The 121896-nt window shown below is 42.0% G+C and overlaps 1 protein-coding gene across 2 annotated transcripts; it reads right to left on the bottom strand.

Moving 5' to 3' along the window:
• Positions 1–369: 369 nt before the first annotated feature.
• Positions 370–114373, bottom strand: dag1 (dystroglycan 1). Of its 2 annotated transcripts, XM_052017891.1 has the most exons (3): positions 114218–114373; positions 40321–40725; positions 370–4475 (listed from the first exon to the last, which is right to left on the bottom strand). In XM_052017891.1, the coding sequence occupies exons 2-3, from the start codon at positions 40567–40569 to the stop codon at positions 2076–2078; spliced, it is 2649 nt and encodes an 882-aa protein (XP_051873851.1). In that variant the 5' UTR covers positions 40570–40725; positions 114218–114373; the 3' UTR covers positions 370–2075. The 2 variants fall into 2 exon arrangements, with proteins under 2 accessions (XP_051873851.1, XP_051873852.1); XM_052017892.1 differs by lacking the exons at positions 40321–40725; positions 114218–114373 and adding an exon at positions 24021–24410.
• Positions 114374–121896: the final 7523 nt, after the last annotated feature.

Here is a 121896-nt window from a genome sequence, read left to right as displayed (position 1 = left end):
CTGTCAATCACACCTGGAATCAGCATTAAGTGATTGGTACTGACATCACACAATTTTTACAGTGCAACTTCTCTCACCCACTGCACTTGCTGAAGAAATAACAAGCTTTATTTTTAACTAGGTGATTTTGCATTGCACAAGGCAGAATTCATAAACTGTACAGTCCATTTAAATGGACTGCTTTCTATTTGCTAAAATGGACTCAATTGCAGGTCTTGGCCTATCCTCATTAGCCAACACAGCAACGGCAACAGGCACTGTAACTTAAGTGTTATACGCCATTAGTCTGGATTAAAGTTCCACTCGAGGCAAAAAGGTCCCTCATTGCACAACTTAATCCTTCTTTACAAGAAACAGAAATATAATCAGTTTGGTGAAAACACATTTTAATACAAGACTTCCAACATACAGTGCCTAGTGGCATAAATAAAATGTTCACTAATAACTGTAAAAAGTAAAATTGCTAACAATGCATTATTCTGTTTTGATTTGCCCACCAATTACCGTGACGATGGATGAATCAGATCTCTCCTGGCCAATGCAGATCCAAGCGCTCACGTGGGGCATGTGCGCCATATTCCATTATGGCTTCAAGATCCCATGGTGTGCGCATTAAGCCAGTCCTAAAGACGGACCACCCAAGCCAGTGCAGCACACTATTATTGCAATGGGTTTTTTTTTGTGAGTCCAAGTTTCAAATACCATCTCCTTGTAGTTCAGTCCAGTAAAATGTGGTAGGCCTGTATGATATCCTGTGAGAATAATCTTTAAAAATAAAAGCAGTAATTTCTTTTTTAAAAACCTTCTAAATTAAAATTTATAAGGTGATCTATGAAAAGAGAAGATAGATAGAGAGCAAGAAGAAAAAAATCAAAACCAATTTCATTTTAATAATTCCTAAGAAGCCAAGCGTTTACAAATCGCAGTATGCTTTTAATAAAAGGATTGAGGCTGTATCAAAAATTTAGTAAAAAAATTAGATTGAATTTTTTTATTTTAATCATTTCCGGCTGACTAGAATATAATCTATCATAAGACCCCTGTCTGTCAGCAGCCAAGTAGCTGAGATAGGAGTAGCAGGACTCGACAAATGAGCAACTTTATACTAACTGCACAGATCGGGGGGGGGGGGGGGGGGGAGAGGGAGAGAGAGAGAGAGAGAGAGAGAGAGAGAGAGAGAGAAAGAACACAACAGAGCATGAAATGCAATGCAAGTGAAAAATGAAAGGAAAGCTCAGGGAGACAGAAGGCATGCAAGGTTGCAAGGAGGCAGAAGGTGAAGGACACACCAAATTTGAGCGTACAACGCAAAAGATGGACAGCATTGTCGTGCAGGGTGCCAGGTGGCTTTGCAAGAGCATCCGGCACAGACACACTAAAGAACCGGTGACAAGTGAAGGAAGGAGTTAGAGAACCATAAACAATGGCCTGACAGCAAGAAATGATGACGAGCAGAACTGAAGTCGACAAGGTGTCCCAAAAGCCAGAGCAGAGTAAAGTTGTATCTTAAAACAATTAACATGGCCAAACTAGAAGTACAAGTTTAGGTACAGTGGATTAAATGTAAAACAAACTGATTTCAGTACAGTCTCTGACATTTACATTAGGCTACCATTTTGTTATACTTCCATTGCTAGACACGTGTGAATAGAAAACAGTACAATTAGTGTTAAAGGCAAACCGTATCAAACATCCCCAGTGCTGCCCGTGGTCTCTTTAGCATTTTAAAACAAATGTTCTGAAGCCTGCAGTTACAATGTACATAGGAGATCAAGGAAACAATGCTGATTGGTGGAGATCATCTCGCCAAGCCAGGGAGGTGATCAACAGCGTTAGATGCTGCAGTGAAACTCCAGCAATACTTTGCTTCCAAACCAACAGACCCAGTGCTCAAAAAAATTAAAAATTGCAGCAGGCTTCCGTTCCTACAGACAGCACTGAGTGGTGGACAGGAGGGTCAGGGTGGGTGAAGGGGGGGGGGGGGGGGGGGGGGTGGTGGTGTGTTGGGACGTGGAGGTGGGGAGGTGGCTGGGGTAGGGAGGTGGGGGAAACTGGAACCCAAGGTCCCCTAAGTATTAGGGTGGGACGTAGGGAGGTGGGGATCTGTAAGGGGTCATGTTCTTTGGACGGCAGCCTTTCCCTTCCATTGGCGCCGTGAAGGGCGGTGGAGGCTGGTAGGGAGGTGCATTGGGATCCTCTTCTCTCAGAGGTGTGTATTCACCAATCAGATCCTGGCCCAGGGGGATAGCCTCGTGGCCAGACTGGCTGGGGTACTCGGGAGGAGGGAGAGGGGGCTTTTCCTCCTGGAGGATGAGTGGGACGCTCGATGAAGGAGGGGGTTTGGAGTCATCGAGTTCATCGGCGAAAATGATGGGGACGCCCTTCTTGATGAAGGTGGCTTGGTCCTCGATGGTGAGCTTCCCTTTCCGCTTCTTGCGGTAGCAGATCATGGCAATGATGCCGGCGATGAGGAGGATGGCAGCCACCACCACCGCGGGGATGACCGTGTGCAGGTACACGTCATCGTTGCTGGTCCTGGACGGTGGTTCGCCTGCAACAACGGCCACAGTGGGCTCGGCTGGGATCTCCTTGGACTGGACTGCCGGCACGAACTGGATGTTCTTGCAGCTCCCTGTGCCGGTCACCGAGATGTTGATGGGCAAGAACTCCGGCTCCATCGCACTCACAAAGATTGGAGTTGGGCTGCCGTCATCGTCGGTGACACGGCTGCTGAGTGAGCGGATCTGATCCTCCGGACAGGGGTCAAGTGGCAGAGTGTTGTTGGTCCACTCCACCACAATGGAGCCCTTGGAGATGCTATGCAAGGTGACAGTGCTGCTGTTGCGGTCATTGAAGGCATAGGCCAACTTCTTAATCAGTTGGATCTTCTTGTTGACATCGTTAGTCACCTTCCTGTGATCGCCATGGAAACGGGCGGCAAATTTGACACTCGACTTGCCGTCGTGAGGCCGGCTGTGGACGTGGACCTCAAAGGCGTCCACGGCAGTCAGGCCACCCTTATCTGCAGCGTGCATGAAGTACTCATGCTTGCCCTCATGGCCGGTGTCCGGTAAGCCGTAGAGCAGCTGGCTGGTGCTGTTGAACTTCACCCACGAGCTCTCACTCAGGGGTTGCTGCTCCTTGAGCTTGAGGGTCAGCTGCAGCTGATCAGTGGTGCCGTCCTCGTAATCGTAGAACGTATCAGATGGGATCTTAACCTCGAAGTAGGTACCCACCCATGAGTCCACACGGTCAATGTGATTCATGCGTTTGGGTGGCCGGTTGTCGGGGATTGTCACCCGGCCAGGTCTGGTGGCGTGAACAGGGCTGGTTGTGCGCCTGGTGGGTGGCGAGGTAGTTTGTAGCCTGGTGGTGGACGGCTTGGCGGTCACACGGGGTGCCTTGGTCCGCCCCTTCGCTTTCTTGGTGCTTGCAGTCATGGTGGTTGGAGTTGTGACCTGTGGCTTCAAAGTGGTGACCCGAGGCTTCTTGGTTGTGCGTGGAGATGGCACCGCGGTGGGCTCCACGTAACCCTGCCTCGTTGCGGTAGGCTCTATCTGACCTGTCACCGTTGTACTTGATTTTTCCAGTGCCCTTGTTGGCTGCACTGGGCCCAGTGTGGGTGTGTGGGTAATTGTATCCTTTGGTCTGACGGTCTTAATGGGTCTGCTAATCAAGGGTTTCCTGATGGGCGGGGCCACTCTGTCAGTGGTGGGTGCAATAACTGGAGAGGTGGGTGTTGGGACGATACGGGTAGGAGGTTCCTTTACAGCAGTTGTTGGTGGCAGGGCTACGATGATGGGTGTTGGCGTGGGATTAATCTGCCTCCTCACTCTCTTCGTCACTTGCAGCTTCTTGTTGGCGATGTGCCACCCTACCACAGGATAGCCAAGCTGGGCTGACATGGTTCCCTCTTTAGCAGGGACCTCCACGTTGCTGATGTTTGGGACGTTGTTCTGATTCAAGAAACAGCCAATCTTCCAGGATAACAGAGCTCCGTTCTCCACCACCTTCTTGGCATTTCCAGGCCCAGCCATGAAGGCAGACATGTCAAACAGACGGTTGTTGACAACTGGAACGAGTTTCATTTGATTGAGACCCACCTCTGCAAACTTGCGCATTCTATCCAACAGTCCAATGCGTTGCTTGGCTGTCATCTTCGTTAGGTCCGCGTCCAAGATCACTGTCAGAATGGTAAGTGGCTCCTCGTGTGCACAGACCATCGGCGTGACCTCGTTGACCAACTGCGATGACACAGAAAGGGGTGTACTATCCAACGGGTCATCTGGCAGAACCTCGACAGAGAAAACATCCTCAGCAAAAGGCACCAGGCTTCCATTTGCAGCTGGTTCCATGGCGACAGCTGAGATGTAGTGAACTCCTCTGTCCGTGTCCAGTGGGAGCCCCTGTAGAGAACGGCTTGCAGGATCCCAGTGCAGCCATGAGGGCAGAGTTTCCTTCCCAGACTCTGTGACCTAAGAGAAAGAAGAGAGATACCAATTTGTCTGCAGAACAAGACTTTGATCTCACTCAAAAGAAATTAAAACCCAATCAGTATTCGCTCAGTGACCCATGTAACAGGTAGCCCCAATTCATTTTGCCCACTCTCCAATTTAGCAGCAGAAACCATTAAGGCATCACAGAACAGCCATTAAGTTTTTGTTCAGAAGGCAGTAGATACTGTGACTTCAAATATCATTTTTACAGACAATATAACATGTTCAGACCCGCTATATTTGCAATGAAATGCACCGATCCAAGATCATTTGCTCTGCCATTCTGGTCATCTGAGCCCTTCCCATCAAAGCTCAACACCCCAGATATGTCACCATTACATTGAAGACTATCTCCCATTACCCCAACCCTCCGAAAGTCAAACCCTCTGATATTCTAAACTCCTCAAAGCCCCGTATCCCAAGTGTCTAGACTGAATCCATCTGACACCCTAAATGACTTATTGCAGCAATCCTAATGTTTTGTCTGTGCCACATTAAATATCCAGCTCTTCTTTTGGCCCATTGAGAGTGATATCTGCCCCTCATTCTCACATACTCCAGTGCCTATCCCTCTCAAATTTGATTCTCTAGCTCATCAATTTAGGATGTGATTTTTCTTTCAACAAACACTGTTTTATATACATAAAATTTCATACATAAAATTTCACACAGCATCTTTTTTTTAAAAATCGACAAATCAAGATCTTGTTACAAATTGCTGACCACATTTTAGTGTGGTTGGTCATTTTGTGACATAAAAGTTGCTACATAAGATAGATGACAAAACCCAGTAACTAGCCCTACTGGACACAGTTCCAACATTCCACTACCCCCCCCCCCCCACCCCCCCCCCCCAGTTTGACAGTGGCTCATACATGTAACAGTTCTCCACATTCCCAACCCAGATGTTAGGATTTAGAAATAAGTACCCCTACTATGTATTGCTTCAATTTACAAAATTAAACTTCCAGATGTCTTTTAGGCAGATTTCATCCACTGATAGAAATATAGGAAGATTCATTTTTATTTTAGTGGAACAAAATGGAGAAAAGAACGAGTATTGACCAGGACTCTCTAGAATACTCCTCCACTCCTCTTTGAAAGGCCACCTAAGAGGGCAGAGTCCGTATCAGAAAAATGACACTTCTGACAACACAACACACCCTCAGCGATGTACTGTGCAGTCTCAACATAACCCAGGCTGCACAAAAAAAATTACTATAAACTGGGAAGAGTCTATCTGCAACTTAAAAGCAGCCCTTGTCCTTTACATTCTCTGAACAACTTGTCGTGTACTTCTAGAAGTCAGGCAGTCAGTATCTGTAAAAAAAAAGGCAAGTTTTGAGACGTGCCGGTATCCATTTCCACATTTTACTTTGTTTCATTTGACATCTTTTAGGGAGAACCTTGCCAAAAACACTGAAAATTTAAATAAATTGCATTAGTCTTAAATCCACTTCATCTGTAACATGCTGAAAGGAATATAGCTCATTCCCTGGCCAGAATCTTATCCTCTAAATCAATCCTGTACTTTTTTTTTAAAAAAGTTACTTCTATAAAGATGTTCCTCTTCTGCTGCTTAGGAGAGGGCCCATTACTTAATCTGGACTAATGGGTCTATAGCTGCCAGAGCTAAGCTTGCTATCCTGTTTAGAGTGTAGACCGATTTTCTCCTGCCCAATTCTTTGCAAGCTCAGTAAGACCTATTAATCAAAATAACCACAACCCTGTAAATATCCTCCTTAGTCCTTCTGAATCCTAGCGTATAATGCATCTGAGTGGTAATTTCCATCGAGCCAATTCACTCCAGTTGTTCACCAACAGGAATGAAGCACGACTGTCTGGTTTGTGCTTTGTGCCAGCACCTTGAATTTGGTAGCAATACATAAATACACTTTTAAAAAAAAGTTTTCAAAAATCGCACCCCACCTAATTCAATAGGCAAAGCCTTGCATGACTGTCTTGAGAGAATTTAGTCAAGGGAGGAGCCAAGCCACATTCAGTAAATGAAATAATCATGTTGTCTTAGTTGTTTATGTAATTTGGAGTTGCACTTGGGTTTAGCTGGGAGGTATGCAAACACAACCTTTACAGAAGGGAGTATTTACTTTTGAAATTATTAGTTGGTTTGGAATTCCAAAGATCATTTGGATCCTGCAGTCAGCCAGATAAGAAAACAAAAACAATTGGATGTAAAGTAACTTGGCATCATGATCGTAATTATTATTTTCTTTTCTCAATATTATCTACTGCAAATATATATAAAGTATCATTATGAATCAACTATGACACAGAGCCAAAAGGTTACACACGAGGTCTCACAGCAGTGTTTCAGAGAATCAGTACTGTCAGCTTTTCTGGATGAGATATTAACTGTGACCACGTCTACCCTTTGAGGTGGATGTAATAGATTTCGCGACACTATTTCAAAGGGAAGAGAAATTCTTGTTCACATTCTAATGATATTTATTGCTCAACCAACGTCACTAATGTGGATTACTTGGTCATTTTACAATAGCAATCTTGCCATGTGCAAATTGGTGCAGAGTCTCCATCAACTGCTCAAAATTTAAAAGTAATTAATTTCCTGTAATGTACTTTAGGATGTCCAGCGTATCAGTTATTTTGTTATCGTATTGTAGTTCATTTATTTAACTACTGTTCAAGAGGTTTAAAGTCATACCGTCTCAGAGTCATAGAGGGATACAGCATGGAAACAGGCCCTTTAGCTCATCGAGTCTGCGCCAACCATCATCTACCCATTTACATTAATCCTACATTCCACTTTTATTCTCCCCACATTCTCCTCAGCTCCCCTACATACCAATGATAACTTAGTGATCAGTTAACCTTCCAACCCACACGTCTTTGGGATGTGGGAGGAAATTAGAGCATCCAGAGGAAACCCCATGTGGTTATGGTGAATGTGCAAACTCCACACAGATAGCACTTGAAGTCAGGATTGAACCCGGGTCTCTGACACTCTGAATCTTACACCCTTGCTACAGTTTTAAGGATTGAGAAAACTCATGGAAGAGATACAGGAACCAAAAGTTCAGAGGGAAAGAAATTCTATCATTGACACACTGCCAGAGCTGGGGAAAGTATTGTATTTGCTAAAACAGTGGGGTGTCGAGAGCTGTGGGATTAACCTTAATACAGGGGCTTAAATTTCTAGCATAAAAGATATATCATTGAGTCAAACTCACCAGTATCCTTGGCAAAAATATACTGGACAGCAAGCTTGCTGTCTGATAACACTGCTCTTTGAAGCTGTGGACTCTGCATGGTGACCATGAGGAACAATAGAAAGCAAGGGGTGAAGAACAGAGCATGTGAACAAAAGCACAATTGCAAGGGGTGTCTTTGAGTTTAAAGAAAAGGCAGGAAAAGAGCAGGTAAAGTTTAGGTGTTTCAGACAGCAGAGGAAGGCAATAGTAGGCCAATAGTGGAAAATGCTGGATTACGTAAGAGGTGGCAAGTGTTGGAGAGGTGCAGTGTATAAAGGAGAGCAAATAGGCCTTGTAGCATTGGGAAGAGACGGCCAAGGATCTGCGGAACACAAAATGCGAGCATTATTGATGAGACCGTACCCCAGGATACGTTAGAAAAAATTGCAAATATAAGATTACTGGAATGGGATAGTGTTAGGCCATGTACTGAAACTGACTTTCAAATCCCTCCACGATGTCACCTTTCTATCTCCTCCAACCTAACAATCCTCCAAGAAATGTACTCATTCAATTCTGGCCCTTGTACTATTTCAATTTTAATTGATCCATTATTGATGGCAACACCTTCTGAAGCCTGGGCCCTTAAGTCCATAATTCAATCCTTGAACCAGTGGCACTCAGACCTCAGGTCTCGAGCTGCACTGGTTCTTTGTTGTACAGTGTACAGCTCTTCAAGAACTCTAGTTTCTGATTTAGAAAATGAAATGTTATTTTAATAAGACTGTAATTATATTACATTTCTCATTATACACTAACAATAGGACACCAAATATAAACTGCACAACGTATTTTAATGGTGATGCTGTGGTATAAGCCCAACAGGCCAAATTATACGAATAGAACAAGAACAAAAGAGGCAGACAGAGTGAAGAATTGAGCATTGAGTCTGGAAGGCTGTTATATGCCCAGATACAAGAGGAGTTCTGTTCCTCAAGATTCTGAATGACCTTGTACTGTTTCTAATGTTCTTTGGTCACTTAGCATTTAAATCCATTCTCACCAATTTACAGAACTTAAGTGACATCATGGGCATATTTTAGGATTTCAGCTCAAGTGACAACAGCACAAAACAGACCTGAAACCTCCCAGCCCACAACTTCCAAAAGGGTAAACCAGTGAGATTCATCCATTTATTATTTATTTATATTTATTTACAGCGTGGTAACATGCCCTTCCGGCCCAACAAATCCGCACCGCCCATCTTAAACCCAAATTGACCTACCCGTACGTCTTTGAGAATGTGGGAGGAAACCGGAGCACCCAGAGGAAACCCATGCAGACACAGGAGAACATACAAACTCCTTACAGACAGCGACGGGAATTGAACCCCGATCGCTGGTGCTGTAATAGCGTCGTGCTAACCGCTACGCTACCGTGCCGGTAATACTGTGCAAAGTCTTTTGGTTAGAGATAATTTGTCAATGTTTCTAGGTCCACAGATGATAACACTTCTGGTTTTGACCAATCTGAATATCATATTTAATTTTCTTCCCTTTCTCTAGCCTGAAAAGGCACTGTGCTAGGAGACCATTTCTAAAATCTGGTTGTTCCAAGACTGCAATCGGTAGTGGGCACTTTGTCCAAAAATTCTCTTCCCAAAACCATACTTTGTCTCTAGTGTCAGGAGCTCTCCCATGATTTCAACTTGCTGCCCAGATTAGAGAGGAAACCAGTGATCTAATTCAAAGAAAATGGGAACTCAAAAAATGCCAAGTTCACAAGCTGAGAAGGTGCTTAAGTCTTCTAATAGGGTAAATGATGGAATCTCTCAAACCTCCAAATATTCACGCATCCTCCATTTCCTCACACTACACCCACCACCTCTGAAAGAAGCCAACAACCTCCATGTATTTAGTTCCAGCATGCTCAATATTCATTAGAACAGTAATCATGGGCTGCTGCACTGTCATAACATCCTTCAGGCCCCATCAGGTGTGACTCTCCTATCATAGCACTGAGGCTAGAAGATACTATAGACACAGGGGAGCCCTCCCTGGTGTCCTAGCCAGTGTTCATTTATGCTTCATTGGCTGAAAAAAAAGTAGATCAATTATAATAAATGCAATGAATAGATCTGCTGAGAGCAACTTGTAAAGAGTCACCATGCACTGGTACCATCTTGAATCAGCAAGGGACTGCCATGCTAGACAAAAAGCAGGCAATCTTGTCAGCTAATAAATTATTTAATATCTACTAGGAATACTGCCAGATGATCTTGTCAGTAGGATCCTATCCCATGCAAATTTTCCATGCCCGCCCAACATTGTAGCAGTGCCTACACTTCAGAAGTAGTGCATTACCTATTAATTTTGGGACATTTGGGAGTGGTGATGGGCAATTTATGAATGCAAGATTCTATTTTGGTTTAAAAAGGAACTATAAATTCAAATTTAACCTCCCATTGACTTCTTGCTGTTCATCATGTTGAACTGCTTTCCACTTTAAGAGCTCAGAATTAACTTGCAGCTCAGGTAGACAAAGGGTAGATGCAAATAAAGGTTTTCTATGTTTGCCCCAGCCTCAACTGCATCAGCTTGGTTTTGTTTAATTTCCTGTAACAGTTACACTATGGTGTCTCAGTGTGAGATTGACAACGGAGTGACAGGTTTGGGTAGCTTCATACTGCAGGCCTGTGCTTGCTAGGAGCTGGAACAAGGCAACACAATCATTTCAATCCATATAGCCTCCTACATGACTTTCACCCCTTCAATCTGGGTTGTATTTGAAACAGAGGACTGGAGATGCAAAATTGGTCATTAGCCAAGTGTAGCTCAATTTGAAAAGAAAATATATATTTTACAATCAGGAGAAAAGCACAGCACCAAGTCTTTGTAGTTAGGGCACAAATAATGCAAAATCGTGCTGGATCACGGGAACCAAATGTGATCCTGGCAGCAGGCTCTGCATCTTTTACAAATGGCCCTTTGTGCATATGGGGACAAGGGAGGAATGACCCACTTTTCATTGCATTTAGGTCTAGTTTAATTCCACCAGGACTATGCAAAGGCAGCAGCTAATAAAGTATTTAACGTCTGCTAGGAATACTGCCAGTAACCATCCAACCTGCTGACAGCAGCATTTCTGGCCCATCCCCCAGACCTTTGAAGTTCATCTTCAGGATTACCAATTACAGTTTTGATTTTTCTCTTTGGTAAAACAGATTAAGCAATGCTCTATAACACCTGGAAATGCAGGACTCCATTGTGAACTTGTAAAGCCTGTCCACCTTTTGTTAAGAAAAGGCTTATTTACAATATATACATTTCCACCAGAATACACACAAATTCAGATTAAAACATGACCATCCTTGCCCAGGATGTACTCCAGCCCCTGCGGCACCCACCAAAATAAATAAAATCAGAATTTTGTGTTCAAGTCTTCGGTGTTGGTCTTGAACCCCCATCTTCTGATTCTGAGTTTAGTCCAAACAGTCCATCAGGGAGGACATGAAAAACTGCAATGGAATTTTTACCTAAATGCTGAAAGCCAATAAATCCCAAGGAACATCCTAGTAGATACTCTGGTTACCATCTGCCAAAATTCTACAAATTCCAAAACAGTTCCTGCAGATTGAATGATTACAAATGTGACTCCAGTATTTTAGAAAGCAAGAAAATGGATACAGGGAATTACCGACCTGCTGGAATCTCTAACAAAGGATGTAATTATAGAGTTAGGGTCACAGAGTTATATAGCATGGAAACCTGTCCATGCCGACCAAGTTGCCTATCTGAGCTAGTCCCATTTACCTGCGTTTGACCCATATCCCTCTAAACCTTTCCTGTCCATGGACCTGCGCAAATGTCTTTCAAAACATTGTAATTGTACCTGCCTCTATCACTTCCTCCGGCAGCTCGTTCCATAAACCCACGACGCTCTGTGGGGAATGGAAAAATTGCCCCTTACGTCTCCTTTAAATCTTTCCCTTCTCACCTTAAACCTATGCCCTGTAGTATTAAGACTCCCCTACCTGGGAAAAAGACTGTGAACATTCACCTTATCTATGCCCCTCATGATTTTATAAATCTCTACAAGATTGCCCTTCATCCTTCTTAGACTCAGAAACAGTTCCAGTCTATCCAATCTCTCCTTATTATTCAAGCCCTTGGCCACTGAGCACATCTTCTAGAGGTGGTGCCTCAAGGCGGCAGCATCCATCATTAAGGACCCTTACCACCTGGGACATGCCCTCTTCATGTTACTACAACTGGGGAGGAGGTACAGGAGACTGAAGACCCACACTCATCATTTCAAGAACAGCTTTTTCTCCTCCACCATCAGATTTCTAAACAGTCCATGAACCCTACTTCATTATTTCTCTTTGCACTATTTATTTGTTCTTGTAACATTGTAATTTTTATGGCTTTATGTCTTGCACTGTACTGCTATCGCAAAACAACAAATTTCACAACATATGTCTGTGATAATAAACTTGATTCTTATTCCTTGTGAATCTTCTCTGCACCCTCTCTAGCTTAATCACATTGTTCCTATAGTGCAGCAACTAGAACTGCACAGAATATTCCAGGGGCGGTCTCACTAGTGTCATGCACAGCTGTATCATGATCTCCCAACTCTTGTACTCAATGTCCTGTCTGATGAAGGCAAACATGTCATACAGTACGCCTTCCTCACCACCTTGTCTACCCACATCACCACTTTCAGGGAACTATGTGCTTGGATCTCGAGGTATCCCTGTTCTACAGCACACCCCAGGGCCCTGCCTTTCAGTGTGTATGTCCTGCCCTTGTTTAACTTCCCAACCTGCACCACTTCACACTTGTCAAAGTTAAGTTCCATCTCCCATTCTTTTGCCTACTTTCTCAGTTGATTAGATCCCATTGTAACTTAGATAACCTTCTTCACTGTCCACCTCAGCACCAATTCTGGAGTCATCTAATAAATTTACTAATCATGCCACCTACATTGTTATCCAAATCATTAATATACATGGCAAATAACAAGGGACCTAGCACCAATCCCTGCAGCACACCATTGGTCACAAAGCTCCTATGTGAAAAACAACCCTCCACTTCCTTCCACCAAGCCAATTTTATATACAATTGGCTAGCTCACCCTAGATCTCATGTAATCTAACCTTCCAGACCAGCCTACCACGCAGGACCTTGTCAAAGGCCTTGCTAAGGTCCTTGTAGACAATGTCAACCGCCTTGTCAATTCAATCCTGTTGGTCACCTCTTCATAACGCTCAAATCCGTGAGACCTGATTTTCCACACACAAAACCACGCTGACTATCCCTAATTAATCTTTGCCTTTCTAGTAGTTCCCTGGCTTTTCTTTGTAGTTCTTCTTAAATAACAGCATATCAGCCACCCTCCAGTCTTCCAGTATCTCACCCATGACTATGGAAGATATACAAATCTCTACCAGGGCCCCAGCAATTTCTTCCCTTGCTTCCCACATCCTAGATACACTTGGTCAGGTCCCAGGAATTTATCCACCCTTATGCACCTCAAGACTGCCAACATCTCCTCTTTCATAATGTTGGTGTTTCAGGACATCTCTTTTCTGAACTACCTAGCTTTCATGACCTGCTCCACGGGTAAACACAGATGAGAAGTATTCACTTAAGACCTCACCCATCTCCTGTGGCTCCACACATAGATGGCCACACTGATCCTTAAGGGAACTTATTCTCTCCCCAGGAACCATATTGCTCTTAATATATTTATGGTAAAGGAGAATCCCAAGATTCTATATCTACCAAGGGTATCCCATGTCCCCTTTTTGCCTTCCTGATTTCCTTCTTTAAGTGTATTCCTACATCCCTTATACTCAAGGGTTTCACTTGATCCCAGCTGCCTATACCTGGCATGTGCCTTTTCTCTGAGGGTTCCTAATTCTGCCAGCCTTGTCCATCACTTAACAGCAAACATGCTGTCCCTGAACTTTCCTTATCTCACACAAAATGCTGGAGGAACTCAGGAGGTCAGCCAGTATCTATGGAGGGAAATAAACAGTCGATGGACTTCTGAGTTCCTCCAGCATTGTGTGTGTGTTGCTCTGGATTCCAGCATTTGGAGAATCTCATGTCTCCCTATCTCACTTTTAACTTTTATCTGCAAACTGTTCCCAAAGTACTCACCCCACTGACACTTCAGTCACTTGTCCAGCCTCATTTCCCAATAGAAGGTAGAGTGTTGTCTCACTCTCTTATTGGGACGTCTACATATTGCTTGAGAAAACTCTCCTGGACATACTTAACAAATTCTGCCTCATCTAATCCCTTAGCACAATGGCAGTCCCTGTCAATTTTAGGGAAGTTAAAAACACCTACTAATACTGCTATTCCTCTAGCTATCTATGATCTCCCTACACATTTGCCCCTCCAATTCCTGCTGTTGAGGGGCCTATAGCACAATCCCAACATGATCACTCCCCACTTATTCCTAAATTCCACCCATATGGCCTTACTGAGCGATCCCCCAGGAATATCTTCTCCAAGCACTGCCATAATGTTCTCCCTGATCAGAATTGCAACTCCCTCTCTTTTCTTAACTCCACCTCTATCATGTCTGTAGCATCTGTACCCTGGAACATTGAGTTGCCAGTCCTGCTTGTCCCTCAACCATTTCTGTAATAGTTGTCATATCACAATCCCATGTGCTGATCCATGCCCTGAGCTCATCTGCCTTACCTGTCAGGCTTCGTGCATTAAAATAAATGCAGTTTAGCCTATCAGACCTTCCTCACTCTGTCCTACCTAATGGGATTTCTCACCGTATGGAACACCTGTTAAAGAATAGTTGGGAGTCGGCATGGATTCATGAAAGGGCAACATGCTAGACTTAAACAAAAACAGAAGATGTTGGAAAAACTCAGGCCAGCCAGCGTCTGTGGAAAGAAAACCAAGTTAACATTTCAAGTCAGAGGACCTTTTTCAGATGCTGTTGATTGTTTCTGGTATTTTATGTTGTTATTTCAGATTTCCAGCACGCGCAGTTCTTTTTTTATTTTCAATCATACTTGACTATTCTATTGGTCTTCTTTGAAATGATGTCTAGTAGAAGAGATAAGGGAGACCAAAAGATCTTACGTATTTAAAGTTTGAGAAGACTTTCAGTAAGAGTTCACACTGGAGGTTGTTCAACAAGGTTAGAGCACATGTGATTTAAGTTAATATAATGGTATGGATTAAAACTGATTAACAGACAGAAAGCAGCATTGAAGGCAAATGTATGTTACATGAGGGTTTAAGGATAAGAGTAGAGGTGTTTCACTGCAATTATATAGGCCCACAGACAAGATGGAACCTGAAATATTTCATCCTTCGCTGAAAAATATATTTGCCAATGAGGGAGTGTAGTGTAATGAACATTTACCACACTAGATCGAGTAGACGAGGTCTGTGTTCTCAGAGTTTAGAAGGTTGAGAAGTAATCCAACTGAAACTTAATAACATTTTTCGACAGCTCGACAGAGTGGTTGAGGAAAGGATGGTTCGCCTGACTGAGGAATCCAAAACCAGGGAAATCGCAGTCTCAGAATAAGGGGCAGGTTAAATAGGACAGAGGCAAGTAGAAATTTCTTCACACAGAGGGCAGTGGATCTTTGGATTTCTCCAGTCTAGAGGACTGTGGAAGCCCAGTCAGAATTCATTCAAAACAGAGGTCAATAGATTAGAGGGAATTGAGGGATATGGGGGATACTGCAGGAAAGTGTCACTGAGATGGAATGATCTTGATGAGTGGCAGAGCAGGCACAATGGGCCAGATGGCCAACTCCTACTCCTAATTCTAAAATTCTGATGCTCTAATGAAAAATTGAAAGGGACTTAATTTTCCACAGCTCAATATTGACAAGAACGAAGGTCACTGTGATTAATGACAATTTGCATTTAGACAGCATCTTTAATGAAGTGCAACATCAAGTTATTACACAGCATTATCAGAGAAATCTAACACAACTAAAGGAGGAAACATTGGGAGAAATGAACAAGTGTTCAAGCTGAGATAGGTCTTAAAGGGAATCTTGACGGCAGAGACTTGGAGATGTTTAGGTAGAGAATTCCAGAGCTTAGGCTCTAAATGAATAAAGAGCTGACTACCACTGGCGGACCAAAGGAAGTTGAGATGCACAAGAGGCTATAGAGTTCAGGAAACGGATATGGAGGCTGCAGGGCCACAGCTGTTTACAGAGGTAGGGAGGCATGAGTAAATGCAGGGATTTGAACACTCAGAATTTTAAATGCAAGGCATTGATAGTCTGGAAATCACGTATCATTCAGCATACAAGTATCAGGTAAATGAAACTTGCTGTGAGTTAGGGGATGGACAGCAGGATTTTGAATGAGGTGAACTTTTACAGAAAGTGGAAAATGTTCGGTTAGCAGGAAAGCATTACAATATTCACATCTGAAAAGATTTAAGCAGCCAATGAGCTCAGGAAGATAGCCAGTGATATGGAATTGAAAGTAGCCAATCTTTGACATCAGCTGCTTGTCATCTTCCCCACTAAACTCTCACTCTGGTTTGATCCTGATCTTATCCCACTATTGGGATGTGTGTCCAGATGCCCTCTGCCTCACTTTCATCAGTAGTACACTTACCTGTACCTTCTTCAGACCTTAGAGGTCCAGCTTGCTGAAATTTAAGCTTAAGATAAACTCCACACAGTCCTCTCCCTCGAGGTCAGTCATCCCTCATCTCGACCAAGCTCCATTATTGTGTGTGACCTTTAATTCTTGTCAAGTTCTTTCATGGTCTTGGTGTGGAGTCTCAACTAGCTCCTTGATGTACATCTCTACCCTTTCAGTTCCTGCTTACAACTCATTCCTCATATCTCGTACTTCATCCTTCTCAAGCCTCTTAAACAATCCTATCATTCCCCTAAATTGTTCGAGACTCATTGTTTTCCTTAAGTGTTTACTAATTATGGAAAATAAATGGCCACCACTACAGTTATGGGCTCCTGGCATTGGCTTTATGAATAGTAATATAATTGTCACACCATATACTATCAGGGCAGTGCCAGAAGCAAACTAAATGTACCTTTCACAGGCAATGGGGCAAGTTCAATACCTTGGATGACAACAGCGTCAAGAAGCATAATACCATCCAGATGAAAGCAGTCCACTTGATCAACAACCCCCAATATCTCTTCCTTCATTAATTCACTGTAGCTTCAATGTGTTCTAGTTACAGACTGCACATCACAGCACTGGACCATCAAGTTTCTTGTTGACAACACCTGTGAAAAGCCTATGACCTTCACTGTCTAAAAGGACAAAGACAGCATATGCATTTCTTTGAACATGATGCAAACTTCCAGCAGGGTCATGGAGCAGTGATAATTAGTAATGAGTAACACCAATCCAATTCTGTTGATCCTGGTGACAGGGACCAAGAGTATTGGATTGTGATCCAGTGAGGTACAAATATCTGGTTGTAGTGCAGAGTGGAGTAACAACCCCATTCCACCCCAACCTTCTGGTAAGGGGTTGTGAATGATGCCAAAGATCTCTTGCTCCAGGTAGGGACTTTGTTAGAGAAACCACCCACAGGGTGATCTACTGCGTTTAAAAATCACTGGAAAAATTTGGTTTGTCTCATACCTTAACGATAATGGAAGACCACAAAGAAATGGAGGAACAAAGTGAAGTAGTTGGAGAGAATCAACAGTAGAACCCCGGCTAATTTTGTCCCTTCGGTCATTACTGGACCAAGATTAATTGCAGCATGCTGGGTTACTGCCCTGATTAGATCAGTTCACCCAGTATAGACCAACAGTGAAGCATTAGATCACCTGGCTTGTTTGGGTCATTAGCAATCAAGCCAGTGCTTTTACCCAATTAACCCCCAGGAAATCCAATACAGGTCCCAAAATCAAAAACATAGATTGAAAATATTTGGGCCTTCTTTTTATTAGAAAAGGTTAGAAATATAAATTGTTAGGTAATTGACCACTGAATGAATCTGAAGCAGAGCTGTTACCAGTCTAATCCAAGGATGGTATGAATCTCAAGAACTTGCTTAGATCAAAGTTTAGTCTATTTTAGACCTTTCATAAGTCATTGTCAAGGACAGATGTAGAATATTGTAGAGTTTGGACATGTTTATCTTCTGAAGGGCACAGAGGTATTGGCACACATTCAGACTGATGTAGCAAGATTGATTCAGTGTCTAAAAGAATAGCAGATCATGAAGAAAAGCTGCTAGAATGGGACCGGCTTTTATTGGAATAGGAAGGTGGTGAAAACCTGGCACCATGACTCAAAACAAATCAGTTGTGGTTCTTAAACAAGCAGATTACATGAAAATGTGACCAATTCCCTGCCTAATATCATCTGGAGACATATTAGTGACATGAGGTCTTAGCACTTGTGTCTCCTCAGCTTGGGGGAGGGATAAAACCATTCAAACAGCCTGCTAACTGAATCCTCCCAGTTTATTTTATTTAGTAAGTATTTAATATGAACTTTTCTTAGAAAACTGAACCACAGATAGGTGCTCTTTGTTTAATAAAAGGCCTATCGTGGAAACACTGCCATTGCTGGCAAGGCCAACATTTATTGACAATCCTCAAATGCCCTTCAAGAAAATAATGGTGAGTCAATTGTACCATAACACACTGGTAGAGTCCTCCACAGGAGAAATCTGCCACCTTCATCCTGTCTGGTTTAAGTGCGAGTCTAGACCCACAGCCGTGCTGTTGATCCTTAACTACACTCTGAAGTGCTACTCAGATACATTGTAACCCATTACATTTAAAAACTTTAAAAGCATTAAACCTTAAATGTAGTCAAATAGTGTAAAGATAAGAGGCATAGATCGAGTGGACAGTCAGAGACTTTTTCCCAGGGTGACAATGGCTAACACGGGGGGACATAATTTTAAGGTGATTGGAGGAAGGTACAAGGGGGATGTTAGTAAGTTTTTTTTACAGAGTGGTGGATGCATGTAATGCACTGCCGGCAGAGGTTGTGGGGGCAGATACATTAGGGACATTTAAGAGACTGTTAGATAGACACATGGATGACAGAAAAATGGAGGGCTATGTGGGAGGGAAGGATTAGATAGATCTTAGAGCAGGATAAAATGTCGGCACAACATTGCGGGCCAAAGGGCCTGTACTGTGCTGTAGTGTTCTAACTATAGCAGAAGGGCTGCAGCAGTTCAAGAAGCTGGTAACCACTTCCTTCCAGGGCAATTAGGGATGGGCAATAAATACTGGCCTCGCCAGTAAGCCCCAGATCCCGAAAATGGAATAAAATAAATTCCCATAATGTTATTAGAATGTTCCAGGTTTTGCATTTATATTGCATGTAACAATTTCATTCCAATTCTTCCTCATTCTGATGAAAATTCCTGTGAAACGTTAACTCTGTTTCTCCTTCCTGAGATATTGCCTGACCTACCAAGTATCTCCTGTATCTTCTGTTTATATTCCAGGGATTCGACTTGGATTAAGAAAGAAAGCATTTAAAACAAATGCTGATTAGGATTCTGCAAGTTGGAGGATGGCACAGATGTGTTGCCATAGGTGAAGATTGCAGGATTTGATGGTGGCATTGGCCATGGCTTAATGTTAGCCAGATCCAGGGGAACTTCAGTGTTTTTCTAAGAATAGTGGCATGGTACATTTTACTTCGAGCCAAGGGGTAAAATGGAGCCTCAGATTAATGCAATCTGAAAGCCAATATAGGGAGCCCTCCTTCATTACTGCTCTGATGTTAGCCTGAATTTCAGGGAACAGGACCTGATGCACAATCCTTTAGGACTCTGCACTGTCAACCAAGTCAAGCTGGGATCTGACTTGCCCCGGTATGGACATAATATATGGTTGCTGTACTGCTGGAATTATTGAAGTGTTATTTGTAAAGAGAGGCACCGACAATATAGATTGAAATGTCCATTGGACACCTAAGGATTTTATTAATTACCCATTGTCACTTTGCAGTGAGTTACCTTCATGGCACTGTTACTCAAGGTTACTCCACCTCCCACGACTGTTTGTTGGCTAAAGTCCACTGGAACACAGACTGTACACAATGAGGAGGGTGGAAAGAGTCAAACAGCTTCTTTTATTGTTGCTGCTTTATATTCTCAGTCACTGCACATTATTTCCCATCATAAGGAAGCTTCAATGAATAGTCAGAGGCTTGGGAACAGAGCAACCTGATGTGACCCATGTTCTAATATTGACACGGTCTGTGGTGCATCACTTGGGTGCTACACAAATACTGGATCCAAAGTGTAAAAACATGCTGTACAAACAAGCTTTGTTATCTACTTTAATTTGAGTATGTGAATGTTTAACTGCACGCTCTGTCATGCTGCAGAGCTGATTTTATGTACTCACAAGCATGTGGTGCAGAGAGGGAAGATTAAAGTAGCACAGTATATTTTAAAACCAGACAAATAAACATATTAATACAAGTTTAAACATTGGACCTAGTCTGTGACTTCGAACACTTTAGCCTTTGGACCAGCTGTATCAAATACAACTGTAGAACTGTAGGGAGGGAATTGACCATGAATACTCCAAACTTAAAGTCCAACTGTGAACTGCATCAGTTTTCTTCACATCTTATGCAAACCTTACAAACAGGAGTAGACAATTCAGCCCTGTGAAATACCTTCAACATTTAGTTAGATCATTGCCAGTCTGTCCTTCATTTACCTACCTTGGCTCCAATAAGATATCTTATCTTAAACCCCTCCCTTCCCACTAATAAGCTACTGAAGGGGAGAAAGATGGGAACAGAAGTGTACAAGGTGGCCAGTGTTTGATCTACATAAATCAGGGTTTCTGACATAGTGACAAGACACAAGGAGAAAAGGAAGACTATAAGCAGAGGCAGGAGAGGAGGAAGAGAAAGAGAAAGAGCAGATCCTAAACAAAAGGTTAGGGCTGGATTGACCATTACCCTCCATTAAGGCCAGGAGCATTGGGAAACAGCTTATGCAAGATTCAAACTAGTGTGCCCCTAAGTGAATCGGAAACCTATTAAATCCACTGAACCACCAAGGGCTAGCTTTACCACAAGAAAAACTGCATGTATAAGTTTTATAGTTTCTGAAACCTAGCCAAGAGAATAAATGTTATCAGCCATTATACAGAAAACAAACACAGATATGACCATCAGATAGGGGCAGAAAAAGAAATAACAAAATTGTATTGTCCAGCCTCAAGGAAGCAATGGTGAGCTACTTTCTTGAATACCCGCAGTCAGTGCAGTGAAGGTACTCCCAAATGAGAAGTAGAGTTTTACAGAATTTTGACCCAATGACAATGAACAGCCAAATACAACTGTTATGGTGTTTAGGTCTGTCAACACAACGCACTTGCCATATTCCTCACAGGCACATTATTCTGCACAGCTCTGGTCAGTTTTACAGGGTACTGGAGAAGTACTAGATATTGAGCAGCGAGAAGGACAGATTTAAATAGGGAAACTGGGGGTTCCAAATGTTAAGTGTCTTAGGACCGAAGGTGATAAGGTAACAGTATAGAGCAGAGGAGATTTCATAGTTGATTTTCAAACATGACCGGCAGTGATGATCTGCTGATGTTTGGAAAGTGAATTTTATAAAATGGTCAAAGGCTGAAGTCCTGGGCTTTTATACCAAACAAATTATTGAATGAGTAAAATAACTGCCATTTATTCAAGTATTAAACACTCATGGCCAACATAATTACCACGATAGCATTGCTAAAAATACACATTATTTCTCAACACTCTAGATACATCCTTCTTGTCCTAACCTCTGGCTATGATCGTACTCCAATTATAATGTAGGGAGCTACGTTAACCCATCTGCATTCCTTAACCCCTCACCCACCTGAGCCTTGGTACTGTCTCAAGCTGAACAGAGAAACAGTTTTAGGGTTAGCATCATGTAATAGCCATTGTACTAAAACAATGACATTTAGCCTCCAACTTAGTGACAAAATATAAATGTTAACGTCTGCCAGCCAGCTTCAGAAAATGAAGTTGCCTTTTGTATAGTCTTTCTTGCAGATAATTTTTATTATAGAAGCAATTCCAAAATGAAAAAATGGTATAATAGAAGTACTTTTTTCCATATTAAATTGATTACTTAATTTATCACTCTTCAGAATTGGCAAAAATACTTTGAACTTTTAAAGCAGCAGACTTGTTAAAAACCCGGTTCACAATGAAAAAAAATAGCGTACAGCTGCCTTGTTTTAAACAGTGAGAAATAGGGTAATGTTGATGTTTAAGGCACTAGGCGGCCTTTCACAAAAGGCACTGAAAGCAACACCTGCAGGTGTAGCAATCAATTAGGAAGGCAAAGGATATGCTGACCTTCATTATAGGAAGATTTGCATACAGGAATAAAGATGTCTTATTGAGACTACACCTGGAGTATAGTGTACAGTTTTGGTCTCCTTACCTTAAAGGATAGAGAGCATGCATCTGAACTGCCAAAGTGAGGAAACAAATGTGTTTTGATTTGTAGATAGAGGGAGGGATGGAGAGAACAAAGGAAATGTCTGTGACAGGCTGGAGACCAAAAATGTCCAGAGTCCACACTGCTTTCAGAGCCATCTAGTTAATAGACGAATGAGAGCAATTAGAGAGGGAAGTAAAAAAAAAATCATGCTGGAACTGCAAGGAGCAGATTGCAATAGTTTCTGGAAATCTGAGACAGGAAAGAATGCTGGAAATACCCAGATCAGGCAGCAACCGGAGGAAGAAAAACTGAGTTAAGGTGGATGCTCTTACATAAGAGCTGGTCAGTTCTCATACCTCTGATACCATTAGAGATGAGCATCATTAGAAGGAAAGGTAGGAAGTTAAGCAGTAGAGTACAAGAGGGGAATTTAGTCAGTAGCTGTTACCTCAGAACTTGCATTTGACCAAGTATAGCATACTAATACCTACACAGACCAGTTGGCTTCTTGGTAGGCTAACAATACTCACAACAGTGCATTCCAGCTCAAGGCACATAAAGTCCATTGCACAAGCAACAGAGATACAGGCAACCCCCGCGTTATGCATGTTCAGTTAATGGAAATTTGCCCTTACAGAATTACAATCACCGCTGAAAAACTTGATATACAAAATAAAATTTGCTCATGTAAAAGAAAAAAGTACTGTAAATAACTAAACAATATTTTTTCAAATTTGAATTTCTTGACACATACACAGATGACATGGCTTCGTGTTGCAGAAAAATCACAATATGGATTGTTTTCTAGGAACATAACTGCCACCAGGGGGGTTGACTGTACTTCCCAAATTGCTCTCATTCATCCATTAGATAGCTCCAAGAGCACTGGATCACTTGGGCATCCTTGATCTCCTTCTTATTACAGACATTCTCTTTGTCCTCTCCATCACTGTGAAGGATCATTGACATGAAATCTGTTTCTTTCCACAGATGCCGGCTGATGTGCAGATACTCCTAGCACTGTTTTTTTTCAGAAAGATCTCTAGCATCTGTAGTTTTTGGCTTGTCGAACATAAAACTTCATTTTAGGATGTTCTGATATGAAAGGTACCATATAAAAATGTAATCTTATTCTTTATCTAAAACTGAGTTCCAGTTGTTGGCTTAGATGTGGTAGAATGGCAGATTGGTTTTGAACCTTCAGGGAGAGTTAGTGGAGGCAGATTCAATTACAGCATTCTGAAGGAAACTGGAGGAAATGAAAGGGAAAATAATGCAGAGTCTGGGAGAGAAACTAGCCAAATTGCTTTTGCACAACGGACACAAAGTCAAAATCAATGGGTGGAATGGCCTCCTTCCATGCTGTAACTGATTCCACTGAGATTACATAGCCAAGTGCACAATGATAACATTTGACAAGATGGTAGTGTTTGTAGTAAGTATTTGTTTAAACTACATCTGGTCCAATCCACGTTCATCTGCACAGATGCACAATGTTTCCTCTTCTAAGAGAGGAAGATGATGAAATTGTGTTGGTCTACAGTACCAAAGCTTCCAAGTCCAAATAATTTTTAGAAGTTGAGGAACCTCTCTTATTCAAACTGTGGCACTTGGCAAATAGCAGGGAGAAGCAGCTACTCTCATTTTAATTTCACATCAAATTACTGTTGAACCAGAGGGCTTTTGGCTCAGTTTAAAACTTGAGGAGAGCTGTCAATTACCACATACAGAGCACAAAGTAAGCGATGGTTTTTTAAAAAAAATCTTTCTCAACTTTGAACATTCATTTGGTGTTACATAAAATCTGATGATAATCCCCAGCTATTGATCATGATTCCGCATGATGAGATATTAGAGAAACCCATACGTTAAACTGAGAGACCCTCAAGGCATCTCAGATTGCACCTACCACACTGAAGCAAGGCAGACAGGCATAGTCTGGCATTTTCAATGTAGTTATTATTAATCAAGGCAGTATGTTCCTTGGCACATACAAATTATGTGATACAATCCGCTGTTAATTCTCTCCTGTGCTTTCATTCTCTCCCTCAAATCCTTCTTCCTTCTCCATCCAATAATCAGAGCGACGAGATCATGAAGTGATGATGTGAAGGTGGCAAAGCCTGACTTAGCAGCTAGCTATTCCGTGCTCACAGACCTACATGATGCATGCCTATCAAAGGTTTCAAAATATATGCAAGGCTGTGGTGCTGGACTACCCTGAGGTTGAGGGCAGCAGCCAACTGACAGGAATATGGCACATCCAGAGAATCCATTAGCACATCAACAGTTGTCACTAGGCAACACTGCTAAACTGAACTGTCAGTAATGTGGGGGAAATTGCACAATGTGCAGTATGTTTCTCACATGATGCAGCTATGAGTCAAGAGATGGGATGCATTATTTTCAGTACTGGTAGAACGACAATAAGTAAATCAGCTAAAAAGTGCAAGTATTTATAAGTTTGCTTACAACTGTCTTCACCTAACCCCAACAATGTATTTTTTGCTTCCTTTGTCTTGTGTGCTTAACTAGCTTCCCGTTAAATGCATTTATCTTAATCATATCAACTCACCAGGCACCAATGTTATAAAAGCTACCACATTTCAAAAGTACTTCACTGAGTGAATGGTACTTGGTAAGTCCTAGGATCCTGAAAGACACTATACAAATGTAAGCTTTTTCTTTCAGATAATATTCTGTGATGAGACTTAATCTTCAATAAGTAGGAACATTACAGAAGATTAATTGGTCTTTTATAAACTTCAACTTACCTCACTTTATGTAAATGCCTAAGGTGCTGCCTGTGTTGAAAAATAATTAGACATGTTAGAAAAAAGTCAGAAAGCAGTCAACTGCAATTGTAAATGCAATTCAAAAGGACCCAAGAACTAGATTTGATTTGTTCTAGTTTTGCCTTTAGATTCTTTTGGCAGTCTAGGTTCCCATTGCTTTTTGTTGCTCATTGTCTTATCAATGGTGAGAGCAGATTCAACAGTAACTTACAAAAAGGAACTTGTACTTCCTTAGGGGAAAAAAAATGCAAGGCTTAAGGGGCCAGAATACAAATAGTGAGACAAATTGGGCAGCTAATTCAAAGCCCCGGCACAATAATAACAGGCCAATTAATATCCTTTTCCCCTGTTTGACTCAATGGTGCCATTATTTCTGTATGCATAACATTTTATCAGCTATCACGTCATCTTCAGAGACAAAAGGACCAAGGAGCGAGGCACAATGTGACTGCTGTAGACACTTGCTGTTCGCTAGTTTGAGACCAATCTAGTCACAAGACAAATGCAATGAGGAAGGCCCACTTTGTGTCTCTATCCAAGCACCCAACACTTCAATGATCTGAGACCTCCTGAACTGGAAACCCATTCCAGCACAGTGATAGCTGTCCTACATTCTATACAACTTTGAATCCATTCCTTGTCCTGCTTTCGCAATTTACTAAGAAATAACCTCTGAACCAGCCTCCTCCATTCCTTTACCACTACTCTTACTTTGATAAGGTCGTCTCTCATTCTCTTGTGCTCAGACGGAACATCCCACTTCTCCACGTTCTAGTCCTCTGGTGCTGGGGATTAGCCTTCTAACTCTTTTCCAGCCTCCCTTGTGTCCTGATGGCTCCTTTGTACAGGAGCAAACAGCATCTATACGAAAATTTAATCCGACCAGAACATTGTCCAGGAGACACAAGAGGTTGCAGATGATGGAATCTGGAGCAACAAACAATCTGATGTATAGTTTTCTTTAGCTCACTAATTTATCATACTAATTAGTAATTACACGTTCAATGCAAAGTCTCCATGATTCCTCCTCAAAGCATACTATAACTTAAAGGGAAATCTTTCATAGAGTCATACAGCATAGAAACAGACCCTTTGGCCCAACTGGTCTATGCTGACCAAGAATCCCATTAAAGCTAGTCCCAATCGCCCACGTTTTGGCTCATATCCTTCTAAGCTTTTCCTAGCCATGTACTAGTCCAAGTACCTTATAAATGTTGTTAGTGTACCTGCCTCAACCACTTCCTCAGGCAGCTCATTCTGTACATGCACAAACGTACATACACACACATATATATATATACACACATACACACACACACATATATATATACACACACACACTCCATATACAACTATGCAGAGAGAAAGCTCAGATTGGAAATGAAGCTTTGCTGGCACTTTGAAACAGCCAGTAGAGCTGCTGCCTCAGTTCCAGTGACCCACATTCAATCCTGATCTCCGGTACTGTGTGTGGACTTTGCATGTTCTCACCGTGGCCACATGGGTTTCCTTCCACATCCCACAGACATGTGGTTTGGCAGGATAATTGGCCACTGTAAATTATCCCTAGTGTAGGTGGGTAGTATAATTGATGAAGATGTGGGGAGAATAGGTTATAGGGAAAATTACTTAGGAATGAGATTGCTCTAAGAGTTGGCACAGACTCAACTGGTCAAATAGCCTCCAATAACATAAGGAAATATGAAATATGACACATGTTGACATCAATTCACTACCCTGCACTCCCTTTAAGATTGGCATGGCATTGGGTAAATTTGTATGTCAACAAGGTATGATTTGGGTTCTAATGGTTACTTAACCAGTGTACCATTGTCAGAAAGGACTTTGGAATTAATCGTAATTTTAGTAACTTTTAGAGAGGACAGGGACAGTAAATAAGCAGTTGTTTGTTGCCTTGGTGCTGAGTCTCTGCACATCTTCTGAAGTGAGTTGAGCTGGTTCTTTGGCTGGGCATAGGACTGCACAGGTTGGGCCCTTAACTACTTCCCTCTGGTGGGTGGGGAAGAAATTACCAGAGGTTTTTTCCTTCTTATCCCTGGATTCTTCCCTCATTAAGTTACCATCTTCAGTAGGTTTCTTGGTATAGGTATTATCTAGTCATAGAGTAATACAGCACAGAAACAAATTCTTCAGCCCAACTCGTCCATGTCGATCAAGTTCCCATTTAAATTAGTCCCATTTGCTGACATTTGGCTCACATCCCTCTAAACCCTTCCTACCCATGTACTTGTCCAAATGTCTTTTAAGTGCTGTTATTGCACCTGCCTCAACCACTTTCTCTGGCAGCTCATTCTATATATGCACCACCCTATGAAAATGTTGCCCCTCTGGTCCCTTTTAAATCTCTCCCCTCTCACCTTAAACCTGTGCCCTCTGGTTTTTGGTTCCCTTTCCCTGGGGAAAGAGACTGTGTGCATTCACCCCATCTATACCCCTCATGATTTTATACACCTCTATAAGATCACCCCTTAGTCTCCTATGCTTCAAGGAATAAAGTCCTCCTCTTCAACAATTCATAAACTCATTACTCAGTGTGCCTCCTGCCGAGTGCCAGTGTTCCTTCCATAATCTTTGCTACTCTTATCACTTCTTACAGAAGCATGGGGGAATGCAATTTCCACAGGGATTGCAGCTCTTTAGTCACCCATTCTAGTGATCTAGCCAGGAGCCTTTCTGACTCTCAAGCTCATGTGTTCAGGAAATCATAGTTGAACCCAACCAATGATGTATTATATAGGATTGAATAATTTTCCTCAAAATAGCCATCATCAATTCAGCAAGCACTGTCAATCCGTCCTCCACCTGCCAGAACTCCCGATCTACCTTGTTGTGACCTTGCACCTTATTGCACTGTACTTTCTCTGTAGCTGTGACACTTTACTCTGTACTGTTTTTACCTGTACTACATCAATGCACTTTGTACTAACTCAATGTAACTGCACTGTGAAATGAATTGACCTGTACGATTGGTTTGTAAGACAAGCTTTTCACTGTACCTCGGTACAAGTGACAATAATAAACCAATACTAAGTGGCTGCCCCTATAAGGAAGAAGTTACAGCCGAGTCCTCACTGAACAAACGTGACCTGCTGCCAGATATTTACTAATCAGCAGTACTGCAAATTCCAACAGGCAAACTGCATTTAACACGAGTGCAAAATAGCTCAGAGGTTAAATATATTTTCCCACATGGTATGGGTGTCACCTTCAATCAAGTTTGTACTAAATGTCACCCCTAGCCCAGTAAGCAACCCTGACACCTGAATCAGCAGATTGTGGGTTCAAGACCCACAACGTTATACCACTCCTGAAGTTGCAAAGTATCCCAACGTATTCTGCAGGAATTGCCAAATAAAATTTTGCCAGGTGAAACCCTGAATTTGGTCAATGCGGTATATATTAAGAAGTGAGCCAGAGTAGGCCTTCTAAAAAGGGAAGGGAATTCTATAGCCGATGCCCTTCACTACTGCAGAAATGGGTTCCAAGAGTGGAACTGTCAAATGGGGAGGAGATGGGATTGTGATGGGGGAATAGGAACTGATACGAGTTGTTTCTGTTGTTAATGCAAATTCCAGAGATTAAGAAACTAGCATGATACTTCAGTGCAGTACCGAGCGAATGTCACACTGTCCATGATGCTATCTTTTGGATGTGATGTTAAACTGAAGCCATTTTGGCTGGACATGAAAGATCCCAGGGTAGCATTTTGAAGAACAAAGGAGCTCTCCTTCGCAATCTCGCCAATACTTACCCCTCAAAGTCACGTATATAGATTAACTAGAAACATGCTGCACAAACCGACAGTGAAGAAATAGGAAATTAAAAAGCACTAGTTGCTCTTATCATGCGAGGTTGGTGAGTGGCCCTAGGCAAGGAGTCAGTCAGAAAGGTGTGTCTGTGTGCATTACCCAACAATTATCCCTACTTCAGACCTCAGGGGTGGAGTGGGGAGGGAAGGGTATAATTGATGAAGCAACTGAAAGAGGCACAAGGCTATCCCCTGGGGATGTTCTGGTGCTGTGTTGATTGCCCTACAACAACCACATCCATCTTTCACTGAGCAATGTACAACTCCAACCAGTGAGAGCTCCCCCTATGACCCCAGAGCTTAAGTTTTGTGGGGGGGCTTCCCATCATGTTAAATGATTTGAAGTGGTTGAAACTGGTCTCCGCACTGGTGGAGTCTTCCGGAGGACCACGTGATTGGATTATCTACTCAACAGTTCTGAAAACTGTCACAAATACCTCAGCGTAATCATTCGCACCAACATGATGGCTTCCACCATCAATGACAGTGGGAATATTCACAGGTCACCTCCTCCCATAACTTATTCAACAGTACATCATTATTCACATCTGAATGGGCTAGGACTTGAGCTTTAAACAGTTTGTTGGCTCTGTCTATAGCACATCTATAGCTAAAGATTTGTTGCTCATTTAAGTACACCCAAAGTTGCCACTAGAATGCTTTCTTCATTAAACCAGGTTTAGAATACTGGTTTTAGTGCAATATGGAGTGATAAATATACCAAGTGAGTATGGCACAGAGAAACAAAGGACTGCAGATGCTGGAATCTAGATGAAAAACACTATGATGCTGGAAGAACTCAGCAGGCCAGGCAGCATCCGTGGAGAAAAGCAGTCGGTCGATGTTTCAGGTTAGGACCTTTCTTCAGGACTGAAGATAGGAAAAGGGGGAAGCCCAATATATAGGAGGGAAAAGCAGAGCAGTGATAGGTGGACAAAAGAGGGGAGGTGGGGCAGGCACTGGGTGGTGATAGGTAGATGCAGGTAAGAGATAGTGATAGGCAGGTGCAGGGGAGGAGGGGAGAGCAGATCTACCAGGGGATGGGTCAATGGTAAGGAGAGAAAAGGAAAAAAAAGGTAGAAAAAAAAGAAAGATAGGTTAGGAAAGGGAAGAGAAGCAGCATGGTTGGGGGGTGGGGAATTACTTTACCCTTGACCTATCCCCTGGTGGATCTGCTCTCCCCTCCTCCCCACACCTGCCTGCCTATCACTATCTCTAACTTGCATCTACCTATCACCACCTTATGCCCACCCCACCTCCCCTCTTTTGTCCACCTATCACTACCCTGCTTTTCCTTCCTATATTGGGCTCCCCCTTTACCAATTTTCAGTCCTGAAGAAGGGTGCTGACCCAAAATGTTGACCGCCTGCTTTTCTCCACAGATGCTGCCTGGCCTGCTGAGTTTGGCACAGGCTGTGGTAAAATACAATTCTGTTGCGACTGACCTACAGTGGCTCATGGATGCTAGATTGGTTCTGATCTATCCCATTCAGTAAGGTGGTAATACCACGAGCACAATAGAAGTAATCTTCAAAGTGAAGACACTACCAAGACTGGGTTGTCACTCCTACCAGATGTGTCTGTAATACATTGCCAAGAATAAGGTCCAGTAGGATTCATTATCTCATGTTGGCTCTCACTACCTATCCTTCAGGTTGTGGCTGGCTTGGTGGTTTTTCTAAGTCACGCTTCCTGGTGCTGCTAAGTTATCCTTGGTAGGGGACAGTGAAGCCCCCAATCCAGAATACATTCTGTGCTCTTGTACTTCCTAGTTCTTTGTCTGGCCATGTGGCAAATATGGAAGAGTCTGGTTCATCAGTTGAGAGAGGAAATTAGAACTTAGTCGTTTCCTTTCCCACATGTGATCTGATGCCTTGTGACATCACGCAGACATTGGCTGAAGTACAATTGTGAAATGTGATTGCATCAGCAACCCTGGCTCCCAAAATGTTAACACAGAGAAGTTCTCAGCGTTAACGAACTGGATGTACCTTTATTGTCTTAATTCAGTGGCTACTTCACTGTTTGGTGGTGCATCCAGTTTTACTGTTTTCTGTAGCAGCTTACTAGGCCACATCAGAAGGAAACATCTTGTGATGCTAATAAACCAGTTTTCTTCCCTCAGGGGCCATCAGTGAACCAGACAGGTTTTAAACTGTAATCAGGTAGCTAATTTAACACTGGCTCTTTGTTACAGGTTTATTCAATTAGGTATACAAATTTAATTTTTCCAACTGTTGTGGGATTTTTATGCTGGAGTCTGGATCATTAGTCTAGACAATAACTACAGTTCAAAAGTATTTCATTGGCTATGATGCAATGTTTGTAGGACATAAAAAGCACTGTATAAGTGAGCAAATAAAGTCAAAGTTGTACAGTAGAGAAACAGGCTCTTCAGCCCACCAAATTCATGCAAACCTTTTTGTCTATCTACACTAATCCCATTTGCCCACATTAGTCAGTGTGTAGCAGGAGTTGCAGCTATGGATAGCAAGCTCGAGTACTCTTTCCAGTCCCAATTATCTTATATAGATGAAAGGCATACATTTCTGGAAAAAATGTTTTGTTAGTGAGATTTTGTAAATTGGAAAGGCTGGGTGATGCATTGTGGTTTAGTATATGGTTTTGTGCAGAGAGTGACAGTTACAGTAAGTAGTAACTGGATATTGAAGACAAAGTTAATGGGTTGGAGCAAAAATTCTTAAATTGAATGATTGTAATTCAAAAAATTATTCCTGATGGAAACAGATTTGTAGGAAGGGCAGGATAATACTTGACTGTGGCTCCCTGCATTGTCAACGTAATAATAGTTAAAAACTAACAGCTACTTGAGCAGTGTGGTTGGGTAGCCAATGTTACTGGAAAACAAACTTAGAAACCAATGAAAATTCAATATAATTAAAACATCCAAAAAGTGCTAAACATCTGCTGGCAACATATTAATGGGAGAATGGAAATTTAACAAAAATGAAATGTAAAACTGAATACTAAGCAGTTTTGGCCGACAGAAGGCGAATTGGTTTTAAAAAAAACTGCATGCAAACATAAATCCTTTTAAAAGTCTTCTAGTAAAATGGGAGGTTTGGAAAGTTTCACTAAAGCCTCCCCATTCTGGTTGTTTAAACAATATATAATTGGTGAACATGGAGTCCTGAATTTTGATTTGAATAGTTTAGAAGAGATTTTTTTAAACTCTTAAATAGTGCTGTCTACTTGAGAACAAACATGGAGTCTGGGTTTCCCCGTATGTGTATAGCTGTAACATAAAGGCTCTTTGTGCAAGACAAAAAAAAACAATTCTCCTCCTTAATTGTACAAGTTCTTAGAAGCTTCTTGGAGCCTGGTTTCCCTTGCTGCACAATTTTACAATTTTTTTGTTTGCCTGCCTGGGAGCAGGAGGGATGGTGTCTTGAAAAAGGATAATAAGTTCAAGACTGAACAGTGCAGGTGAATTAGGATCAGTTTGGAGCCAAAGCAAGTCTAGGCACAATGATAAAATGATATAAAGCATTTTAGAAGTTTCCTTGAGTGCATGAAACAGAACTCGTTCTCCCCTGTACACTATCCTGTCTCCCTGGTCCAATCCCTTCCCACCTACGCCTGTGATACATCACATGCTCTCCAAATCTTTCATAGCTTTAACTTTTCCGGCACGCACAATCTCATCTTCACGATGGACGATCATTCACCATTATGATGGCCTCACCACCCTCCGCTTCTTTCTTGGAGATACAGAACCAGTCCCCTTCCACTTACACTCTCCTCACCCAAAACAACTTCACTTTTGATTCCTCTCACTTTCTGCAGACGAAGGGCGTAGCTATGGGCATTCACATGGGCCCCAGCTATGCCTGCCTCTTTGTTGGCTACGTTGAACAGTCTGTTCCAAGCCTACTCTGGCCCCATTCCTCAACTCTTTCTTTGCTATATCGATGACTGCATTGGTGCCGCCTCTTTCACTTGTGGGGAACTCAGATTCATAAATTAGTGGCAAAATTTTCACCCTGCTCTCCAATTCACTTGGACTATCTCTGATACCCCTCTCTCCTTCCTCAATCTTTCCATCTCCATCTCAGGAGATTCCTTATCCACTGACATCTTCCACAAACCCACTGACGCCCACAGCTACCTCGATTATAGCTATCCCTTTTCCTCAGCCTCTGCCAAATCTGCTCCCATAATGAAGCTTTCCATTCCAGGACATCCGAGATATCCAACTTCTTTTCTAACCAGGGCTTCCCCGACTGTGGTTGAGAGAGCTCGCACCCATATCTCTGCCATTTCCTGCACCTCCAGTCTCACCCACACCCCTCCCAGACCCAACAGGGATAGGGTCCCCCTTGTCCTCACGTTTCATCCCACCAGCCTACTTATCCAACACATCATTCTCCGTCACTTTCACCATCTCCAACAGGACCCCACTACCAAGCATATCTTCCCCTCCTCACCCCTTTCTGCCTTTCACAGGGACCACTCTCTCCTTAAGTTCACTCCTCACCCCTCCCCCCCACCCTACCCAGGAACTTTCCACTGCCCCTGCCACAGGTGCAACACCTGCGGACCCAAGCACTCTTTTCTGGTGAGACAGATTCACCTGCACCTCCCTGAATATAATCTACTGCATTCGGTACTCCGTGTGGCCTCTACATTGGTGAGACCAAACACAGACTAGGTGACCGTTTCGCAGAACGCCTGCACTCTGTCCATAACCTCAATCTGCATCTCCCTGTTGCCAGTCACTTCAATTCCCCCTCCCACACTATCACTGATGTGTCAGTCCTCGGCCTCTTCCACTGCCAGGAGAAGTCCAAACGCAAACTGGAGGAACAGCACCTCATTTTCCGTCTTGGAACCTTGTAGCCTAACGGCATGAACATTGAATACTCACTTTAAGTTATCCCCACACCCCCCTCCCTTCCCCACAACCCCTCCCCCCACCATGTGTCTTCTTCCCTTTCTTAGCCTTTTTTCTACCTCCCCTCCCCCCCACTTACCTTCGACCCATCCCTCAGTGGATCTGCTCTCCCCTCCTCCCTACACCTGCCTATCACTATCTCATTATCTCTTACCTGTATCTACCTACCACCAACTTGTGCCCCCCCCCACCTCCCCTCTTTTGCCCACCTATCACTGCTTTGCTTTTCCCTCCTATATATTGGGTTTCCCCTTTTCCTATCTTCAGTCCTGAAGGGTCCTGACTCGAAATGCTGACCGCCTGCTTTTCTCCACAGATGCTGCCCGGCCTGAGTTCCTCCAGCATCAGTGTTTTTCCCAATCATAGTTCTCCCCGTGTCTGTGTGGGTTTCCTCCAGTTGCCCTGGTTTCCTCCCACATTCTAAAAGACATACGGGTTAGGAAGTTGTGGTTATGCTATGCTGGCACCGGAAGCATGGCGACCCTTGCGGGTTGCCCCCAGAACACACTACGCAAAAGATGCATTTCACTGCGTTTCTATGTAAATGTGACTAATAAGGACATCTTATCCTCATTGCTAGCTGGACCCCAGCATCAACTTGTTTCAGAGGAAGGGAAAGATCCACAGCTCATTAATCAAACATCAATTGCATGATTTAATGACACATCAACTCAAAGCATTGCTAGTTTCCCTTGCTGATCTAAAACTCTGTGTATCCAAAGTTAATGGAGATGATCACCTTGCTACTAACCCACTTTGATTTGTACCTGTTGAATTTATTGTTTGTTCCAGTTTTTCATGTCCTTAGATTTAATTCTCCATCCCATTTCCAAGATATACATGAACACAATAGGTGGGCTACATGCTGGGGTTTGTCACCCCCAATCCAATAAACTCAAAGTCACAGAGGCCAACTGCAGAATTTTTCTGCACCAGAGTAACGCAGTACTTCAGGGGAGGAGTGGACTTATTTTGGGATGACTAGAGAAGTAGAATAGTTTCCAACTCAACTGCAACCCCCTGCCTTTTCGGGTACAGGCACAGCCATACCCAATTACAATATTCAAATTCAATCTCATCTAACTGGGAGCAGTCAGAAAATCAATGCGGTAACTAATATTGATAAATTTAAATTATATGCATATCAACTCCCACAGCTACCTTCACTAAACCGCCTCCCATGTTTCTTCAAGTACTCCACTATTTTCACCATCTCCTGTTCAAACCATTTGCCTCCATACCAGTGCTCGCAATAAGTCTCCCTCAATCAAGGATTTCCCTTCGATCATAACTGACAAGGCCACTGCCTTTTGTCCTTTCACACTGGCACACCTTCTCAGAATCTTAAAACTAGTTTACTTTCTGATGAAAGGCCATTGACCTGAAATGTTAACTCTGCTTCTCTCCCCACAGAAGCTGCTTGATCTGCTGTTTCCAGCATTTTCTGTTTTCGCATCTTCCTCTTGGTCTGTGTAGCTCAATACCTGAGGATTGTTGGACACAAAATACCTGAGTCAAAATGCACCCATATTGCAACACCAGTTTAATTCAACAGAGAATTTAAAACCTTAATTGAATTGCAGCTTGAAAAGTGTGTCTTTCTGTTAGATCACTTTGCATAGTCAGATTCTTGTGATCCATTTCATCAAATCCTCTGCTGCGGAGCTGGGAATTTGAAGCAATTTGAGACAATGAATGTGCCTCTGATCATGATCTTCTATATTCTCCCCTCCAAAAGCAATTTTTCTAATGAGGAACACCAATCATGCTTTGATCCCACCACCCTCACAGCCCATCACATGAACATCCAAATTCACCAACTCAGGTGCTCTCAAGCTTTAGCCAGATAACTATCACCTTCAAACCTCTCATAATTCTTCTGTTCAGCACTAAATATCAAGCACATACTATCCAGTACCATCCCATCTCAATTCTTCCCATGCATAAAACAACATTGCTTTGCAAGAGTGCTCCTGTGAGATCTTCAGGAGTTGATATCAAAGGAAAGGACTTGTGTTTATAGATTCTTCACAATGTCAGGGTGTCTGAAGTACATTCAAGTCAACATAGTTATTTACCTTATCACTGTTGTAATGCAGAAAATAAGTAGCCAACTTGCCACAAAAATCTCCACAAATAATGTGATAATGATTAGATAATCTGTTTCAACAATACTGGTTGAGGGATAAATAATACCCAGGCCACAAAGGATCAGCCTCCTACTCCTCCCCAGTTAGTACAGTGTGATGTTTCTATTCACTTGAGGAAGCAGATAGGGCCAAGTGCTTTAGGTTTCATTTGATACACTCTCAAGCACTCCCTCGGTATTGCACCAAACCATCATACTTGGTGCTTGTGGAGTTTGAATCTTAAATCACTGAGGCACGATGAACACCTACCATTATAGGCAAACCCTCACTCACTTTGCTCACATAAGCCACTTAGCCTACTGCAGAATCACTAACCCATAGACTCACATGGGTAGCATCTTCAAACGCAAGTTGAAAGAATTACAGGCACAAACAGAAAACAGGTCCTGATGACAGTTTTTGACATTCATTGCAAGTTTTAAGATAATGCTACATTTGATTACTGGGAATATGGTCTCTGGTAGCTTTTTATTACATCTGATCTACACTGAATTATAAGTTTATTTTGCACACTATGTGAAGAATTTCCTGATCTGAATACTAAAGTTATAGTCAACTGGTTTGAATCCATCTGCACAGATTTTACTGTCACAGTTGAAGTCTGGAATTAGATCACTACATGGAAGGGGAGAGAGAAATCAACATGTCTATGGAGCAAAAGCAGGAAACTGAGTTCAATTGACCAGTTCCTTTGGAGTTAGCAATAGACACAAATTATTCTATAATTCTAGTTTTTTTTTTAAAAACACCCTTGCTATTATAAATCACCAAAATTTCAGAGTGGCCTTTCAAAACTGAATTATGAACCCAGTGACGCAAAAGACCATTGTAATGAAATAGGATTAATCTAAAACTAAAGGATCCTTGTGGAAAGAGTAATATGACAGAATTTTTCTTTCAGTTTGTGAGTGACTACCTTAAGTCTGAAACTATTTTAAATAATGATAATTTCAGGAAGTATGAGAATGAGTAGGCTAAAGAAGATTGGGTAATAAGATTAAGATATTGACAGTAGATAAGAAGTGACAAGATATTTAAAGAAATATTTCATAATTCTCAAAGAATATAAACTTCAATTACAAATAAAGCCACTATAGGGAAAGAAGTGATCTTTCTGTAATTAAAGTTGCTGATAATATTAGATTGAAAGGAAATTTTATTAGGGTTGAAAAGAAATTGTCTTAGCTAAGGACTGGAGAAACCAGCAAAGGATGACCTAAAATGTCCAGAAAAGAAGGTATAAATTGGTAAGAATCATAATAAAAAGAATAATACCAGTCTACTATGTGCATGTCGAAAAGGACAGTTATAAAAATAAACACCGTTACCTTAGGAGCTGAGAGAGTAGAATTAACAATGAAAAATAAGAAATGGCAGAGGTTTGAAGGCATATTGTTTGCAGTAAAATACACTAAAAGCATAACAAAAATAGCAGACAATCAAGGGATGAAAGAGTGAGGGGCCCAAAACAATTAATATCAATTTCAGGAGTAGGCAAATAAGTGGGACTAAGGATTGACAAATACTCTGCACCTGATGACTTGCTTCCTAGTGAACGCATTGGTGGTCTGATACTGGAAATGTTCCAATGAATTGGAATAAAGCAAACATTCTATTCTTGAAAGGAGGGAGGAGAAGGGGAGAAAAAAAGCATACAGGGAACAACAGATCATTTTAGTTTAATTTCAGTTGTCTGGTTAATACTGGAATTCATTTTTAATGAAGTGATAACAGACTACCAAGAAAACTGTAACACATTTACGCAGAGTCAACACGATTTTATGAAAGGGAAATTTATTAGAGCTCTTTTGAGGATACAACTACCAGGATGGATGGGGGTGGTGGAAGTGGTGTGGGTTTGGATATAGCACATTTGGATTTTCAAAAAGCATCCAATAAATTGCCATACAAAAAGGTCATAAGGGCTCATGGGTTTACAGTTCTCATAACTCCATGGGTAGAGAACTGATTATTGACAGAAAACAGGGACTGGATAAATGAATCATTTCCCAGTTGTCAAACTGTAACTAGCCATATACCTCTGGAACCAGTGCTTGGGTTTCAGTTATTTGCAATCCATATTAGTGCTTAAAATGAAGGGATCCAGAATAATGTACCAAGTTCACTCTTGATACAAATGTAGGTGGGAAAGTGAATAGCGAGGAAGAGTCATACAGCACAGAAACAGGCCCAGCACATCTATGCCAACTATTAAGTACCTGTCTACACTCATCACATTTATTTTCTTCTCCATCCCCATAAACCCACCCCACCCCCAGCCACTAGGGGCAATCTACAGGCTGTCACAGGGAGAACATGCAAACTCCATACAAACTCCAGAGGATTGAACTCAGGTTTGAAAAGGATAGGTTTACTTAATAGGCAAAAACTGACCCATTAATTTGTCTATCATGGGAGGAAATGTGAAGTTGTCCACTTTGATAGGAAGAATGAAAAAGCAGAACATTTAAATGATGCTAGTCTATTAACTGCTAGTGTTCATGGAAATTTGATTGCTTTTGTTCAAGAAACACTAAGTTAGCAGGTAGGGACAGCAAGGAATTAACAATGATAAAGGAAGATTGACCTTTATTGAATGGAGGATGAAGCTCATGGATAAGGAAGTCTTGCTACAATTGCATGGGGGTTTGACGAGACTAACTTGTTAAGGGAAGGACAAACTTGCCTTAGATGTTGTGCAGTGAAGACTCAATATATTGATTCCTGGAAGAGAGGTGGTGTTTTACAAGGAAAAATTGAACAGAGTAGCATTATACTCTCTGGAGATTAGAAGAATACTGAAGGGGCTCAACATGGTAATGCTGTGAGGCAGTTTCAATCAGGACTAGGGGCCATTGCCCAAGGAGAAGGGGCTGAACACAAGTGGCAAGGGGAAATTTCTTCTCTAACAGTTGTGAAGCTTTGGAATTCCCTACCCCAGAGAGCAAGAGAATCAAGATACTGTGCATGAAAATGGAGCCAAAGGTCAGAGGGGCTGTGTATGGATTTAATGGTAAAGCAGGTTTGATGACCATTTGGCTTACTCCTGTTCTTTTTTTTCTTGTTCTGTAACTCAAAAACCCTGACACTGGGGAGCAAACTTGCCGATCTCTTCTGCATGTTAATGTTCATTTTCTCTCTTTTTATAACTTGCTTAACTGCAAATAAGTTTATTTCAGTAAGAACTTAGTAGGTGATTTTTCCATCTTTTGAGACAGCTAGCAACTGTACAACTTCTTGTACGGCTGTTTGGACTGAGTTCCGCTAAAAATGCCAGCCTGTGATCAGAAGCAATTTGCTCCAGTCAAAAGGAGAATGTGGTGGTGATCCCAAGTTTTGAATTTGTAACATAGATAGCAAGTGCAGAGTTCAATCTTAACCACCAGAGGGAGCATTCTTTTGTTTGGCCGTCTATAACTAGTGCTTTTTGACCAAGAAAGCCTCACATTTGAACAGTGTTTGGAGCTGGCCCATTGTACAAAGGGAATTACAACAGGTTTTTGGGATGGTATGGGTGGGAAGTCACACATCATCCTTCCTTGGACCAACATCACCACTCCTTCAAAGTCACTGAATCACAAGCTTAGCATTCCCTACATAACAGCAGTGTGGGAGTACCTTCAACACATGGACAGGTGGTTTAAGGCAGCTCACAATTAGTTCTAGGGATTAAATGCAGGCTTCACCAGTAATGTCCTGATCTTTTATAAATTAAAGACATTGTCAGCAATGCTCACACTGAATACCCAGGACCATGAAAATGAATGACCGACTGTGTGTGGTACAGTGGGCTGGTGTACTTCTTGACATTAATACAAGCAACAAGGGAAGGAAAAGGCAAAAGAGAATTTAAGAATAAACAGTTCATTTATAACAGGCAATAGTCCAGGAGTCAGTTTCCCTAGTATATTAGCCACTTGCGAAATTGTTCTGAAATACAAAATATGAAAATTTATGAAAATTACAGACTTATTAAACACTGGAGCATATGCAGAAAATTCATTTGTGTCTTTCAGCCACAGGACATTTTAAAAGACAACCTATAGGCCTTCAGCTTGAACTGCTCAGAATGCAATCCAGATCTTAAGTCTGTGCAAATCATCTGGATCAACGAGCGGACACTTGAATGAATTTGCAACGAAGCCTCAAGATTTAATGCATAGCCTGTGTCCGGAAGGAGGATTAGTTATTGCAGCATGTACTGGAGATCAAACTATAATGGCTCAACAAGGATATGGACGCTGGCACCATTTATCACAATGTATCACAGTACAGGGATCAAACCTGGGCTCCCCCTAACCTGACAAAGTGCAGAAATTGAATCTGGGTCCCTTTGCAGCCTAGACCACGACTAGTCAGTGTGTATACTGAAGGTAGAGCATTCTCACTATAGGACAACAGCAAGAAAACTACAAATAACTGCTTAATTCTTTTTCAAAGATTAATAACGTGTTCGCAGTACATAGGTATACAGCTGCCATGCTCCTCTCTTACAAATGTACAGAATATGCGATATTTACCTTTAATACCACATGGGCAGGTAGCGCATCAGTGGGGATTCTCATTGTAAAGGCCCGACTAATGTATGCAGAGCCATCAGGGACACTGAAAGTGGCAGTAGGGGTGTCCTGTCCCAATACAGAATGCATGGAGGCCTCGATCTGGCTGTCTAAGTCTCTGGTGATCTGCAATGGCTCATTCTGCCAGTGTGCCAGTGCCACGGTCTCCAGTAGCTCTAGAATCAACAGAGTCCTCCCCAGAAGAAACATCTCCAAATCCACAATATTTTTAAAAAATGTAGAAACAGAGTTGATCACGTAGTAGAGAGAAAATAAAACTCCACGACCACTGCTGTGATACTATTTTAGATTCGTGCTGGCCACAATCCCGTCACTTAATCTGGGCGGCTGACATCTGATAATAACCTGCAAGTAAAGAGAATAAATACATCATTGTTAGATAAAGATGATTTAACCTTGTGGTGGAATTCAGAACAAAGGTGTTTTCTTAAAATTACAGCGAGACGGTTTGGGGGTGATGCCAAGAAACACTTGTTTGTACAGAGTACAGCAAATCCAGGACAATCTTCCACAAGACTAGATGGAGGGGCAGGAGGGAGTACTAAAAATTTAAGAACTGTTGTTGATATTTATTTAAGCAACCATATCAAAGGATATGGAATTCAAGCAGAAAGTTTGGGTTAAACTACAGAACAGCCATGATCCAATTGAATGGTGGAACAGGCTTGGAGGGAAGTGTCTTCTATTAACCACCTATTCCTGTTTCCAGGTTCCTTAACAGAAGAAAATGAACAAATCTCATTTGAAACACAGGAGATTTAAAAAAAACACCAACAGTGAAAACCCATGAACTTATTTTCTGCAAAATATCCAAACTACCTGCAGCTCCCAAATGCCATTCTGTGGAAGATCAACCCATCACTCCAACACTTCCATTCCAATGATTCGGCTAGTCAAATCTCTGCCACACTTTTGCACTGGTACAACCTTGCATTGCCCATGTGGACCTGCACATTCAATTTACAAAATGTAGCTTCAAGTTCAGCAACAAGCTGCAACCTCAGTGCCAGTCAAGGCAGATTGCAGTATGCTTGTTGGATCAGTGTTGGCATTAGAACACAGTTTGGTCAGCATGGGTTGATTTTAAAAAAACTGCCTAACTACTTGCTGGTTTCAGTAAAGCTTTACTTGGGAGTAGGGTGATATTGACCTGCTTGCTACGACCCAGCAGTAATCTGGAACTTCACTGCCCTTACAATCCTTGCCATTTTGCCCTGTTGCTATGAGGACATTATGTGAACACAGATTGGAAGTCTTGTGGAATGGCTGGGTATGGAATTTCATTCAAGAGAATGAACTTCTAAGCAAATTCAAAATAAGCTTATTTTCAAGCGAATCTTTGTGCGTGGCACTCAATTTCTGATGTGCTTTTCTACTGCCTTCTCACATTTCCCCAATAGCAGATAATTTTCATCAAGGTTCCATTTTCTGTCTTGTTTATTGAAACCCCAGATGCTACACATTTACTCAAACTGATCAGTACCCCACCCCGAGCCACAACTGTGCTGTTTTGTGTTGTGAGAATAATTCTTTACAGTATTAATCCTTTAGAGAACCGCAGCATGTTAACCCATTGCTGGGCAAAGTACAAATGTGCCAGGTTTAAAGTAAATGACAGTTTTTGATGCATATTTTTTTTTAAATTGCCAAATTGATTTCTATTATGCTTCTACACCAATTCTGCTCTGACATTTCCACATTAGATCAAATCAGAAGTGACTGCATCAAAGAATGCTCATCATTTCCAGTTTCTTTGTAAAAGCTTCAAACAACTATTTCAGCCAAGTGGCAAGTGAACCATGAATGCTGGGGTGATCAGGCCACTGGGCCTATCATTTGCCAAGTCCTCCAACATTGGCTGCCTGCTCATCTCATACTGAGCCAGCAATAGTCTAATCAATTGATTGCCAAATTAGTCAACAATTCCATTACCATTGTATCATGTGACGACCAGTCTCTCAGTATGACTAATCTGTTTTCTTAATTTAAATGAATTCCAAAGTAATAACTACATGCTCCCATGAGCTAACTGGATAAAGGCACAGTTGCTATACATAACACCAGGTTGCTTGGAAGTCACAACTGAGCTTAGCTGCAATATCTTAGCTTACATGTGAATGGCCACGTGTTAAAGCCTATAGGATTCTATTCCACTAGCAACCAGCATCTTTGGGTACTCCCAGTCACAATCAACATCATATGTCCAACTGAAGATAAGTAACAAACATCAGCCTTGCCAGCAATTTCCACCACATAAAACAGTAAGATTAAGCTACATGGGGAGAATAAGCTCTCTGCATTAAGTTGTCGATTCTTTTGTTCTTCAACTGAGTATTAAATGTGATAGCAGCTTTTTACGTATTCAGCAAAAAAGGTTTTTGCACTGTGTACACAAAGCAAAAGTGTTCTATTTCAGAGCTGTTTTCACTACCCCCCAAACTCTGTGCATTCTCAATTCCAAGTCCTTTCACTTTGCCCATTATTTGGGCCCAGCGACAAACCAATAATTAAACTCATTGGCTCAAGTCAGTAGTGACTCAACTAGGAGACCAGCAAGTACATTCTACACACAAGGGGTTTGTCAGCCCAATATTTCATAGTGACACATTTCTCGTTTTGATTAGTAAGCAAATCAGTTTTTGTTTTGGTGGGAGTGAAATTCCAATTAACCACTAATTTTACACTGACCAAATGACTTGAGTGTGTGAAGGACATATACACCAACACATCAATAGATGAACAGCATTCTAATTCAACTCCAAAGATTGATGGGTGTTCGGAAGAATGAAACCAAATGAAGGAAAGATATTGATATAACACCAGCACCAACATATTTGTAAAACCATGAGATATCGCCTTAAGGGAGGAATATAGCTACTGCTCGAAAATAGTAACAACTTAAAGCAACACACAAAGGTGCTGGAGAACTTAGCAAGTTGGGCAGCATCTATGGAAGGAAATGGCTAGTTGACGTTTCAGGTCAAGACCCTTTATCTGGACTGGGAAAGAGGGGAGATCGTTAGTATAAAATGGTGGAGGGAAGGGGTGGTGCAAGAAATGGCAGGTGACAGGTGGATCCAGCTAAGGGGGGTGATAGGCAGATGGGGGGGAGAGTGGGAATGATGCAAGATGATGCAAGTACCCTTTCCCTCCACCTTTTTAATACTAGCTATCTCCCGTTTTTCTTTCCAGTCCAGATGAAGGGTCTTGACCTGAAACGTCAACTGTCCATTTCCCTCTACAAACTCTGCCTGACCCACAGAGTTCCACCATCACCTTGTGTTTCTCTAATTTCCAGCATCTGCGGTGTTGCACGTCTCCAGTAACAACTTATATCATAAAGTGCCTTGATATAGTAAGAGGGCCCAAAATATCAACTTCCACTTGGACTCTGAATCACAAAAGCAACCAAAAAGTGTACTTAGTCATTACTTCAATTTAATGGAGTATTTCTGCTATTCCCCAGCATATGGAACAGTCCTATAGTACTGCTCTCAGCTGTAGTCCAGTCTTCTTCGTAAACAGTACCTCAGAATAAAGGGCAACTTGCATCTATTCTGGTTTTGTGGGTTCTGAAGTGGCTAATGAGCCCAATATGGGAATTGCATAGAGTGGGAGAAGGGGATGTGTTATGGGGCAGGCAGATGGGTAGTTTTGGGAGGTGGTCTGCTCCTTCGACAGGGTTTGTGTGTGTGCCTGATACATGGTCTGTGTTCTCAATACCATCCTGAATTCTCCTTCTCCACTTTGCGCAATGATAGGCCAGAGATTCCCAGGGTTCTGTGGAGATGTTGCATTTCTTCCAGGAAGCTTTGAGACATTGTTAAATCAGTATTCTATCAAGCAGCTTTGCTTCCCACTCAAATAACAGTGTAGATTGAGGGGCTGTTTGAATGTGAAGGCTGATACATCTGCTCATGACTTCACTCAATGACTGACCTTTTAGCAGAAGTGACCAGTTACAGTTTGGGAGGGAAAACTTTGGGATTGTTCACCTCCCTCCCTTGGATCTCTAAGCCCAATTGAAACAGATTGATTATTGCTTTGGCTGAGAACTACAAACTAGCACCTCAACCTCCTCAATGCTGCATAACTGTAGGGGACAATGTTGCGCTAATCAAGCCACTAGGGAAAGCCCCAGAATAAATTCTTTGACGTTAGTTTTTTGTAAGCCTAGTGCTTTTGGCAAGTTTAAACAGCAGAATAAATCACATTACACCTTCAAATGGAAACCTTCACTTGACTTGGCACCAAACAGGCATTTGATTCAAGATCCTCCCAGGGGCCTTGGAATTGTGTGTCTAAACACATTCCCACATTCCAAACAACGTTTGACAACGGAAGTGCATGGAATCCCCATATAACATGTACAATACCTAGACTGACTAAAATATGTACATGAAACAACCGATGTCACATGGTGAAGTGAACCACACAAAAAATCCTGTGACTCAAATTTTCCAAGAATCAATCAAAAGAAACAAAAGACACTGCTTGAACATAGCTCAGGGGAAACAGACTTCCCTCCCACTACCCTCTAGAACTGCAGACAAGTTACATGTCAACATGGGAAATCAGCTGTTTCCCCACATTCTTGTTAAGTGGAGTTGTTAAATGCTGTGGAATCAAAGCAGTTAAACCTAAGTTCGGTACAGCTGAGCCATTCCTCTAATTGACTGGAGGAATCATGAAACATATACAACAGAAGACCATTCATGCCTGTGCTGACTCTTTCAAAGAACATCCAACTGGCACCTCTCTCCTTCAATCCTGAAACAGTTTCCTTTTCAAGTATTATTCAATCCCCCTTTGGAAGTCATTATGGAATGTGCTTCCACCAACCTTTCAGGCAGTGTATTCCAGGTCCCAAGTGCTTTTAAAACAGAATTCTCAACTACCACAGGTTCTTTTACCAATTTTCTTAAAATAGTTCCCACTGGTCCTTGACCCAGCTGTTACTTCCCATGTTCCAAAAAGCTTTTGTCCACACTGAATTCCATTTCAGCATGTGGATTTTTTTTAAACAATTAAAAACCTGCTCCCCAGAACAGAAAGCACATTTCAGCATGCACTCTCTCAGTTTAACCACAAATTAACAGGAACGATTTCAGTTCTTACCCTGAGATTTCCAAAGATGGGAAGCTTTGAAAGGGTTATTTTTGAGGAAAGGAAAAATATCTGATTTTCAAAGCTGAGCCATAAATTCTTCACAACCTTTAGTTGACCTTTCCGTTCAAGTGCATTACACAGCCTTGTGTGCAAAATATATTTTAATTTATAATATATACAAAAGACAGTTTTCTTCAACATTGCCCTATCATCCACTGGGTATTCGATGTCCAGGGTTCTCAAAGTGCATCTCATTTATAAAACCTTTACCACCCTTCCCCTAACATTCACATCTTTTCAGGCTGCAGTGAAACACTTTCAAGAAAGTGCAAAAGTATAATCATTCAATTCCCATTTGCACAAGACTTTGAAGTAAAAATACTACATCCCAATGGATTACTCTCACCCCCCCCCCCCCCCCACCACAATTCACTCAATGACTGATAGGCTGACCTTTCCCACACTCTGTAGGTTGAGAACAAATCAGTAATTCTGCTGGATCCAAATCAAAACCATCAGCACAGAAATATTTTTAGCAACCTATCATTCAGACAGTAAAATGCAAGTACCATTCTCCACCATGGTCCATGCAGGAGAGCTTGTCATGGTATTATTATTTGATTGGCCAATTACATTGCTCTGCAATCTTCCTTCTCCTGAGCCATCCATGGAAATCAAGACTCAATGGATCATAGTTGAACATCTCCATAACCCCCAGTGGAGGATTCAAAGAGCTGAATGTAGGAGTTTTTAATGTTTACCCTGAAGTAGTTTTGACTTGGCTGTGGTCATAAATTTATCCCTAACCTACAGCGACTATACAATAGCATACAAGCTGTGATGTCAAATAAGGGGCCCCACAGCAAACCCATTCACAGTACAGACAGGTCAAGCAAGGCTGCATCATTGGCCCAGCATTTTTCTCAAACCTTTTCACCACAAGACCAAATCTTGCCTCCAACAAACTAGAGGCTAATCTGCAAGGTAACTGGAAAAACTATACTTCATCTTCACTCCAAAACCAAGGTCAATCCAACCTCAATTGTTGGGCTAAAGGTCATTGTTAATTTGTTCACTGAAGCATACGAGGCACCGTACAATAAACAACCTTAAAGCGACTACCAACTGCCCCCACAGTCCCTGCAAAACATGGACCACTTTACACATCTTGGTATAACCTCTCAGCGAAAGCAGAGATGATGAAACATGCCAGCAGCAATCCCTATCTTGCTTTTGAGATGTGGACTACCTGCAGCAGGAGGCATCACAAGGCACTGGAGAGGCATCACCAAGGTTGGCTCTGCAAAAGACCTCCAAATCCACTGGCATTCTCACCCAGGCTAACATCCAACAGTGAGGCCCTATTTATGTGTAGTTGGCTCCAGTGGAAGGCCATATCATTTGCATATCCGACAACAGTCTTCCCGATTCTGGAACTTCAAACTCCATCGCAGCAAGTAATTACTAGGTGGTCAAAGGAAAAGATTTGAGGAGGTTCTTGAAGCCTTCTGGAAAAGTGCAACATTCCACTCACCTCTGGGAATCCCTGGTCCTTCACTCATAATGGAGAACTTGCAATGGCACAGAGAAGCACAAGTCCTTTTGTTGGAAGCAAGTGAAAACCCAGTAGAAGTGGCAGAAGGCATGCAACACCACCTACCCTACTGCCCTAGTTTTGGTGGAGTTTGCCAATCCCACAGCCTCCTCAGAACTCAGAGTGGAAGCATGTCATCGTCAACTCTGAGGCACTGCTCAAGTAGAAAAAAAAGCATATCATCACATAGATGCCTCCTTCTGGGGTGGGGGATGGTGGTGGGGCAGTCCTTTTGAAACTCTACAAATCTGCTAATTTGTCATCAGAACAAAGTCTGGTATGTATTTTTTTTTACACAAGGTACAAATGGACTTCGGAATAAATAAGTCATTGAAGCCAGGTTTAGGAGGAAATTAGATTAATTTCCAGATTGAGGAATGATGACAGGATCAATCTTCAAAAGAGGGCTTCCAAGACCAAATGACCTTTGTTAGTTTATTAAAAAGAAACTGCAATTCTCTGCTCTTCTCATCCGCCACCTCCCCCCCCCCCCCCCCAACACACCTTTGAACCCAAAAGCAATGAGTTACAGTGATCTATTGCCACCCTTGCTTTATGCAGCTCAATATGGGAATCAAGACGTGGACTTTGAGCTGTACCATGTCCTACATTGCCCTCATCATATTAGTGATTGGGGAGCTACACATGCATCACGCTTAACACTGTGCCATGTATATAGCATGTTTACCTTTACAGAACACAGATGAATTGTTTTCCATTGCTCTGTGGTAGAGTGCAGAAAGTTAACACATTAGAATCAGATTTATTACACTTACATATGTGAAATGTGTTGTTTTCTGGCAGCAAAAATCTATAAATTACAAAAATAAGCAAATACTGCAAAAAAAGTGGAATAATGAGGTAGTAATCTGATGGCAGAATATTCACAGAAATTGACAGTTGATAAAAATGCCCACAAATTTCTCATCAATGCCTCCCTTAATAGGAAACAGATCCTTAAATTCAGGACAAGTTTCACTGTACAAGTTTCCTCAACAATCGCTGAATGGAAAGGAAGTTTCCTGGGTGTAGACACAAGAGACTGTAGATGCTAGAATCTGCAGAAAAAAAGCAAACTGCTGGAGGACTCAGTGAGTCAGGCAGCATCTGTGGAGGAACGATGCAGGGCCTTGGCCCAAAATGTCGACCATCCCTAAACCTCCTGGGTGTCCTACCCTGAATAATAACAATCACTGCATTACACTGTCAGAAAGGAACTATATAAATGCAAGCATTTCTTTATTCTTTTAGAGATTCATGAACCTTGGTTTTAGTGTACTTGCAAACTGATAAATCCTTCTGACTTCACATTCCCCATTGTAGAATAATGCCTGATATCTGGCCTTACTTGGGCGAGAATGGCTGTACCCCTTCATCTCTACATCTAACCTGACGGAGATACCAAAAGCGAAGAACATTTCACAAGTTTTGTTGCTGAAAGTTTACTTTTGCATCAGGCAGTAAAATAAAGACTTGCATTGAGTCAAGCCCTTTTCATGACCACAGGATGATCCAAAGCACTTTGTGGCCAATTAAATACTTCTGACATCAGATCATGAGGTACAATACAACACAACAAGGAACCCAGCAGCTAATTTGCATACAGCAGATCACCACAAATAGCCAGGTCAAAATGACCAGATCATCTGTTTTAGCAAGTTGAAGGATGGATATTTGGACAGGATTTTGAAGAAAACCCCTGGGCTCTTTCAGATTAGCACCATTGGATCCTTTACATCCTGCTGAAAGGGCAGAGATATCTGTTTAATATCTCACCAAGAGACCAAGCACCCCCACCTAAGTGTCAGTTTAGAAGCATTTATAGGCTCAAATCTCTGGAATAAGAATTGAAAGGATTAGTCTTATTTTGGGGAGCATGGTCAAGGTCACCCGATACCATCAGGTGGAAATACAAAAATTGACGATTCTTGTTAGGCATGCCTTTGAGGGGAGGGGGGAATAGAATGGGGAGGTAATATGCTTCTTCTACCACTTACTCAGAGTTTCTGTGTGCTCCGGATGAATGGATCATGTTCTTAGTGGCGTCACAAATGATCCTTCTCTTCTTTGAGGGTCACGGGCCAGGGATTCCCATATGTCAGTGTAGATATTAAATTTTTCCAATGTCTTTGGATCTTTTCCTCTGTCAACCGGGTAACCTCTTAGTGTGGAGCTCAGAATAGACTGCTTGCTTTGGAAGCCTTGGTGTTAGGCATTCTAGCAATGTAGACTGGCCTGTCCATCAGAGAAACTGAATATAAATCAGAGTTTCAATGCTGGAGATGTTGGCCCAAAAACAGGTCAGTGACATTGGTGTCATAATTCTGACATACTTCTGAGTCACAGACTACCTGCTGTGGGCACCTTAAAGCACTGGAGGGAGACCACCACCGTCTCTGCAAAAGTCTCCAAATCCACTTGAAATAATAGTAATATACCAAGGGCAATTTAACTCTACTGGGTTGAGTTACCAGCTTGCATCACCTTGGATCCATTGATAAAACATCAAATCACTTCAAATAAGGGTAACCCAAGTCAATTAAGACTTTCTGCTTTCCTGCTTAAAACAAGGCCCTCAAAGAAAGGCATTTCAGTTTACTTAAGCAGCAAAAGGTCTGCACAAAGCCAGTTGTGGTTCCTTAAGATCAGATGCTAGATGTTTGGAATTTCCACTACCAAGGTGGCCTTAATCAGTGCAGACTTTGTATTTCCCACAGATTCTCTGGGATAGTGAGGGAGATGGCAGAGGTGAGAATAGGAGGAGCAAAGTGTTTGTTCAATTAGAGACACATGTGTCTAATCGGCAGGGCAAAATCCACTGAGCACTGCCACTTAAAGTTCAACATTGCAGTGAAGAGGAAAGGAAGCAATAGACAGTCCCATGGTCAGGTATGCGCTAAGTAAACCAGTCACTCACACAAAAGGAAGCTTTCTACATCCTGAAGGCTGGGCTCATTTGACCTGAAGAAATTGGAGGGCAACTAACCAAACAAAAAAAAATGGAAATTTCAATTGACTTGGGAATTGCAGCGTTGATACTTTGCCATCTCTTAGAGAAACCTGTATCCTTATACTGAGCAACAAAAACAGAGGTGAAGTGATGATGGGGATTTAGATTAATGTTTTACTACTGAATAACCACTTGTACTCAATGTTTCTTGCCAGTCTGAGTATTAAAATCTCCCAAGCGACAGTTTTAATCACGTCTTGAATGCTAGGTGAGTCACTGGGCACATATTGCCTATTGGTATAAATAAAGTGGAGAGATATTCTTTTAATATCGTAGTGACCAACACAATTTAATTTTATAATTTGTACAGTGCCTTTAGCATTGTAAAGCCATCAAAGCTGCTTCAAAGGACTATTACCAACAAACTTTGGCACAAGGACATCCAAGCCGATATTAGAATTAAATGACCAGAAGCTCTAAAAGAGTAGCAATTTATAAAAGAATGGTTACATTTCAAGATGGAGGGGTTTATGGAGGATATTCCAGAGTTTAGGACCTATTAACTGAAGGCATACAGTGGCATGCAAAAGTTTGGGTGCCTTGGTCAAAATTGCTGTTATTGTGAATCGCCAAGTAAAAGATGACCTGATTTCCAAAAGGCATAAAGTTAAAGATGACATTTCTTTAATATTTTTAAGATTACTTTTTTTATTTCCATCTTTTACAGTTTCAAAATAACAAAAAAGGAAAAGGGCCCGAAGCAAAAGTTTGGGCACCCTGCATGGTCAGTACTTTGTAACACCCCCTTTGGCAAGTATCACAGCTTGTAAACACTTTCTGTAGCCAGCTAAGAGTCTTTCAATTCTTGTTTGGGGGATTTTCACCCATTCTTCCTTGCAAAAGGCTTCTAGTTCTGTGAGATTTGTGGGCAGTCTTGCATGTACTGCTCTTTTGAGGTCTAGCCACAGATTTTCGATGATGTTTAGGTCGGGGGACTGAGAGGGCCATGGCAAAACCTTCAGCTTGTGCCTCTTGAGGTAGTCCATTGTGGATTTTGAGGTGTTTAGGATCGTTATCCTGTTGTAGAAGCCATCCTCTTTTCACCTTCAACTTTTTTTTTACAGACAGTGTGATGTTTGCTTCCAGAATTTGCTGGTATTTAATTGAATTCATTCTTCCTTCTACCAGAGGAATGTTCCCTGTGCCACTGGCTGCAACACAAGCCCAAAGCATGATCGATCCACCCCCGTGTTTAACAGTTGGAGAGGTGTTCTTTTCATGAAATTCTGCACCCTTTTTCTCCGAACTTACCTTTGCTCATTGTGGCCAATAAGTTCTATTTTAACTTCATCAGTCCACAGGACTTGTTTCCAAAATGCATCAGGCTTGTTTAGATGTTCCTTTGCAAACTTCTGACACTGAATTTTGTGGTGAGGACACAGGAAAGTTTGGAGAAAAAAGGGTGCAGAATTTCATGAAAAGAACACTTCTCCAACTGTTAAGCACGGGGGTGGATCGATCATGCTTTGGGCTTGTGTTGCAGCCAGTGGCACGGGGAACATTTCACTGGTAGAGGGAAGAATTAATTCAATTAAATACCAACGAATTCTGGAAGCAAACATCACACCGTCTGTAAAAGAAGCTGAAGATGAAGAGGATGGCTTCTACAACAGGATAACGATCCTAAATGCACGTCAGAATCCACAATGGACTACCTCAAGAGGCACAAGCTGAAGGTTTTGCCATGGCCCTCACAGTCCCCTGACCCAAACATCATGGAAAACCTGTGGATAGACCTCAAAAGAGCAGTGCATGCAAGATGGCCCACGAATCTCACAGAACTAGAAGCCTTTTGCAAGGAAGAATGGGTGAAAATCCCCCAAACAAGAATTGAAAGACTCTCAGCTGGCTACAGAAAGCACTTACAAGCTGTGATACTTGCCAAAGGGGGTGTTATTAAGTACTGACCATGCGGGGTGCCCAAACATTTGCTTCGGGCCCTTTTCCTTTTTTGTTATTTTGAAACTGTTAAAGATGACACATTTCTTTAATATTTTAAGCAAGATTACTTTTTTATTTCCATCTTTTACTTTATGCCTTTTGGAAATCAGGTCATCTTTTACTCACTTAGCTATTCACAGTAACAGAAATTTTGACCAGGAGCGCCCAAACTTTTGCATGCCATTGTAGCTGCCAATAGTGGATCAGAAGATCAAACAGGAAAAGAACATATGAGAGAGGTTCAAGCGTTGTAAAGTTCACTTCTTGCACAATACTTAATTTACCTTTTAAAACATGCAGCAATGATAGACCTGCTACAGCTATACAGTCTAATGTCCTCAGGCACAATCTAAGACTGGCCACAAAATCTGCAGTTATACTACTGGGCATGTATGAAAAATTAACATCATCACGATCCCCTCAAAGTTAAAGACATTTCAGTAATTGTTCAGATCATCATCCACTAAAAAGGTTACCTTGCACCTGAGCAAATCTTGATACTAATCCAGGAATCCTGGCAGTTTCAATTAAAGGTCACTGGCCAACAGTTACATTTTCTGGGTACAAGCTCCAGATTGTACAAAATATCCTGCAGGGTGCCCATTAGTTCTAGGCCATTCACATATTCATCTGGCTATGATGTGAAAAATAGATTCTCTTACCAAAATATATTTTGCCAAAAAAAATTTCTCAATTAAAACTCAGAACCCCAAAGTACCCACACAACTAAAAAAAACTACAAGACCTCAAGACAGCGAATGGTGTGGATACATCCACTTTGGCTCACTGTCTTTTATTTTACACTGATCTCCTTTCCGTAAAATCCACCAAGAAAACCACCTACACATACCCTCTCCAAAAATCTACTTCAATTTCTCAATAATGGGATGACCAACTCATTTTTGCAAGAATGACCGAGAAGAACTAACTGGAACTGTTTTTGTTGCCACCTTTTCAGAGATGGTGGTTATTAATTAACCCAGGAGTACAACTCCAATGATCTCAAGGCGCAAGTTATTCAAGTGGTGATTTACACTCGCAACTTGGCATGCCGACAATGTGACCTTCGGCAGGAATAGCACCTTAAATAACTTCTACTCAATAATTCTAGTCCCTTGCACGCACGAGAGAAAAAGTATTCCTTCATTAAACCTCAGCAAATGAAAGAAAGCAGATGGGTGTTTTACTCTTTCCAACAGACACCATATCTCACTCCCTGAAGGCCTCCCACCCAAATGCATACACAATCAGCATTTTAACATTCCAAAGATTGTTGAGTGGGCCCCACAAATAGTTTTTGAAGCAATATTTTGCTTTTCAGCTATAAATCTTTAGTTTTCTTTCTCCCTCCCTGCACTGTAACCACTTATATAAACTAAAGTTGACAAAGGCTGCCGAACTCAAGTAAAAATTGTCAATCTTGGCTTCTAAATGCTTCCTCTGGACAAGGTCTTGGGTTTAATCACATCTAGGACATTGCTTGCTTTTGGTTCTTTCCCATGGTAGGGAGAATACTGGGATCAGACAAGGTTCAGAGGAGGATTATTAGATTTAAAGGGCCCTCAGTTTCCAGTACAGGCAGATCTGAGGCTTTTGACGTTTAAAAGTGCAAACTTTGACATGTAACAGAGAGCTTCAGAATACTGATCTGATGGTTTCAGCTATATAGATGAGGAAGTTCCAGAGGATACAAGCTCAGGGATATAAATTTGGGTTAGATGTTAGGAATCACCCCATGACATTGAACATAAAGAGCAAAAACTGTACCATCATTTCACTAAGATCATGAATGATCCATCTTGGCTAAAATCTCAAGACACAAAGGACTGCAGATGCTGAAATCTGGAGCAACACACAAAACGCTGGAGGAATTCAACAGGTCAGCCAGCATCTGTGGAGGGAAATGGACAGCTGACGTTTTGGGTCGAGACCCTTCATCTGTTGGTCAGAATCTCGTTTGTCATGCTCTCCCCATACTCCTCAACTCCCCTAATGTTCCAGTACTCTCCACTCGGAAAATATTCAATTAGTCTGCCTTCCCTGCCCTCTGGGGTACAGAATTCCAGAGAGTCACAACCCTCTATGAAAAATTAGGTATTAAATGGGTGATGCCTATATTGTTGCTATGCTCTCTAGTTCTACATACCCCCCCAACTAGAAGAAATGTCCCCTCAACAAACACCTTGTCAATCCCCCGGAACATGTTTCAATAAGATCACTTCTTATTCTGCTAAACACTGATGAGTACAAGTCCAACTTCAACCTTTCATTTCAGAATTCAACATAATGAACCTTCCCTGCACTGCCTCCAATGCAAATATATCATTAAATATGGAGATCAAAACAGTATACACTACTCTGGTTGCAGCCTCACTAGTGGTTTAGAGTTATATAGTCAGAGTCGTACAGCACAGAAGGAGACCCTTCAGGCCACCGCGTCCATGCTTAACTTTTTGCCCATCTCCGTTAATGCCATTTGCCTGCATTAAGGAATATCAATTTACATCAAAACTTCACTGGAGTTTTGTACTTGTCACACACCTTGCGATTGAGGCCAATATTCATCCTCCTAATTACTTGCTATACCTGCTAGATCTTTCTACTGCAATACTTTAAGCGTTAGTCACATTTAGAACAAATTACTGACATGTATAAATGGTGCAGCTTCATCGCAAGTGTTCATAATGTAGAGTTACCAATAAACTGCACATGGATGGTAGGTCACTGTTCTATAACCATCACCTTGATCCCAAAGCTAACTTTGGGCATCAGATATTAAGATTTCTCCTAAATTAACCTCCCTAGGATTACAGGCTAAAATTACATGCACTGGGCTGGGTGTGTGGTTGGGAAAATAGCATAATGGCCGAGTAGGATACTGGGATAGACACAATGGACTAGCTAGTGTTTGAACATCCTTTAGTTTTTTTTAACCAGTAGCTCTTGCATACATAGGGATTTTGAACAAAAAAAATACTATGCCCAAATTCACCGTGATGCTCTCTACTCAAAATAAAATGGAAGTTAGTAACTATAGAAGTTATTGATTGTGCAATATTGAAGTTTCTGAAGAATGTAAATAAATTAAACAAATAAATGCAAATTCTCTCTCTGGGATTAATTAATTACCAATTAATCAAGCTATGGGTAGAAAGGAGAGTGAAGAGGCAAAAAATTGCAGAAGGGGAATTTTTATAACATTCCATTACCCAAGTCACTGTCCTATGCATCAATGCCTGCACCGTTTTCAAAGATTTTAACCTGATCACCAATAGAGATGTACATAATTTGCCATAACCAATGAATAGATAACCCCATTTCTCCAGCTGACTGCTTTAAAATGGGTCTTCACCAAGAGAAAAACTAGGAGCTCCAAAAGCATAGCTCATCCTCAGCATCCAGTTCTAGGCAGGCTTATGTGCTCAAGCCTCCTAGATCAGAAGAATTCACAAGCCTTTGAAAGAGGAAGAAGTGTTACCCACTGACGCTAGGTGACAGTATAATGTCAAATGATTCCTAAATAAAACCATCAAACACCCATGGAGGGTAAAAGTAACAAATGCAGATATTATTTCTTTTGTATTGGAGCAAGGAGCATACAAAAAATAAGTACTGTAATTCAGTTTAAGATATGTCTCAATAAACATAATTATACAGGCATGTTCTTTATACTTAAAGATCTTAGTCACAGTTTCAGAAAAACTTAAACAAGATTCCAATCTGGAGTTAAGATTCCATGTCATTAACTCTTAAATCCATGAATTCACTTAGCCAGAAAGTAAAGAGCTGTACTGAATAGCAAAGGCTAAAATCCCTGAACTTTCCCAAGGATGCTTCACTTAAAAGCATATGGGAGGTAGGGGGTGGGGGATTGGCCCCAGACAACTGGGCCCCATCTGACAGCTGCTGGGAACAGGCCAAGAGGACTGCAGAAGGACACCAGCACATATCTAAGAACATATGTTGACCCAATAAGGACTTCCCAGGCCCTTACTGTTGCTTTAAGTACATATTATTAAAAACACTTCATATTAAACAAAGTTAACTCAACAGGACAAGCAATGATTCCCACAAGCCAAGTTATTTTATCTGTCTGCTTCCACTGGGATAACAAAGCAGCCTACCATAACTCCCAAGTATCAGCTGGCAAAGTCTGCTACCCCTCCCCATCACTTCCACCTTCCCCTTCCTACAGGATATTCAACTTGAAGGAATATGCACCTTTTAAATATAGACTTGAAATACTTGCAGGGCTACAAAGGAATAGGTCAGGCAAGAGGGAATTTTTTTTTGGCGAAGTCCTCTTTCTAAGTGATATTCTTCAACAATCATTAGTACAGATGACACAGTGAGGTCAATGGACTGGAGGGGACAAAAAAAAACGCAGGCCCAGCAAGTTCATACTGCTGTTTGTTGCCCACCTGCCTCTTCTCCAAGGACTTGACTGTTCTACTCTTAACAAATGAATAGCTTGTGCTCACTGTCTTTACGTGCAGTGGGAGGAAATTGTGGAGGCTGTGGCCCTCATTTTTCCAAATCTTCCTGGTGACAGGAGTGGTGCCAGAAGACTGGAGGACTGCTAATCTTGTGCTGTTGTTTTAAGAAGGGAGAAAAGGATAAACTGAACTGGCTTGTAATTATTCAGTTTAACTTTGGCCGTGGGCAAATATATTGGAATCCATACCAGTGGACCATATACACTTTTATTCAGAAAGGAATAGGGACAATCAGCATGGATTTGTCAAGAGTAGACTCTGCCCAACTAATAATTGGATTTTGAGAAATTAACAAGGCAGGCAAGTTTGATGTACTCCACAGAGCTTTAGGCAAGGTTCTTAAAGTCCATATAGCAGACTGGGTCATAAAAAGCTCACCCCATTGAAAGGAGAGTGGCAAATTAGGTTTGGTTTAGCGGCTGGAAGCCAAGGGTAATGAATGTTGGGTATTTAGAAGAATGCGTGGTTATCACAAATGGGGTGCCACGGACCCTGTGTACTCCGTCCCTTGTTATTTGTAAAATATATTAATGACTTAGATCAAAATATAGAGGGCATGATAAATTGGCATAGGTGGGAGACAATAATAAACTAGTGTAGGTGTCTAATCAGAGGGCATGGGTTTATGAAAAGTAGTATAGAGGGGAAAGGAGGAAGAATATTTCCCCTACATGGTGGTTAGATCTGAAATGCACTGCCCCAGGGCCTGGTGGAGGCAGAGACTCTCACAGCCTGTATTTAGAAGGCTAAAGACCAAGTGCTGGTAAATGGGATTAGTTTAGATGGATACTTGATGGTCAGCGTGGATAGGGTGGGCCAAATGGTTTGTTTCTGTGCTGTATGACTCCCAAGTCTGCAGATGGTAGAAAAACTGCTCCAGGGGTTGAGGAAAGCTCAAGACGGCAGAAAGATCAAGGAGGAGGCCAGGTCAGTTAGGCAAAAGTGGCAAATGGAATTTAATCCTGAAAAGTGAGAGGTACTGCAATTGGATGCTAACAGCAGGTAGGAGAATGCACAATAAGTGAGGATTACATGGTGTGGAGAAACAAAAGCACCTTGGTGTGCATGTCCACAGAATAGTAAAGATGAAAAACAGATGAATAAGGTGGTCAAAAAGGAACAAGGGATACTTTTGACTATCCCAAACAAGGAATAGAAATACAGTGAGGTCAAGTTGAAACTTTATATAACTCTAGTTATGTCACAGTTTGAGTGCTGCTTACAGTTCTGATCACCATATTATAGGAGAGATATAATTATGCTAGAAAGGATGCAGAGCAAATTTACGAGAATTCAGACAAGAATGCAAAATTTTAATTATGAGGAAAGATTGGATAAGCCAGGGCTGTTTTGGTTGGAACAGAAAAGGCTTAGGAGGGAATTAATTGAGATGTATAAAATTATGAGGGGCCTAGGTTAAGTAAATAGGAAGAACCTTTGGCCTTTAGCAAAGGGGTCCTAAACTAGGGGCAGAGATTTAAAGTACTGGTAGAAGGGTTAGAGGGAAGACAAGAATTAGAGGGGAGGCAAAGATATGTTTTCCTCATGCAGGAGACATGGGTCAGTAACCTATTGCCTGAAATTCTCAATACATTTATGGTCCTATTACTGTAAAGTGGGATTAGCGAGGGTAGCTCTTTGAAGACCAGCACAGTGATGGTGGGCTGAAAGGTCTTCTGGGCCGTAAATATTTCATGATTTGTGTAGGACAGATGATTGAACCATGGTGTTTATATCTGGCCCATGCCCACTGCTCATTCTGGAATTCACCCTGGCCCTGATGTCCATGTTGACTTCCAGTGAAGCTGTGATAGGCTTTCCATGAAGATTCACTGCATGAATTTCCTGCTCTGGGTTCTGACACCATACAATCTAACAGAAACTCTGAATTAGCCTACCTACACCAAGTTTAACAACTGGAGTTTATCACGTCTGATCCTGAGCACTGCTGTGATGTTCAATAGGATGTGGGATAAGTGATACTTCATTAGGACAGTATTGGACTCGGGTGATAAAGAATGGAAAGTGGTGCCAAATCATAAAACTGCAAACATCCATAGATGGTGGAAAAGGAAAATAAACTCGAGTTTGTATAGCAGTTTATAAAATCCCAAATTACTTCACAATCAAAATACTTTGAAGTGCTGACAGGGTTGGTGAAGTCACTAGTGCAAAGCAAGATCTCACTAATAGCAATAAGCTGCATAAACAGTTAATCTGTTCTAGAAGCTGTTGACTAAGGGATAAAGGCTGGGTCAGGGTACTGGTGAAAACTCCCCTTCTCTACTTCAAAATGGTGTTTCAGGGACTCACCTGAGAAAACAGTTCATCCTCCAGTGTCCATTGTGCATCCAAGTGCATAGTTGGGACTGAACACTATCTTCTGATCTAGTTGAGAATGTTACCAACTGAGCCATTTTTAAAATAATACATCCCTACTATCCAATCCATGTACAATAATGTACCACTTCACTCTACATACAATTCATATGCTCTGCCACGTCATTGTTGGAGACAAACCCTGGCGAATGGAAGAACAGAGAATGGAGGATAGCAATGTTGCAGTTTTCCCAATTGAGGCTTCCCCTTATGCAGGCTTGGAGAATTTTCTTCATTTAATGGGAGCACAGCAACCAGCAACAAAACACAACTTAGCCAGAACTCCGCTCAAACATTCAAACCACTGTATGCACGCACAGCAATTGATTTAAATCAGACTTCCCTCCTCCCCCAAATTCCCCTTGAAAATAATGCCCACGTTCATTAAACTACCATTCATAATTACTCACAGATAAAACTTGGAAGGGGGAGTGAGAAAGAAAGAGGGGGGTAGATATTTTACTGAAGAAACACTTTCCTTTTCCTGGGAGTAGTTAAAACCTGCCAGAGTGCATTCTGCTTGAAGCCAAGATGGGCTCCCTTCCAGTCATGCATTTTATTTTTCTGATCAGTTCCAATAGCAAGATCAGAGATTACAGTATAATTACTGAATAGTGCAGCCACATCAACAGCCTTTCAACAGCAGCTGTCCTGAAAAAGTCTGCCCGTCCAGGAGAGTATTTTATGCTTGTTGGCAGTGGTGCAAGGATACATACCAAACACATCATGCTTGGGAAAAGTGCATGGCTGAAAGCAGAACATTACCCAGTGGACTTGATAAAATCCTGAAACTATAGTTTGCATTCACTTATGTGAAGGTCATCAAGCACTGACCTTAATCAGACAGAAGAGAAACGAAAGTGGCTACATGATTTCTCAGCAATCACCTCCAGTTCTAGGATCCAAAATTTCCACTGGAAAGCTGGCAGTACTGGGATGACAGTGGTGCAGCCAGTTAGAGCTGCTGCCTCACAGTTCCAGTGATCCGGGTTCAATCCTGACCTTTGGTATAGTCTGTGTGGAGTTTGCATGTTCTCGTGACTGCATGAATTTACTCTGGGTGCTCTAATTTCATCCCAAATCCCAAAGGGGGTTAGTGGGTTAATTGGCCACTGTAATTTGCCCATAATGTAGTAAAAGTTATGGGAATGTGGGGAGAATAGCTAATGGGGAAAATTAACAGGGGAATTGGATTGATATGCAAGCCAGCATAGACTCAATGGGCCCAATGTTCTATGTTGTAAGGAAATATGAATGCACAGTTTTTTTTTGCTCCATAACAATTTGGAAATCCCACGGCAACGTGTGCAAAAGCGAAGTCCAAGTGGATTGCTGGAGATTTCCTGACTGCACTCCAAAGATGTGCACCTCATGGAGTCCAGCAGAAAACTTCTGCCATTTCCTGGAGTAAGGAGGGTCTGAAATACCCTGGGCAAACTTCCTCACTGATGCTACACCTGGTTAGAACTAGCACTGGCTGAGTGACTCCACTCATTTCAACAGACAAGAACTGCTGCAAGGAAGACTGTTACATGTAATTTTTAAACACATACACATTTCCAGTGTATTTAAAAGTTTTTGCATCTTTTTGAATATTTGTGAACATCTCTGACAGTTCAGCCTGGAGGATGCCTTTGCTGGCTTTCAAAGTATTTTAGTGCTTGCCTGATTGGCAAGGCCCTGTGTGTTCAGGCTCTTGCCAATCAGCTCAGAACTGCTTTCTTTATGGAGGTTCTCGCCAGAGGACCCACTCCAGGCAAGAGTGAATTTAGCAAGGAGACAACCATCAACCAACTGCTAAATGGAAATTTCTGGCTTATAATTGAGTTTCTCCATTCCTCCAACTACGTTCTTAAAGGAATAAAGTACACTATTCAGCCCCTTGAGTTTCACCACTCTATTCAGTTATACAGCATGGAAAGTAGCGGTTAGCACAACGCTATTACAGTGCCAGCGATCGGGGTTCAATTCCCGTCGCCGTCTGTAAGGAGTTTGTATGTTCTCCTGTGTCTGCGTGGGTTTCCTCCGGGAGCTCCGGTTTCCTCCCACATTGCAAAGACGTACGGGTAGGTTAATTTAGGTTTAAAAAATGGGCGGCGCGGACTCATTGGGCCGGAAGGGCCTGTTACCACACTGTAAATAAAATTTAAAAATTTAAATTTAGAAACAGAACCTTTGACCCAACTTGTCCTCGCCAATCACAGTGCCTTCCTGAGCTAGTCCTTTTTGCCTGCATTTGGCCCATATCCCTTTCCTATCCATGAACCTGCCCAAATGTCTTTTAAATGTTATTGCACCTTCCTTGCCACTTTCTCTGGTAGCTCATTCCATATACAGTATGTACCACCCTCTATGTGAAGTTGCCGCCCCTCGGGTCCCTTTTAAATCAATCCCCTCTCACCTTAAACCTATGCCCTCTGGTTTTTGATTCCCTTTCCCTAGGGGAAAAAAAACTGTGAAATCTGTCTATGCCCCTCACTGTTTTATAGGCCTGTTTTAAGGTCTCCTACATTCCAATGAATAAAGCCCTAGTCTGCCCAACCCCTACAACTCAGACCCTCAAGTCCTGGCTCCTACAACTACCACTCCTGACCTTTGAGGACAGTGCATTTAACCAACATGGGTGTGTGTTTTTTTAAAAAAAAACAAAAAAAATATTCCAACTCTCTACTACTATCTCCATAAAGTGATGCTGGGTAAAACGCAAAAATCTTGTCTCTGTTAATGTTGGTAGTTTTAGGCTGGAGTACACATAAACCAGTCTTGAGTACAAAATCTGAAATGGGTACTTGAAGTTGACACTAATTTAAAACATTAATTGCTCCCTGGTCTCCAACATTCATGATCTTAAGCAGAGTCTATACAGTGCTCCAGGCCATCCATTAGAACCAGAATAATGAGTAAAGGACCAACGGTACAATGTTTAATTACAATTATTTGGGCTATACAGAGAGGGAGAAAGGAAAAGAGAGGGGTCCATAGCCTATCATCATTGATCCCTGATATTGTACCAAATTAGTTTGTCTCAATTTGTACAGCAGCTGAAGAGATGCAGTTGACCTTCGGTTTTGGTGAGAGAAATTCAACTACAATTCGCACGCTTGATAGGATATCAGGCAACTCATTCACAATGCCCTGCATGGTTAAATGGCCAGTAGATATGGGCCAGGCTTAAAATCCAGAGAATGGTCACTTCACTGGTACAATGGAGAATGTTCATTATCCATCATGTCATGTGAAGAGAACAGAGGAAAAAAAGTAGTGCCTACTGGAGGGTTAAGATAACAGAGTACAAGTCATCTAGAGCAGGCATTCCCAAACTATAGGTCGCAACGATTATTTAGCAATGCTTAAAGAAAAGAAAACAAAAAGCATACAGCATCTTCATTATACTTACAGGTTGTGCAATATCCATCATCACATGCCAAGTTTATTTCTATGTATTTAATCCACCCAAACAAGCAATATTAAAAACATTTTTTATACCTGGAACATTGTTCTGACCTTGGTAACCCTGTGCATTTATCCAGCTTCCTAACCCTAACTTGCTAAAACCAGAGTACAGGAATAGATTTTGGGAAATTAAGGTACATAGGCACATCATTACCACAACCTCAACTACAAAAATAAGTACTTAAAGAGCTCTCTTTGGCATTATTCAACACAAAGCATTTCTACCTCTGCAATTTCATCTAATACATTTTATGACACATTTTAAAACTTCTGCATATCCACTAAAATCTCAATAAGAAATCTACAGCTCAAATTAAAATTTATACTGACATATGAAAAATCCACAACCAAAAGACAATCTCCTATTGTTCACGCCTGTAAAATGCTTGATTATACACTGACAAACATGATAATAAACACACCATCATCAAGATCAACTTTTCCTCAGGCTGGGACTACAATGAACTCCTGTTACTGGGAAATGCCACAACAAAGACTGCTTCAATAATGATGGAAATTAAAAAGTCTGTGCAACGTGCTTAGCTTCCTACGCTTGATCTTTATCAAGTTCCACACTTGTTCAGGGCTCCTCTACAACAATGCCTCTTCCAATGTGCTGCAGTAAAGAACTGGGCTGACAACTGGAAAATCCAGCACTAGGATGACCTTGGCTAATAGATCAGTTTATAAGCTCACCCACTATATGAATCAGAATGAGGTTTATTATCACTGACATGTGCCATGAAATTCGTTGTTTTGTGGCAGCAGTACAGTGCAAGACATAAAAATTACTAAGTTACCAAAAAATAAATTAAAACAGTGCAAAAGAGGAATAACAAGGTAGAGATCATGAATTCATGGACTGTTCAGAAATCTGATGGTGGAGGGGAAGAAACTGTTCCTGAAACATTGAGTGTAGGTCTTCAGGCTCCTGTACCTCCTCCCTGATGGTAGTAATAAGAGGCATATCCCAGATGGTGAGGGTCCTTAAAGATGGATGCTGCCTTCTGAGGCACCGCCTCTTGAAGATGTCCTCGATGGTGGGGAGGGTTGTGCCCGTGATGGAGCTGGCTGAGACTACAACCCTCTGCAGCCTCTTTCAATCCTGCACATTGGAGCCTCCATACCAGGTGGTGGTACAACCAGTCAGAAAACTCTCCACTGTACATCTAGAGAAATTTGCAAGTCTTTGGTGACGTACCAAATCTCTTCAAACTCCTAATGAAGTAGAGCCGCTGGCACACCTTCTTTGTGATTGCATCAATGTGTTGGACCCAGGATAGATCCTCTGGGATGTTGACATCCAGGAACTTGAAGCTGCTCATCCTTTCCACTGCAGACCCCTCAATGAAGACTGGTGTGTGTTCTCCCGACTTTCCCTTCCTGAAGTCCACACTCAATTCCTTTGTCTTGCTGACGTTGAGTGCGAGGTTGTTGTGATACCACTCAACCAGCTGATCTATCTCACTCCTGTATGCCTCGTTGTTGTCATCTGAGATTCTGCTAACAGTGGTGTTATTGGCAAATTTATAGATGGTGTTTGAACTGTGCCTAGCCACACAGTCATGTGTAGAGAGAGTAGAGCAGTGGGCTAAGCACACATCCTTGAGATGCGCCTGTGTTGATTGTCAGTGAGGAGGAGATGTTATTACCGATCTGCACTGACTGCGGTCTCCCGATAAGGGAGTCAAGCAGGCTCAAGCCTTTGCAGATTACTGTACCAAACATATCAGGGTCTGCCAGTCATTCCTGCACCCACCAGTTCCCTTCTCTTGGGTGGGTGCTAACTCTGAATAACTGCTCCTTTACCCAAGCAATCATTTGTCATAGCAAGACATCAGTCAGGAATTCATCACAGCCAAACTGATCTACACCTTCACCAGATTTGCCCAGTCTTAGCATAGACTTTGAGAATGCTCAAATGAAAACAGCCCACACCCCCGACTTGAGTGTTCCCTCATGTTGGGCAGTAAACTCCCCGCACCAAATACACCAACCAAATGGCACCAACCCACCACCATCCCATTCCTATTCAAAAACTGGCACCAACTATTCCCATACTCTAAACCAAGTACCCATGGCTTATCCTATAGATGACACCTAAAATCACTCCCATCACATTGTAGACATAAACCACCCGTATCTGCCCCTCACCATTTCCCCACAGAAAAAAAACAATTACTACCTCAACTAATCCATCATTGAGCACTAATACTGGCCTCAACATCTTATGCTGGACCAACTCATTCTGATACACTAATCCCACCAATCCAGGTGCAGTGCACAAAGCCAACACCACTCCTCCCTCTCCCACAGGAAGGCCTCAGCCTTACTCATTCCCCATCCCAATGGATTCATTTCCAGGACACTGGTCATATAAGCTTGACTAATTCATTGGCTGTTGGAGCTGTCTTCAAGAAACGCAAGAACCACCATTGCCTGCAGTAGGAGCATTGACTAGAGCGGGTGCTTGAGATGTTGAACCTTAGTACAGCTCAGTTAAACCTCTTCACAACCCACATCCAGTCTTTAAATTTGTCATCACCCATCCTGGCACCTCTAACAAATAAAGGCCCTAGAAGTAGTGGAGAGAGGGTAAAAAAAATCAAAACAAGTGAGGGAGCACTGTAACAGAGAGAGGCATCAGCATGAAGCAAACATAAGAAAGGGGGGAGGGATAGGGAAGGGAACTGAAAAAGTGCAAGGGAGGGGTTGGGTAGCATTGAGCAAGTATGGAGGTGGGGGAACAGGACAGGACAGAGTGAGTGCAAAGAGATGGGGGGAACAGGATATAGCAAACATGGAATGGGAGGGGAACAAAAGTGTGTGTTGGTGGGAGTGGGTGAGATGTTGACAGGACAGAAATGAGTTGGGGAGGTGGGAAGAGAGAGAACAAAACAGGGTGAGTGATGGGTGGAAAACTGGGCAGATTAAATGCAAGGCAGGGAAATGGAAACATTGGGAGAAGGGCACAGGTAGGGGCAGGGGAGAAGGGAAAATAGGCCAAAACAGTGTAAGCAGAAGATTGGAGTAAAGGACAGACCATAGAGTGCAAGTGTAATGCGAGGGGGTGAATGGGAGTGAAACAGAGGGAGCTAGGGGTCAGGGAGAAACAGCAAGGCACACACACACACAAAATTAATCCTATCATAATTTAAGCAGACATTAAAGTATGTACTTTCAATACTTCTGACCTTAGGATAAAACGTCTCACTTACACAAAGAGCAGGCTTCCTCTCCCTCTATGCAGTTTCACACCTCTCCTTGCTAGAACTTGGTAGCTGTTTGTGTTTTTTTTCCCCACACGCAACTCCACCTCCAAAAACAGGTTATTTGAAATCCTTGAAAGGAGGTAATTTACATTCAATTGGAGAGGGCCGGCATTTCAGCCCCTTCTGATCTTTCACGGCCACAGAAAAGCCCCTTGTACAGCTGAACAAAGAACAGCTTAAAAAAAATCTCTGACCCCTTCCTCCATGTAAAGGAGTCAATTCCTCAACATCCTGTTTCTATGGTAACTAAACAAAGGGTTGTTTTTATATCGTTAAAAAACCAAGTTTGCTGGAATTTCAGATAAATAGTGAATTTTAAAAAGGAAAGATTTTCAAATTAAAACTGCATGGGCTTATAGGAAAATCTGTACAATACCTTAATTACAAATCTTATGCCTGGAGGAAGAGAATTCATTAACATGGGTGGAGTGTTTTGTAGAAATTGGAAAGCTGCTGCTCCCAGTTCACTTTCCGATGTCTCATTCTCCCCTCATCACCAAACCCACCACCCTGCCCCTCCCCAACCCCCACCCGATTCAATCCATCAAGTTGTAGTGTGAAACCACCAGTGCAAGACAAAACAGGAGTAAGGCTTAGGAGGAATGATTTTGTGCCCAACTTTTAGTTTCTTTACATTTCAGCAAGTTACTGCATTGTGGGTAAGGTGGGTTTGAGAAACCACACTTTAGAGATATTGATGTTGCAGTTAACATGGATTTGGGCATCAGCCCCAAGTTTGTTTGCAAGGGCAAGATAAACAACTGCATGCTACAGTCTTCATGCACCAGCTCCCATGTCAAGACATTTATCCCCCATGGTACTCACCTTAATGTTGTCTGAGCACTCCTACCAGCTGGGTCATCAAGCCCATTGGACTATCCTAGATTTTCCCAACAGTTAAGGGCTGCCACCAGTCCACAGAAACACTGCAGGGAACTTTTTAAAACAATTGGGGTAACTGGTCTTTAAAATACCTCTCCTTCCCTCTCAATGGCATGGCTCATGCATCCCACTCTCTCATCAAAAAAAATAAAAGTTGAATAAATCCAGGATACCTTAAAACAAGGACACAAGAGACTTCAGATGGTGGTCAAGTCCTGATGTAGGATCTCAACCTGAAACATCGACAGTTGCTTTCTCTCCACAGATGTTGCTTGCCCTGGTAGTATTTTGCTACCTTACAATAGGATTGGGTGGTAGAAACAAGTCATCCCCAGTTTTTGGACAGTGGTCAAGAAATCTCATAAATTACACATTTTCATGTTTTCCTCCTGGTGATAACATGAACTTGAAGGCAACCAGGGCCCTACATATCTTCCTGAACTCCATATTCCTCCAGCTTTGGCCTTGTGTATCCTCCAGTTTCTTCACCTCACCATTAAGTGGTGTATTTTAAATCTTTTTCTTATTTCAGGAACTGGGGGTGGGGGGGGGGGCGGAGTGGCAGGGGGAAGAGGAAGAGAAATAAAATTGCTGGCAAGGGTAGCATTTATTATCCATCCATAACCATCCTTGAACTTAGTGGCTCTTTAGACCATGTAGTGGGCCTGGAGTTACATATAGCCCAGAGTGGATGAGGATAGCAGATATCCTCCCCAGAAAGGACATGAGTGAACCACTAGTTTTGTGGTCATTAATTTTAAATTGCCAAAGTGGGACTTGAACAGAGGTCTTTGGATTATTGTAAAAACAGAAGTGCTGAAAACACTAAGCAGGTACCAGCATCTGTGAAAGGAGAAACAGTAATGTCTCAGGTCAAAAAACATTCAGAACTTATTAGAATGTAGGAACATAAGAAAGAAAGAGTAGGCCACTTGGCCCCTCAAGTGTGCCCCACCATTCAATATGATCATGGCTGATTTGACCTCATGCATAATGTGTTCATTCCCCATCCTCAGACTTCCAGCATCAGAATATTTTTGGTTTTCATTCTTTGCATTGGGTCCAGGCCTCTGGATTACCAGCTCAATAATTTAACCACTGGGCCACCACCATATCCAATGCCTTTTCACACCTTTTCAGGCTGTGCATTATAACTGAGTTGTTATTGTTTCATGTCAACTCTAGTTTCTTTGCCAGGCAATTTAAACATCTCTGCTCAGATTACTGAACTTTCTGGCACTGGAGTTCCTTCTCATTGAGCATATTAAAGCCCTTCATGATTTTGAATATCAAATCTCCTCTCAGCCTTCTTTTGCCCTAAAGAAAATTTGAGTTTCTATAGTTTATCCACATAACTGTCTTTCATTCAGGATATGATTCCAGTAAATCTCCTTTGAACCCTTGCCAAAACCATGATTCAAGTACTTGATTGTTTGCCCTAATGCCTCCTGATGCAACTCAAGAGTTAATTTTTATTTTAAAGCATTCCTGTGAAATGCCTCAGAATTCTTTACTACATCAAAAGGCAGTACAAAACTCAGTTTGCTGTTCAAACTGTCCAAAATGTGGACAGAGTCAAGGTGGCATGCACTTGCAGCCACTGGGGATGAGGCAGAGAGCTGAGGGAGGTAGGGAGCAGTTGGAAGGGAGGGGCAGAGGTGGGGGTTGGTAACTGCAGAAATCAGACCAGTAACAATGATTAATTCACATACAAATGGAATATTTTAAATTGTAATTAACTTTTGAAAGAGCAGCAACCACACAATAGACCATCAGTCCACCAATCACCTCTGAATCCTTTCTCACCACTCCCCTTTATACTGGCCATCTTGCCTCTCCACTCGGTCCTGATGCAGTGTTTTGACCCAAAACATTGACAATTTCTTTCCTCCCACAGATGCTGCTTGACTCGCTGAGTTCCTCCAGCATCTTATTTGTAGCAACCATACAATGCCCCTCCCTATAAAGGCACTGTGTCACCCATACAATGTGCATCACAATGAAGGGTGTATGAATTTTTCTATTAGAAAGCAAGCTTGAAGGAAATGAATCAATGCTCACAGCATGCATCAGAAAGACTTGGTTTACAATGACATCTGGAGATGTTCTGCCTCATGTACTAATCATGTATTTGTTATATGTACATTGTGTGCCTGCCCAAGTCAATTGTCCTGGCCCTTGTCTTCACCTGAATAAATAAAGTCTGCTTCCAGCATTTTTTAAAATTTCTTTTTGTTTGCTGAGATGGGTGGTGATCAACAGTGGCAGCACTGGTTCCACCAACATAAAATCAGATCAGGATAGATGTCTAAAGTTTGACTCCATCAAAATGCAAGCAGCAAGACAAAGCAACTTCAGCTTCTATGCAGAGTTTCAAGGATCTCACTTACCCAACGCGTGCAAACAAAAATGTGAACAACTTCATTCAAGATACCAGTGCAAGGACACAGAGCACCTACAGGTGCCACACTTATGAAATTTTAATCAGGGAAGATGAAATTTTAATCAGGGAAGACAAATTAAACAGGCTGTTGGGAGAAGATGGAGTTGATAAAAGAGATCTGGCATGGATTAGTTAAAGGCAAATTGTGTTGGACAGATTAATTTTTTGATAGGGTAACAGGGAAAGTTGATAAAGAGACTGCAGTAGGTATCACTCTGTGTGGATTTTCAGAAACCTTTTGAAAATCAGCCACATGAGAAGCTGGTTAACAAAACTTGAGAACTAAAGAATAAAGTGAGAACATGAATAATAAAATCAAGGACAGAAAGCAGAAAATCAAGGCAAACATTTCTTATGCTGCTAAATGAAGTTAGTTCTCCATGGATCAGTGCTAGCAGCACTGCTTTTTTTGATGACTTAATGACTTGAATATGGGTGCTTAGGGCAGAATTCCAAAGTTTGCAGATAATACCAAACTTTTAGGTGTGGTAACTGGCGGTAGGGGCAGTAACAGACTACAAGAGATCATGGTAAAGGCCAGTGACCAGGCAGAAAACAGCAGATGAAATTTCAAAGAAGTGATAAATATTGTAATATACAACATCGAAATACAACAGTCCAACTGGCACAATTTTAAAGGGTGTGCATGAACAGTGAGAGTGGATGAACACATTTATTTTTGAAAGTAACAGGCTCCTTCTGGAATCATGGGTTTCTTAAATAGCAACATAGCATGCAAAAGCAGGGGTATTATGTTAACCTTTAAGCAATAGTTAGACCACAACAGGTGTATTGAGTCATCATACTTTAGGAAGAATGCCATCTTTCCAGAGAGGGCACTGAAATCCTTAATGCGAAGAGGGGAGGTGTGATTGAGGTGTACAAGATTATGACAAGTTTGGAAAAGGTAAACACTGTTCCAATTAGCAAATAGTTCGAGGAGCAGAGGACAGAGAACAAAGCACAGGGAGATGAGAGGAACATTTTTCATGTGGCATGTTTATGATCTGGAACTCACTGCCTGCAAGGGAGTTGGAAACAGAGTTAGTCAGCGCTTTCAAAAGTAAACTGGATTATGCACTTGAGGGAAACCAATTTGTAGACCATGGGGAATGAACACATTACTCATGAGGAGCCAGTATGTGTTCAATCTTTCCATGCCATAACGATTCTATGATGCTATGACTATATATGCATTTTCAACCAGGGCTTTCAAAAGAGAACTAGAAAAGCAATTGAGAGAAATTTTCAAGGCTATGAGGAAAAAGTAAGAGAGTGGGACTGAATGGATTGCTCTACTAGGAACTGGCAGGGACTTCACGTGTCAGTGCTATGATTCCATGACATGCTATCTCTCAGCAACATCAGCCAAAAGCACTATAACTTTCATGTGTATGTTGACAACACCCATTCCTACTTTGTAATTGTTTCATGACCACTCCATTGTCTCCAAATTGTCATTCTGCTTTATTGACATCTGGTACTGAACAAGTAGAAGCTTGCTCCAAATAAATATTGGGAAGATTAAAAACTTAGGTCCGACTCACAAATTCCATTCCCCAACCACCAACTCTGTGCATTCATTGGCCAACAACTCAATCTTCCTGGTAATAATCTGAAACTCTACTAAACTGCACATAACCAAGTCAATTCTCAATGAAGACAAATATTGATGATGAAATTCACCGTTACCATCAGTATACCAGCACAGCTACTGGCCAGCTGAGGAAAAGAGTGCTCGAAGATTAATACCTCAAACCTGGCACAAAGCTCATAGCCTGCAGTAATCTCTACCTTCCTGTAAGTGCCTGAGACATGGACAATTTATGATACTCCTGAAGATACTGGAGAGGTTCTATCATTGCTTTCTGCAAAATTCTCCAAATCCACTGGCAAGATGAGAAAACTAATGCCAGCATCCCCACCTGCACCAGGTGAATGTAGTTATTGCCTCGGTGGTGCAGGAGAGGAGACCATGTTGTTCACATGCCCAATACCAAGTACTGTAGTCCAAGGTCCTCATTACCATGAGGACAGTGGAAACAATTCAAGGATGTTCTCAAAACCTCCTCTAAAAAAAGTGTAACATCTCACTAACTCATGGAAATTCATAGACCCAGACCATTCAATATGGAGAAGCAGCATTCAAGATGACATCGAGAACCTCAAGCTCCCTTGTCAGGAGCACACAGAAGCCCACTGAAAAATGGGTGAAGTTGTGCACTACTTTCACCTCCGTACAACCTAATTTCTGCTCCACCTGTTGCAGAGTCCAAGGTTTCACAATGGCCTTATCCGCCAGTAACAGGAAAACCTAATTTGACCAAAATGTTCATCTGTCCCGTGTTAAATTTATTAATAATCATGAAGAAATATTTTTACTACAAGTGATGCTGCTGACTTCAAGTTTTTGTAAAAAAGCCCAATTGCACAATTTAAATGCAGAGCATTTTCCCAGTATCCTGGCCAATTCTTAACTTTAACCAACATCAATAAAACAGATGACCTAGGCAGTAAACCACACGGTATACAAAGTGGATGCTCTGTTTGTAGCTACTGCTGCATTAAAAAACAATGACAATACTTCAAAAGTCCTTCATCAGCTAAGGTGATTTGGAACAGGGCATTATACAAAGTCAGTATTTTTTTTGGGTAGCTGAAGTGCTCTTTGATGGAATGGGAGGTGGTTCCCAACCTTTTGTTTGGGAAATGATCATTTAAACATGTTGGCATACAGACCATTGCCAGACAATGGAAGAGAGTACAAAGGAATTAAAGTATTCTTTCCAAATTCAAAGTAACAAAGATGCATCAAAATTAATCCAGACTCCCTACCACCCTCACCCCCCCCACCCCGCCCCAAATATTTCTGTGTGGACAAAACGTATGACTTTTTTGGGCCTTTCAGAGAGACTGCTTTCAGATGGAACAACTTAGCCTACAATTGGCATCTATCCCTCACAAAAGTATTTTTGGGATGGTGAAGTGGCGGCAAGTGGGAAGATGGAAGAATCAACCAAAATTAATACCATTCAGGGACCTCTACTGCACAGTGGGGAGGACTGAACAAGGTCAAGAGCACATGAAACCTACTTGGAATGTATGTAAGCAGAAATCATGAATTAAAGAACAATATCCCTATTAGAATTACACATTGAGGAATAGCAAAGTTTGTAAAAACTTAATTGAAGTACACCACCCTCTTGCATTCACATTGAGGCCACATCACAGTGGAACAACACAAATTAATTCCACTCAACTCAATGTGCCTATGTGCAAGCTCATTTTCCTGAATTAAGCTGGTTACCAAAGTACATACATGAAATGCTGATAACCCGCTATCCGATTGGAAATCCTAATGGTTTAGCATCTGGCTCACTGCCTCACTGTGGGTTCACGGGAAATGTTATTATATTACTGCATAACATCTATAAAAAGTGAATTAAAAATGTGCTGTTATTAATAGAAGTAATATTCAGTAGTCTGGAATATCATTGTCCAGCACCAAAATCGGGATTATGGGATTTTCACTGTAACACTGGCAAGACAATTCTTCGCAGATCTTTCCGATTACACTCCAGCCTCAACACCACAGGGAAAATCTCACTCTCAAGCACTGGATGGTCGTCTGCTGTTCCAAGCAAGCTAGCGGAACAGCACCTCAACCTCAGATGTGAGACATCACAGCCATTGGGATCCAACATTGCATTCAATGTCAGATAATCAGGCATTCCAGTCATGTATCTCACATTTCCATTATACAGCTTCTCCCACCCCCTCTGCTCTTCAGGCATTTCAGATTTTGTTCAACTCCTCCAGCCTCTTTCAACTAGTACCACTACCAATTGCATTATTCAATCTCTTCTGCTTTGCACTCTATCATAGACTTTCTTCATGTTCTACTCCTCCCCACTTAAGACTAGTCTCTTCATTTGCCCAGTTCTGATGTAACGTCCTCGACTTGAAATATTAATAGTTGTTTTACTCATCACTGGTGCTACCAGACCTGCTGACTGTTTCCAGCATTTTCATCACCAAGCCTGAACACAGTTCAGTTCTTCGCATTTCAGTTTATTGGTAATTCCAACTGGTCTGCACAACACTAGACTGCAGTGCTCAAGGACAAAAATTACTCCAGTGATCATAGGCCTAATATACAGGGTGAACATTGATTAATGCCAGAAAATGCTAGTAACATTCAGCAGCAAGTGTTCCAGAACCATTTTCCATTTCAGATTACTGCTTTCTGCAATTTCATTTTGATTTTCAGTCGATTAATTTCAGCAAATGCTGAAAGCACTCACAGGTAGACATGGTGGTGAAGAAGGCACATGGCATGCTTGCCTTCATTAGGCAAGGCATAGAGTACAAGACCTGGGAGGTCATATTACAGTTGTACAGAAATTGGTTAGGCAGCACTTGGAATATTGTGTGCAGTTCTGGTCACCACACTACAGGATAGATGTGATTTAGCTAGAAAGTGCAGTAAAGATTCACAAAATGTCGCCTGGATTGGAGGGCTTGAGCTATAAAGGAGAAACTGGATGAGCTGGGTCTGTTTTCCCTGGAGGAAAGAAGCCTGTGAGGCAATATGATGGAGGGATACAAAACTATGAGGGGCATAGATAGGATAGATAGCTATGCTAGGTATGTCTAAAACCAGGTGAGAGGGAGGAGGTTTAAAGAGGATCTGAGGGATAATTCCAGTAAAATAAACCCACAAGGACTGCATCCTGGTGTTTTTCTAGTGAGGAAGTGAACCAGTTGACTGAGGCCTTTTTTTTAAAAAAGGTGTTGATTCAGAATTAAATAGACTTGTCTCGCTCATTTTGGGATTCTCCTGAAGGTGTCAACACTTGCTGGGAACCCAAACATTCACTACATGGAATTGTGTAGGTAAGATATTTAACCAAAAAGGTGTCACCACCCAGCCCATCCTAATAGTTCCCATCATCCACACAGACATGCACTTTGTGTAGTGGATTGCCTGGGAATGCAGGAGTGCAAAATCCTTGATGAATGTAGCCAAACACTGAAATTAAATGATCTAGTCCTGAACTTTTGAGGAAGGGAAAGTTGTTGAAGTGGTTGTCAAAGGGTGCTTGCCCAAGGAACCTCAGTGATGCCCTGGGGATTATAATGATTAGCGTCTGACAACTAGAATCATCACCCATTACTTCAGGTAATGAGCGCCATTATCAGATGTTCTGTTTTGAAATCAGCTCTCCAGAAGCACTCAATTCTTAAGTGGCTGAACTGAAACCAAGCATGAATGAGCAGGATATTAGCAACAAGGTATTGTTTGATGGCATTGTTAATTACTCTTTCTTTCCTTCCACTAAAGATTGAGAGTCGATAGATAGGATAATAATTGGGCAAATCTAGATTCATCCTGCTTTTTTTTGTGGATTGTACAAACCCAAGCAATCTTCTACAGGAGAGCGGATGTCAGTGTTAGCTGGATCGAAAGAGCTTGGCTACAGGAGAGCTGTAGTAAGCAGGTCTTCACAGGGGCACAGGCAGAAGGAGCACAGCAACCCCCACTCAATTGTTATGAAGCTCATGTGTTTATGTGTACAATATGAATCAGTTAGCATGCCCCTTAATGAGCAGAGGGATTTAAAATTCCTTCACATACCTTTGTGATTTCAACACTACTTCTGGAAGGCTGTCTGGGTTGTAGACTTTGAGTTCAGTGGCTGGTGGCTACCAAATCTTTCAGGGAAAGTGAGGGATCATAAATTGGCTTATTATTGTCACATGTACTGAAGTACAGTGAAAAACTGTTTGCATGTCGTCCATACAGATCATTTCATCATATCAGTACGTTGAGATAGTACAAGGGAAAAACAATGACAGAATGCACCATCCTTGCCAGCAACACTCACATCTCAAGAATAATACAAAAAAGATGTATACACACACACACAAAATCAATAAACTCTGCAATGCAGGGAGGGAAATAGTGTGAATAATCCTGTAATTTTAATTCATTCCCAGAAACTGTTCCCCACTGCCAGTGCTGGGCCTTTAATCACAAGTCCTTCACCTTCCCCCAGCCAAGACCCCACTCTTCATGGATCCAGGGTACACCAGCTTGAAAGGCAGATTCCTATATTTAGAAAACCAGGGCAAAAAAAAACTAATATGAACTAACAAGTGTAAGAAGTATTTGATGATTCAAAATACAGTCTAGATGTTAATATGTAGTTATTTCCCACCACTCCTAACACTTAAGAATTCAACACGACAATTTAAGTTTTTAAATGAAGCCCCAGTGACATCACTGCAGCACAACTGGTTATTTCCCAGCATCACATTACAGAGGGGAGGGGTTGCACTCCCAGAAAGCCTTGCTCAACATTATTTTCCATAATGCGAAGCCACATCATCTGCGTATGCACCATACGAGAACCAAAAATAAATTAACATATACATTCCACAAGAATGAATTTTTCCCCCCTCAGATTATTGGGTAGTGATTTGTGAATTCTGCAAGGATGGATTTCAGTTACCCGAATGACCGTAATGTGGGAGTCACCTGTCTATCACAATTTTGCCTTAGTGGTGGATGCACTCTCATCTTTCTGATGTGGGTCCATGCTTCATTTCAGAGATTTGAATACTCAATCCAAACTGACACTCCAATACGATACAGTACTACATTGCTGAAGTTGCCATCTTTCAAATGGGATATTAAACTGGGATCCTGCTCCTCTCTCAGGTGAGTATAAAAGAAACCATGGTACCATTTTGAGGAGCAGGAGGTGAGCTTTCCTGGTTGATCTGGCCAATATTTATCCCTCAACCAATACAACATGCTTAGTCAACTTGCCTCACTGCATGTTAGTTATAACCTCCACAGTTCAACCTCAGAAGCAACATCATTGTTTTGGGAAATACAGTACAGCAGAAGCTGCTATACAAGTCCAAATCTTCATGTGCATTTTTCCCAAGAGATTACGCAAGGCCAGTTGTTGAGCTGAAGCACACTTTGTTTCCTCCACTTTTCCCCACACATTCCCATGGAGAAAAAACAAAAATCTGCCACTTAACAATCAGCAAGGTCTCTGAGACAAGTAGTGACAACAATGTTGGAGAGAGGACTGTGGACCAGGTGGTGGTGGGAGAAACAAAACTATTTCCATGTTCCCTTTAATTCCTCCAAAAGATCAGCTGCTGAATGGGATGCAACACAATGACTGGGGGGGGGGGGGGGGGGGGGGGCGCGGAGAGAGAGAGAGGGGCAACAATTATAAGCACTTGTAACAAATCCAAAGAACCTCAACAACCATCTCCAACATTACAATTCTAGCTTAAAAGGAGAACCACCAATTCTCTTTTAATTATCTCCAGTTCATTCAAGCAGATAATCTCTCTCCACCTTCACTTCAGCCACCTGGAATAAGGACAAATTTCTCCATTTCACAAGGCTTGCTGCTCCTAGGCAACTGAGCAGCCTCTAAGAATTACAGTACATCCTTTCAATGGAGGGAACTAGAAAATGCCCCTTAAACACAGACTGCCTCAAAACAAACATCTGGCCAGACTACCAAAACTGGCAGATCCAGCTGGCAGTCTAAAAACAGTAAGAGTTATAGCAAGAAGATAGAATGTCCAAAATAAAAACAGAAAATGCTAGAAACACTCAGATCAGGTAGCATCTGTGGAAAGAGTAATAGAGTTAATGTTTCAGATCCAAGAATCTCAGCCCCAAAACATTAACTCTATTTCACTTTCCACTGGAACTGCCTTACCTGCTGAATATTTCCAGCATGCTCTGATTTTGTTTCAGATTTCCAGCATTTGTAGTGTATTTTTTATTTTCACATGGAACTTCCATACCATCATTCACAGAGACAAGGCATAAAAGCCTGGCACGTATCTCAAAAAACTCACCTGATAGGCTACTAATATTAAACCACTGAAGGAGATTCGACAGGCAATGGGAGGTCACCACACTTAAGGTCAGTAAAAGAAAAAGAAGAACAGGATTCATAAAATCTGCCTTATAATCAGCACATCTTTCCCAAAACTGTATCACCTCCCCGTTGACTAGCAGATTAACTCAAATTGATTCTCCTCCTCTGCTGAATCTCTCACAGCACGTCACCTTCAGGTATACGAGTGCACCCATACATCCGCCGGAACAGAAGAAAGCACTGAATGACAGAGCAGGCATGGGTGATCAAATAGCATACTCCTACCTCCAATTATGTTCTTCTCTGAAACTGTTTTCATCTGAAGAACAGTGCCTGTATAGAGATTTCAGTGCTAGGGTTGGCAAAGACAGCAGTGGATAAAGAATTGGTGATGTGATAACAGATGGATGACAATGAATGACTCCTCTTCCCTGAATGTGCAAACTACAATTTGCATAAAGTTAACACCATCTTTGGAGAAAATGACAAACAAAATGTTATGGGCAGACTCAAAGGCCATCTGCCAGCAAAACGAATCACCGAAGGTACACATGGCGCAGAATGCTGTATAGACAGATTGGCAAGAGCAGTCTTCAACCTAGATATCTTACCAGAACATTGCTTTACATTTTGTACTCTACAAGATTCAAAGCCCAGGCACACAGACTCTAAGTGCACTTTTAGTTGTCATTCATTGACAAGCTTTCTTCATATTTATTACTCATTGACAAAAGGAAAAATGTGATAAGTTCAAAGAAACATTCATCGGTACAGCTAAGCTAATGATGTCAGGGACCAAATATTTTTTGTAAATTATTCACAAACTCCCAAGTATCAGACAAAAAGCATTGTTGCATGGCAGAGTGATCTCACTTAAACATAGCATCCACAATTAGGATGTTTGCAGATGGTACCAGAATTGTCAGCATTATTGATAGAGAAAGGTGTCTTAGGCTACAGGAAGATATGCACAGGCTGGTGAAGTGGGCAGAAAAGTAGCAAATAAAATTCAGTCTGGTGAATTGTAAGCTATTGCATTTAGGGAGGACAAATAAAGCGAATATAATAAATGATAGGTTCCTAAGTGCAGAGGATTAGCAGAATCTTGGAATGTACTGCAGGTAGAAATAAAAACAGGGATGGTAACATATGGAATATTTGCATTCCATGCCTTGGCCAGTAAAGGCAAGGGCAGGAAGTTACACTAGAACTAAATAAAGCCACAGCTATCGTGCACTGTTCTGGTCACAAGAAGGCATGTGATCACACTAGTGAGAACAGAGGAGATTTAAGGATGTTGCCGGGACTGAAGAATTACAGTCACGAGGATGGATTGCGTAGGATGGAATTGTTTTTGAAACAAAAGGAGAAAGAGGGGTGATTTAATTGATCTGTATGAATGGTATAGAGCAAGGACAAATTTCCTTTCCCTTAAAGGAGTTAATAATTAGCACAGATTTAAGATTTACCCAACAAGCAATGAGTCTGTAACTTGGTGACTGAAAGGATGGTGGAGTCAGAAACCCTCATCACATTTCATGAGAACATGAAAAGCCTATGAATCAATAAATGTGAGTGGGGTTAATCCAAAGTCCATTTTTGTCTAGTCTGGACACAATGCACTAAATGACTTCTTCTTGTGCCATCAATTTCTATGATTCAATAATTCCACCTCAAGAATGGGTTCAAGCACCTATAAAGCCTAATCTGTGCTGAAGCATATACAAGATCAGTAGAAGGGGAAGTTTGCGGAAGTTCAGCATCACTTTGATATGAACAACAGCACAATGTTCTTTGGCTCTTTTAAGGCAGCCAACAGATCTAAATTTCACATAGCTCCCCTGAAGTTGTCAAAGGCACAATCCACATGTAACACAAGGAAAGAATCTGAATGAAAATTTTACAGAGATCGACTGAGTACTTCAACAGGCCACTCAGCTGGTCACCTGCAGATGTAACATATGCTTGATCAACTACCCAAGAAACCAAAGATGACCTCAATATATCTCCATCAACCAAAGACATCTATAAAGCCAACAAACAACTGAAATTGGCAAGGCACCTGGCAAGGATGAAATCCCAGCAAAACCGTAGAAATAGTCCAAAAAGTTTTCCACAATATCTCATATGTTGTTGGAAGAAGAAATGCCACAAGACTTCAAGCATGTCAAATAATACTGCTCAAAATTAAAACAGGAAAGCTGATTGTGGGGAGACATGTCTCCTCTCCCCACTGTAAAGTAGGTAAAATACTAACTTGCACTCTACTGAAATAGAATGGATACAAACATCCGAGGAGAATCAATGAGAAGCATGCAGTTTTGAACCACATTGGAACCACAGACATGATTTTTGTTGTATGGTAGATCCAAGAAAAGAGCACAAGAGAAAAACATGTTGCCTTTTCAACCTTTACTGACTTGACTTCCAATATGATTGAGAAAGTTTCTCCAGTAGTTTCACCTAAACCGAAATGCCTGTTCCTACAAATCACTCATTGCACAACCATACGACTTGCACAAGTGCTCTGATGGTGATCATTTCATCATATTCTAAATTTTGAATGGTGAGGAAGGCTATACATTTAAACTGTTGCCTTCCAATTTGTTCATTATCTGGGTCCTCAATCAAGCCAGAGAGACTTGGATCAGAGGGCATACATCTGCTACTAACAATGTGTTGCTCTTTGAACTTTAAAGACTGGCTCAAGACCAAGGTACTGAGAGATTTTTGTTTCCAAGGCATTGTGGATGATTAAGCACCAATAATAAGACTTGATCACAAATTTTCAGCAACACCCAACACTTAGACCTCACTTATGAGCCATTCCCATTCACCACAGTGTTGAAAAATTTGATTAGTGTAAGTTTCTGGGCTGCACCATCTCTAATGAGTTCCCTTGAAAAAATAGTCTCCAGGATCAGCAAAGCTAGCCATTTGACCAAAAATCCATGCTGCACTCCAGGGCAATCCACTTAGTCCCATTCCTCTACACTACCCACATGGCCCTACAAGCTCATTTCCTCCAATATCTATCCAATTTCCTTTTGAATTCATTACCTTTGTTTTTACCATGTTCATTGACAGCAAGTTCCAGCTCATTTACACTCTGTATAAAACAGTTTTTTCTCAAAACCCCTCTTTGCATCTCTGGCCCTAGACCATAAATCCATGTTACCTAGTTTTTGTACCAGCCATTAATGCAGTTTTTTTTAGTCTACTATATTTAAGCGCGTCTTAATCTTCTACACTCATACATAGAGTTGTACAAAAAAAGCTACCAGACAAAAAAAAAATTAATTATTAAAAAGCATCATCTTCCAAGACAGTCCACTGGAGTCTGAGGAGGATGGCTTGTTTCCACACACTGCTCCTGTGAGTTCTGAGGCTAATGAAATTCACAGACTCAACCACTGATGGGACAGGAGGTGGGTGGACAGTATTAGTGTGGCACATTCCATCCACTGTTTACACTGAGCTTCTATGTGCTCCCAACAAATGGACAGAGTTCTCGATGTCATTGTGAATGCTCCTTTATTAATGCAGTCATGGTTCAGGGATTTCAAGGGGACTGCGGGGATATTGAACTTTTTCCAAGGATGCTTTGAAAACATGTTTGTCGCTCAGTCTGCCTGGTAATCTTTATGATACAGCTTGGAATAGAATGCCGGTTTCGGGAGTCTGACGTCAGGCAAGCAAATGACATCAAGCCAATTGAGTACAATTAGGGCCTCAGTGCTGGGGACCTTGGCTTGGTAAAGTTTGCTGACGTTGATTCACTTATATTGCCAGTGGATTTGAAGGAGGATCTGGAGGAGATGCTGTTGGTAGTACTTCTTCAGTGCTTTGATGGTCCTGCTATACAAAGTCCACCAGAGGATAAGGATCACTGCTGACCAGGATGAAAACCAGAGAATAAGGATCACTGCTGACCAGGAGATAGTGAGCAATGTGTCATACACCATGGTAACGGATCTTTGGTTTGCCATTAAGTGCAAGGCCTATTCTCTGACATGCTTCAATCAAAGGGTCAATGGCTTGGAGCTCAATCTCCAAATATGGGTATATACATCATTTGTGTATAGCAGCTTGAGGACTGAAATAGTAGTAACCTTGGTACTGGAGTGGAGGTGACACTGGTTAAAGAGTTTCCTATTTACCTCGTACATTAAAAATAAAAACATAGATCCTGAAAAACGAAATTAAAAATTGAAAATCTGTTTGAAATACTTCAAGTTAAGCAAGATTCAATGGAGCAAAAAACAAATTTCAGGTCAATCACCATCTGAAGAAAAGTCACTGATTTAAAGTTAACCCTTTGCCCTCTCCAGAGAATGCTGCCTGTCCTGTAGATAAGCCACCCCAGGTGTGAGGTGTAGCATTGTGGCAAGAAAGACTGAGAAGAGTGAGGGAGAAACACAATAACACCTCACCAACTGTTATACATTAAACTATTGTGATCCATCTTTGAAATAGACCATTAGGTCTCCTCAGTAATGCACTCTATAACGGGGTCCTGATAAACATGTTCTTTTGCCCTAACTCTCAAAGACAGCCTTAGGAGCTCCATGATGTAGCAGATGGCAAGAAAGCCAAACAGTCAATATAGTTCTTCATTACAGACTAAATCATTTCAAATAAAAATCACCTGTTGACACCAAAGCACATGTCGATATGAAGTTACTCCTGCCATTTACTACACTAGCAACTTGCACCAACAATAAGCAATCTCACTTTCATTGCACTGTGATAAGGGAGTTGCTTTTTCTGGAAGCATAAACAAAACAGGAAGAGACAGATGATTTTACTCGCCAGTGTAATGAATTCAGTAAATCTCAGTGCCTTTAGGCTGGAACATGGAGAGTTTAGCAGCAAAGCTGATGGTCTTCCTTTGAGCACCCCATTTATATGTAAAACATGCCTTCTATTCTCTTCTGAGGACATGCCCTGGATCAGTAAGTAAGACTAAGGGGTTTCAGCTACCAGCATTATTGCCTTCTTCCTGTCTCAAGGATCATACAATTAGCTTGAATGGCTTAATGAAAAGCTAAATTGCCAAGGTAATCTGTGCCAATACCTTTGTAGCTCAGAAGGGGTTTAGAAATGTTTTTATGCACGCTTTGAAAGGCAGAATAACACTATGCATGTGCGAATTCCCACAACATCTGGTGACCCTGTGATCTCCATCTTGGAGGCTGATGTCAGAACTGCAAGGCATCAGGCCCCAGTCTACCTGAAGGGTACTGAAAACCTGTGCCAACCAACTGTCTGGAGTGTTCAAGGACTTCTTCAATCTCTCACTGCTGTGGTCCAAGGTTCCCACCTGCTTCAAAAGGGTATCAATCATACCGGTGCCCAAGAGCAGGCTGAGCTGCCTCAACAACTATCGCCTGGTAGCACTCACATCTACTGTGATGAAGTGCTTTGAGAGATTGGTCATGGCTAGAATTAACTCCTTCCTGAGCAAGGACCTGGATCTGCTGCAATTTGCCTATAATGAACACAATGTCACTGGCTCTCCACTAGGCTCTGGAGCACGTCGACAACAGCAAAACATATGTCAGGCTGTTGTTTATCGATTACAGCTTGACGTTCCAACACCATCATGCCCTTGGTACTAATCAACAAGCTTCACACCCTAGACCTCTGTACATCCCTCCCTCTGCAACTGGATCCTCTACTTCCCCATCAGGAGATAACAGTCCATGTGGATCAGTAATAACATCCCCTCCTCACTGACAATCGACACAGGCGCACCTCAAGGATGCAAGCTAGCCCACTGCTCTACTCTCTCTACACTCTTGACTGTGCGGCTAAGCACAACTCAAATGCCATCTGTAAATTCGCCAATGACACCACTATTTTTGACAGGATCTCAGATGACAATGAGGCGGCATACAGGTAAATCGGCTGGTTAAGTGGTGTCACAACAACAACCTGTCACTCAACGTCAGCAAGACAAAGGAATTGGTTGTGGACTTCAGGAAGGGGAAGTCGGGAGAACACGCATCAGTCTTCCATTGGGGGGTCAGCAGTCGAAAGGATGAGCAGCTTCCTGGGCATCAACATCTGAGGATTGATCCTGGGCCCCAACAAATTGATGCAATCACGAAGAAGGCACGCCAGCAGCCCTACTTCATTAGGATTTGGTATGTCAACAAAGACTTGAAAATTTCTACAGCCATAGGGCATAGAGCATTCTAACTGGTTGCATCATGGCCTGGTATGGAGGTTCCAATGCGCAGGATTGAAAGAGGCTGCAGAGGGTTGTAGACCCAGCCAGCTCCATCATGGGCACAACCCTCCCTACCATCGAGGACGTCTTCAAGAGGCAGTGCCTCAAGAAGACAGCATCAATCATAAAGAACCCTCATCATCTGGGACATGCCTTCTTTGCATTACCACCATCGGGGAGGAGTGACAGGAGCCTGAAAACCCACATCCACTGTTTTAGGAACAGCTTCTCCGCCATCAGATTTCTGAATACTACCTTGTTATTTCTCTTTTGCACCATTTATTTATAACTTAGTCATTTTTATGTACTGTACTGCTGCTGCAAAACAACAAATTTCACGACATATTTCAGTGATAATACACTCAATTCTGATGTAGGTGATTCTCTTCTTCCCTTCATCCCTTTTTCAAAGAGCAGGGTTGTCAATGTACTGCTAAACTCAATGATAGCCAAATGCCAGTGGGCAAAGTATTCCTCTCCGCACTGGTGATGAAGGGTGGGACAGTGACACAGCTAGTGGAGCTGCTTCCCCAAAGCTCCAGCAATCCAGGTTCAATTCTGACCTTGCTGAAGATTGGTAGGTTAACTGGTCACTACAAATTTGCTGCTCAAGACCACAAGACAAGGGAGCAGAAGTAGGCCATTCAGCCCATCGAGTCTGCTCCATGAGCTAAACAAACTATTCTTATCTAGCCCCAATTTCCAGCCTTATCCCCTGATACTTTGACTAATTAGATACCTATCAGATACCTATCAATCTCCTCCTTAAATGCCCCCAGTGATCGGGCCTCCACAGCTCTATGTGGCAAAGAATTCCATAAATTCAGTACAATCTGGCTAAAGGAATTTCTCCTCATTTCTGTTCTAAACTAGTACCCTCTAATTCTAAGACTGTGCCCTTTAGTCCTGGACTCACCCACCAAGGGAAACAACTTAGCCACATCTACTCTGTCCAGTCCTTTCAACATTCTAAATGTTTCTAGGAGGTCCCCTCTCATTCTTCTGTACTCCAGCGAGTACAGTCCAAGAGCTGACAAATGCTCATCGTATGCAAGCCCTTTCATTCTGGGAATCATCCTTGTAAATCTTTTCTGAACCTTCTCTAACATCAGTACATCCTTCCTAAGATAAGGGGCCCAAAACTGCACACAGTATTCCAAATGAGGCCTCACCAGTGCCCCATAGAGCCTTATCAACACTTCCTTACTTTTATATGTTATACCTCTCGAAATGAACGCCAACATAGCATTCTCTTTTCTTACTGCAGATCCGACCTGGTGGTTAACCTTTAGGGTATCCTGCATGAGGACCCCCAAATCCCTTTGCACTTCTGTACTTTGAATTTTCTCCCCATCTAGACAATAATCTGCCTGTTTATTTCTTTTTCCAAAGTGTACAACCGCACATTTCTCAACATTGAATCTCATCTGCCATTTCTTTGGCCATACTCCCAAACTATCTAAGTCTCTCTGCAACCTTCCTGTTTCTTCAATACTCCCTACTCCTCCACCTATCTTGGTGTCATCTGCAAACTTAGCCACAAAACCATTTACTCCATAATCAAAATCATCGATGTACAATGTAAAAAGAAGCGGCCCCAACACCAACCCCTGCAGAGCACCACTAGTAACCAGTAGCCAACCAGAACAGGATCCCTTTATTCCCACCCTTTGCTTTCTGCCTGCCAGCCAATGCTCCACCCATTCTAATATCCTACCTGCAATTCCATGAGCTCTCATCTTATTAATCAGCCTCTTGTGCAGTACCTTGTCAAAGGCCTTTTGAAAGTCTAAATACACAACATCCACAACCTCTCCCTTATCCACCCTACCTAAGATTTCCTCAATAGGTTGGTCAGGCAGGATCTTCCCTTCATGAAACCATGCTGGCTTGGACCTATCTTGCCTTGCACCTCTAGGTATTCCATAACCTCATCCTTGAAGATATTGGTCCTATAATCAACCCGTGTCTCTTTTGCTCTTCATATATTTTTTTTAAAAACTTAATATCTTTTCGAATGTTATCTGCCAACTTCCTTTCATAATTCATCTTTTTTCCTAATGATCTTCTTAGTTTCCTTCTGTAAGTTTTTAAAAGTTTCCCAGTCTTCTGTTTTCCCACTAATTTTTGCTTCCTTGTATGCCCCCCCTTTTGCTCCAATTTTAGTCTTCACCTCTCTCATTATCCACATTTGTGCCATTTTTCCCCATTCATAACCTTTTTTCTTGGAATATATCTATCCTGCATTTTCCTTATTTCTTGTAGGAATTCCATCCATTTCTGCTGTGCCGTCCCTCCAACTAGCTTACTTTTCCAATCAATTTGGGCCCATTCCTCTCATGCCACTGTAATTTCCTCTGTTCCACTGAAATATTGATGCACCTGCTATCAGCTTCTCCTTTTCAAATTTGAAACTGAACTCAATCATATTGTGATCACTACTTCCTAATGGTTCCTTTCCCTTTAGTTCCCTAATCACCTCCTGTTCATTACATCATCATATGCTGTTGGTGTTTACAAGAGTGATAGAATCTTGGGTGGGTTTGGGGGGTGGAGTGGGACTATTGATGGGAATGTGGGGAGTATAAAATGGGATAAGTGTAAGATTTGTAATGGGTGCCTGATGATCAGTGTGGACTTGGTGGTCAAAAGGACTGTTTCTGTGATATACGACACTGTAACATATCTATTCAATGAGAGCAAGCTGCCAAGCCTCTGCACACTCAGAACCTCCAGTAATTAATGCTCCCAGAGAATGTACCACCAAATCTGCAAGGGACTGAAGGGATTGATGGCAGGTGAATTACTGCCTCAGACATGCAACTGGCCATCCAGACGTAAAATGCACCAGGAAGAATAAAGTGCTCCCTAAATTAAACATTTTCCAGGAACAACAAGGACAGCTTCAATGCACAGAATTAACTGAAGCCATGGTATCCTGGCCAATATTTATCCCCTCATTCAACACTTCAAAAACAGATTCTCCACTATGACCACAGTCCAGTTTGTGGAGCTTATTATTGCAATTCCCAAGTTATTGGCAATTACACAAAAGTACATTAATTGCAAAACTCTTTGGCAAGTCCTGAAAGGGACACGAAAGGCATTATGTAAATGCTAGACCATATTTCTTTTTTATTATTCAATCGAGGTTTTGCAATTAGAGAAACCTTCCCCTTAGTTAAAGATTTTCTAATCAAAGGAGGCTTTTGAAGGTAGTGTAGGGTTCAAAGATCAGGACATAACAGCTGAAAAATCTAATGGTGGAACAGAGAAGGCAAGCGGTAACCCGGGGATGAGGGGTGTGGGGAAGATAGATAGTTACAGTAATTACTTACTCTAAGCTTCATGGGAGCAAGGAATTTCATTATATATGAAAATAAACTAACCTGAATAATCTGAATCTAGGACTACAAAGTGAGGGTGGAACATAGTCAAAGAGGACTGGAAAATCATGGAATTGAGTTAGATGGACAGGCTGGAGGCGAGGCGAGGTGAAGTTTACTGGAGTTCAGAGAAAACAGTAGATGGAGAATGTTTAATTTGGGGAGCACTCGATTCTTTCTGGTAGGCTTACCTCTGGATGGCCAGTTGAATGTCTGAGGCAGTAATTGACTCGAGTAATGAAACATTTCAACAGTGAAGAGGTGGCCTCGGCAATGTCATAAAAGAAAGATCCCATGTTGGTGCTCAGTCATTCTATGATGTATATTGCATCACTCCCCCTCACCCCTGTTAGTGTCAGATACTTCATTCATGAACAATGAGACATCAAATCAATGCTGATCACCAACCATCACAGCATCCACCTCACTGAGAGTCCCAACACAAACACTCTACTCAGAGCTCCATCACAGCAAAAGATCACCGGGAGAACTGAAAACACTTTACACACATTCGAGGTCTCCACAAGTGTCACATCCTCACCAACTCACAGCATCCTTGGTCCATGACCATTCAAAGCAAGAAAGCAGTATCCAAAAAGATGCCAGTACTTTGAATATCTACAAAGGAAGGGCAGAGAGTCCATGAATAAGTTACTGGAGTGCAGAACACTTCAAACCACCAACCCACCTAAACCAGTTGCCCCACTTGTGGCTGAGTGTGCAGATCTAGCACAGGAATCTTCAGCTACCTAGAACCCACAGAACTGGAGTAGACACAAATCGTCCTTGATATTGAGGTACTAAGAAAAGCTAACTTGTTCTAGCATTACAATCTCCAGGAACCATGCAATCCTCCACCTCTGCCCCCTTGTGCACCTACATTTCCTGTCACTTTTGTTAATGTGCCTTCAGCTATCTAGGGTCCCAAGCTCCACAAGTCTCTGCCTCTTTCTTCCTAAAAACTTCCCTCTCTGATCAGACCATCAGTCACCTAATATCTCTTGCATTGGCTTAACCATTGATTGCTGTCTCATACACTTGAATGAGGCACCTTGGGATGCTTTAATTAAACTTGGAGACAGATGCAACATGAGCTGTGACTGATCTTTTAATGTCTAAGATTTACATGTCACTATGGAACAAATACTCCTATGCTAACCACACTGGAATTCTCTGTGGAACGCAACTTAAATTGTTCATGTGCAGAAAAGTACTCTTATTTCACATGAACAGGGCAGAACAATGACTTAGCTGCTGCCTCATAGCTCCAGAGGCCTGGATGCAACCCTGATCTTGGGTGCTGTCTGTGTGGAGTTTGTACGTTCTCCCTGTGAATGCATGGGTTTTCTCTGGGTGTTCTAGTTTCCTCCCACATTACAAGGATGTGGGAGTTGGTAGCTTAATAGGCCATTGTACATTTGCCCCTAGTGTGTAGTTGAGAATCTGGGGATAGTTGATGAGAATGCAGGGAGAATTAAAGAGAACAGATTTAGTGTAAAATGGGTGATTAAAAGGTCAGTGCAGACTCATGCTGTCTCTCTCTATGACAATGATTGCAAACGTGGCAGCTTAAAAATAACCAATTGAGGCATTGTTTCCCAAGCCAAAGGAGTTGAACTGAGCATGATTGTGTATTTTCCAATGCCTTCAGATTATTTTTCTTCAAAAATCAGGAGCCACAACAATCCAGGTTTTACTGCAAACTAAGTCCCCAAGAGTCTTGCTGGGCTGGGGGGAGCCAAGTTCTCTGCTGATGCTGCTGACTATGTGCCACATGCCTTATGAGTGCTGCTTGAAATCATTTGTTCAAGGCCTGCTCAAAAGACTTTAACACAATCGAGCTAACACTTCAATCTCAGTACAGAGGGAATATTGTAGAATCAGAACAAGATCAAACTGGTCCTGTCTACCCTTGAAAGCTGAGTGTTCTGTTGTTCCAAGGAATATGTCACTTTTATCCCAAAAATGATAGAGATTATCTGATTATAACCCTGTAACTACTTGCAGAATCTTCTTGTACCTCCCATGTTACAATTGCGATTACATTTGGAAAAAAACACGTTTAACTTTGGTGATAGCAAAGCTTCTAGAAATGATAATCAGGGTTAAAATTAGTTGTCATCTGGACATGTCCAGATTAATAAAAGTTATCAAAGATTTATTGAAAGATAACATGCTTATTTAACAGTTCAAAATTTTGGTATGGACAATAAAGTTCCATGATGTGCACGTGGATTTTCAAAAGGCACTTGAAATGCTACATAATAAGCCTGCCAGCAAAAGTTGAAAGTTTGTGGAATAGAAAGGTCATTGGAATATGGATATAAAATTGGTATTGAGACAGGAAGTAGCTGTAGCGAACAGTTGTTTATGTGCTGAAGGTATGCAGTGATGTTCCATGGAGGGCTGGCAATTGGATTACTGCTTTTATTGATAAGTGACTAGGACTTCATAATTTGAAGATGACCTTACTTGGAATTGTAGCAGTGAGAGGATAATGATAGGCAAAGAGGATATAAACAGCCCAGTAGAACAGAGACACAAAGCAGATGATATTTAAACACAGCAATGCAGAGCTGAGAGGAAGGCAACATAGTACAAAAGGTGCAATTATAGGACACAAAGACTGGTGTATATGGATATAAATCTCAAAGATGGTTGGACGTTGAGAAAAAACACTCACAGGATCTTGGACCTTTATGCAGGCAGAGTTAAATATACAAGAGATTATGCCATACTTCTATAAAACACTGGTTCAGCACACTAGAGTTAAATGACCATTTCGGGTAACTGCACTTAAAGATACAAAAGGTCCCAAAGTGGGTACAGCAAAGGATTAGTAGAATGGGGCTGCTTCTACATAAACAGGGTGGAGAAGGTGGAATTTTATTCCTTGGACCAGGGAAGGCTGAAGTGAAATCTGAAATGTTCAAAATTTTGAAGGGACGAGAAAGTGGGAAAAAACAGCAAGCCATTTCCTATGGTTGAAGACCTAAATGACATCAATTTAAATTAGTCAGCAAAACAACTAGTAGGCTACACAAGTGGAAAAAAAAACTTTTCCCCATGAAGGGAATTATGATCTAGATTTCACTGCCAGAATGGGCAGTGGGAGTAGATTAAATGGTCACTTTCAGAATGAACTATACCTATTCGAAGTATCAATGCAACAACTACCCAAGGACTTCACTAGGAGAAACTAGGGGTTACACTAGCACTGTTGATTGTTTGTTCACAGGCCTTCTATGTTGGAGCACTGTTTGAAATTCTGAGTTCATACATGAAAATCATCGAGTTCAAGGAAAAAGTGCTGGGAATGGGACCAAATAGATTGCTCAAGTGAACTAGCACCAGCTTGAGGTGGTCAACTATTCAGTCTATAAATTGTCTAGGGGCATCCCAGAACCATGAGAGGCTTTGCGTTATTCTATTTATCCTAAAAGTAAAAGTGGCATAACTCATTAAGGCAGCAAGCTAGTAAAACCAATCCCTCACTGGGACTCGCCAAACCAACTTGCACAGGGAACAAGAGCCACTCTGACACAACTGGAGGCCTTACAATGCACTTGGGTCTCCAGAAATTACAGGTTAACCTCAGAGAATGTAATGAGCAAACTCATTGCTCCAGGAATGATCAACAGACAACACTAACTTAAAACAAGAATTTGCATTTACATAGTGCCTTTCATGACCTTAGAGCCAAATAACCAGTAAGTACATCAAGTGCATGAAACAATTGGTAATTGGTTTATTATCACATGTACTGAGATACAGTGGAAACTGTTTTGGATGCCATCCGTACAGATCATTTCACAACACAAGTACATTGAGGCAGTACAAGGGAAAAGCAGTAACAGAATGCAGAAGTGTTACAGTTACAGAGAAAATGCAGTGCAGGAAGACAATAAAAAGGAGCAAGGCCATGACAAGGTAGATTGAGAGGTCAAGAATCCATCTTATCATACAAGAGGTCTGTCCAATAATCACATAGCAAGCAGGATAAAAGCTGCCTTCGAGCCTGGTGGTACACACTTTTAGGTTTTGTATCTCCTGCCCGACGGGAGAGGAAAGAGAACGTCCTGGGTGGAAGGGGTCTTTGATTATGTTGGCAGTCACAAACAGTAACGAATGCTTCCTTGGCTTTACATCTTATTTGAAGAAGCATTTTCTCAATACTATACAGGAGTTGCAACCCAATTATTGTACACCATTTCCATTTCAGAGATTGACCCAGAGGTCACACTAGCCTTTATAAAGGATATCATTGACAGTCTCGAAATCCACTGAGAAGCATGGACGTTGAATTGCAATTAACTCCACCCTAGGGCCAGAGATCACATGCACACAGTCGGCTATAGATACACCACAAAAGGGGAAAACGGCAGAGTCCAGAAGTGAAGCTAGACTTCAGAAGTAATAGGAAACTGTTCAACTTGTGGTGACTGCACGCCAGAAGGTCACCTGAACCTCACTACTCAACCTATGCAAGCACATGCAGAGGTCACTTGTGTTTACGCATCAAGCAGTTGTCGACTCCTTCACTGAAGCACAAGAGAATGGAGCTCAAGACCCACAAGATAAAAAGGTCTTCTATCAACATTGTCTTCCAACAATAAAGGTGAAATCATGTAAAGCATGGACCATTTCTCATTTTGAGAGTTAATCGGTCAAGCAAAGGCAGACATCAATGAAGAAATTCACCATAATCTTCAATGTGCTAGCACAGTCTTTGGTCGATTGAATTAAGGTTTTGAAGATCAACCTCAGACTTGGCACAAAGCTCACGGCCTACAGGCAGCACTGTTTCCCCATCCTCCTGTGCTTCTGAGACATGGACTATTTATGGCAGGCAGCTCAAGGCATTGGAAAGATACCACCAACACAGCCTCCACAAAAATCCTCCAGATTTAGCAGAAGAATAAGCAAACCAACACTGGTGACTACTCCCAGACTAACATCCTTAGCGCCAAATCCTTAGTTAAGCTCAGTTCCATTGGAAAGGCCACACTATTTGCATATAAAAGCTCCTTGAAAAATATGCAACATCACCAACTCTCTGGAAAAATGCTGAGCTCTGCAAGTGGGTTTTTTTCCTGAAACGTCTACAGGCAGCAGTACAAATCTTGACATCCAATGTCTATGGATTGCAGGTAGGGCTACTATATGGTGATCCTCAACAAATGAAGCTTAGACACGGCCATGATGGTCCCATGGAATAATAATTTGTATTCGTAAAGTGGCTTTATGAAAGTAGAGTGCCACAAAGAGCTCCACCACAGTGATCACAAAACTTTGCCAATGTTACACAAGGAAATACTAGAACTACTAACCAAAGAGCATTTTAAAATGGAATAAGAGAAAGATTGTACCTAATGCAAGTCACATCATTCCTTGTTGTGGGGACATTCTTATGCAGCAGACCAATAACCCCTGTAAATTCTGAAGTTGAGGTGGGGACACTTATCCCCATCCAAGGAAGAGAAAAGGATGAAACTTGCAGGTATTTGCTTGTGATTCTGTTCCTCTGGTTGGAGCTATACCCACCCTGCCTTGTCATAAATTCCATGCCCACACGTGGCCTTTCCTTTATGAGTAATGATCCACACAGCTGACTCTGTCAATTAAAAAAACCCAGATCAACTTTCATCTGATCCTCAGTAGTGCAAACACTGAAATTACACCCTGCATGCAGTTTAAATCCAGAGTTGGCCAGGAGGAATCTGAAAAGAATCCCAATGTGCTGGTTTCAGGCTGTTATTCAGCAGCAAGTGATTGCCAAGTTCACACTACAGCCATGTTAGGATGTGTTGCTATCCAAAGGATCAGATCCAATAGCACAGACAGGGCAAGGAGAGAATAAATTATTACTTTGTGTCACAAAGAATGAACTACAGGAATAGGTGCAAGTACACAGACATATTACCCCATAATCCAATCACTGACAGCCAACACAGTTATTTGGAAATCCAGATGAGGCTAATTGAAACTTCCAATGAGTAAAGCAAAGTGAGTATTAGGTACCATTATTGGGCATATGATTATAATTGACATCACATGCAGGCAAACTAAAGTTATTGCAAGCTTGTTAAAGTGATACATTGAAGACTAGAACATGCAAGTTTTTATGATCAATGTGAGCACTTTGGTTCCCTTAGTCAATGAATGGTGACGGATGCTTGTTAAAATATTTGTACATAAATATTACTGCAAGCTAAAAAAGGTGTCACCCTCCATGTTTGTGCTTTTCGCCAAACAGAAATTTCTACTGGATAATGTTTTGTTTAGCTAGCCCAAGCTTCATGATTATTTGGACTTAACCAGCAATTCCCTGGCTTGTGTATCTGGCTAAGCATTCACCAGAGGTGGTGGCAACGAAGCAAAATAGTAACAGCAGATACATAATTAACGAGAGCACCAGGAGACTCTCTCCTCTAGGATTTCTGCTCTCATTAGCTCACTTTATTCTTTCTGCCAAGTTCCTCTTTCAGAGATGACTTTATGGTTCATGCTCTGTGCCCCAGCTCTTCCCCTGGACTCCAGCAACATGGAATCAATGAGCAGGAGTATGTTAATTTGGCCAATCCCTTAAGTGCCGAACAAGGGTATTGTTGTTCAAGTCACTAAAGGACATGAGGCAAAAATGGGTGAATGGGAGTCAAGATGTGGTTTAACCACTACTACAGTATGACTCCAGTAATGCAGCACACTCAGGACTTGTGCTGGATGAGGATATTTTTATTAAGACTCCAATATACTAATTTTTTTAAAATAAAGATGTTACCTAATAAAGTTTCAGTTGACCTGGTAAGGGAGCATGGAAAAAATAATGAGGCAAGTTTCAAGAGGGTGGCCAACAGAACCAGACGGCTAAAGCAAGTATGGGAACAGAGGACCCTAGCTTGTGGAAAGTGCAAATATCAGCTGGTGAGCAAAATGCTGAACCATTGGGATTTCCCCAAAGGTCAGATAGCAGATTACTGGAGTTCTACTGTAATTGAAAAGCTTGTGTACTTAAACAGCCATTTTTTCCCCACTAATGAGAAACACTACCCCCTTCCAAGGCCATAGAGGTCACAAAATATTTTACAGTACTGGTGTACTTAGGAAAATTGCAATGACCTGATGTAACATAGAAGGCTTCCAAGGACATTTGTAAAGCTCAACATGGGAGAACATTGCACCACACTAATCACACAACAGCCATCTAAATCCAGTCAGTAAATCCACTCAAAGTATCTGGGACTGCAAAGAAAACATGTTCATTAATGGCCTATCTTCTCAATTTAACCAGACGAGCCAAGCTCCCTCAGCTGCTCCCTTAACTCAATCTTTATTTTTTGAAACCAGTTTAAGATCTGCAAATATAATACTACATATGTCATTCATAGTACAAGATATACCATTCATTTAGATCTACATTAAATCAGAATGACATCAATTTTTCTTTCAAATACATTCCATGGATGATTAGCCTAGGTTCCAAGTCTTCAGTGTGCAGCGGTGGGACTGCCTTAAACTGTCAGTTTTTCCTCATCACTTAGTCCTGTACCATGCAAAATGCCAGTGTGCAACTTTTGATCACAGGTAACCTTTCATTGGAAGACCTGCAAATGTCAGGCAAACCAGAGTGCAACTTTCACCAAATTGATATCCTTCCTATAGTGGCTAATCCTAGTCATTTCCCTTTGGGAACAGCCTGTAGAACAGAGTCCTTCATTTCACTTAATAGAGACCATTGCTTCTTTTTCCAAACCTTCTTACAAATGTACATTCCAGAAGATGAGTGACAATCTCCAATGGAGGTGCCAAGAACCCAGCTGTGCAAGGATCTGATGGGGAAGGCCCTTACCACTAGCCAAGACCAACCTTGGTTGCCTGCTTGAACATTTTAGTGGAGTTATTTGTCTAAACAATTTGGGACAGTCTGTATGGGAGAACCACCAGATAGGATCCACCATCACCCTTCACAGCTCTGCCTGCTGAGTATGAAGCAAGTCTGATCCAATTGAATCACAGCCCCAAAGCTGACTCAGAGTCATAGTGATACAGTGTGGAAACAGACCCCTCTGCTCACCAAGTCCACACCAACATCAAGCACATTTTTTTTTACACTAACCCTACCCCAATCCATTTTATTCTCCCTACATTCCTATTAACCCACCACACACACACGCACAAAACCCCACCAAGTTTAACAATTACCCCCATATGAGGGACAATTTCTAGTGGACAATTAACCCATCATTTTTGGTATGTGGAAGGAAATTGGAGCACCTGGAGAAAACTTGCATGTTCTCAGGGAGAACATGTAAAGTCCACACAAGTACACAGACTTGACTGCAATTTTGTTATCCACATTAAGCAGAGAGATGGACCACTAATTTCTGATCTCCAACTGCTGCATGTAGAAAAGGGAAGTGATCTCTTTTCTCAGACTCTAATTTGCTGCCAATTAGAGGAACAGCATCTCTAACTGGTCTGGCCCAATCCTGTAAAGCCATTTCCTGGAGTTTTTGTCTCAAAGAAACATTATCAGCTCATCTTGGAGTTAATGGGTCATCCACACTCTGCTGCATGCTCCAATCTAAAACCTCAGATAGAGAACACAAAGTTCGGGGATGCTGTGCAGTCATGGCCTTCAAATTATAGAACCTGGCATTGAAAGATTTGCATATCCTAGATACGAGTGACTACAAGGATGTTACAAAGTTATCCTCTGCCATAAAAGCTACTGATCACAGAGCTCAGAATTTTTCAGAAGAAACTTGAGCACATCTCATCCTACTTCATGGAGCAAACTCTGGGATTAGATGATCTTGAACTACTCCAATGCAAGGATTTACCTCGGAGTTTGTCCTCTAATAACTCTCACCAACTGCAGCTGAGGTAGATTCTGCAAACTTTCCTGAAATTGGCAAACTTCTTGAATGTTTATCTTCATTTCTTCCCATCACAGAATGAAACAAAAAGGGTTTCCACATTCTCCAACTTTTCTTATGAAGATCCTCAATGAAACTAGTGACCCAAGACATGCAACTCCACATTGCCCTGCCAGCTTCCTCTAGGCTAACAGGAGACAGTGGTCAGAGGGGAAAAAAAAAACACCAGCTGGTCAGTGAATCTGACCGCAAGTGTTTGGGAAACACAAAGTCCATCATGGACCAGATTAACCCATCTGATCTCAACCAGGCATATTACTGTAGTGCTCAATCTGCAAAGTTCTGGAAGACATTACACAGCTTGGCATATTTTACTATTTCAGTGAAGGCTGGGTGTGGAATTTACCATTAAGTGTCCAATTCTCCAGCTGCATTGATAACACAGTTGATGTTGCCAGCTGGGATATGGAAAGCACCAGTGGAGGCTGCTGGAGCACATCCACCATTTGATTTTCCCCAGAGCTGAGGCATAAAGCACAGCTAAGTATTTTTGTCCATTACATCTGCTGTGGGGAGAACAGCCAGCAAATATCTTTGACTTTAGTGATGGTAAACTTGCCTCCCTTCAGCAGGATACCCAGCTCAAAGCAGCAATTGTTGCTTCCCGAGCAGATTGATTGACTGTGTGACCACAGTTATGACTACTGCTGATAATTATGGAGTTTAATAGCAAGCTGTACCCCTGCAAAAACAGATCAGCCTTGATCCTGGAAAGGTACCCAAAGCTAGCAGACCACCACCCATTAACATACACAATCCCCAAATGCATTGTAAAATGTCTCAAGTCACAACAGTTGATTACTCTATCCTAATGTTCCCAAAGCATGCAAAATTGCTGCACTCACCTCCAGCCGAAATACATGTTCTGACCTCTCCAGTGTTCCACTGTGGTGAAGCAGGCAGTACTGGCTAGGGGAGATTTGCTTTGTTCTTGAACAGATCATCTCCTCCTGTAGACTTGCTTGCCAAGTCCTGGGTTCCTGGAGATGTGATGCACGGAATGCTGCACAGTACCCCCTTTCCCACAGCTGGGATGAGCTGAGCTGAACCTTGTGTTGATTCTGGTTTCTGGAAGTTGGCGTGCCTCACTCTTTTCAGTTGCCACTCCTGGCTTCCTGGAGTTGGGATGAGTCAGTGCTGCTAGTCCTAACATTCTGATTCTTCTCTCAGCAGTACAATGACCGCACTACAATTTCTCTTCCCATGCTTTGCAGATTTACGATTACAGGATAAGTCATTGCCCCATAGAATTCAGAGCATCACTTGCTGTCTGTGATTCCTTGAACATTAGCACCTTTGGATTTCCATTTCCCCCATATCCTCCAGCCTACCTTGATCTATGGAAGGTGGGCTACTGTGGACTGGGGTTGCTGTCAGGAATTCATTACATTTCTTGTCCTTGCTAACCTGTATCCCTTTTCTCCTCTTTCACAATTTTCATGCAAGGTAACAGTGGAGGCTGGTATTCTGGTCTCCTTTGCAGCTGCTATGAAGTCTGCTCTCTGCTACTGCATCTCTTCATGCTGTCTGGTAGTAGCTGTGCTTGTGAATTGCACAGCTTTTATGGAAGTGACCAACTGCCCCACGGAAGTTGGTTTCCTGGTAGTTGAGTGTTTATTACTCCTCCTCAGCAGATGACTCCTGTGTGTTTGGGTCTGCTGCAGGCTTGGCACACGCTGGATTGAATATATTTTTGTGATAGCAGATGACTTCTCCATTATCTGCCTTCAGGCATTTCTTCAATATCCATGCTCTTAAGATAAGCACATCCACAATGGGATGTGGATTAAGCATGTGCACCACTGCGAGAGTGGGGAGACTCTATGAAGGCATTAACTTTCCCTTCTTGAATGCCTTGATCTGACATCACTTTCAAGAAAGTTGGGGTTGTCCAAGTATCTAGTATGCGATCACAAAGGCAGCATGCCAGCAGCTCTATTTCATTAGGAGTTTAAGGAGATTTGGTATGTCACCAAAGACACTTGCAAATTTCTCTAGATGTACAGTGGAGAGTGTTCTGACTGGTTGCATCACAGCCTGGTATGGAGGCTCCAATGCTTAGGATCGTAAAGAGGCTGCAGCAGGTTGTAGACTCAGCCAGCTCCATCATGGGCACAACCCCCCACCATCAAAGACATCTTCAAAAGGTAGTGCCTCAAGGCAGCAGCATCCATGACTAAAGACCCTCACCATCTGGGTCATGCCCTCTTATTACTACCAGTGGAGGTACAGGAGCCTGAAGACCCACACTCAAAGATTCAGGAACAGCTTCTTCCCCTCTACCATCAGATTTCTGAACAGTCCATGAACCTATAAACACTACCTCATTATTTTTTTTGCACTGTTTTGTAATTTATAGTAATTTTATGTTTTTGCTGCCGCAACACAAATTTCACAGTGATAATAAATCTGAACCTGACAAGGAAAATCTTGTAGGGCAAAAGATCTCTTCAGGTTTAAAACCTCATGCCTCAAGCAATATCTACTTCACAAATACACTTTGGTCACACTGCACATTTACTTCAGAAGACTGAAGAATGCTTTTTGACAAAAATTTTATTCATAAAATTTCAGATGTAATACAGTAAATTCATGCCATTACTCACAGTACAAGACATCATTTCATTTACTTACAAGATTTGCATTTCAGCATGACATCAATTGTTCTTTATTTTCCATGAGCATAATTCAATATTTAAAAAAAATATAGTTCCAGCCCCTCAAACTTCAATGGGAGCAGGAACTTCCATGGTAGCTTTTCCCTATATGGTCTTTGCAGTGGCTGCACCAAGCTTCACTGTGTCCCTAAGCACGTAGACTTGAACCATGGTATATGTCAGTCCACGCCTTCAGTCATGGACCATTCCTTGCACTGCAAGATCATAAGCTTCAGGCCAAAATGCTGGTTGATAATCTTCCAGCAACAGTTGATATTAGTGTCCGTGTGTCCCTGGGAACAGATTGCAGAACTGTGTCCTATATTATGCAGCTGTTAGGAATGAATCTCAACAAAGACCACTGCTTCTCTTTCGCAGCCGATGTGCATTCCAATAGATGGCTTATGGTTTTGTTCCTGCCTTGAGGCCAGCACAGAGTGAAACTAAGACTGCGGTGCATGACAGAGAGGGCCTTTCTCACTACTTGCTAAGTAAAATCTTTGTACTTGCCTGGTGATGTGGTAGTCTGCTGGATGACTGACAGTCTACGCAGCGAATCATCCAGCAAGATTCACCACTTCCTTTCCCAACAGGACTTCAAGGACACACTGCACATACCTCCACCTGATTGACTTGCAATCAAAACACAAGCTTCATTGTAGCAACACCAGATTGGAGACTCCATCCCAGGAAGCAGCATGCAGGTATTACATTTAGTTAATATTGTGACATATTGGACAGAGTTTGAAGTGTGAGAGAAAGGCTGAAGGGGAATTAGGTTTGGCCAAGTTGACAGGAAACTTCTTTTCTAGAAATCAGTAAAATGAACTGATTCAGGATTTGCAGACTGAATTTGAGAGGGCTAAGATGTTCAGAAATTTCTATAAATGAAATGGAGGTTTCCTGTTGGCTGTTTTCAAACCATTTGAAGGTCACAACTCATGACTTCTTCCCCCCTATGCCACCACTCAGGAGAAACGTTCCATTAGCACATTCTTCTATTTCTCTTCTTGCCAACCCACCACCTTCCACCCACACTATATGTTGGGGAGAAAACTACAGATAGGCAAGTCTAGAAACAAAACCCAACTACTACTTCCACTACACAGTGATCATGCAGTTTGTCCTTGCCAAATTTGGGTGGAGTATAAAGAGCAATGCAAATTGTATTACCACTAGTAAAAAGTATGCAGGGATAGGCAATTTTAAAGCAAATACAAGTTTGTGTGATTTTTCCCAAACAATACTAAACACACATACTAGGACTAGGTTATGAGAGTTGTCAGTGTTCCAACATACAGACAACACTAATATCAGTAAGATGCCAAAATATTTAAACACCGATTTCACTAGGCCTAATGCCTACACTCATGTTGATTCAGGGAAGAATCTTTAGATTGCTTTATCAACCCTATCATTCATTACAACATTCTCAAGGGAGGGGAAGAGTGAAGTCCAGGAAAACAATGGAATAAGGGCAGCAGCTGTAATTCACAATTACATACAAACTGTGGGGAATAAAAAAAATAAAATGAAGTCTTGCATTTATACAGTATTCTTCCAGTGCTAGGATATCACAAAATATTAGAACTGTTGTCCCTGTTATAATCCAGGGAAACACAGCCACTAATCTGAACCACAAATGTGACAAATTACTATGTGAATGAGAATAATCTGTTTAAGGCATTGATTGAGAGATAAATTCAGTCCAGGACTGAAAAACATTGAAGTGGTGCCCTGGGATTACTTGCATCCACCCGAGTAATTAGACAAGGCTTTGTGTGAGAAGCTGCACCTCCACCTCCCATAGGTCTATGCAGGAGTGTCAGTTTAGACTCCCTTTGCCGGGGTCCTCAGTCATTCTTGGGAAAGCGCAAGAGAACAAGGACTCTTTACCCAACTACAGCAGTTTAGGCTAGCCTTTGGTCATCTTGCTTCTCCCTGGGTCCATTCCTAATTAGCCAGTTAGTCAGAAAGGGTCCATTCCCAAAAGACATGAAACAGTCCAATGAAGGCAGCCATTGAGCATGAAATTCACCAACACTTCCACTGCAACAGTACAGCTGTCTCAGAAGCATTTAAACATCAAAATCTCAAATCTCACAAAGTTCATGATCTAGGGCAAGTGACCATTGTTCTCCTGTAGACTTGAGATATGGACTACCTAGAGCAGACACCTCAAGGACTGGAAAGATACCAAAGTCATCTCCACATAATACTCCAAATCCACAGGAAGGATAAACATTCCAATGTCAGCATCCGCTCCCAAACCAACATGCCTAGCGCTGAGGTCCTAATTACACCCAGCCAGCCTTGATGGGAAGGCCACATTGTTTGCAGGCTTGACACCAGTCTCCTGAAACACTCTGGCTACGACAGAGCTTGCAATAAAAGTTACCAGGTGGACAGAGGAAATAATTCCAAGATGTTCTCAAAGTCTCCTTAAGGAAGTGTAACATGTCCACCAACTCATGGGAATACCCAAGTCCGAGTGGTACAGCATAGAAAGAGGCCCTTCAGGCCACTGTACGGTGCCGTCCTTTTTCACTGATATACACTTATCCCATTAGTCCATATGTTTATGCCTCAGAGACAAGACGCTACAGATGCTGGAATCTGCAGCAAAAACCAAACTGCTGGAGGAACTCTGTGGGTCAGGCAGCAGCTATGGAGGGAAATGGACTGTCAACGTTTCAGGTCAAGACCCTTCATCAGGATCTAAAACACTGACAGTCCATTTCCCTCCACAGCAGCTGCCTGACCTGCTGAGTTCATCCAGCAGTTTGTTCACGCTCCTTCTACGCCTTCCCTATTTAAGTACCTGTCTAAATGCTTCTTATACATAGTGACTGCATCTGATTTCACCTCTGGCAGCAAGCTCCAGATATCAACACTAAAACTTTACCCATCAAATCCCCTTTAAAACTCCTTAAATCAGTGCCCTAGTTTTTGATATCCTGACCGCAGGGGAGAAAGATTCTAACCATCTACCCTACCTATAGCTCTTATAATTTTATACACCTTTATAGGTCACCCTCTCAGCCACTTTCACTCCAGGGAAAACAAACCTACCCTATCCAATTTCTCCCCACAAGTCCTCTAATCCAGACCATATCCTCGTGAATCTTACCTGCAGTATACCACTATGCACAACCATATCCTTCCTATAGCGTGGCAACAAGAACTGCACACAGTACTCCAAATATAGTCTAACCAGTGTTCTACAAAAGAACACTTTATAGAGAAAGAGCATTCAGAATAGCATTGAAAACCTCAAATCCTTGCATCAGGAACACACAGGGACCCTGTGTAAACAGCAAAAATAGCACAACTGCCCCTAAACAATCCACCTGCCAGACCTATCAAACACCACCTGCAGCAGAGTCTGCAGGTACCAGAATGACATCAGCCACCTCAGACCACAGAACTGGAGTGGAAGAAAGACACCCTCAATCCCAAGGGACCACCTAAGTGGCAATGACAGTAACTGAAGTGAAATGAAAAAGAATTCAATGATCATAGTTAAACAGATACTGTACATCATGTGAAAGTTAAAAGGGATTTTGAACAAAGGTTTGAATATCAATTCCAAGGACTTTAAATTTAAAGACTGGACACATTAGTTCAGAGACCTCTTCATCCAATGTGTCCAGTTCACCCATATTACACAGTGAATTAAATCTGAAACAAAGCAATGCATGCCAACCATCCTGGGGCCAGACAAAGTGCTTCTCTAAAAAAAAAGCACAAGTCAACTTCACTCTCTTCTGTAAACTTGCTGCTTTCAGGGCCTCCCTGTCACTGTCCGGACTTGCTGTGGAATGTTGCCATGCCAGGAATTTGTCTCATTCCCTTTTTTTAAAGATTGCTTTTCAACAAAAAGATGAATTACCCTGCTTTCTATACAGAGAAAGACTGGGGTATTCCAATAGTGATGACTCTAAGCAGGTTTCCATTGTATCTCATAACCATAAAGAGGACAAAACAAGGGAAATATACAGAACATGAATGCAAAGTAGGGTCCCCATACGTTTACCAATGGACTGTGTAACACACAGTATAGATCACTCAAGAGCAACTATCACAGCATGCCTGAAGCATATAGTCAGAGTTTCACATTACCAATGATATGTCCCGACTTGGGTCTCACTGCAGTATGGTTATTCATTAACTAGAGAATATTAATTTTGTTTCAATTTATGCAGTTAACAACATGAAAAGGCAGAGTCATCCTGACCTGGTTTTAATATGCCAATAGAAAAAAAAAATCACAAATCTGTGCCTGTTCACATCACTGCAATCCTCACGCAAGGGGAGGAGTAAATCAAAAATCCAGAGATAAACAACTGGAGGTTCAGGGAGAGAAGGGATAAGGGCCAGACTGAGCACTCAAACATTAGCTCAGTTCTACTCACTAGCTGGTGCTGTAGTACAGTCCGAGGTCCCAACTTCCATCTCTGGTCTGTGAAATGGTTGTCCCTGCAAGGGGCCAGTGGGGGTAGAGGTCAGAACAGGGTGATGGCAGCAGATGGGGAAGGTGGTGTGGAGGGAGAATGCAGAGGAGAAATTAGCCAGGCTCTCAACTCCTAATCAATATTCACCATATCTACTGGAAAGGATCTGGCAACAACAAACTGGAGTTACTTGTGGGTGAGATGGGGAAAGGGGAAGAAAATAGGTCTTGGTTACCATGCCCATGAAGATGACATACACTGAGCATGACAATAAGCAGCAATACTTACATGAAGTACCACACCATTATCGTCACTTGTTGACTCTGGACTAATCCATTGTGCAAATTGTTACACAAACCCCGGACCAGTCTTTAAACTGGAGTCCTTAGAATTCCTTGAACATTCAAGTGATGTCTGTGATGAATATTTGCAACTGTTCTCACAAAAAGGGAACAAAGTCAACTCCGTGGTTAAGCTAGGTATTAGAGTAGATAAAGTTTTTTTTCCCCAAAAAATGTTCTCATTTTAAACATTGGTGCAATGTTACCAGTCCTCTGGTGCCAGTCCTGTGGCATTAAGAATGGTCAGAGCTGTTGCAGTTTCCTCCTTGCTTCTTTTAACATCCTGAGATATACTTCATCTGGGCCTGGTGATTTACTCACTTTCAAAATTATTAAATTACAAGCCTTAAGGAGTTTAACACTTCCACAACATTGTATCATAGTTAAACTTAGGTGGCTTTCTATCCCAAAGAGATTTATAAATAGTTGTACTCCCAACACATGCCTGTGGTACACCACTAGTCCCATCCAGCCATTTGACTACCAGCCCATTAACCCTACTCTTTTGCCTGCCACATCAATAAATTGCATTTAATTCAAAGAGCTTCAAGTTCAAACAAGAGTCTTAGCAGAACTTTAACAAATGTCTTTGCAAATGCAAATCAATTGCACTTATTACCTTTTCAAAAAAAACAAATCAGTTTCAGACATGACCAATCCTTTACAAATAAAAACCATGGTGAAGAAAGATGAAAGGATTTGAACAGAATGATGAAAATTTAAAATATCATGGCACGACTCCTGGGTCCCTTGGGCAACTGGTTAAATGCAGTTCTGTGCTTGCAGGTATAATAGTTATAAGGGAAAGGAGTGGTGTCATCAGCCTTTGTAGTGTGGCACAAAGTGGTTATATGGAGTGACACTGGTCCTGTATTGTTAGGTGGGGATGAGTTGCAACTGCTCTATTGAGAGATATATGCAGCCTTAAAGCAAACAGTCTGCAAACATCTCTCCCGTTGGCATGATCCTTCACCTCCATGATACAGATCAAATCCTTCAATTCTACCATACACAGCAAATATTAAGAATCCCAAAGTGCTTTCTCCTTCATTTAATATTCAGCAATCAATAAGGGAACAAAACGAGGAACCACACACACAAAAAAATCAGCTACCAAAAAGCCACAGGCTTAACCTATACCATTAATTAGTGGCTTGAATCAGGCAGTTTAAACCTACTCCTTTGCTATAAGCAGTCCACTTCATCTAAAAATATCACTGCTATGAATATCCTGGAATATTTTTAATCACTGAAGGCACTCATCTCCTTTAACCCACTCTTTCCCCACCAACACTCAATTACCAGCACCTCTGAATGATGGAATCAATTCATTTTTCTTAAATTAGCCCTGACAAAGTTAGAATGGATTTAATTACCCTTAGTTTATGGAGAACCTTCTCTCTTGTTCTTCTCCTTCCATTTATTTAGCCCTCTTTACTCAAGACATTCAAAGTTTATGGGAGTGGGAAGGTGCCCTCCTAACATTAAACACCTGACAAGATTCCAGGTTCACGTCTTGGTTTACTGTTGAAATGGCCAGCCTCAAAAGATGTCAGTAGGAGGGCTACAATGGACAGCCCCCAAGTACTATCTGGTATTATTTTTATGCACTGAGCAAATGGATTGTGAAAATATAGGATTCACACAGTACTGATTCATCCACAACTGAATCAGCTACCAATGCAGGGTGTTACTGTGATTCTTTACATCCACAGTCAATTAATCCTGCACCCGAGTCAAAAGATGCAACAAGAATCTCTACACTGAACAAAAAGAGCTACTTCTCCTTCACTGGACAGGCATTTGGATAGGAAAGGTGTAGAGGAAAACAGGCCTAATGCAGGGATATGGAATTAGCATAAATAGGCACCACAGTTGACATGGACAAAAGGGCCAAAAAAAGGGCTCATTTCTGTGCTGTACGTTTCTATGATTTTCAGATAGATATTTTACAATTGCCAAAAGATGGCCAATACCAATGGAACTGCAATAAATGTTTATTTGTTGGAGATTGGGGTAGGGTGGAAATGAATGAAACAAAGACTGGGAAAATAATCCTTCTCGTTTTGAGGGTCACAAATACACTGTTTCCCACTAGGTTCTCATACCACAGCTATACCCAGTGATGAAAAATTTACTTCAGGACAGAACCAACAACTCACAGGGGACAAAGTCGTCAGTACATAGGGCCTAATGCAAACAAATAGGATTAGTGTAGAAAGACATCACAGGCAGCATGGACAAGGTGGTATTAGTTTATTATTGTCACTGTACAAGGTACAGTGAAAAACTTGTCTTGCATACCGATCATACAGGTCAATTCATTACACAGCGCAGTTACATTGAGTTAGTACAGAGTCCATTGATGTAGTACAGGTAGAAACAATAACATTACAGAGTAAACAATAACAGTACAGAGTGATGCGCATATCATGTTCTATATTACCCCATACATACAATAAGTCATTTATTTACAAGACAATGCTGCTATATTAAGGACCTTCATAAGGGAATGTTATTGGTTAACAAATGATGGCACCAAACCCACCATGCAAAATAAAGTACAGCCATCCTTTACTTGGACAAAGATTGTGCTCAAGGTCTCTAATTTATTAGAATGGCACTCTAACTCAATGGCATACCACTGAATTGCCAGAGCACTGCTTCTGTGGCCTTGGAATCTCTCTCAAGGACAAAGGGAACGGAGAATACAATGGTGAATGCAGGCCAAGGTGCTTTTCAGAGTAAACAAAGGGAAATATGTATTAAGAGAACATGTCAACTGCATCTCAATCACCTGAGTAGTTGGTGCGAAGTAACCAAAAGTTGCAGGGATAGTGGGAAGGAAACATTGGTTTATGGTGATGCAGCCGACATCGAGCCACAGCCTGTCAGCTTATGGCCAGCTGTTGCTAATTTTTTAATCTTGCCCTAGTCACTTGTTGTGAACTGTATGCTTGAATGTGGAGGCTACCAAAGATTTTTCTCCCCCGCAGTGCATAAACAACTTTAAAAGTAAATGGGGGCAGAGGAAGAAGACATTTGCGAAAGATGTCAGGTCTGGGAAGAGTTCATTTATTTCTATGCAATCGAAAGTAATACAAAAAAAAAGTAGCAGTAGGAGCCCACCTACACATGAAGACTGCCCCACTACACAATGCAACCCCAGGCAATTCAAAAACTTTCAATAATTATAACAGCTTTAAAAGAAACAAATGAAATCCTACAAAAAGAATGCTAAGAGCACTACAGCATCATAACAAGTTTTGAGCAACCTGGTATACCTCAGGAGTCAGCAGGAAGAATTTAGACAGACCACACACTGTTCAGGTTGATACGAGGTGCAGACAAAAGAAATTGCAGATGCTGGAATCCAGAACAAAAACAAAACACTGGAAGATCTCAGCAGGTCAAGCAGCAAGCATGGAGGCAAAATGGTGCAAGTCGATGCATCAGGACTGATGAAGGGAAAGATTGCTAGTATGGATGGGAAAGGGGGAAAGGGGAAAGAGGCTGGTAGGTGATGCATTAGGGTTCCATCTATGCATCACCTCCTTCACATCTGGTTCCACATCACCCATGCGTCTTTATCCCACCTCCCCTCATACAAGGCAATCTTTTCTGTTCCCTCAGTCCTGATGCACTATCTACTTACACCTTTTGCCTCTGCAGATGCTGACCAGCCCACTGAGCTCCTCTGGAATTGTTTCTGATACAAGCTACATCCATAGAAAGGGAGACAAATATCGTGGAATGGGAAAATGCTAGTTCTGTGCATTAACTTGAGGTATCTCTAAACACATAAAAGTAGTTCTGGATTACATACAGCCAGAGGTGTGCAGCACATACAGGCCCTTCAGCCTACTGCATTTGTGCCAACCATCATGCACTCATTCCCTTTTTCCCCTCTTGCATTCTCATCAACTCCCCATACCCCACCCCCGATTCTCCTGCCACTCACCTACATTAGGGGGCCATTTACAGAAGCTAATTAACCCAACAAGCACAAATAAGGCACCCAGGGGAAGCCTTCAGTGCTGTTTGTGTGGAGTTTGCATGCTTTCCCTGTGGAAATCAGGATCAACAGAAAAGCTAACCCTTCAAACTGGCCAACTCTGGACTGCTTTCATTAAAGACCAAAACTCTGGAATCATTCAAGGACAATGGATGGTATGCGGTGAGAAGGGGATCTGTGGGTTCAGAATCCAGTTGAAGCACAAGGAAAGCCAAATGTTCTCCCAATTTTATAATCTTGTGGCTTGACCTCCTAAATGAGTGTTCAGCCATAACTTTTGCTTATATTCAAATTTTTTGTACTTTCCTGCGAGACATCCCAAGCCATAGCACTTTGACATTTTAGCGTGGGGGGAATGATATGTAGAACAAAGCTGACTTTTAGTTTCTCAGACAATTCCAGCATCTGTAAACAATAGTTACTGAAACTACACATTACTTATGTCAAACACACTCAACTAGCACAATCACAAGAAAACATGCCAAAACTTCCTCCGTTGATCTGGATGAGAACATCATTCTGCTTCACACTGCCCTGTTATTGGACAAAGTTAAACATGTTGTTGTAATCTGAATTCTTAGCATAAATCTCATTAGTACTAGAATCCAAATTAAAAGTCTTAAAGTTTGCATGAATTCCTATTGCAAAACCATTCTTTGGCTCCTTAAAAAAAAATTACTATACCTAAATTTATAAACGAGAACTGCTTGGGTAAACTTGCCATGCAGTAACCATATCTCCTTGTCACCAGTCATGCTGTAGCATCCCAAATGTATGTTTTGCAGTTTCTCAATTGTATTGTAAAAAGTTATTCTGCTCTAACCAATTTGACATGGCCAGAGTGGGCAGTCACTATGTCAGTCAGTCACTTTCAAACCATCTATTCAGTAAAGCATATGAAAAATAAATACATGCATGTACTGGGTTAATAGGTACCTGCTTTGATTGTCCCCATCCACCACATTTCTTCACTTGAGGTCTACTCTGGGTGTGTGAACCACCATTGGAAAGCCACTAGTACTTTTGACCTGTCCCAGTAATGCAAACAAAAAAGTATCTAGACATGATGTTGCACCACAAGAAATCTCAAGCTATTGAGTTCCTAACACAAAAGTAAATGTTATAGATTCAGCTATCAGATCACTGGGCTCAATTGTGCACAAATATCCTAGGCAGACATGCACAAAAGTCATCTTTGTTTAATGCAAAGGGATAATGTAACTGCATACTGCAGCTCAAATGTGTTGTATAATTAACTACGTACCACTCTAAACTTCAGGAATTCATCTACAATATGACATACCAAAGATGCACAAGTCACTTGCAATCAAGATAACTGTGCTTGGGTATTGGGCTTAAATTTAACTGCAACTGAGATTCAAGAGGGAATGCAGCTCTTAAACTATCCTTCAACCTAAGGGTCAGTATGAGCTTCCCTTCAGTCCATTCTCAACTCTCGCCAAGAAAATACCAGCCATATTTGCATTTGGAGGTAACATACAAGACCCATTGCTCATTCTTCACATCTTGCTTACATTATCCAGTCAATCTCTTTGCAGAAGTCCTTGAAAAGCACCTACAGTTTAATGGATTATGAAATATTGCCTTGTAAAACACATAATGTGATCCCAAATATGAAAGGTGAACAGAATTTAATGATCACCAGGTACATCAAGCAAATAAGAGTAGCCAATTCCACCCACTGAACCTGCCCCACTAATTCAACTTATTTACCCAAGGTCTTTGCTCCAATTTTCTTGGCAAATACTTAACAAAAATCTATTCAAGCTTAAATTGAATCAGCATCTATAACCATTTGTGGGAGAGTTCGAGATTTCCATGAAGCTTAATCCAGAAGTGTTTCCCAACACTCCATCCAAATTGCCTAAGTTTCTGTTCTATTATTATCGACTTATCCTGCAAGGAAAAAAAATAGGGTCACCTAGGCAAGATTTAGAAGTCCACTGGCAATCCCCCTCCCAGAATGCTACCCAACTGTTGAGTTCAGGAAAAGGAAGAAAGTTCCTTTTCAGCAACAGGATATTCTACACAAAATATAAAACAAACTTTCCAGTCAACTGCTCAAGAACTGAATGATAACACTTGAAGATGAATGGGAACAAGATCCACAGAAGTAACTTCGATCAGAAATCCATTTTACTTTTCAGTATTCACTTCCTTGAGACAAGCATGTAAGGGTCAACCACTAACTATTACTTTTTTTTGCATATTAGTCTTGTTCAACTTTGGTTTTTCTCCTTCAGTACCCCAGAACTCAAACTCAAAAGCTTCCAGAGAACTAATTGCCTACATTCTACAACTACAAAAACAATACTAAATGCTAACAACATTGCTATTCTTTTCAATCATTGTGTGCTGAACTGTAGGGCTTTGTTCTGCCTGCATATTATCTACATCTTACTGACTGCCTTAGCCAGGTAAAATCTGAGCCTTTTTTTTGTGTACTGGTAAACTGGGGAGTAACAAACTCAAACATTTGCCAATGAACCATAAATTAAATGAGACTGTTGGCCTTGTATTTAAGTTAGAACATACATATTGAACTGATAATGGCTTAATTCCTTCATTGTGCTTTTTTTTCCTTGAAATTGTAATATGGTCCGTTTCCATGACAATATACTAATAGTTACAGTTCTAATAGAAAACCAACTGCATGTGGGAGGAGAAAGGTATCAGTATAATGAAGCAATTTCTCCCCCCCCCCCCCCACTAATACCCAATAATTCAAATTACAATAATCCCAAGCAAGCTTGTCGCCAAACTCCGAGACCTAGGACTCAACACCTCCCTCTGTAACTGGATCCTTGACTTTCTAACAAACAGACCGCAATCAGTGAGGATAGGCCGCAATACCTCTGGCACGATTATTCTCAACACTGGTGCCCCACAAGGCTGCGTCCTTAGCCCTCTACTCTACTCCCTATACACCCACGACTGTGTGGCCAGATTCTGCTCTATCTCCATCTACAAGTTTGCAGATGATACCACCGTTGTAGGCCACATCTCAAACAGCGATGAGTCAGAGTACAGGAAGGAGATAGAGAGTTTAGTGGAATGGTGTCATGATAACAACCTTTCCCTCAATGTCAACAAAACAAGAGCTGGTCATTGACTTCAGGAAAGGGGGCAGTGTACATGCACCTGTCTACATCAATGGTGCTGAGGTTGAGAGCTTCAAGTTCCTGGGTGTGAACATTACTAACAGCCTGTCCTGGTCAAATCACGTAGATGCTACGGCCAAGAAAGCTCACCAGCGCCTCTACTTCCTCAGGAGGCTAAAGAAATTTGGTTTGTCCCCTTTGACTCTCACCAACTTTTACCGATGCACCATAGAAAGCATCTTGTCTGCATGTATCACGGCTTGGTACGGCAACTGCTCTGCCCAGGACTGCAAGAAGCTGCAGAGAGTTGTGGACACCGCCAAGCGCATCATGGACACCAGCCTCCCCTCCTTGGACTCTGTCTTTACCTCGTTGTTTTGGTGTAGCAGCCAGCATAATCAAAGACCCCACCCACCCAGGACATTCTCTCTTCCATTGGGTAGAAGATACAGGAGCCTGAGGGCATGTACCACTGGACTTAAGGACAGCTTTTACCCCACTGTGATAAGACTATTGAACGATTCCCTTATATGATGAGATGGACTATGACCTCACGATCTACCTTGTTGTGACCTTGCATCTTATTGCACTGCACTTTCTCTGCAGCTGTGACACTTCACTCTGTACTGTTACTGTTTCTACCTGTACTGCATCAATACACTTTGTACGAACTCGGTGTAACTGCACTGTAATGAATTGACCTGTGCAATCTGTTTGTAAGACAAGCTTTTCACTGTACCTTGGTACAAGTGACAATAATAAACCAATACCAATAATACCCACTGTCCAACGGAGGCGGCTCCAGATGAGCCCCATCTTCCACAAGTGGGGTGGGAGGAGTGAAATACCAACAGCCCAGGAAACACTTTTATTGAACCTCCCTGACCAATCTTCACCCAAGTACTCTTGTTAGTACTAGTAAAGATTGTGCTGCTACTATCTTCAGGTCATCATATTTGCAGGCCAGTGTCTTGTGAGGTGACTTTATGACTGCCTGTCTACTCTGCTCTAAGCAATTCAGCCACTGTCATAAGACAATGCTGGTTTGCACTTAGCCTGCAATCTTAAAGCCTCTAATCACTTACCAGTTTAATTTCCTATCCCACTCACACACTGTCCAGTGAAGCACCAGAAGCTTGAGTTTCAACAGTTATGTTTGAGTTAGGCACTTTACAACCTTCCAGAATCAAAAGCCTCAGCTCATAACTAGCATTCAGTTTTCTTCAGATGTATTGGTAATGGTTCTGACATTAGTGGTTATATGTCTTATTTCTTGCCCATCATCTTTTTCTGCTTTCATTCACTCCACCTTCCGACATTAAATCTCAGCTGCCCTCAATCCTATCAGCTTTTCTTTCTTCCACACTTGTGCTTGTTAACATTTTCTAGTTATGAATGCAAAGTCATCAGCTGAAACTTCAACTCTTTCTCTATCCACAGGTGCAACCTGGCCTGCTGAGTTTACTGCATTTTATATCCTAGAGTACAGAAAATCTTCTGTATTTTGAAAAATTTGGCTCATTTCATAACCAGGCTGTGAAAGAAACTTACCTATAGCACATGCTATGTTGGCATCAGGACAAAGGAGATAAACTATAAAGTCAGGTTACATAAACGTGGCTACTATTCCCTTGAGTTTGAGTCTGAGGTGCCTAAAATGAAAAAGGGATTCACTGGTATTGATATGGTGAAACTACTTTCCACTGATAGAGAATCTAAATCAAGGAGCTAAAATTAGAACTTGTCCATTTGGTAGTGAAACGAGGAAAAACTTTCTATATTGCATTTATAGAGCACTTTCAATCAAGCAAACATCCAATGCACTTCACAGAACCAGACAGAAACTGACACTAAATCACACAGGCAGATATTTGAACAGATGGCCAAAGTTTGGTCAAAGAGTTAGGTTCCAAGCAGCATTGTAAAAGGTGGAAAGCTTGAGACAGCTGAAAACACAGCCAGGAAAGAGCAAGGACGTTGCATGCATATGGGGGTGTCAGTGTACTGAAGGTTAGAATTAAAGGAATGCCGTGTTCTCAGATAGTCGTAGGGCAAGATAAGCCTTGCAATCACTACACAAAGGAGATCAGTGCTAGTGAAAGTACCTTACAGTTGTACTATGGGACACAATTCTACATACCATACCCACTATTCTAAACTTCTATTAAAACAAGTATCTATAAAATGAAGAGCACCAACGTAATCTGACAGATATTTGTTATCACAATCCTGAAAAAGATTAACATGCAACACTAGCAGTTATTAAACTCTCCCAACTGTGCCACCAAATACATCATTTTCACAAGAAAACTTCCAATTGCAGTGTATAATTTCACAGGCACTAACACATGTAGCTGATCTCCACCCCCCTACCAATGGAAGCTAAAAGGGCTAACCACTTAATGGACTGGGAAGTGCACACGGGCTGGTTATTCAATTATGCAGACACAAACTGGGCAAGCAGGTGATTGAAAAAGAATCCCACACAACTGTACAAAGAACAGTGGTGCTGCATTTGTGGCCACGATCCACCTAGCATTGCTACCTGGTCACAATCAAGTTGCTGTTTGTAGAAACTTATTGTGGGCTGCAACAGTCAAAAGTGCTTTGGCCTTTTCTGAAAGGTACGTAAGACTTCACTTCCTCTCCTAACCACAGCCTGCTGTTGTTTCGAGACAATGCTACTCAGGGTGAAAGCAAGTCAAGATCCTCTTCAATTCAGCAAATGTCATAACCCTAAGGTACCACTTCATCAGAACTTGCCACATGGGTAGGCTCCAAAATAAGTTACAAACTAGTTTAAATCAAGTATTAGCACTTCGCCCTTCTGAATTAATAGCTAATATCAGATTCTGATCAGAGTTTAATTGTCAATCCCAAATATACAAAGCATCTTCTCATTGAAGCAATTACAAAGCATTTCTCTCTCTCTCCAAAACAAAACTCAGCCAATGTTAAACAAGCTTCCTCGCCAAGTCCATCAACAATATTAAATGAAAACTGAAAATTCAGGAAACATTCAGTTCAGTCAAAACCTACAGCAGACACACCTTTTCAGGTGTTGTCCACAATCTGCTGAAACAGTCAACACCTCTCCAGATTGTGAGATATTATCAATTTTCCCATCATTTTTCCAGCACTGGCAGATTCTGATTTTTTTTTAAAATACCCCTTAACTTTAAGCAGTCCCAATCTTTGTTGGATTTAGAACCATCAGGTTCTAAGTAGGAGCCGTTTTTATTTTAAAAAAACACTAATGTAACTTTGTAATTTTCCACAACACCAATACAACGTTAACAGTCTTAAATTTAATTTTCAATATTGGCCAGCCAAAGCTGTTTGAATCTTCAATTGCAGTAAAACATTGTATTGAGCCACATAATTCCTAATACAACACTCGATTTAATCTTGGCAGTCTCCAGCAGAATCTCCAAAACAACCATACCCCCTGATCGCAAGACAGTAAAAAGTTTCACATTTTCACAAGTGCTTGTTAAAAGAGAGAAAGAAATAGATCAATAATTAATTAACCAAGTAATCTTTAGGGGTCAGTTATGCCGCAAGTTATTGCTTATCTAACACAGTTGTCACCAGACTTATTTAGCAGGTTGATACCAATGGAAGAGGCATGCAAACATGCCAAGTAACAAGTGATAATGCCCTATCCCGCACTGGACTCAAATCACAGCTTAAATGCAACCACTACCAGTCACCGGGCCCGCACCCCAATAGCATGAGGCGCTCTGTCTCCAGATGCAATCTAGGTTTGGTGATTAGTGAGTTGCACTGTGTACATTAACAGTGGGCACAGGGGGGAGGGGAGGGGGAGCAGATACACGCACCCATTCTAGATGCCAAGGCAAAGAGGGGAGCAGTCCTGCCAGGCCAAGCCCGTCCCATTCCAACCCCGAAGCAGCTGGCGAAACTTCCCCGGCTGGAGGTGACTTTGAAGGGGCGGCAGCGGCCTAGTCTGGTGGAAGGTGGTTGAAAGCCGAAGCCGGGCGACAAGCTGAGAGGAGCGGAATACGAGCGGTAGTCTGGCCGCTGGCCAGGGACTGACAGAGGGGAGGAGGAGGAGGCGGAGGAGGAGGTGGTGGTGAGGGTGGGGGGGTGACAACTGGTGCTGATTTAAAGGGAAACCTCTTTCCCCACCCACGGCGTGCTCCCCGACCGCTCTCTGCCCCTACCTGCACGGCGCCACGCCAAGCGCTCCTTGCCCCAGCCGCTGCGGGATGGTATCCGAGACCAGGCAGTGTCTCCCAGCCCGCCACTACATCCATTCCACTCGCAGCCGCGACTGCGCCGTCTGCAGCTGCGGCCCAAGAAAGCCACCCCTCCCCCTCATCTCCCTCTACCGGGCAACTGCTTGCACCAATCACCGCCTGGCGCTGCCGAACGGACCCGCCCCTCCCACTATCAATCACCCGCAGAACGTGAATACAAGTCGCTGAATCCTGTATTTTATGTACGTCGATCAAACAGGAACATCCAATCATAGCTTCGCACCACCCAACTGCCCGCCTTCCCAAGCGGCCCAACCAGCTGTTAACGCAAGTCATCCAATCACAGTCAAGGGGCTCCATTCAAGCCCGCCCTTGGTGGAAACGTCATGGCCAAACAGCCAATTGACTTTGTCGGTTCGTGCGGTTCTCTAAAGAGGACAAGCCAATCAGCATGCGTACATCGCTGCTGTCATATCCGAGCGGCCAACCGCGGTCCGACTCGACTTCTCGCGCGGATGTGTGGCGGCGGTCGATGACCAAGTGCCTTGGACGGGAGGGAGCAGGTAGTTGGGGAGGGGTTCGCAGGTTCAGGTGCGCCTGGGAAACGGGTCCCCACTACCCTGGTTCAGCCTGCAGCGGCTCGGTTCAACCCGGCTTCCGTTAGCTCCTGGTTAAGCAACGCCTTGAAGTGGTCAGCCTTGCTTTCAGGTCTGCAATCTCCACCAGCCCAATGACCCTTCAAGATAATCTCGGCTCCTCCATAATCTAACCATTGCCGCGTTCCATCACTATCATTGGTGGCCGCACCTTCAGTCCTTGAGCCCCTAGCCCTTGCAGTTCACTATCTGAACGTGTCTGCCTCTAGATTCCAGCGTCTGCAGTCTCTTGTCTGCCTCTCTCTCGTCGTTTAATATGCGGCTAGGTGGGAAACCAAATGTGGCTTTCTGTTTTTATTTCCTACGCATTTGAAAGCTATGTGCGACCAAGTTTTTGGTCACCTGCATTAATGGTTTAAGTGGCTTGGTGAAATTTTATTTGTTAATCCTCTAATGAACTCTCTTGTTGTTTTGCCAAATTAAACATGTGAACAATATTGTTAAAGCCCATGTCCCCCAAAAGGATGGCCCTGTCACTTGGGCCCAAGGTGTGGCCCCCTTTCCAGCAGATAAAGCTATAGCCTCCTTCCAGACGAGCTTTCTTCCTTCTGTTCTGTGATAGGCTTGATTATTTCACTTTCCCTCATCTTTCCCCAAACCAGACTCTGATCTTTTCCCTTGTTTAGGACACCAAGCAAAAGAAAGTTAGGATTCCAAAATAATGGTGGATGGTATCCATAAAAGATTATGGGATTTAAATTGGGGAACTGGAGCCAGTTTAGTAGCTGATGGATGAAGAGGGTCAAATATAGGGTTTTAGTAATTCATCTGGCACCTTTTCTGCAAACTGGCCTAAATCCCCTTCTCATATCTGGTTCCAGCTTTGCTTTAACTTTTGTTCTGATACCCTGCGCCAGAACGAGCCCATGTCCCCAAACCAGCTCAGTGAGATTAACAATTGATCCCAGGCCAGTACCCAACATTCTCAATACATACATAGTCCAGCACCACTGTCCCAACCCATCCACTGCCTCTAATTTCTCACACTGCTTTACTAATATCTAGTATTTTAGGAGCAGATATTCTTTGCAACCAAATATTTGAGAATACATGTTAGCTTAGACCACCACTACAATTCCTCCCATAGTCATGGGCTCCCATCATTTCTGTATGTAATTATATATAGCATGATCTGTCTGGATGGCACACAAAAGCTTTCCACTGTATCTTAGTACATGTGACAATAATAAACCAATACAGACTTCTTCCGCATACTGACCATAATTAAGCAACATCTGTCATGACCAAGACTCCTCCTTCCACCTGTAGAATCAGTTGCTTCTGCTCCTGCCTCATTACCTTTAGACTTGACTGTTTCAATGCCACACTGAGTCCCACTTGACAGCCGCAGGCTTTAGCTTGTCCACATTGCTAGCTACATTATCCTATCACCCTAGTGCTTGCTATGTTGACTCCAGCTCACCAGTACCTCAATTTCAAAAATTCTCACCCTTGCTCAAGTTCCTCTAATGCTTTGCACCCCATCTCTGAAACTGTCTCCAGCCAAAGATCATTACCATCTGTCGGTTTTAGTTTCTGCTTTCCAGATTTTCAAAGCTTTTCATTAGGTAGATTCATGCGCCTCAGACCCAAACTCTTATTCCTTTCTAAAGCTTTCTGCCCCTAACCCTGTCTTACTGACTGTTTCTTTAAATCTACCTCTTTGAACAAGTGTTTTAAATCACTTGTAACAGATTTCTTGGCACTATTGACAAAAGCAAGCTATTTTGCCAGTGTCCTGCTTGAGAGCATTTGTCAATTAATATCAAAAGAAATTAAGTCCTCACTAATCTATTTACTATGCTTGCAATAACCATGCTTACATTGTTAGTGAAATACTTTGAGATGAGATAGATATTCTCTTTGGTAGAGACTTGATATAGATAAAATACAGCTCAATAAGCAGAAACTGTAAGCCATTATCAGGTTCTCTTTCAGAGCTAGTTTCATGTCCCCAGTGAATCTATATTAGTTTTTTTTTGCCGTGAGACTTCCTAACTGTGGGGGTGACTATTACATTGTACAAATTTATCATGATCTCTTACCTTGTATTCTGTGACCCTATTTGCAGAGCCTGAAATGCAATTGCCCTTTTGATGACTTTACTTGTGCCCTTACTTTCAAGGAATTATTTCTTTGAACTCCCAGATCTTTCTTGCACTCCAAACTCTCCATTGAATTTATACTGCCATTCCTCATTTTGGTGTTACAAAATGGTTGACATTAGTCACATCCACTTTAAATTACATCAGGTCATTTGTCTATTCAGCTAATTTGTCTAGGTTTCCCTGATATCTTTTACAATCCTTCAGTTTTCCTGTTTGTATGTTCACAGCAAATACTATTAAACTGTGCCCAAGTCATCTATAAATAAATACACAGCATTAACCCTTAAGGTGCATCACTTCCAACCCTTATTCATACTAAAGAATGCTCTTTAACCATAACCTTTTGTACACCTCCAGAAAATTATAGATAGTACACTTACACCATTTATGTCACTTCTTCAAAAACGTGTTTCAAATTTGTCATGCATGATCTTACAATCATAAATCCATACTGGCTGCTTGCTGAACCTGTGCCTCTTTAAATGCTTACTAGTTTGATTTTGATTTACTACTGAAGTATTTGCAGCAACAGTTCTATAGTTAATTTTACCCTTCAGCAGAAAAGTTACTTTTTGGGGGGGGGGGGGGGGGGGGGGGGGAGAAATTTATTCCAGAGTGGAAGACACCAAATTAATTTTTGTTTCAGTCTTGGCTCACTAATAGCACTTAACTATTATGTTGCACTAGAGACTGGGACATAAACTGTAGGCTAACACTAATACAGGACTTGGGGAATTCAGCACCCTTGGAGATTATGGCTTTTAAATGCTTTTATATGGAACATTAAACTGAGCATGTATTAAAGATCCCAGGACACCATTTAAAGTAAAGCAGGGGCGTTCTCTGTGATGCCCTGGCCAATATTTGTCCCACACCAAGATTACAGAAGAGATCATCTAGCCATTTATCCCATTACCATTTGCGGGACCTTGTTTGTAAATAGACTGATATGGCTCTTCTGTTACAGCAGTGAATACACTTCAAAATATTTTATTTGCTGCAAAATGCTTTGAATATTCTATGGTGAAAGGTAGTTACAATGGTTAGGACACCAGGGATAACTTAGCAACTATTAGTCAAAGACTAAGATCTTTACATTCACCTGGGAGTGCAGACACTTGATTTTAAATCTTAACCAAGAGACCTCACCTCCAATAGTATAACATTCACTCATTATAACACTGGAAAATTAGTCTTAATTTTTGTGCTTAGATTGGATGGAGCCAGTATCCCGAGTCAGCCAAGAGAGCAATCTACTAGGCAAATGGTTGTTGGTGGCAAGAATGTTCTGAGATTGTTCACACCCCCACTCCATTCTTGTACTTTGGGCAACTTTTAAACAAGCTGTACCTGCAGTGAGTTCCGAGAGAAAACTGTACATTCAAGAACAGATCTAGAATACACAAGGACACTTGAAAATTTAGAATGTTGACCTCTTCCTTCTCCCAAAGTGGGTTTCCACTTTCTTTTGGGGACACAAGAGACTGCAGATGCTGGAATTTAGAGCTACGCACAAAAAGGTGGAATTCAGTAGGTCGAGCAGTATCTATGGAGGGAAATGAACAGTCAACATTCTGGATCAAGGCCCTTCATCCAGACTGAAGGATAGAGGGGAGATAGCCAGTATAAAGAGAGGGAAAAAAGAAAAAAGAGGTGGAGCAAGAGCTGGCAGGTGATGTGGAGCCAGGTGAGGGGGGCTGATAGGCAGATGGTGGAGGGGAGAGTGGGAATAGTGCCAGAGGCTGGGAGGTGATAGGTGGAAGTGACAAAGGGCTGAAGGTGATGGAATCTGATGGGAGAGGATGGTGGAGCATGGAATCATGGGAGGGTGGTGGAGAGGGGAACCAGTGGGAGGAGTATATGGTTGATGGGCAGATAGGAGAGGTTGGGGGAGGAGAAAGAGATAGGGTGATCAGGGCCAGTTGGATCAGGAGGAGAGAGAAAAGGGACAGAGGGAGAGCAGTTTACCAGAAGCTGGAGAATTCAATGTTCATGCTGTCATGTTGTAGACTACCCAGGAAGAATGAGGTGCTGTTCCTCTAGTTTGTGCTTAGCTTCAACTTGGCAGTGGAGTAGGTAGAGGACAGACATGTCAGTGTGGGAATGGGGAGAGGAATTAAAATGGTTGGCATCTCTCCTCCTGATCCACCTGGCCCGCATCACTGTGTCTCTTTCCCCTCCGCCATCCTCTCCATCTGCCCATCACCCACACTTTCCTCCCACTGGTTTCCTTCCCCACCTCCCTCCCTTTATCCCATGCTCCACTTTCCTTTCCCCATCAGATTCCATCTTCAGTCACTTCCACCTATCACCTCCCAGCTTCTGCTGCTATTCCCACTCTCCCCTCCCCCATCTGCCTGTTAGCCCTCATCTGGATCCACCTATCACCTGCCAGATCTTGCTACACCCCTTCCCTCCACCTTTTTATGCTGGCCATCTCCCCTCTTAACTTTCAGTCCAGATTAAGGATGTCGACCCGAAACGTCAACTGTCCATTTCCCTCCATAGATGCTGCCTGACTGCTGAATTCCTCCAGCTTTTTGCATGCTTCTCCTTTCTTTCTCCCCAAGGGAGCCTCCTTGCTCCAGGCTGCTTTCTAATTGTCATTCTGTAGTTTCCCCACAAAGCCTTTGCAGTGGTTGCACTGAGCTTCAATGCATCCCTCAGCACGTACTCCTGCACCTTGGAATGTGCCAATCAGCAGCATTTACTGATGGATATCTCCTTGTACTGGAAGACCAAGTTTAAGTCAGACCGAAGTTTGTCTTTCACCGAATTAATGATCTTCTAGGGGCAGATCTCAGGACATGTCCCTGGGAACAGAGAGTTCTTGATTAAACCTCAACAAAGGACCATTGCATCCTTTTTACAGATCTTCTTGACAGTCCACAAAATGATAGATGATTGTCTTGTCTGTAGAGCAGCCATCTCAAGGGCAACACGAGTTGGGAATGAGACTTTTATCATGCAGGAAGGATCTGGTGGAGAGGGCCCCTCTCATTGCCAGCCAAGTGAAGTCTTAGTGCTTGTTGGCATGTTCTGGTGATGAGCCATTCTGCCAAATGGGTTGACAGTCTGTTCAGGGAACCATCCTACAGATCCATTGTATTGTTCTCCCTCAGGATCTGCAGGATGTTCCATGCTGACCATTTTCTGATGGACCAGTGGTCAAAAAATGTTTAATTTTTGTAGAAACTTTTCTATAAAGGACACTAGCTGTGTGCATAGATTGTAAGCTGAAGAGAAAACAGCTCTTTGGAGGAAGCTTGTCTTTTTCCCACCCTCACCATTTCTCACCTTTCATTTGCTCTTATCTAATAAGGCAAACTAAAACCTCAATGTACTTGCCTGAATTAACACAAAACATTATAACTCCCAATCACAAGCAACCTCCTGTCATTGGGCCAGACCTTAAAGACCTTCTGCCAGTTCCTGTGAGTGCCATTTGTCAGTATTCAGATTGACTTCCCAATGACCATTTGGGGTTCCTGCTGCAGTGCCAAGCTGCCCACAAGGCTCAGTGGGTCTTCTCTACCTTGTATCAGTTGATGCCACCCTCTCCCTGCTAATTGTGATCCAAGTAACACTAACTTCAGTTAGCACACCTCAACTGCTGAATGGCAGGATGTACACATCTGTATCTTACCATCCAGGGTTATTCATCTCCAAAGCATCCTGTAACTGAAGGCTGGTGCGTGCTTTGCACACAGTTGGCTAGTGATTATATTGGTGCATGGGTGGACACCCTGCAATTTCAAGTGTATACCTTTTTCTGAGCCCAACAGAGGTTTTTCTTTTGTACTAATGAAAGGTTAACTATGTTTCTCTCCACAAATGCTGCCTGACCTACTCAATGTTTCCAGCTTTTTCAGTTTCTAAAATCACACCTATTGGTATAAATCTCTCTTCTATTTCTTATCCTGTGTAGTAGGGATTTCAATCAATGCAAGCCATGTGACCTTTATAACAGATTGAGGATTGGTTAGCCACTGGAAGTGTTTTGAGCTGCTCTTTTCACTGACAGCCATTAACCCCAAGGGTGAGCCTTCATAAGGTGTCATGCCCATTCATGGGAGCCTTCCCCAATGGGAGATTGCATCTAGGAGCATGCTGCAAGAAACTATTCCCCACTGTGTGTGACTGGCAAGCTTGAAGGCCAGGAGGTCCAGCTAGAGACATTTGCAAATCTGTATGTCCATAGGCTGACCTAAACCTAATCAAGGGAGAAGATGGAACAAGAACAACTCAAGAAGTTTCTAACAAAATGATGGTAAAATAAAAAAAATAAAACGCAGATCATTTAGAAGAGGAAACTTTTACAATGGGGAATAAGGCTGATAAATGTTTTGCATCTGTCTTCAGTGCAGATGATACAAAATGTAGTAAGTGTGGGGAGATAGAAGGTTTAGTGTGAGAAACTCATTAGAAAGGAAGTACTGTGAAATTTAGGGCAATGAAAGTCAACAAATACTGTTGACTAGGCAGCCTACATCTTAGAGTTTTGAAAGAAAATTACTGACAGAGGATGGTAACCTTCCAAAATTCTATTGTTCCTATAAAGATCCCTGTGGATTGTCAAGTTGCAAATATAACATTGCTGTTCAAAAGGAGAGAGAGATAAGACTTGCATTTCTGACACCTTAGATAATCTAACTTGTGAAAGTAGAGTTGGCAACATGGAAATAAGTTCACTTAAGAGCTGCAAAAGAGAGAATGAGCCAGACCCAAGTTGACCATTGACCGTTTATCAACTATGTATCACTGCATGGTCATTTGGGATTGCCAGTTTGGCATTAATGTTGAGCCAATTGCAAATTTTCTCATTTCTCTTTACTAATCTTCAGTGATGGCTGACCTTTTCCATGCAAAATACATACAA

The sequence above is a fragment of the Pristis pectinata genome, chromosome 6, assembly GCF_009764475.1.
Source record: "Pristis pectinata isolate sPriPec2 chromosome 6, sPriPec2.1.pri, whole genome shotgun sequence".
Classification (NCBI taxonomy): Eukaryota; Metazoa; Chordata; class Chondrichthyes; order Rhinopristiformes; family Pristidae; genus Pristis; species Pristis pectinata.
Note: the sequence above shows the minus strand (reverse complement) of the source record. Positions and strands in the feature narration are given on the sequence as shown.

What these genes read in the sequence shown, in the direction of transcription:
- dag1 (XM_052017891.1), bottom strand. Translation starts at nt 40,569, where the DNA reads ATGTTTCTTCTGGGGAGGACTCTGTTGATTCTAGAGCTACTGGAGACC. An exon ending in CTGCCCATGTGGTATTAAAG is followed by an intron (nt 4,476 to 40,320) that starts GTAAATATCGCA and finishes TCTTTCTCTTAG; the next exon opens with GTCACAGAGTCTGGGAAGGA.